At 34.8% G+C, this 144,179-nt stretch overlaps 11 protein-coding genes, 1 non-coding gene and 2 pseudogenes across 13 annotated transcripts in view; 7 read left to right on the top strand and 7 right to left on the bottom strand.

Annotated features, from left to right (window-relative positions):
* The window catches only part of LOC132044633 (negative regulator of systemic acquired resistance SNI1), a 27,532-nt gene extending 24,880 nt beyond the window's left edge, over positions 1-2,652 (top strand). For both annotated transcript variants that reach the window (XM_059435143.1, XM_059435137.1), the window contains 3 exons: positions 1,026-1,178; positions 1,358-1,491; positions 2,223-2,652. In XM_059435143.1, coding sequence (XP_059291126.1) covers positions 1,026-1,178; positions 1,358-1,491; positions 2,223-2,295 — 360 coding nt within the window. In that variant the 3' untranslated portion in view covers positions 2,296-2,652. The remainder of the gene's footprint in view (positions 1-1,025; positions 1,179-1,357; positions 1,492-2,222) is intronic.
* A 631-nt stretch (positions 2,653-3,283) lies between these two features.
* LOC132044611 (uncharacterized) lies at positions 3,284-7,544 on the bottom strand. Its single transcript, XM_059435108.1, has 7 exons — positions 7,390-7,544; positions 7,202-7,293; positions 7,042-7,108; positions 5,170-5,200; positions 4,797-4,937; positions 3,476-3,501; positions 3,284-3,380 (listed from the first exon to the last, which is right to left on the bottom strand). The coding sequence occupies exons 1-7, from the start codon at positions 7,429-7,431 to the stop codon at positions 3,312-3,314; spliced, it is 468 nt and encodes a 155-aa protein (XP_059291091.1). The 5' UTR covers positions 7,432-7,544; the 3' UTR covers positions 3,284-3,311.
* A 3,947-nt stretch (positions 7,545-11,491) lies between these two features.
* Positions 11,492-12,310, bottom strand: LOC132047750 (uncharacterized). The gene is made up of 2 exons (XM_059438750.1): positions 11,771-12,310; positions 11,492-11,605 (listed from the first exon to the last, which is right to left on the bottom strand). Exons 1-2 carry the CDS (start codon positions 12,308-12,310, stop codon positions 11,492-11,494), a joined length of 654 nt encoding a protein of 217 aa, XP_059294733.1.
* A 1,243-nt stretch (positions 12,311-13,553) lies between these two features.
* On the bottom strand, positions 13,554-17,102 carry LOC132044603 (peroxidase 19). The gene is made up of 3 exons (XM_059435098.1): positions 16,591-17,102; positions 15,911-16,111; positions 13,554-14,338 (listed from the first exon to the last, which is right to left on the bottom strand). The coding sequence occupies exons 1-3, from the start codon at positions 16,861-16,863 to the stop codon at positions 13,757-13,759; spliced, it is 1,056 nt and encodes a 351-aa protein (XP_059291081.1). The 5' UTR covers positions 16,864-17,102; the 3' UTR covers positions 13,554-13,756.
* A 6,058-nt stretch (positions 17,103-23,160) lies between these two features.
* Positions 23,161-27,772, bottom strand: LOC132044593 (glutamate receptor 2.9-like). Its single transcript, XM_059435089.1, has 5 exons — positions 27,523-27,772; positions 25,599-26,890; positions 25,149-25,461; positions 24,575-24,966; positions 23,161-24,470 (listed from the first exon to the last, which is right to left on the bottom strand). Exons 1-5 carry the CDS (start codon positions 27,761-27,763, stop codon positions 23,943-23,945), a joined length of 2,766 nt encoding a protein of 921 aa, XP_059291072.1. The 5' UTR covers positions 27,764-27,772; the 3' UTR covers positions 23,161-23,942.
* Positions 27,773-30,263: 2,491 nt separating this feature from the next.
* On the top strand, positions 30,264-48,094 carry LOC132044584 (GTPase ERA-like, chloroplastic). Its single transcript, XM_059435083.1, has 9 exons — positions 30,264-30,636; positions 31,532-31,677; positions 33,265-33,405; positions 33,481-33,594; positions 34,037-34,162; positions 35,488-35,586; positions 35,706-35,807; positions 47,065-47,145; positions 47,383-48,094. Exons 1-9 carry the CDS (start codon positions 30,300-30,302, stop codon positions 47,467-47,469), a joined length of 1,233 nt encoding a protein of 410 aa, XP_059291066.1. The 5' UTR covers positions 30,264-30,299; the 3' UTR covers positions 47,470-48,094.
* Positions 48,095-51,393: 3,299 nt separating this feature from the next.
* LOC132044568 (sodium/calcium exchanger NCL1-like) lies at positions 51,394-55,928 on the top strand (annotated as a pseudogene).
* Positions 55,929-62,102: 6,174 nt separating this feature from the next.
* Positions 62,103-65,296, bottom strand: LOC132047749 (uncharacterized). Its single transcript, XM_059438749.1, has 4 exons — positions 64,774-65,296; positions 63,981-64,461; positions 63,159-63,828; positions 62,103-62,411 (listed from the first exon to the last, which is right to left on the bottom strand). The coding sequence occupies exons 1-4, from the start codon at positions 65,294-65,296 to the stop codon at positions 62,103-62,105; spliced, it is 1,983 nt and encodes a 660-aa protein (XP_059294732.1).
* Positions 63,030-67,403, bottom strand: LOC132044557 (uncharacterized). Its single transcript, XM_059435062.1, has 2 exons — positions 66,266-67,403; positions 63,030-65,574 (listed from the first exon to the last, which is right to left on the bottom strand). Exons 1-2 carry the CDS (start codon positions 67,105-67,107, stop codon positions 65,568-65,570), a joined length of 849 nt encoding a protein of 282 aa, XP_059291045.1. The 5' UTR covers positions 67,108-67,403; the 3' UTR covers positions 63,030-65,567.
* A 13,015-nt stretch (positions 67,404-80,418) lies between these two features.
* Positions 80,419-85,001, top strand: LOC132044576 (sodium/calcium exchanger NCL1-like). The gene is made up of 9 exons (XM_059435074.1): positions 80,419-81,102; positions 81,855-82,052; positions 82,158-82,339; positions 82,598-82,743; positions 82,831-83,089; positions 83,161-83,306; positions 83,470-83,728; positions 83,825-84,130; positions 84,572-85,001. Exons 1-9 carry the CDS (start codon positions 80,727-80,729, stop codon positions 84,818-84,820), a joined length of 2,121 nt encoding a protein of 706 aa, XP_059291057.1. The 5' UTR covers positions 80,419-80,726; the 3' UTR covers positions 84,821-85,001.
* Positions 85,002-86,953: 1,952 nt separating this feature from the next.
* TRNAI-UAU (transfer RNA isoleucine (anticodon UAU)) lies at positions 86,954-87,027 on the top strand. Its single transcript has one exon. It is a non-coding gene; the product is annotated as a tRNA-Ile (tRNA).
* A 7,690-nt stretch (positions 87,028-94,717) lies between these two features.
* LOC132044550 (protein IQ-DOMAIN 9-like) lies at positions 94,718-99,340 on the top strand. Its single transcript, XM_059435055.1, has 5 exons — positions 94,718-94,821; positions 95,223-95,390; positions 96,997-97,224; positions 98,479-98,592; positions 98,678-99,340. Exons 1-5 carry the CDS (start codon positions 94,747-94,749, stop codon positions 99,017-99,019), a joined length of 927 nt encoding a protein of 308 aa, XP_059291038.1. The 5' UTR covers positions 94,718-94,746; the 3' UTR covers positions 99,020-99,340.
* A 6,852-nt stretch (positions 99,341-106,192) lies between these two features.
* Positions 106,193-107,702, top strand: LOC132044540 (transcription factor TCP4-like; annotated as a pseudogene).
* A 3,574-nt stretch (positions 107,703-111,276) lies between these two features.
* LOC132044531 (pyruvate decarboxylase 1) lies at positions 111,277-115,194 on the bottom strand. The gene is made up of 7 exons (XM_059435037.1): positions 114,534-115,194; positions 113,875-114,038; positions 113,216-113,777; positions 112,965-113,053; positions 112,683-112,800; positions 111,735-111,923; positions 111,277-111,655 (listed from the first exon to the last, which is right to left on the bottom strand). Exons 1-7 carry the CDS (start codon positions 115,002-115,004, stop codon positions 111,485-111,487), a joined length of 1,764 nt encoding a protein of 587 aa, XP_059291020.1. The 5' UTR covers positions 115,005-115,194; the 3' UTR covers positions 111,277-111,484.
* Positions 115,195-144,179: the final 28,985 nt, after the last annotated feature.

The following is a 144,179-nucleotide window of genomic DNA, read 5'->3' as shown; positions in this document are numbered from 1 at the left end:
TTAAAGGCAAGAAGTTTGCTCTCTTTTATATATAAATACAGGGATGAGTTGATAGTTAATTTGTTAAGACATTAAATTCAGGAGATGTCCAAGCTGTTAAATATAGTGTGTAATTCTAGGCAAAGACTGATAAGCTTTGCTTGAGGAATCCTTGGACTCTGTAGATATTTTACCGTGAGACTTAGTATTACACATTAGCATATAGCAGATGGCTCCTTTCTCATTCTAGCATTCCATATACTTCCTAAACACAACTGTCCGTTTGTGCTGTCTTAGTTCATATCGTGCTGGTTTCTTCATTTTGTTTTCGATGGCAGAAATGTGAAGTCGTGCATGTAAGCATAGGAAATTCTTTATCAAGATATTTACTTTTAAGTTTTAACCAGACTTATCAGAAAAAGTACTATTTACCTTTAACCAGTCCACCTGCCAATCTCTTTCAAATTTATTCATGAATTTCTGTACAGATATTTAGGCTCTGGTTGATGCATAGTTGAAGTACTAGGCATGTTTGTGGAACCATTCTGTTGCTTAATGTCTTGATATTCAGGAGCTTTTGCTTTCAATTCATCACATTCGACGAGTATGGATAGAGGTTGCGGCCTAGATGCTTTATGGAAATATTTATTGGTAGTTGGAAAATATGGGGCATAAATTTTCCGTAGCTCTTCTATGGGAAATGGTATACAAGCAAGTTCCTTGGACTGTTGCAGAAGTCCTTAGTTTTGAGTTTTGACAAGTTGAACATTTTCAACATATGACTCGTTTGCGTTTTCTATTTTAGGAATTTCAAAAGATTCATGCCCCAATTTTGTTTTTGGTTCTGTTGGTAGTTCCCTGTACCTTATATTGGTTGAGGTGTCATCTATCAGAAAGCTTGTTCTATTTGGTTTTCTCACCATCTTTGTTTGATGTTGCCTGGTTTAATGCAGAGGTTACAAGCTAGAATTTTGAGAAATTAATACCAGTTTAATGTACTCCATGTTGCAGTCCTTGTTAAAACTACTTAAATTTACTCGTTGCAGTCTTCTGTTCGTACGAGGAGATTAAACAGTCAAGTGAATGATTCCACATTTGAAGGTATTTTGAAGTGCTTCTCAAATAGCAGCAGCACGAAGAGTATCATAAAAAAAGTTGGAACAGATGTTGCCCAGCTGCTTCTAGGACATGCCTTTTTGGTGATTGTTCTTACTCGCAATCAAATTTATTCACGTCTAGGATATCCAATTTTGATTCCTTGAGTAGTTCATTCACTTGCAGAATTTCCAGAAGACGTTGCTGCAAAAAGATCTTTGAGTTCAGTTATAGATAATCATTATCTTTTCCTGACCAGGATAAGTATTTCATTCTCTTATAGGCCTACTTGTCAGTATCGGTGGAATCTTCTGCTGAACATGTTCATGATTTCGAAGAGATAGTTAAAGGAAGCTGTCTCACAGAAATCTGCAAGCTCATAATAGCCGCTTTTACAGCTATCAGAAAAGAAGACAAGTAAGGTTCACTTGGTGTGTGTTGAGTGGTTTGCTTTCACCTCTCAAGATATGCTTAATTTCTCTTTCTGTCGCTGTCATATTTATGGAACCACCCATTGCACAAGCTTCACGTTAATGAATTAGGCACCTACTGGCTTTAGATTCCCTAATATCTGGGCAAATATGAAGTCCATAAGAATCTGCAAGATGACAATAGAAGTACTATATTTGTCTTTTTCCCCTCTGAATTAGGCATAGATCACGTTCATCTTAGTACTTTAGCTTCTCGCAGAAACATGTACCTGAGGTGCGTAGTTCCATGTTGAGCTAAATGGGATTAGATACAAATCCTGAAATAAGATCAAAAGGGCACGTTTGATCCAGAAAATTATGATTAGAAGGGCTAACCTTTGATTTGGATTAGTGCTATAGTTAGAAAAACAACTGGGCGAGATATAAGTCCTAATAAATTAGAATTCCTGGTATTGTTCATAGCTAGGAAGGAAAATGATTGAACAAGCAGCAAGAGAGTACAGGATGTACCCAGCTAGAATCTTCTGCATATTCTGGTGAAGTGTTGAAAAAGCCATTTTGGCTATGATGCATTTGAGTCTCTGTTCCGCAATCCTGGATTTCCTCTCCTTACGAATTCGTAGTATTAGAATAAAACTTTTTTTGATGCCTCAGACCATATACTAACATGGTAATATACTGTTGCATCAGTTAATAAGTTGACATATCATGATGCAGGAACACAGAAATTCTACCTTTTGGTAAAGAAGCAGTGTTTACAGCAGCAACCATTCTCTCAACAAAGTCATAGGAGAAGAGGCTACTATTTGTTGCTGGCAATGTATATATGTTCAAATGGACGCAATTAGCAAGACCTCTTGAAGTTGGCCAAGTGATTTTTTTCACACAGCAATAGGGGTAAAAAGTTGGTCAAGGAAACCTCAGTGTACCTATGTGCCTTCTATGGTGATTGGTGAAATTTAATTCACCTCTAATTTTGTAACGGCACTATATGATAGCTAAATAGATTTGCATTATTAGTTTCTATATCTTCTGGCTGGTGAACTGATTAAGGCACTCTTTGATAGTAATAGGAACTGATGTAGGCACTCTTGTAGCCAAAGGAAACCCAAAAAAATGCAACACTGTCTAAGGAGATTGGCAAATGAATATCCAATTAATATTTGTTTTTTTTTTCCTTGATCAAATGAATATCCACAGCTCTAAGCTTATGCATTAGTGAAAAAATGAAGACAGTCTAATGTTGTTATGTCCTGTTTAATGAAACTAGTTTGATGAATTAATCCCCCACGTTGTGGGATTCACTGGGTATGTTGTTGTTGTAGTTTGATGAATTAATTGGAGCGTCATGGGCTTGTGAGAGGCAGTGGTGTGCTCCGAGGCAATTAGCAGGATGTTCTCGAATGATTTTGATGCAGCGTACTATCGATTTGGTTTGCAGCTATCTCAGCAAGTGATAAGAGGAGCCATAAACTGAGTTCATGGTCATTACAATCCAAGTGAAAGAGTTTGGAGTGTATTCACGTGTGAATAACAAAATTCCACCTGGGTACTTTCTTTACATTTCTTCAACTTACTTAAGGAAGAGTAATTGTTTTTCTTTGCCCCTCTTTTGACTCCTTAGAAGGTTTCAGATTACAAAAAAATTATAAATGAATAACCCAACACTTTCTTGTTGCCTACTTTCAGAATGTGCGATTTATCAATCAAACATTTTTTTTTTTTTTTTTTAAATTTTTTTTTGGTAAAGTTTGAGATTTATCAATCAAACTGCTGCAGAAGCGCTTAGGGATCACTTCAATTGCTTCAGTCTCCTTTTGACGGTTGTGCTGAGTCGAGATTCATAGTTACAGGACCATCATTGACCAAGCTGACCTGCCAAATTAAACAAATACGCAAGTCTGAGCACAACGCCCAGTTCAACTGAACTTTAGAGCTAAAAGATGTTTAATATTTTCGGGAAGCTTCACCTTCATCATTGCTCCAAAGACACCATCTGCAATAAATCAAAACGAAAAACAAAAAAGTTATATAGGTGGACACCTCGTTTACACAGTTTCTGTAATTTTAGCATTCTCAAAAGGAAAAGAAAGAAACTAGGAGTGCAGAAGTTACTCCTGTGGATTCATTATTCACCAAGTAAGCCAGTAAGGCAATTTTGACACCCCACAACATCATTAAGCATTCAGTCAAGTGGCTGAGCTTATCTAAGGTGACTAAACAAGTACAATAATAAAATAAGAGGATATTATACTTTAGGCCTCATCAGTCATAACAAGAGCATTAACGCCAGCCAATCTTTGACCACTGCAGAGAGAAATATAACTTCTTTGCACATGCAGAAGAAACCATCAAACCATCTCAAGAGAACAGTCCTACTGATGAAGAACTATTTTATTACCTACAGGCTGCAGAGACTAGAATATCTTCAAGAACTGGAGATTTTGACAGAAAGCAGATAATAGTTCAGTTTTAAGATCTATGATACAGATAGATGCATGTGATATTTTTCTACACCAAGCAGATATAATAGGCCTAACAATGAATAGTTGACAGAGAAACAACATGGATGCAAAACCAACAGCCTTATACAGTGAAGTAGTTATCAGATGTGACTACTACGGCTGCATGGATGATGTTGAACACAAAGATTTAAAAGCTTAGGCTTTTAGAAGCTCATCCAAACACTTCAAATACGTAGAAGAATATCTCACAATGGCTGGAGAAAGTTAGCCTCGTCTTCCAGATGTAATGATTTACAAGTATTCTAGTCTGAGTAAATTATTCCTTAATACTCTTTCTCACAGCAGGGGCTAGCTCCCATATCACGCCATTACAGATTAGAACATATTTCAAAATTCCACATTAAATCTCTTTAGTTTAAGGCAAATTCCTCACTAAGTTTATGACTCTTCCCTTTTATAGCCGAAATTGTCAAGGTTGAGTTGAGGAAAAAAGAAAGTAGTAGCATTCTGTACTAGAACCTTCACGGATCAAGTTGTCGACATGTATAGCCTGCACGTGGAGTAAAGATAAGCAAGTAATCTGCATCGAAGGCAATGAGATCCCGCAGGAGGCAAAATAGTAGTGCTGACAGCCTGAAACTGGTGCTAACTTGTTATGAAAGTAACATAGGAAGGAGTTTGGTCATAAACATAGAATCCAGTCAGCAAAAGAACAATAGAGCCAGAAAAGCGATGTCGATTTTTTTCTTTTCGTAGGACTATTGATAACAGAAAGGAGATCAAAACGGAGACTTCACGAAAAAAAAAAAAAAAAAAAAAATTTCACCTTTGACTGCATTCTGTTTGTAAGCTTTCTGAAATTTCTCAACCAAAGAGGCATAGAAGGGTTTCGCTTTCTCAGGAGGCATTGCAACGTGAAAATCCGGCTTGTTTCCCTTCATAATCCCATAGAGTGTAAACTGACTCACTGCACCATCCAGTAGTATTAGACATACAAGTAAATCATTATACACCCTGATCAAAGTTTTAACTTATTTTCTCATCATTAAGACAGTCAATGCAACATCTTTGAAGCCATTGTAAATTATTTTCCCATCACGGTTTTTTTGAGATGGTTTGATGTTTTTCCCATCATAGAGTTTCAAAGTATCATCTTTAAGACTTGACCATTGCGAGAACTTGTACAGCAGAACAGTTACCTAATAGAACTTCATAATTCTTCTGAACTACCTGCCAATGGAGAATAGAAGCCGATAAACTTAATACTGAAGCAGTGATGTAAAACTAAGTGACAGTTCTACGCACTAAATAGTAAAGTTCTATTTTCTAAATGTCCTAGTTATGCAATAACACTACCATCATTTACAAAGATGCATCAGAAACTATGACAAGATATGAAAAGGAACAATGATATTCTTACTCTGTAAACCAAAAACATGGTGACATATTCAAATTAGCCTTGCATAAGAGTTTAAACACCAAACTTCTTAATACGTGTATTACTAGCTTGAGGATATATGGAGTTAAAAATCTTCTTCTATATCCTACTTTCTGCCTTTTAGACATTATCTTCCATGACAATGCCATTCAAATTTTGGTTGAACTTTAATCCTTAAACTTTTATCAAATAATATATATGCATGAAATGAAAATTCTCTAAAGGACGTTCACTTATGTAATATGTGCCACAGTTTCTAGTTGGTATTTGGTAGCACTTACATGGGATCAATGCACTCCAGCCATCCCAAAAAGCTAAACCTATTTGACTTTTGTGGAGTCTAAGAATGACATACGTTATTACATCAAATCTAGTACAGAAAGGAGAAAATCTTTGTCATTTAAGAAACTAGGCCAAACTATTTTAAATGGACCAGAAAGATAGGTCTAATTAAATGAAACGGAGAGGGTATGGTCAATGGCACAAAGGGAGTACAAGAAATGGTCCATTTACATTCTTTGTGAAGTAGAAATGCAGTTCGTCTTATTGTTCTGTCTGAAGTTCGAGGCATGATTTTGTCTCAAAATTTCAGAAAACAGGAATAATATTTGCAATCTTAAAGTTTACAATCTCCCATCTTTCATAGAATCTCCAATAGAAGTTAAAAAGCCGAACGACAGCAAGTATTTTTTTAAAGCAAGAGAGTAAAAAAATTGAATACACCATTACATTGCAAAGATGAACTTCTCAGTTCTCATTTTCTTAACAAATGTAACCTCCAGTTAATAACAAAGGGAGTAACTTATCCATTTTATCCTACTTCCTTTTACAGTGTATAAGGTAGCAACAAGTACAATAAATCAACTAGACCTCAATCTCAAACGAGTTGGTAAATTAGTAGGTGTCGGTGATATGAACCCTGTACATATTCCTCTCTTTCTTATCGTCTAATTAATTGGACAAGGAATGCTCTTATTACGCAGCCAAATGTTCATCTCATGAAATGAACCATTCCGTGTCAATGCTTATCAGCAGTATACCTTCTAAGAATCAACTAGCATAGGAGGTCAAGTTTTGACAAAATAATAAAGCAATGATTCAAGCCAAAATTTCCAATGTCCAATCAGATAATCGGTTAATAATGGTACTAAACAGGCAGTAGATAGCCGTAAAAATCAACACTCAGAAACCACACATATTATATCAGGCAAAAATAAATATTCAAAATTCCATCATATAGCAACAAAAGCTCATAATAAAGGTGTTCACTCTACAGCGAGAAGCTTCATGACTACATGGAATGTATAAAAGAATTGATCAGAAAATTAAAATAAACTACTCCATCACACACTTTTCATTTTTGAAATGTTGTAAATCTTTTGACATAACTTCATTAACATATATCATTCTAAACAACTTTTACAACTTGAAGAATTCAAGTTTAGAATTTGCAGGTGAATAAATTCCTTTCAGCCAGTACTTCAGTATTATTTTTTTTCCACTACTGCTAATATAATACACAAGTCAATTAACATTTTAACTTTGTGTTCAATCAAACACCACCATACAAAATGAATCAAAGGTGTAACGTTGATCAACATAATTAACCAGCACAACAGAGAGAGAAAATTACACTGTGATCCCATGTCTTTCCAGTTTCCTTATTTGGGAACAGTCTCATATTTAACACTTTCCGGCATCTGCAATAAAATAAAATAAAATTGCCTCAGAAACTATTTCCTATTAAGCATTTAAAAGTGCTACTACTATTTTGACTGTGACAGTTAAGTTACATGTAGTCAGCATCGGAGTCAGAATCTGATTCATGAAGGCCCACGAGAACCAGCAAGCCCGGCCCGATTGCTGATATAATACGCCCTTCCACCTGCCAAATTACGTACTAGGTGAGCAATGAGAAGTAGTATTATTCCTAGCTATATAAATTAGAAAATAAAAATAAAATAGGAGGTTTGACTTTGACCTCTACACTGGCTGAAGCAACACGCTGGACTACGGAACTCATTTTTGGATCTGACAAGTGAAGTGCGCGATTATGGCGTAATATAGCACGGCCCTGGATTTCGTTATTCTCCACTTTTCTTTGACCAAGCTTTTAAAATGAGCTAGACTTTTTTAAATTCAGCATATTTTTTAATGGTGTTTATTTTAAAGTAATTTAAGTGAGAAGTAGAGGTGTTTGATAATTAAATTAAATTTGTTTTTGAATATTAATTAGTATTTGATCAAGCTTTTAAAAAATATTTATAAGTGTATATTCTCGAAAGTATTTTTTGTTAGTAAAACTATTTTTTTAGCTTATGCTACTCTCAATCATTTATTCTCTTTTAAAAGTTTGGCCAAACATTTTAAATTTTTAAATAAACGCTTTTTAGAAAAGAAATAAGTGCTTTTAAGCCTCTAAACGCTTGGCCAAACAGGCTCTATTCGGGTTATTGGGTTATTGCTGCTCGTACTGTTCCTACTCGGGTTATTGCGTTATTGCTGTTCCTATTCCGTATAATATTTAATGAACCAGTAGATTTGAGATATTTCTTGTGTATTTCATCAATGGAGAGTACCCCTATATATACAAGCTTATGTATTTAAAACAAATAAAGAAAACAATTAATCCTATACATATTTGTCTATCTTCTATTGGCTAATTCTCTAACAAACTTTTATTCTTTGTACTGGTGGGATTTTCTGATTTTGTACAGGTGTGCACATGAAGCCCAATCGGCGTCGCAATAAGCTATTAAAGAAAAATTGGGTGAAGAAGACATGAAGATGCCTTGACCCGGGTCATTTTGAAGATATCGAAGAACTTTTAAGCTGCTGAAAATTGAGTAGTTGTGGGTTTTTGCATGTATTGGCTGAGGGTTAGAATAGCAAAAGAGAGATCCGATCGAGTGTGGGTTAGATAGTTCAACTTCCCAACAAGATGTCTTTACAAAGTGGGGTCAGAAAGAAGTTGACCTAAAGAAGCTGTGATTTTTGAAGAAGGATCCAGTGGTGAAGCAACTTTTGCTAAGTGTGAAACATCAAATTCATGGAGAAGATCTAACGTATATTTCCTTTGACTGATTACCACTCCTTGTTGTTCTCTGATGATTTCCATTCCCAGAAAATAGTGTAAAGATCCAAGGTCCTTTATTTTGAATTCTGAATGAAGAAATCCTTTAAGCATGTCAATTTCTGATGAATGATTGCCTGTAATTAGAATATCATCTACATAAACAAAGAACAATAGTTGTATAACTCCCAGAATTCTTGAAAAATAAGGAATAATCATTGAGGGATGAAATGTATCCTTTAAAATTTAAAGCTCCAGCAAGCTTGGCATACCATTGCCTAGATGCTTGTTTTAAACCGTAAAGGGATTTCCTTAGTTTGCAGACAAGATCAGTAGAAGTAGACTTTAGGCCAGGAGGAAATTTCATATACACTTCTTCTTGCAAATCTCCATGCAAGAATGCATTGTTCACATCAAATTGTGATATAGGCCACCCTTTCTTAATAGCAATAGCAATTAAACATCTAATAGTAGTCATCTTAACTACAGGGGAGAAGGTTTCATGATAATCAATCCCTGCTTCTTGTATGTCACCTCTGATGACCAGTCTAGTTTTTAGCCTTTCCACAGTACCATCTGAATGATGCTTCACTTTATAAACCCACTTGCAAGGAAAAGCCTTTCTACCATTAGGAAGAGGGACAATGTCCCAAGTGTGATTGCTTTTCAAAGCTTCTAATTCAACATCCATGGCCTTCCTCCATCCAAAGATCTAGATTAGCTTGATAAAAAGTACTTGGTTCTTTGATATGAGAAACAGAATGAAGTAATTTTTGATTTGTAACTGACAAAACAGAAATTGGTAACACAATAGGATGACCAGGTTCTTTGAGACAGAAATCAGTGACATTGCTTAGGAAAATGTTGTTGCAATAATAATCCTTCAAATAAGAGGGTTGTTGTCCCTTGTTCATCCTAGCAGATTGTCTAGTGGCCATATTATGGAAAGGTGATAAGTTAGGAATGGAAGTAGGAGTAGGAGGGACTTAATCTTGAGATAAAATATTAGAAGGTATAGATGAGATAGGTGATTCTGAAGAAGTCGAAGTATTGGGAGTGATGAGAGAATCTGGAGTGGGAGAAGAGATATCAGAAGGTGAAGAAGGTGGTTCTGTTTCTGGGATTGAATGATCCACTCTAGGTTCTGGAAAATCAGGAGATGAAGAACCAATGGGATGAGGAAAAATAGACTGATCAGTTGATAAGGAATCTGGGTTGAAAGGGAAAATGGTTTCATGAAATTGGACATCTCTAGAGACAAAAATAACCTTAGTCTTCAAATCAAGCAACTTATACCACTTTTGTCCATTAGGATATCCTAAGAATGCACAAGCTTTTGCTCTAGGTTCAAATTTTCCTCTGTTATGTGCCAAAGTAGAAGCATAGGCAAGACAACCAAAACATCTTAGAAATTCATAAGATGGTGCTTTACCATACAATTTCTCATATGGTGTCTTACCTTGAGGAAATTTAGAAGGAATCCTGTTGATCTAAAATGTTGCAGTCATAATACATTCTCCCTAGTAACCAGTAGGTACTCTTGATTGAAACAGTAATGCTCTTGCAATTTCAAGCCAGTGTCTATGCTTTCTCTCAACAATACCATTTTGTTGAGGGGTGGCCACACATGATGTTTGATGAATGATCCCATTAGATTGTAGAAAAGCAGAACCAGCAGCACTTTTTCCCAACTCCATGGCATTATCTGACCTTATAATTTTCACTTTTGTTTGGAATTGCCTTTCTACCATTTGTAGGAAATTTTGTAAAACAGAAAATGCATTTCCTCTGTTGCTCATTAGAAAAGTCCATGTCCCTCTACTGTAGTCATTAACAATAGTTAGAAAATATCTAAAATTATTGTGAGTTGGTACTTTGTAGGGTCCCCAAGTATCCACATGAATCAAGTGAAAAATGGACTTAGTGGAAGTTTGACTTAAAGAAAAGGGCAGTCTTGATTGTCTGGCTAAAGGACATATATCACAAAAGCAATCAGAAATAGAAGGAGATAAAATAAAACTGATGTTTTTTATTGATGAAAAGGGCAAATTCCCTAGCCTGATATGCCATAGTCTTACATCAGAACTTATATTAGCACTAATAGAAAAGGAAACAACATCACTATGCTTTCTTAAAGAAACTGGTACTGGAAGAGAAACAGAAACATCATGACTACTATCTTCTAATGCAGAACCAGGAACATTAACACTAGATAATGAAACAAATCCTGAGACATTAGGCTTGAGTAGGTAGAGGCCCTCACTTGCTTCACCAAAAACTTGTGGCCTCTTCATTAAAAGGCCCTGCAACATACATGCAAGAGAGGTGAATAAAAGAATAGATTTAAATTGATAGCAAAACCTATGAACAGACAATAGATTGTATTTGAAACTAGGAACATGTAGAACATTCTTTAAGATGATATTAGGAAAGATAGCAACCTGTCCTATATGAGTGACACTGATTTTATGAGAATTTGGAAGATTATATCTAAAGGCTTTTCTAGGAGTGACATTGTTAGAAAAACATCTTTGTTGTAACACATATGTTCTGATGCTCCTGGATCATAGCAGGAATTATAAACAGATAAGCATTTTCCAAAATATTTATTAATAGTACCAGCCACACAAAGATTTGAGTTTATCTCTGAGTTTCCTCCTGATGTTCCTTCACCACCAAATTTGGTCTGCTTGATTTTCTGAACCACTTGTGCAAGTTGATCCTTGTTGAGATGCTTGCCTATGAAGTTCAGGTCCAGATTTTCATTTGTCATAGTTTCAAGGTCTTCACCTCCTATAACCCCATTTGCTTTGACTTGATTCTTAGTGAATTGAAAATCCTCAGGAAACCCAATGAGCCTGTAACAGTCATCAACAACATGTCCTGTCTTTTTGTAATATGTGCAAGAGACATTTAGATTGTACTTGGATTTTCTCCACTTTGGAAGAAACCTCTGATTTGCATTTCTTTGATTAACTTGTCCTGACCTTTGATTATTCATAGGGAACCTCTAATTTTGTCTTGGTCCTCTATTTGTGTTGTTGTAGTTTTGATCAGCGACCATGAAGGATGAAGAATCAGTAGAGGAATGAGGATTGACATAAACCTCTCTCTGATTCTCATCCTGAAGAAGTAGAGAGTAAGTAACATTAATATTAGGAAGAGGGTTCATCATTAATATGTTTCCTCTTGCTTGAGATTACACATCATTCAGCCTCATTAAAAATTGAATGAGTTTCTCATCTTCAAGAGACTTTCTCAGCTTGTCCTTACCTTCACAAATGCATACACAGTTGCATTTTACATCAGAGTTGAGAGATTCCAATTCATCCCATAACCTCTTCAGTGAAGTGAAATACCCTGCAATGTTCGAGTTTCCTTGCACCAAACTACTCAACTGTTTTTGCAAGTGGTATAGTTTAGCTCCATTAGATTGGCCAAACCTATGCTCAAGGCTGGTCCATAACTCCTTAGCAGATCTGGAGTAAATCACACTATCAGCCAGTTCTTTTGAAAGTGAGTTAAGGAGCCAGGATGTGACCATGTCATTGCTCCTGCTCCAGAGGTGAAAGTCTGATGAGGTTGAATCTGGTGCAGTGTGAGCGCCAGTGATGAATCCAACCTTATTTTTTGCTGAAAGTGCTATCAGCACAGTTCTTTTCCATCCCTGGTATCCTCTACCATCAAAGGGATTGTTCACCAAGGCCATTCCTGGTGAATCTGATGAGTGAAGAAAGTATGGGTGATAAAGATCAATGGTTGACTGCTTAGTTTGTTCTGTGGTGGTTTGAGTTGGTGGCAAAGTGGTGTTTCTTTCATTGTCACCCATGGTGAGAGTTAATGAGTGAAGATGATGAAAATAGGATGAGAAGAGCAGGTGATATTAACCTTGCTCTGATACCATATAATATTTAATGAACCAGTAGATTTGAGATATTTCTTGTGTATTTCATCAATGGAGAGTACCCCTATATATACAAGCCTATGTATTTAAAACAAATAAAGAAAACAATTAATCCTATACATATTTGTCTATCTTCTATTGACTAATTCTCTAACAAACTTTTATTCTTTGTACTGATGGGATTTTCTGATTTTGTATAGGTGTGCGCGGTGTCATTTTCACCAAGTTTGTATGGCGCATTTGTTTTGTCAACTTTCAATGGGTCGGATCGTCCACGACTTTGTTGGGCTCAGATTCATCTTGAATTTGTACACTGTTGTCGCTCCTTTGTCCAAATGCTTAAATTGGGCCCGAGTTGAAGAAGCCCAATGTGGATAAATGGGATTTGCATCTGATGACCTTTTTGCATTTGATAACCCTTCTTTGTAATTAGAACACTCTTTGTCTTTGCTAGTATCGAATCCCTTTTTCTCTTCTGTTGTGTTCTTCAACTCAAACTTTTGTGTCAAATTTTCAAGATTCCGGAACAACTACTCGTACATTTGAGAGTTAAAAAAAAAACAGTATGTGTATTATTTGTTCTTCTTTTTCCCTTTTGGGAAATAGAAATGAAATTCGCCTTAAAAAATAGTAAAAATTAAAAAAGTAACATCTTCAAAATTTATTATATTCTACTCCTATTTGACTTTGATGTAGAAAATGCAGTAATAATTAGGAGGAAAATCAACTATCCATTCATGTATTTTTTTATTTTATTTAAGTTATACGTGATGACACGTAATGAATTTCTTACATCATAGTGTTATTTAACATACTTATTATAACTGGTTACTTACCACAGGGGCGGAGCCACATAGGGCCTAGGGGTTCATCCTTCGGCGAAAAAAATACTATTTATATATGGTTAAAATTATTTTTTATGTATATATAGTAGATGTTGAACCCCCTTTGGCTTCTTCTTATGTTTACTTTTTTATATTTTGAATCTCCTTAGTAAAAATTGTGGCTCCACCACTGACTTACCGTATATTAAAAATTATCAATCAATACCATTGTTAAATAAAATTATCTTAATTACTTTTAGATGACCTAATTGTGTAAATACTTTCTTAAAAATCTTGTTGTTTTTGCAAAAAAAAAACAACAAGATTAATAATAAAAAGAAGAGTTATTTAAGAAAAGTTCTTTTTCTTTTAGTCACAATCTCACTCTCCATTCTCCTCTGTCTCTGAGGAGATATCATAGATGTGAACAAACAGTACAAGATTCCTTCAAGAAAAAGGAAAGAAAAGAAAAAAAACAAGGACCAAGAAGAAAAAAAAATCAAATGAAAAAAATGAATAATTAGGAGAATTATCCAACAACCAAAACTCACATATGATGCATAGTGCAATCTTTTCTAAATTCCCCATGCTTTCTTCCCCTTTTCACCCCAATACCTCCCATTTTCTCCATAGCATCAGCAAAAGCCTTAAAAAACTTATGTTTATCCTTTGCCAAATCTTGCACCAAAGACTTAGTCCTAGGGTCCAATGACAAAGCTTGATCAGAAGCCAACAATCCCAACTTAGCCTCCAAATTGCCATAATAAGCATTGTCAAATGAGAAAGGTGTTGTCACATCAAAGGGTGCTACAATATCAATATTGCCACCAAATTGTGGACATGACATTTTGAGGGCCTTGAAGAGCCTAGGATCCATGTTAGGGTCAGGTTTTTTGGTCCCTTTGTAGTTATAGAGTCTGTTAACAAATTGTTTGCAATGTGCAAAACCAATAGTGTGTGCACCAGATAGGACCACAAGGTCCTCTTGGTTAAGTCCTTTAGAGGAAAAAAGTTTCAAAAGTTGATCCACTGTTGAGTTTGATTGAGGAAGATTTGAGTGCACCCGTGATGCCTTTGATATCTTTCCATCCCATCTTCCTTTCTTCACTTGATAATATGGTCCTCCAACCTATTCAAGGCAATTATCACATATTTATACAATTAGATCACTTATGAAATAATTACCTACATGTCTTACGATAAACTTGAACTAATAAAGCGGTAGAAATGATAACTAACATGGTATAACATATTGAATTATAATAAAGAAAATTTTACATAATCAATGTACATAACTTAAATTAGTGTGAAATAAGTATAACTTACATTATCAGTGTGATTTTACCTACTAAATCACACCGTATTTACTATCTATAATAAATTGTAATTAGTTTATGAGTAACTTGATAGTATAAAAGTATGTTTCATGAAATAAAGTTCCTAAAATTCCATTCTCATTTCACGTGTACCATAAAATATTAGCTAGTACTACTACTTAGTACATTCTTTTTCTTTCTCGAGTTCGTCTATTGTTTTTTCAGCTCATCAGTAGTCAATGTGGAGCAAAAGGTGACAACAGTTGGGACAATTGGCAATTCTAAACCATCTGCCCCTTCTTCAAACATCCAGTGTGAAGAAAGACAAGTCAAAGAATTGTTAATTATCCCAAGATTTCATTTGGAGCCCACGGAATAACATTTACAAAATGTAGCTCACATGTATTTCAATAATATCTATTTAGTCAGGTCCTTGCTAGCAAATGAACCATGTTTATTGCAATTTGGTACCGTGGAGAAAAGCAAATCTTCTGAAACCACATATATATAGATGACTACTGGAGTAATTGACAAAAGATAAATATATGACCTTTGTCTTGTTTCTCAGGTCATGCCAAAACTTGGGCAGCTATTTTCAGCTTTTATGTGGAAAAAAAAAAAAAAGCACAGCACGATTTTGGACTATTTGCCTCTACATATTAAACATTCAAGAACTGTTTGATTCTCTCTTAAATAAAATCATTTGGAAAGAGGGGATAAGGCATCTTGATAGCATCTAGTATTAGATTTTATGAGGAGGAGACAATTTCGATGAAAAAAGAAAGAAGACCAAATGGCTCTTTCCTTTTTATCCCGACTTATTTTGTGGGGCCGTACGTTGTCCAAATTAAGTACAACAGGAAAGGGGCAATAGTGCCTACTCCGAGGCATTATTCAAGCAAAAATAGGAAATTAAGAACTGTACATCAGTAGGAGAATAAAGTAAAACTCATATCAATTTTGACAAACTGAGATCATTTAATTATTGAGGAATAATTGAAGACATACATGTATTTCCATCGAGATTTTTTCTAACTTTAAATAAGAGGTAAAAACTTGTTATTGCAATAAGTACTCATCTATAGCTTTTTTATGACTATCATAAAAGTGGGAATATAAGCTCACAGATTATCTTGAAAAGTAATAATGAACTTATGAGGTATCAACCTAAACATCTGAACCATGGATTTTCTTATATGAATTTAGGTTACAAACTTTCGAGTTTTTATCTGTTACTTTTCCTTTTTAATTATAACATATAAGGGCCATAATTTTCCATGAAAATGCAGCTATCTGCAAATTGAAGAAAAAAAAAAAAACTATAGTACCATTTAAATTATACTCCTAGTAGACTAACTTGTGTAGTAATTTGAATTAGTACTCACAAACTGGACAAAATCTCTGGTAGCAATGGCAAGAATGTCTGCACAGGAAACAACACCAGGACACTTGCTTTCCACCACAGCTTTGGCTTTGTATATGCCTGCAAATGCCTCCTTAGCTAAATCCTTGTTATCTTCTGCATCTTGCTCTGCCAATTCTTTGCTTCCTGCTTTACTTGATATCAATATTGAACCATCACACCCCTGCATCAAAAGGATGAAAGTTAATGAGAACAATAAATTCACAAGCCAAAATGCAGGACATATAGAAGTCAAGGAGATTCAACACTCACTATATATTAAAATATAATTTGAATATTGTATATACAATGTAATTTTCGACGAACCCTTTTCAGTACCCTAGTTTCACCAGTGGACTCGCCAGAACTCGATAGCTTTAGCTCAGACTCTGTATATATGTTAAGAAATTTATTAAATATGTACAAATTTTAAATTTCAAACCGACTAACTCAAATGGCTCGTGGTTTAATGGCATCCTGAACCCATAAAGTTTAAATTATGAATCCACCTCCGTAGGTATCAAATGATTCTGTAAATTATTAAGACTTTGCACAGATAGAAGGAATTCAATACTTACAGCATTTCTTAACCTCGCTAGCCTCGTATATAATTCAAATTATGGTGAAAAAAGCTTCTAGTAAATTGTGGGAATTGTGACTTACTTCAACAAAGCAATCATGGAAGAAGAGGCGAATGGTCGCAGGGCCAGAAGCAGGGGCTTCTTTGAACATGTTGGAGGTTACTGAGCCAACCAGAGATTCAATTTGAGGGCAAGATTTCGCATAGTAATTAACGGAGAGTTGTCGAGGCGCCCGCCTGAGGGTGGCATTGATCGGTGGGGATTTTGGCAAGGAATTGGAGAAGGGTAAATTGAGGAAGAAGAAGAAACAGTGGAACATAAAAATTGTGGCAGAAGAAGCAGAGAAAGAAGACATGGTTATCGGTTTGGTTTAGTGGCTAAGACAAAATGAGAAACAATGGAGTAGTAGTAGTATATAGGAAAAATCGAAAGGTGACTGCTATAGACAGAGAAGAAGTAGCCATGTTCCAAAGAGAATCATGGACCCGTGAGGGAATGCTCAATATAAATATTGGAATACATGAGTAATAAATATGATAGCAGACAGAAAAACATTAGGTGAATACTTCTTAGCCATTTTCTGTCTTTTTTCCCCTATTTCGTTACGGTAGTTGTGAGTCTTGTGACCAATGATCATTGTAGAATAATTTATAGCCATTATTCTAACACGTAAATATTTATTTAGAAAATTAATTTCAATCATTTTATTCAAATTGTGTAACTAGTTATTCATAAAATCAGTTTAAGCACATGTTACGTATGAATTACTTTCATCAGGTAAATAAAACAGACTCATAATTCTCTAACAAGGGTAGTTAGTTTCAAGTATTTCATCGGGACTACATGAGCAATTTCTCTGAATTTGTTGATGCTCCTTTTTTTCTTATTACATTGGGAGAGGGGAAGGAGAAAGGAATTGCTATGCTATAGACGCCATTTAAGCTCTCCCCCTCATGAACTCTGAGCTAGCCCTCAACCGCGTTTATAACTGCATTGGTAGTATATCTACAACTCTCTCATTCACTTGACTGTTTTAACTTCTTACGTATATAGTACTACTACTTCAATTTTTTTTTTTTGGGTGTGGGGTTTTTTTTTTTTTGTGGGGGGGGGGGGGGCGGGCGGGGACCACTTCAATTTTTTTTTTTTTTTGGGTGTGGGGGGTTTTTTTTTTTGGGGGGGGGGGGGGGGGGACCAAATGGATGCAACCGCCTGTTACCGTTAGATTGCTAGTGCTCTTATAGATGACCAAAGTTATGTTGACACTTAAGAGAATCTTATGTTAGAATCTGTGTATACGGTAAAAACCGGATATAGTGTAAACCGATGAAACGAGGACCGAGGGAAGGAAGAGAGGAACGTCTTTGATGACATTCGAAATTTAAACCGGAGGAGCGCCTGGACCGGAGCTGAGCAAGGACACCATTTGGTCCACCACCTTTATCGCCGAGACGGCCGGGGGCGCGTTGGTCCGTACTGGCCGTGGTCCAGCGTGGTCGTTGGTCCGTGTGGCCGGTGCACGTGAGCCACGCGTCGGTAGCCCCTGCCATGGTCAACCACCAACCATGCGTGTGTCGACGAGCGCGCGTCGTCTAATCCCACCAAATCGTTCGTAGCCGTCCCTTGTTATTATTATTTTATTAGTTCACGTTGTACGAAGCCCATGGAGGCAACACTATAAATATGGGGCATCCCCCTCCTTTGTAAGGGCTGGCTCCAAGGGACAAAGAACACTTTGTATTAGCAAATATATACAAATCTCTCCCTCAATACCGGATTTTGGTCCGGGTTCATTGTGTTCATATCCTAAATCTATCCAATCAAGCAATACTCATATGTTATTAGATACACGAATCTTCAGCGGATCTCAGATTATTATTACTTTCTTCGTATCATACCTATATATATATTTTCCATCGAATAGATTGAGGCTTAACCACGTATCCTATACCTACTCACAAATTTAATTGATTATCCGAATTCGGGGTAAACAATCTGGATAAGTAAAAAAGGTAGGAGAGTAAGTAAAAGGTGAAAGATGAGTGGAACAGTGACTAAGCTATGGGTCGTAAACACAAAATTTAACTGATCTGCTTTCCAAAGTACAGCAAAGAAACTAAGAAAGGCCAAAAGTAAAAGGTATGTGTCTGGTATTATTCAAATGAAACATGAAGAAATTCTAATGATATGTCCATGTGGAGTAGTAACTTTTCTCATTTTCTCTGTTCCATTATGCCTTCACCATTTCATTTTTATAGTAATAAATACTCAACCAAAACCATAAAGAGGAGGTAGACAAAAACAAAAACTAAAGCTAAAGCAACTTGTATTTCAAGCAAAGAAGCAGTTAAGCTCATGATTGTCCCTTTCTTTTCACGAGTCAATTCCACAAATGGTCATTGAACTTGTAAGAAAGTCCCCATAAAGTAACTTTTGAATTTTTTTGAACAATAAGGTCATCAAACTATGTCCATGATCCCAAAAAATTAAAACCATCCATTTTTTGACATAAAAATCCCTTAAATCATTTTTAAATTATAAAACCCATCTGAATATTTCTATTTTACTTTCAAAATGTGAAATATTAATTCGAATAAAAATTTCAGAATATTCCAAAATTATATCTCAGTGGACAATAAGAGGATACAGTTGAATGGTAATGGAACTGAGCACAAAGCTTAACTATAGGTTTTTTAACTGATTGTAAATTATTTTAAAATTTTCAGTAATAAAAGAAAATATTTAGTATTTTTATTTTCTTGGAGGTGAACTTGTAATATTTTGATTTTATTTAAGTTTTATACATAGGTGGATTACAATTAATTTAAACATTTTATACTTAGAAAGCATGTGTACAACTAATTGTAAAAGTGTTTTCATTGTTGCGACGTCGTTATCCAACACGATTTTTTTCTTGAGAAAATTTATCCAAATATTCTACCAATAAACCAATCTCGTTCTAATTCTATATATATATATATATATATATATATATATATATATATATATATATATATATATATATATATATATAAACCGAAAATAATAATTACATGCATCATGGATTTATATAACGTCTCATGTGTTTCAATTATGTCCAAGCACCTTTATTCAGTAAAATATTTAACTTCCGATTTTGAACAATAGAAAAATATCAAAATAGTTCAAAAGATGTTGATATAACAAAGAAAATCAACTTATAGCATACTTAAAGTTTGAACGATTATAGTGTTTGTAATGGACCTAATACCGTGTAATTATGTAAATGTTTTATTCATATAGCTTGAAATATTATTTGAATATTTCTATTTTATTATTAAAACTTGAACAAGAATTTTGGAGTTTCTAAAAATTGTGCCTAGGTAATGGATTTTATAATTTATATATGGGTTAAAGGTTTTATGTCTAAAAATGGGTTAATTTTGTTTATTGGAAACAAATGAGCTCAGTAAAAGCTGTGGATAACCTTATCTCTCATGCCAAATTTAAAAAATTCAAAAGCTTACTTTATATACCAAAAAGGGGTATATCGTAACTTTTCTATGTCAACGAAAAATTAAAAAAAAAAAAATTTAATTGTATAACGTGGGTAGCCATTAAATTGTAAAACGTGGATCAGTCCAATTATTTTGTACTCTTCTTTTCACTACATAATAGGTCAAAAAGTAATGAGCCTTGGAAACGTTATTTTTTTTTTTTTTTTTTGGTAAATTTCAGTGGGGGGTGTTTGATTTAGTGATATTGTTATGAGAGAGCCGATTTTTGTTTTATGTTGTTTTACAACAAAACATGTGTGTTTGTAATGGACCTAATACCGTGTAATTATGTAAATTGTGTATACTAATTAAGAAGCGGCAATGAGGAAATTCCATTTTCTTCGCAACAAAATGAATCACCTAAGAGTATGACCTAAACATCAATGAAATAGGTGAAAGTCATGAGAAATGAGGGTTCAAATCACAGTTGAAACGACTAGCTGATTTCTTTCAATTTCTCTTGATGAGTAGAGATATCCGGTAATACCCAGTGAAGTAGCTCTATTTTTATAAGAAAATATTCATGAGAAAATGAATTCCATTCCAAACCACACCTAAAGAAGAATTCTCGAAAGACCTTTATGTGGCTCAGATCACTTAAATGCCTTAAATGCAGAGCATGTGCAAGTGCAATAACGGCCCCAAGTCAGCAAGTCACAAAAGATGCACTTTTTACATTTGTATTTAAAATTCAGTCATCCCTTTGTTGATATCACTGGCTATCTACTACAAATGAGCTCAGTAAAAGCTGTGGACCATGCAATTCAGGCTTCACATCTCTCATGCCAAGCTTTAATGGAGAAAGAACAAACCCCATTTTGTGGCCCTGAAAAAGGAGAATTTCTAAAACGTCCATCTCGAGTATAAAGTTTTTGTTTCCAAGTGAGTAACCACTTTGTGAGAGTACATAAATTCAAACTTTCATGTTGTCATGATCATTCCACTCTGCCTATCCATTTGTCCACGAGTTGAAATCCCATGACGGTTTAAAAAATAGGGTAAAATAGAGAAAATTCTTGCTTCAAGTGGCTCAAACATTTGAGCCACTTTCGTACAAACCAAAAGGACTGGAGTTATTCAATGTTGATCAATGTTGTTATAACTTAATATTCATAAAATTTTGTATTGAACTTCAAACCCTCTGAATTGGTCACAAGATAACAACCTCTGATACCCCACACCATTGCGAAGCATGAGATATCCTAATTTTTGTAACTTGTAAGAAATATAATTCTTGGTATCTCAAATAAATAAGTTCCAGCTAAATTCACTGTATAAAATCCCCAAATAATTTTCTAGATAATATAATTCTCATGTAAATTCCCAAGAAATAATTCCTAGCTCAATAAGCAGCAACAAAATCCCTAAGTAATTCCCTAGGTAATAAAATCGTCAGGTGAATCTCCAAGAAATAATCCCCAGCTAAATTCACAACAACAAAATCTCCATAACATCCCCAGATAAATCTTCAGCTAAATTTGTAGGAACAAAATCCCTTTCCAAGGTGATAAAATCCTCAGGTAAATCTCCATGAAATAATCTCCAGCTAAATTCGCAGCTATAAAATCTCCAAATAATAAAATCCCTAGATAAATCCCAAGAAATAATCCCTAGGTAAATCCTCAAGTACCATTACCTGGTGATTTTCCTACGAGTTCACAAAGGAAATAATTTTTTTATATTTTTGGTTGTTTACCTGCGGAATTACCTATGAAAATGATACCCGGGGATTACTTTTCCAAATAAATTCCTAGATAATAATTTGGCGCTAAATGACGCCAAACTTACTTGCGAATTTACCTAGAGAAATCGTATTCACAGGTAAATATTCTATAAATGAGGAATTTTTAGATGTTCACATGAAAATCTGCAGGAATTACTTGTGGAAACAATTCCCAGGTAAAATTCCCATGTAATTCGAGTTTTTCTAGTAGCTAGACTCAAGAACATGTTTTTGGACTTCAATTCTTTCTTATCCGAATCTTCCATTCTGTATTAGCTCAATATTCCGATTTCTCTCTTTTAAATGTGCAAACCTTTTCTTGGTAAGACTTGGATATATATAGCATCGATCTATCTTCTTCTAGCTCATCCACTTATCTCTCGAGAACTTAGTATTCTTGTTCCAGGTTTCACTATCTTGGTTCAATCAACAATTATGGCAAGGAATCTTGAAAATTTTGACCTCCAAGCTTAATCACACAAATCCTACGCCAAGAGATCTTCCGAAACATGTTCTTGAACCCCGTTTTTTTCTCAATCTTCACTCGTCCGAGATGGAACATATCCATACACGTGTTTCTCACACACTTCTTCCTCTTCTAGTCATCCACTTATCTAGTCACACACCAATCAACTCCATATTCATCGACACTTAATCACACATGCTTCCCCTCTCGTTTTACCGCAGAACACATCACACACACACTCATTCATTTACACACCTCATTCAACCGTCTCATTCAACTCATTCACTGCGTATCTATATATGTCTCTGATCTATTCATTGCACTTATCTCTGTGTTGGAACACATTTGCATACCCGGGTCATGTGTTTTGTTTGTCCGCAATTAGTAGATCATGTCCCCAGAAATGGTTCACCCACCTTGTTCAATAGCTTTGTCTATCATTTTTCTGTGTCTAGTCCATTCTCATTCGATTTACTCAACAATCTCTAAAGCTGGTTTACAATCTTTGTTCATTTATTTTGTCAATCATCAAAACTTATATGCTTATGTCAACACTAATGTCATCAACATGTTTTTTTTGCGTCAAAATATCATCCATTACATTCATTCCTAATGTCTTTAAATTTGATTATGGAGTAATGCTTTATGTCACCTAACGGAACAAAAGTCAAAAGGGTTTCATTAACTGGACCAACCAATACGGACTTGATCCAAACTAGGCCATATCCTCAAGGGAGACAGAATGCCTTGGTCTTACCCAGCGGCTCAATAGCGAAGCACATAAAACAATTGCTTTTGTTTGAATCCAACCTATACTTATAGTATTGATAGACCTTCATTGGTACCACTACATTATAAGTTAATGGCAGTTGCATTAGTGTCAAATTTTGGATAATTTTGTCAACAAAGTGCAACGTCTGATACACATTACGTATCCTCCTGTTGAGTCCAATCATTTTTGTCATGCTGGATAGGCTCCAAATGCGACTAATAGCTTATACAACCATGACTATGCCTCAATCCTAAGTTATTCGGGGTTACTGGTTAGCTATATATGTCCTCACAATCCATGTTGCTTCATTTAGACCTGTCTCATTTCAATGACAAAGAGATTGAAAGAATGAAAACAACAATAATCTAACTTGCATATATTTTATTGCAAAATCAACCGATACCACTAGACATACTGTTCGTCATAGTTTTCTCGAGCCACCAATAACTTCTATGGTCTACGAAATTGTGATTTGGACAATGATCTCTCAGGATTGGGGAAGACTTCTCAGAATGAATCAAAGATTACAAAGACTTCTCTGTTTGTTTGTGCTGTCAATGGTTTCAGAGATTGGACATCAATGTGATATAAGATTAGTAAGGTAATTAAGTCCTAGGCCCCTTGCTTGTACTCTTCTCTTTGAGTTCGCATTTATTTCTTAATAAAAAACAAGCCCTAGGCACCCCCGTTGCGGATTGCTTAAAAAAGGACTCTCATTCAGTGAGTAAATGTCTGTAGTACAAGAAGTAGATAACCTTCCACCACTGCATAAAGTTGGCTTTCTGCTACACTATTCTACAATTTATCATTCTATCAAAACCTTTACATTGGATTGGTTCAGAGGAATCAATGGTTACCTACAAAAGTTAGTGTATAAAAGTTAATACCTACATAGTCTAATATGTTTTGACATTTTGTTACTCTGAAAAATCCGACTTCACTCTGACCTTGAATTCCCCATTTCAATAGCAAGTTGAGTATCCTGGGAAGAGCCATCAAAAATTTGTGCAGCATCTGAAGGACTCACCAAGTGCCACTTTCGCGAATGCCCCCTCGCGTCTACCCCGAGCCCTGCTGCCCGAGCAGATGTTACTCTCCTTAATGATACTGAAGGCTTGTCATTTTGGTTATACTGTATAATTCCAGCTGTCTTTGTCCTGAAACTTTGATCAGTTGACGGATGAACTATGTTGTCATGATATGTTCCACTCAGTTGCGGGGATTTTCTGAATAAACTATACACATAAAACAGCAAACAGACAGTAGATGTTGCACCAGAAACTAGATATAAGCCCCAGAAGCTCCCAAGGGTGAGGCTTTCTGTTTCATCAGCAGGATCAACATTGTCACAATTCCTTGATAAAGCAAACCAATGTTCTTCCAAGCGCTTAAGCGTACCATCTTGTGTTAGAGTCAGTATGGCTTCAGATACATCACGAGCTAGCGGAGAGCCTTTCTGGAATACCTATTAGCATTAGCCAAGTTATGCAAATGAGTCGAGATCCAAACTATAGATTATGTAAAAGTAGCAAATGGCGTAGTTATTTTAAAGTAGTATTGTGTACTTACAAAGGCTAGTCCACCAAATCTGTAACTAGGACCAGCTACAACATACTGGTTGCAGTGCTCTCTAAAGACCACCTTCCGATATGGAATTTCAAGAAAGGCTGCTTTGATGCTTCCACTTTCAAGTTCCTTTGGATAATCTTCCTGATTGCTAATATTCTTGATATTTTGAAGCTCCAAGACTTGCCTCAAATAATCCTTAACAAAGGAATCACCATCACATCCAACGGTTGCGTTTGTTCTCCTTATCCATCCTATATCTTTCACACTTGGTTCCAGTCTTGGAACAGTCAGCATTGAAGTCAGAGAAGCTGTATAACTCGAGGTCAACACGAAGACCAGGAAAAGCCAAACTATGACTACAATCTTTGTGTAATTGCTCTTGATAGTCTCCCCTGATTATCAGCCAAAGTAAAAAGTGTTAGTAGCTTCCTGCAAGTTTTACTTTTTAAACAAGTAATAAGCTTAATACATTATAACCTTATCGAAGAAACCAACATTTCACCGACACTTCATTTAGCCTTACAAATTACAAGTTGTTTGATTTCAAATCATTATGATGGATAGCAATACTTACGGTGAGCAAAAAACAGTGAAGAGAATGTAAACCACATTGCAGTTCCTAGTTGATCTTTCCACCGGCCTCTAAATTCAGGATTGGACTGATGCTCCATGAACCAAACTACAATCATTGTGTAAACTAAGACAGCACCTGTTGCTATCCACATGTTTGCAGTGAAAGGCTTCAAGAACATCAATGCCTTCTGGGATCTATCAAACTTCACTGGAACCACCATGCTCAACCCTGACTCTGCAAATGGCTGCGTGAATTCCACATATTTTGCTCTTTCAGCTAATACTGTCATGTCTCCAACGATAGCATCATAGCTCTGACAGAAGGATAAATATCAAAACATGAAAAAATTACACGAGTCCAAAGCAAAGCCTCAAGTACTAAATGGTAGAAAAATAGGTGACATGAAGAAAAACTGACAATGTTGAGGATATCAGAGAGAGAAACGCTTACCCCATTAATCACTTGCTGAACCAAATCAGGATATGAGCCATTATATGGTTCAAATTCATAAGGTAGTGAATAATTTTGCTCCAAAATTTTAAGTACTTCTTTGAAAAGATCAATACAGAAACCACTATACTTCTTTTCATTTGTCTCAGCCACAGTTTCAACCTTCACAAATTTCTCAAAAGATGTTCTTCCCGGAACACCAATAATCAATGGTTTTGAATCAGTAGGCATCACCCACCCTTTTGGGACACGTTTCAATTCTCCCGGCCATTTTACCATACTAGACTTCATGGTAGGGGAACCATTAACCCCTATTCTCTCCCCATTTTCAGCTTCAAGAACTTCCGAGAATCCAAACTTTGATGACCAAAAGCCAAGTCCTTTATACCTGTTCCCATCGACATTTACAATCCTAAACGTTGGAGGGTGTGACAGCGCTCCATTGACAAAACTAACATGGCCACTCAAACCTGTGAAATTGCTGGAAAGAATTCTGTTTTTCAGCAACACTGAGTCATTGAAACTCTTTGGACCCAAAGTGTTCACAGCCTTAGTAAAAGCTGCGATACTGTCATATGCTTTTAGAGCATGAATTCCAGGCTCCGAGTGATCTTCCGTAGGATAATCAGACTGGAAAATCTTTTGGAATTGACCTTTAAAATCTTGGAAAGACTTAGTTTCTTCTGCATAGTGATTTTTGATTCCTAAAGCTCCTTGGATAGATGAAATAAAGGGTGTGTCAGCAGAATCCAAGAGATCAGCAAGTATCCAAGCTGAATCTCTTCCCATAAGTCCAATCTCCTTGGCTTCTTTAAACAGATGAATGGCAGTGGATATTGATGCACGAAGAATGATAAACACCCTTGATTGTTTCCTTAGTAACTTGACAACCTCTCGTCGAACAACCTCCCTTGGATCAGATAGAGAAGATAATTGTGGAAGAATTAGTTGATGCTCTATTTCTGTACCATGATTTCTAAGTGTTTCAGTTAAAACTGCAAGCATACTCGAATCACTATACATGTCATCTTCATAAATTACTATGACTTTCCTCCATTGGTAGGAACTAACTATACTAGCTGTACAATTTATTTGGTCCAAGCTGCTTGAAGTCATTTGCACCAAGAAAGGCCATTTAAGCTGCACAAATTCTGGTGTGTAGGAAGCTGTAACAGAAGAGATAACTGGAACTTGATGCCTTTTCCCAATATCAGCAACTAAAGCTGTTTCTTCCCAAGTTTGCATGCCACTAACTATCATCTTTACATGGTTTTGTTCAACAAGCTCTTCAGCTGCACCACAGTTGTAATAACAATTATGAAATGAGTTTAAGTTCTATGCACTAACGGTTTAAAAAATATTTATAAATCAACTAAATCTCTATGGCAAACATTAATTAGTAACATGTTAAAAATCAAAGTATAAGCAAAAGCAATCGTGCTATAAAAATCTGTATTGTTCTATACAGCGAATGGTATGAAGTACAAAACCCCGCATTACCTGTTAATCTCGTGTATCTTTATACGATGTATGGTTTCCCTATTAAATCCGCATAAGTACACGGATTTTAGAACTGAAACCAAATGTTGCATAACTAATACAAATATAAATTGTAACTAATACAGGTATAAATTATACAAGAATCAATGTATTATTTTAAACAGGTGGAATAAGTAATACGTGTATTAGCAATAGGATTAGAGTATCTAACGACAAAATGCCCTTATGATAGGTAATCCCTGAAAAACAATCATTGTACACCATATAACAATAATCCATGCATTATTTATTCTCCGAACCATAATAGTGCAAGAAATCTTTAGACCGTCAGTATATAAACTTAAATTCTTATGGAAATTATGCCTTAGACCTGATAGAGATATAGCAAGTTGATAAATGTCAAAAGAAAAGGCAAGTATCAAACCTGTGAAAAAGATCTGAATTGTATCCTTGCTGGTGTTCCTAAAATGAACTGTTATAAGCTGCTTGTTATTTCTACTGTCATGATTATAGTTCTCAACTGCTATATCTATGGCAGTTTTCTGTTCCTTCCCAATACGGGAATTTATGTCAATAATTGCACCTATCTCTATTGTTTCATTTGCAGTTGCTTTGACAGTTACAAAGGAGATAAAAAGAAAGGCCTTGAGGATGAAGATTATCATAGGGAAGGGCTTAAATAACTTACTCATGCTTTTTTCTACTTAGCTAATAAAAAGATATCTTGCTGTGATAAATAACCGCTATATATAAGTATATTTTCTGTACTTGTCAAACGGTTTTTTTTAGTTTACAGTTGCCTTGACTATGTCTTTGGTCTAAATTGAAAAGTAGAAAGATGGTCATACACTCATATACTTTGGCACCACGTTAACCGAACCGTGTGGACTTGTATAAGGATGAGAAATAGACTCATATATCAGTCTTGGGAATTTTTGTCAAAACAACATAAAAGAATAATGCAGTTTGAAATGTATAAGGCCAAGAATGCTGCAGGGTCAATGGACTTGTTCAAAATATATTAAGAGGTCGTAAATTATTTTTTATAAATTAAATTTATAGAATAATGGGTAAAGTTTAGAAAATTATAACCAATGACTTTGAAAATGAGTGATCTTGAACTTTTGAATCCTTTGTGCCAAGTTTAACAAGTTTTGCCCCATGAAAAGTTTATCTCTAAATATTCTTTGAATGATCTGATAATATAAATTCTTTTACACTAATGTAACTATGTAAATAACTTAAACTCAAAAGGAAAATGCATAACACTTTATGCGCTTTATAACTCAAGAAATGCGCTTTATTTATTAATGATACTAATAAGTTTCTAATGTAAAGTATACTTTTAAGTGGTATATATAGTTGTAGAGACAATATAATTATGCTTTTACAAAACTAGTCTTTGGTAACGTGCATTGCACGTTTATCCCAAAATAATTGTGGTATAAAATTTGTATCGCAAATTGTAATTTTAATTTGTACACATATTTTCGAACTTTTTTTTTTTTTTAAATTAAATATCAAAACATAAAAAAAGTAATAACTTTTAGTTTGAAGCTAGAAAATATTGTTAACTTGATATTACCTTAGTGATATAGTACTTTAATTTAAACATAACTACATACTCGAACTTATATAAATATACATGCATATAACAAAAATATTTACCTCGTAAAAATTACTAACATTTACGCATGAAAAATAAAAACGAAATTAACACATAAATTTAATCCGATCATGATCGACCCAACGTTGTCATAAGTCTTATGAATCTTCCATTGACTACACATGAATATTAGAAAGAATAAATAATAAATATATATACTAGTGCTAATTGACAAAATAATTTCTCGGTGAAAGCATAAACTTAACTGTAGTGCAAGTCATTTAAATGAATTAGAGGTCAGAAAACAAAAGCATAATGCAAGAATTTAAATTTAATAATACAAATGATGTTACCTATTTTTCATACATGCCTAATGTTTACCAGTGATGTTTGTTATGACATTAACTCATGATAAGTTCACTTCGGCTTTCTTCGAGATCTATGGCAATCCAAAACTCGAGAGAGGTACCACATGTAGCATTTTAAATTTGTCCTGGTGAACAACATTAGACAAGTTCAAAGGCTTATGATCAAATATCAGGCATAAGCACAAATTAAAAGAATACGGAAATAATATAGCAATAGAAAACTTATTAAAAAAATAAAGAAGAACAGTCATAGTGATTTATGCTTTTCCGTTTGGTGTTGGCTTTTGTATTTTTATAAAATGGTATAGTCTGGAGGAATAGTCCTCTTAGTATGGGAAGAGAATTTGCTCCTCTTTTAAAAGTGGCAATTTGGGATGGGAAGGGGTGTGCATTAGAATGTAACGGGTGTTAATTCTGAAACTGACGTTGTAAATTGAGGTCTAGTAGAGAGTTTACTGAAGTACTTTAATGCTTTATAATAGAAATGAACTGTTGAGTTTCTATTATTATACCTGTTTGCCAAACGTTTTTTTTTTCCCGGTGGTTTTACTTTGTATATTGATTTTTATAATTGCTGCTGATTCAACATAATGATGAGCTTGTAGCATTGTAGCAATAGTCTCTTCACTTGCTCTTAATCTCACATTATTAAAATTTAGTCATATAATTATGAAAGTGCTTTTATAAGTATTTGTAATGAATTTACCCTTTTGGACAAAATTATTAAAGGAGTAGTATTTAATTGAAGGGCAAAATAGTCGTTTAACTTTTGATGAACTTTTTCGTAATTCAACTTTTGACCTAGAGTCTTTCCACTTTTAGTAAAGTATGATGATGGTGATGATTTTTGAAAGTTCAATGAAGAAAAAGATTGTATCTTGAAATCATCTGCTATCTCAAAAGCATATTTAAAAAATTGAAATAGAAAAATTAAAACTCCTTAGCCTATTCAATTTATATTTCATAGAGTATAAAAGTCAGAAAGATGTCAACTGCCACTCTTCAACCCTTAGATAGTTTGATGAAATGAAAACACGGAGTTAATAAAGAGGTGCAAATTTGAACGCAATAAGAGAAGTGTACCAACATTAAAGCATACAAATTTGACAGCATCAGAAGGCACATATAAAAAATCGGAGAGAGAAAAGAAATGAGAAAAAGGTAGAAATGCAAGGGCGGTTAAATAAATTAGTAGTAGTAGGAGTAGAGCGGTTCAGTATCCAAAAAATGAGAGCGCTATGTTGGAACGTTTCTGTATTGACAGCAAGAAATACGAGTTGTCCTCTTATCCATTCATACTGTAACTCTTCCTTTCCCGGTGGCGATAATGGGCGTTTCCGGCTACGCGTCACCACTAGAAACAGCAAGTCCGGCGAGGAAGAAGTTGAAAAAGCCTCTGGGACTATGAGAATGAGGAGGTCTAAAGGTGTTGTGGAAGAAGAAAATGAGGATTCGTCCACGTTGTTATCTCTAAGTATGAAACCAGACAGAACCATGGCTTTACTAGATGATTATGAAATGGAGGAGCTTGATTTTGTTCCCCAAAATTCTAATCATCGCAGTGGTTGGCTTGCTTTTCTCCTTTCTTCTTTTTTATCATCCAATTATACTATTCTTACTACTAGTGTATTTGCCACTTTTCGCTTCAGGATACTCACACTATGTGAGTTTGAACAGCATTTTAGAATTATCTTTTTTGTTACTCCCTCATGTCCATTTTACTTGTCGTCCTTGCCAAAAATAGTTGTCATTTTAGAAAACCAAGAAATGATTAATTACTCCCTCTGTCAAGGTATGTTACTTTCCTTTCTGCCCTGTCCAAAAAAGAGTGTCTCTGTTTGTATTTAGCAAGTTGTCAATGCAAATATGTTACATGGCAAGTTTGAAACCACAAGATTCAAAGGATATTTTAGTAAACTGCACACATAATTAATTTAGGACCGCAAGATTCAAAAGCCTCTTTTTTATTCCTTAAACTTTATGCCCGATCAAACTAAGACACTTAAATTGGGACGGAGGGAGTACTAGTTTTGCACCTTTACCTTGACTCAACAACTGTGGAGAGAGGTTAATGTTGTGAAAAAGAGATAGTAGTATTAAATTGAGATCAAATAATAAATAAGGATATATTAGTCAAATTACCTTTTTAGTTAATGTTTTCTTTAAGGGTGTGAAAAAAAAAACATGACAAGTAAAATGGACCGGAGGTAGTACTACTCTATATCCAGGAATGTTTCTCACTATTCCCTTCCCTGGATTCAAAATAAATGATTTTTGACCAATATTTTAAAGTATATCTTCGTTTTATCATCTTCGAAATTAGGAGAATTGCAATATTAAAGTGCTTTTTCATGTATTTACCATCTTAATAGGAAAAGTGTATTGAAAAGTGTATGTGTGTGTAAATGTATGTGAAAGAAATTGGAAAAATTTAAGGAGAAAGTGTGTGTAAAATGTAGGATATGTGGCTGTGCTTGGGAAGCCGAATGTTGGGAAAAGTACACTTTCCAATCAAATGGTTGGGCAGAAACTGTCGATTGTTACTGATAAACCTCAAACTACTCGTCATCGAGTTCTTGGTATATGTTCTGGTCCAGAGCATCAGGTTTGGAATGACTACCACTATGTTTCTGCTGAGCTGCAACATGTCTGAGTTTATTTTATGTCCACATTACTTCTTGGCTGACTCATTGATGTGAAAATATGGCTTACACATTGCTTTGTAGCTGAGGAGCTTCTTTTCTGAAGGAACTTCTTCTCTTATGCAGCAAGATATCTTAACTTTGTTGTAGTACTGCTAGTGTTAAGTAATGATTGCAACATAAATTTGTTTTTTGTATTGCAATGGAAATTTGTCTTTTTAGTTGTTCCTAGTTTTCTCAAAAAGATTTAAGAGTGATGGCTTGTTCACCTTATCTATCAACTGAGCTGTAAGTCTCCTTCGGATACTTTTTTCTTTTTAGATCATTAGAGTAATTTCATTAACAAACCAGCAGCCAGAAGGTGCTGTGAGCTGTCACCCTAAAGCTGGGCTGACCCCCCTTTTTTTAAATCTGGAAGGAGTCAATCAATCTAGAGTATCATCTAAGCAGGATTCATCCTACACTGAAAATGAAAATTTTGAAGATATTTGAACTCATCAAAAGATATATGATCCTATTTGCCATTATCGACAGTGTCCAAAGTGTATACAGTGGAGGTTATCCAAACTAGTCTCTGTGCCTTCTCTATAATTTCTCCCAGCCAGCTATATATTGTTTCTTTTGAGCTTCCAGGCATAATCCACACTCCATAAATGTTCAAAAACATACTCCATAGTTTCCACAGCTGGTTGCAGTGTAGGAAAAGTTGATTTGCAGTCTGTGTTCATAAAAAACAAAGGTGATTCTGCCTCAGTTGATGACTTGCGGAAACAACATCTCTTACATAACCTAAATCCTCTTCTATGCAGGTTGTCCTTTTGATAATTATTATTCAAAAATATCAGCAATGAGCCCCACAACTACATTCAGAATTATTTACCATTGAACTGAAAAAAAAAAAAAAAAGGAAAAGAACTGTGTCACACGGAATACTTTCTAACAGAGTGCTTGGATATTGATAATTTTATGCAGAATGTATTGTCTAGTGAACCCATTTTTTAGTGCCTAACAGTATTTGTTTGAGCACAAAGTTATTGGGTACTCAATCTTCCAGCTCCTTTACGTTACTTTTGCTTGTAAGTATGAGACGGGTGGCAAGCAGGTGTTTCTTTTTGGTAGAAATTATTGTTTATTTAAATTTTACTATTGTCAGAAATCGGAAGAGTTCTCATTTTTGTCCTTCTGTTTCTGCGTCACTCTGCCTGTGCATCTGTAATCCATTGTTGCGTTGATCATTGTTACTTGAGCATGCTTGGTTGTTTCATGCAGTCTGCAGCTTACCTTATGTTATTAACTATGTTGCTTGGACTCTCCAAAAATGATGCCGCAACCGTGTCGGATCCTTCAAAAATGCACTACTTTTGGAGGATCGGACATGCACCCGTGTCCATTTTTGAAGAGTCCGAGCAACATAGGTTATCAATATGCAATCCTTTTTCAGTCATTGCAATTTGCATCCTCTATCTGTTCCATAGACTTCAATTTATTCTGCACATTTGTATTCAATTGTCTCGAGACTCATCAGCCGTGACTGGGGTGTTCCTGTGCAGATGATTCTTTATGATACTCCCGGTGTCATAGAAAAGAAAATGCACAAGTTAGATTCAATGATGATGAAGAATGTCCGGAGTGCAGCTGTTAATGCGGACTGTGTGCTTGTTGTTGTAGACGCTTGTAAGGTTCCTGGAAAGGTATGGTTCTCTATTGTAAAGAGCAATCTGGAAAATATGTAATTTATCTAACTTTTTCTAGAGTTGCTGTTTCAGATAGATGAAGTGCTGGAAGAGGGCGTTGGAGACCTAAAGTACAAAGTACCGACATTGTTAGTCTTGAATAAGAAGGACCTGATCAAACCTGGTGAAATTGCAAAGAGACTTGAGGTAAGATATCTGTTGATTGTGAGATGATTTATTGCGTAGTTCTTGAAAAGACCCTCTACTTAATCTAGTCAGACAAAGTATAAGCTATTTCAGTCAACTTATGCAATTGCTCTGTAGAATCCATCAACTACTTGGCAATGGCTATTGTCATTGGAATTGGACAAAAGAAATTGTTGTTTGATTTCCTTATCCGAAAGAAAAGAAGTTTTGCATTGTGTACCCGTTTTACATTAGTAATGTATTGGTGTTGAAGTGCTAGAGGTGGATGTATTCTTAGCTATAAGGTCACATAAAACATTGATCTAAGCTAGATGACAAAATTATGAATTTGAGACACATGGGAGGAGTTGTTGAACTTATTTAAATTGGATATTTTATTTCGAATCTAGACCAATTAGTCAAGTAGTTTAGACATTCTGATGTTATGTTTTCTTCCTTTCAGTGGTACGAGAAATTTACGGACGTTGATGAGGTCATACCCGTAAGTGCAAAGTATGGTCATGGAGTAGAAGATGTCAAAGACTGGATATTATCTAAACTTCCTCTTGGGCCTGCTTATTATCCAAAGGTGTAAATGTACTCTGTTTTGATGTTCGATTACCTCTTCTTATCGACTTCTTTCTTGAACATGAAGAAAAATTTCATGACTTTGGAGTCATCTTCAACTTTGATCTGTATGATTTTGGTGGCATTTAAGCTTGTTGAGATCTGTTGGTGTCAACCACTCAATCTGGACATTAGACAAATGACATCTATTTTTCGCTAGATAACTGCTTTTCAAAATGAGGGTAGATTGCATCCCTAAGCTCTCCGTGCAACTATGTCACCAATACTTCAAGTAGCTTCTATATATAACTTTGTTTTCATCTGGTGTTTTTATCTATTTCTATTTACCTCTCTGCCTTCAACTTAAAACTATGATATGTATGCAGTCTGCAAGTGGTGGCCGATTTCTAAAATGGAGTGCATCTTGGTTTCAAAATCAACATTGATGCAACATAAATTACACCTTAAATTAATGTAATCAATGTGCATTTTCAAGTCTGTTGTCTATAACCACATCAAGGTGAATCATGTCTTTGAATAGGTTGAGGGTAGCATGAGGGAATCAGACTAGGGTAGCAGGGGGAGAAAGGATTATCTTATTCAGTTTGTAATGAAACCTGCACTAGTTGCGATAAAGTAGAAAAGAAGTTGATTGGTGTAATGTCTCCCCAAAAAAAAAAAAAAAAAAAAAAAAAAAGAAGAAGAAAAGAAGAAGAAGAAAAAGAAGAAAGAAATGATTGGTCTATACATTCTAGATGAATCTTCTCTTTGGAGTTTGGGATGTCAGAATGGTGTAGCACGAACATTGAGAAAGTTCGAGGATATAAGTATGTGAAGCCAGCAGTTTCTAGTATATACTTGATATTGATCTTCGTCCGTATTAGTGGTCATTGTCTTGGATTTGATTTTCCATAAAATATCCTTTCTCTCTGCATCTCTCCTCTTTTTCTATATTTTCCTTAGAGATATGGAAGGTGTGGAGCTTTTCTTTGTTGCCAGGGTAGGGTGGGGAGTTCAAGGTCTTTAACCTGGGAATAAGGTTACCTTTCTTCTTCATATGCATGATATTCACAAGTAACTGCATCGTTTTCGTTTTCCCATTATCTTGCACGCACAACGTTATATTAAAGATGAGATTGCACGCACAACGTTATATTAAAATGAGATTGCTTGATGCATTAAAGTCTTGTAGCAATTTTAATCTTTATCCATGTGTAGGCTATAATATAATGTATAGTAGTTGTTAAGGTTCAAGGTATTGTTTCCTTACCAAAAAAAAAAAAAAAAAAAAAAAAAGTGTATTGTAGTTGCCAAGGTCAATTAACAAGCCCATCATCTTGCTTTCAGGACATTGCTAGTGAGCATCCTGAAAGATTTTTTGTGGCTGAAATTGTCAGAGAGAAGATATTTCTGCAATACCGAAATGAAGTTCCTTATGCATGCCAGGTAAAATTGTGTTTGAAAACTTCAAGTTGATTGGTGAATGCATTTTTTCTACCTTTCCTCTCTGTAGGAATTTACTTCATCATTTTCCAGTTTCTCTAAATAGGCCATACACTCTGCAGGTTAATGTAGTTAGTTACAAGACTAGACCAAATGCAAAAGACTTCATTCAAGTCGAAGTTATAGTGGAGAAAAACACTCAAAAGATCATCCTTATTGGGAAGGTAATAATCATCAGTTAGTTTTTGTGTCATATGTGTTTGTTATTTGAGATATGCTTTATAACAAAAAAGATCGTCCTTTCTCTATAAGTTATATTAAATTCATCCTTCTTTTATAATGGCAGTTGGCATTGCAACTTTTATTACGACTGCTACCTTGGATAATACGATATAAATAAGCAGTGTCACACCCTCACCCTGCCCTCGGCCCTCCCCCCTGCCTACATCTATCAATATACACTACAATTTAATCTTGAGTTTTCACTTATATATAGTATTGAGTTATATAGTGTCCCAAAAAGGTATAAAAGGTCATCCAAAAGGTTTATAAAGGTCTTATACTACTTAACCCATTGTCTTAATGTTTTAGATTAGACACCTAGTTCTTTCACATATTTAATAGAGCTAATTAAGTTTTGGCAAGCCCTTTCCCACACTTGTAAGTCCAGATTAAAGTCCAGGTATTAACCCCAACAAAAACTTATATTGCGGGAGAGTGTTTAGACATATAATGTCTTATATCGGGTATTAAAGGGCATTTAAAGGGGTTCATACAAGTCTAGGAGAACTCTATCGGTTGTCTTACCTTAAGGTTTTGAGTTATATGCTCAAATTCTTTCACATATATATTCATATATATACAACGACAACAACAACATACCCGGTTGAATCACAGCTGTGGGAGCCGTAGGGAGGGTTAAATGTAACCTTACTCCCACCTCGTAGGAGAGTGCATTTCAAAGACTCCCTACTAAAAGAAAAACAAGAAAACAAAGGGAGAAAAGTCGTATACCGACAGGGCAATAACCGAAGTAATGCGAAACGAGAAAACAAGCAAAGAAGTCATGATAAAACAACATGGAGAGACAAGACCCAACACATAAAAGCAGAAACATAAAATAAAAAAAGTAGAGCAAAGCTACGCCTACTAGTGCGACATAAAGCGAGACTACCTACTAGCCTTTCCCTAATCCGAGCCCTCCATAACCTCGCTATCTAAGGTCATGTCCCCTGTCCGAAACAGCCGCCAAGTCCCGCCTCTAATCACCTCTCCCAATATTTCTTTTCGGCCTTCCTCTACCTCTCCTAAAACCGTCCAAAGCCAACCTCTCACACCTCCGCACCGGGCATCTATGCCTCTCCTCTTCACATGCCCAAACCATCTCAATCTCGCTTCCCGCATCTGTCCGCCACCGACGCCACCCCCACCGTCTCCGATGTCCTCATTCCCGATCCTATCTCTCTTAGCGTGCCCCACATCCACCGCAACATTCTCATTTCCGCGACTTTCATCTTCCGCGCACGAGAGTTCTCGATCGGCCAACACTCGCCCCGTACAACAAAGTCTGACCTAACCACCACTTTATAGAACTCGCTCTTGAAGTTTTGGTGGCACTTTCTCGTCACACGACTCCTAAGCCGAGCCTCCATTTCAACCATCTCCGCACCTATACGACGTGTGACATCATCGTCAATATCCCCATTTTCTGTGTAAAATGCCCAAGATACTTCGAAACTTCCTTCGTCGAATGACCCTCGGGTACCAAGTCACTTCCACATCACCTCCCCCCGAGGTACACCACCGAACCTCGCACTCCAAGTACTGCTGTCCTACTCAACTCGAACCTTTTAGACGAACGTTTGTCTCCAATCCTCTAGCTGTAGTCGACTCGCGAGCTCTCGTCTCATCAAGACTATGTCATCCGCGAACAACATACACCATGGCACCTCACCTCGAATTTGTCGCGTCAATCCATCCATTACCAAGGCAAATGTAAACGATTAAGTGGTCGATCCCCGACGCAAAACCCATCGAAAAAGGCTCCGAGTCTCCTCCTATAGTCCTCACTCGGTCTCTGCTCCATACATGTCCTCGATCGCTCTAATGTACGCCACAGCACACCTTTAGCCTCCACGCATCTCCACAGAACCTCTCGGCACTTTATCGTAAGCTTTCTCTGTGTCGACGAATACCATGCAAAGTCCCTTTTCCGCTCCTATACTCGCTCCACCAATCTCCTAACAATAAAATGGCTTCGCAGTGTAACGCCCCAGCATTTAATCCGAACCGGTTCTTTGAACAGACACGTCTCTCCGCACCCTCATCTCTACCACCCTTTCCCCCACACTTTCATAGCGTGGCTTAGCACTGACACTTATACTTGTTACAAATAACGTCGCCCTCTTGTTCCGTACAAACAGGATCATCAGACCCACCTCCATTCTTCATCTTCGCTCCTTGAAAATGACATCAACCACCTCCATTCTTCTGCATCTTTCGCCGTTCGAAATGACATCAAACCCGCCACCACTCCAAGCCTCGCCTTCCGCACTCTTCCAAAATTCCACAGAATCTCGTCGTCCGGCCGGCTCTTCTCGCACATCCTAGCCGGGATAAAGACTCTTAACCCTCGTCGACCCTTATACTCCCACAATAACCACAATCGCGACGCTCTCGCAGTACTCCAAATCTCCCAACACAAAGTCTCTCGTCTCCTTCTTCGTTCAAGAGTTTAAGTAAGACGTGATCACGATCTCCGTCTAACGAGCTTCCTCCACCAACACTTTGCCATCCTCGCCCCGACGCACTTCACTTGATCCAGTCACGTACCTTTCTCTGCCTTTGGCAAGCCCGAATAACTTTCTTATCCCCGCCTCTCGTCCTCTCTGGGCCTCTCGCATAGCCGCCGTTCAAACGCCGCCGTTTTCGCTGCCGACACTGTCAACTTCGGCTCCTTTCTCGCCATCTTATACTTTACCTTATTCGTCCGCTTCTCTTCGTCATCTCGTCTACCTTTTCGCATAGCGTCGCTTCTTTGCTTCCTCCACTTTGCTCGGACTTCCATTCCACCACCAATCCCCTGCTCACCACGGCGACCTCGAGACTCCTAGAACCTCTAGTCGCTCTAACCCAAATCGGACGTCCTATCCCACATACACGTCGCATCTCTCCCTCGCTCTCCCACGCCCCCAAAGCCATCAACTTCTCCCCCCTAATTTTCGGGGCACTAGACAAAGTCAAACTCCCCCACCTCGATCCCTTTGCCGGTCACCTGGCGACCTTCTTCTTGTTCTTCCTCTTGATCTCCAAATCCATCACCAATAGCTTATGTCAAGTCGTAAGATTCTCACTCGAACGACCTTCAGCCTCTTTTACAAAGGCCTTTATCATCCTTTCTAAGGAGCAAAAGTCTATTCCGCGTGTCACAGCCCACCGAGCTACGAAAGGTTACTGTTGCTCCTCTTTTGTGGGAAACTCGAGTTAGCAACCACCAAGCCAAAAGCCTCTAGCGAAATCCAGAGCGAGACTCCTCCTCCTAAGCCTCGTCTCCGAAGCCAAAACCCCCACGCACATCATCATAACCTCGAAACGTACCCAACGTGTCCACCGAAATCTCCTCCTACGAATAACTTCCTCGAAGCGGATACCTCCCACCACTTCATCCAAATCCTCCCAAAAACGCCTCTTAACCTCCTCGTCCAAGCCCACTTGCGGCGCGGAAGCACTAATAATGTTCAGGGTGAGCCCTCCAACGACCGACTTAATCGTCAACATCCTGTTATTAACCCTTCTAACCTCGACCACCTGATCCCTTAGCTCACTATCAACTAAGATGCCTACTCCATTCCTGTCTCCCGACTTACCCGAGAACCAAAGCTTATACCCGTCCACCTCCTTAGCTTTAGCCCCCGTCCCCGACCGAGAACATGACCCTAGTCTACCATCCCTCACTGAAGCCACTAAAGCAAACAAACACTAGTCAAAGGTTTATCCAAGACAAATAGAGGTCAATACTAAAGCACAAGTTAAGCTAAAGGCAACAAAGTGAAACAAATATACAATAAAGTAAAGCAGGCAAAATTTGAAAGGCTAAATGGATACTGCCCACTGGAGGTACCAGCTCCAGGTAAAAAGAACCTGTTCATGCCGGAAAATACTGTTCACGCCGTATTCTGCCGGATACTTGTGTACCTGCGCAGACCTGACCGGAAACCTACTGGGGGAGGATTTCCTGGTGCAGGGTAGAGGAGGAAAGAGAAAGGAAAAAAAGAGAAGAGAGGAGAGGAAGCTCTAGCCGGCCGGAAAACGTACCGCCGGTGGTCGTCGGTGTCAGCGACAGAGGAGAGGACGGATAGAGTGGGGGGGTGGGGGGAGCAGATCTTACCGTTGGAGAGGGTGAGTAGAGGAGAGAGAGAAAACAAAGAAGATAAATATTTATGGGGTCAAACCTGAAAGACTAGCTAAAGGAAACACAGAGATCTAGGAGAAGCTGCTTTTAGATAGCGAGCACCAAGATATATATTCATAGATATATACCTACAAATATACATGTGTATGACACATCTTTGTCTTGTTAAATCTGTTAAAGGCGACAGGTTACTAGGTTGATATTGTCTACAAGTTTCCATGACTCCCGGTATTAAGATACTCCCTCTATCCCAAACACTTTGTCCTCTTTGCTATCTTGTGTTATCCCAAAATTCCATCCACTTTTCAAAATAAAGACAACAATGGTGGCCTACACTTTTCTCCCATTTTAGGATATATTCGCTGCAAATGAAGAAAAGAAGTGAGAGAAAACACCTCTTTCTATAGATAAAACAAACTTGCGATGAGTCTGTTTCTCACCTATCAATGTTGGGGCTCATCTTAAGTAATCATGTCAACTCTTGTTTGAGTAGGACTGTAACATTCTGCCCGTCAACTAACTTTTACTTAAACTTGGCAATGAAAGAATGATAAAAAATGAGATGAAAAAACACATTCTTATTTGTTTCTTCTTGGCATGCTCAAATGGCCCCTATGGCCTTATCTGAACAGCAAAATGAGAAAAATGAAATGCAGCTGTTTGTTTCCTGAAGTTCTGATCTTGAATAAAAGAACGAATAAGAGCTGGGAAGTGGTGGGTTAGGGGTAGGGGAGGGAGGTACATGTGCTTCTGCCATCTTTTGTCTTGAATTAGAAGGTCAGGGGTAGCATACACTTGTTTTGTACGATTTCTAACAAAAAGAATACCATTTTAAAGGTTGGGTTCTGTCCTAAGTGGCAAGAAAGTAAAGAGTGCAATGTCTTGCTCCCAAACGCACACGCAAGTATACGCGATCGTACAAGTAATATAGGATTTTTAAGTCCAGATATCGTACCCACAGGGACTTATGATTAACTATTTAATAAATTAAATTAATTCTAATTATCTTAACAAGAAATAAAATTCAAATGATATTTGTAAACTAATTAAAAATAAAAGAAAACAAATAATGAATTTCAACCAAGAAAGAGCAAATTTTTATCTGAGAAGAGATAGATCTAGTATGACCACTAACAATCCAGTTTTCGAGTCTTCAAATCGTTCTACGTACGGGTTACTAGTCGACGGTTAATTATAACTTTATGATATTCTCTCGAACTACTCACAAGCCCGTAGATGCTACTATAACGCCTATATCTCTACGGTCGTCGAGGTAACAAATAACGCATTTATTTCTCCGTATTCAACTAAGTAGGCTAGCAAAAGGTATATCTCTATCTTCAAAGCGAAACGATTAAATCGAACAAACTCTATTTATTCTTATTACGTACGTGAATTCCTTTCTCAAGTTCAATTCCCGCACCACGTATAGTGTTCAATTAGTGATCAAGGAATCAAACAATTAAGACCAAGAATAAATAAATAACCCAAAGATAGAAAATCAATAGATAGAAACGATAATCAAACGTCAACTTTCATGCCAGGTCAAAGCCCTAGAACTAAAGAGTTTAGCTCCACATAGACACGGAGGAAAAATAACAAATCATCCGAATAAAAATATCAAAATAAGTGTTACAGAGAAGAGAAGATAAAACCCGTAACTATGGCTCTCCACGGCGGCTCCAAGCTCTCTCTAGGTCCAAAGTTATGAACTAAGGGTTTCAAGCTATCCAAAGTTCCGTAAAACCGTGTAGAATATGTATTTATAGGGTACCAAAAGGCTTTGGGGCTTTTAAAAATCAAATCCAACTCCTGACCAGAAAATCGTTGGCTCAGATCACACCCGCATCGGGGTGAAACGCGGAACCAACAGAGAATGCATTTTCTTTCGAACTTCTTTGCTGCCTTCGTCAATTTGCTGCCAGATATATCACTCTCTCTTTGCTTCTTTTCTTTCGTTTCAACTCGGGGAGACAAAGTTTAAGTGAGTGTCTCCCATTTTGTCTCCCCTTTTTTTTTTCCACTTTTTATTCAATCTTGCTCCAAATCTCTCATCGTTACATCGCTTTATGCCTACATAGTAAAAATATAATATTAAGCACAAAACAATTATAATCGATACTCAAAAGACAATTAAAAGTATTAAACGCGAGGCAACAATGGCTAAATATATGCAATTTATGGCCGAACATCACCACCCCACACTTAATCTTGTCGTCCTCGAGTAAGCACTAAAATCACTCAATAAATTAAGCCTAGATCACCACCACTTTAGTTGATACCAACAATTAGGCCATATAGCAAATTAGAACATCAAATTTACAATTCCTGATCATCATGCAAGATATACAAATCAACAAACAAACAACAAACTTCTAACCTCCCAATCTCAAAGATGGACTCTAACTCATCAAATTTAAGCTCGCTCACCTATTCTGTCAAAGAATTTCAATAACATCACATATCTATCATGAAACAAGTGCCCTCACAAGAAAAAATAGTCCGCACACTCAAATCAAGGAATGAATGTAAATTAAGGACTTAGCATCAAAGCACAACTCTCACGCTCACAAAGAAATTCACATGCACGCACAAAGAACCATAGGCTTGCCCATTATGTACATTTCTACTAATTAAGCGTGCTCGTATAATCAAATAGATTTTAACGGTTGTAATGTTGGGTTGTGGGACGGGTAGAAAACTATATAATAGTGACTTACACTTCCCTAAGCACTTTGCACTTTTAGATTTCATCACCCATTATTTTCATCTTTTCACTTTGTTTTTCAGCCCTCTCTTCACCAATTGTTTTCACTAATAATTCTCATCATATCAAGAACACTTCAATCATTTTTTTTTCATGTCACATTCTTTCTAAGAGGGCCTTTTCATCACTTCTCAGTTTATCATCGTCACCATTTTTTTTTACTCGACCATCCCTTTTCTTCACATTTATCAATTATATCACAAGCCTAATAAGCTACGTTGCTGTAAGCAAGGTGCAAAAAATTAGTGATTCAAACAAAAGTGGTCAAGGCAAAAATATGGCTAACAAACAAAAGTTACAGGCTCAAAGTGGCTAACTAGTGGTATAATATCTCGAAAAGGCTCAAGTTCGAAAACCCGCCGGGTGCAAACAATTTCGAGGGCCATCGGACCGGGGAAACCTCGAATTACCCGTGGTGCACTTCATGGGAAACTCCTCGTCGAGGTCCGTGCACCCCCGGGATTAGTCGGGGCTCAAAGAGACTCTGACAATCCGGCTTAATCAAAAATATCTCGAAAAGGCTAAAATTCACAAGACATCAAAAAAAGCCTATAATCATCTTCTAAACAAAGCAACACTTTTTATTTCGCTTCAATAATACGTGTGGCAAGTTCTAGACTAAGGTGCAAAACATGGAATATATGCACAAGTCCCTCACCTCACATGGCACAAGTCTCAATCAAGATGGATCAATTCTATTCTAAGACAGATAGATCATTTACGAACTACAAAATAAGAATAAACTATACGCAGTCACAACTACGAGTCGTGTGTCGAAAGTCCATATCTTTTTTTTTTCATTACTCAAGCACTCACAGAAAGTATTACTCAAGCTCAAAGCCTAAATACGCTAGTATCAAACAAGTCACAAGGTCTTTCTTCTCTCTCTTTACTACTAAAAAAACTAATCCTAAAAATAAAAAAAAATTACCCTAAGCTCAGTGCCCTCTCCTGAAAGAACCGAGGCCATAAGAAAACCCAAGGGCGATTTACTTAATGCCACTAACGAGGGACTTAAGAAGTTACTAAAGAAAATCAAAGAAAATAAAAATTTTTTTTTTTTTTTTTTTTTTTGACTTAAGACTCAAAACTAATAATAATAATAATAATAAAAAATCCTAAGGCATATTAAATCATCATCCTCGCCCTTACTAGGGACGTATTTCCCACCCCACACTTAAAATCAGCGCAATGCCCTCGCATATAGATGGAAAAATTAAAAACTAGTAAAGCAAGAAATACTCCCGGGGCCCTCTGGCCTAGCTAGCAACATGCTCTCTTCATTAAGAGTCGGCACGACCCCACACTTAAGCTCAAACATGCTCCCGCCTTTCAACTTCGGCACTCGCACTTCCCAATCCGCAAAACAAAACAAAATGCGACACTATAAAAATAAAAATCTATAATTATTACACATCGTTGCCTCCCAATAAAACCGCTTTAGTTAACGTTTCGTGGCACGACGTGAATCAACTTCACCACTTTTCCCTCCACTTCGAGGATATGAATCGCGCGCCTCTAATTTTGCATCAAATTTCTCGCTCCGCTCCCGCGGGTGCGAAAATAAAAGAACCAAGCATGGGTGTCGCATCTTGCACTTCTTGGCCCTTGCCGAGGAATGTCATTTTGTCTTTTGCGTGGCAAATTTCAGATGTAAGTGCCTTCGCTCCTCATCCATACACATCTTCACCGCGCGTGAGGCTCGATTTTCATGTCGCCAACCAAACATAATGTAGAAAAATGTTTAGAACGAGGACCAACACGCCCAACTCTAAAACCGCATTATTTCGACATCCTCACTTTTGTACACTTCCTCAACATAGGCATCATCAACAAGGATCCGATCGAATGGTTGGAATTTATTTGCTCCACAAGTTGGCCAAGATATCCACAACAATCCGGTGGTCACATCGACACCTCAACCTTTTTATTTATTCGAGTCATAAGTCATAGATGGACAGTTCGAGCCAAATCGGTCTATCTCTTGTCCGAGCTTTGTTCTTTCTTCCATGAAGTATGTCATGTCACTTGTACTCATCAAGATAATCCCCCCATACATCTAATCGGGTAGCTCGAACCAATAGCCAAGTATCACTCACAACATCCACTTTGTGAAAATCACTGAGAGACTAGAACAACACTTAGGACACTCTTTCCACCGACCACCACACCGGTTACAAAAGTTCCAACATAGAATTTAAGGTCACACATCACATCCCGTACGCGCCAAATTTTAGAACAATTTTCCCATAAGCGGGGTCCTCCACAAAGTGCACAAAAATCATTAAAACATGAATACCCAACATTCGATAAATTTTTCGTTCAAAGATGCCATGTCAAGAAGAATACGTAATATTAAAACAAAAAATAAAAATAAAAAATTCAATAGACAAAGAAAAGTCTAATCTAGATAAACAATTAATTTCTAAGTCCCCGGCAACGGCGCCAAAAACTTGTTGCTCCCAAACGCACACGCAAGTATACGCGGTCGTACAAGTAATATAGGATTTTTAAGTCCGTATATCGTACCCACAGGGACTTATGATTAACTATTTAATAAATTAAATTATTTCTAATTATCTAAACAAGAAATAAAATTCAAATTATATTTGTAAACTAATTAAAAATAAAAGAAAACAAATAATGAATTTCAAATTAAGAAAGAGCAAATTTTTATCGAGAAGAGATAGATCTGTGGCTATGACCACTAACAATCCAACAGTCTTCAAATCGTTCTACGTACGGGTTACTAGTCGACGGGTTAATTATAACTTTATGATATTCTCTTGAACTACTCACAAGCTTCCTAGATGCTACTATAACACCTATATCTCTATGGTCGCGAGGTAATTAACGCATTTATTTCTCCGTATTCAACTAAGTAGGGCTAAAGGGTATATCTCTATCCTCAGTAGCGAAACGATTAAATCGAACAAACTCTATTTATTCTTATTACGTACGTGAATTCCCTTTCTCAAGTTCAATTCCCGCACCACAGATAGTGTTCAATTAGTGATCAAGGAATCAAACAATTAAGACCAAGAATAAATAAATAACCCAAAGATAGAAAATCAATAGATAGAAACATAATCGAACGTCAACTTTCATGTTTGTGTCAAAGCCCTAGAACTAAAGAGTTTAGCTCCACATAGACATGGAGGAAAAACAACAAATCATCCGAATAAAAATATCAAAATAAGTGTTACAGAGAAGAGAAGATAAAACCCTGTAACTATGGCCTCCACGGCGGCTCCAAGCTCTCTCTAGGTCCAAAGTTATGAACTAAGGGTTTCAAGCTATCCAAAGTTCTGTAAAAACTGTGTAGAATATGTATTTATAGGGTACCAAAAGGCCTGGGCTTTTAAAAACCAAATCCAACTCGGACCAGGAAAAATCGCGGGCTCGCATCACACCCGCATCGCGGGTGAAACGCGGAACCAACAGAGAATGCATTTTCTTTCGAACTTCTTTGCTGCCTTCGTCAATTTGCTGCCACGTATATCACTCTCTCTTTTGCTTCTTTTCTTTCGTCTTCAACTTGGGAGACAAAGTTTAGGGAGTGTCTCCCATTTTGTCTCCCCTTCTTTTTTTTTTCCACTTTTTATTCATTCTTGCTCCAAATCTCTTCATCGTTACATCGCTTTATGCCTACATAGTAAAAATATAATATTAAGCACAAAACAATTATAATTGATACTCAAAAGACAATTAAAAGTATTAAAATGTGAGGCCACAATGGCTAAATATATGCAATTTATGGCCGAACATCACATACACTTGTTTTGTACGATTTCTAACAAAAAGAATACCATTTTAAAGGGTGGGTTCTGTCCTAAGTGGCAAGAAAGTAAAGAGTGCAATGTCTTGTTTGGGAGTGAAAAATCCTAAAATGGGCAAAAAGGAGTTATGAGGGAAAAAATTAATTCATAAACCCTCTGCATGTATCCAGATTTCCTTGTTTTCCATTTGAGAAATTTTAATAGCTGTGCCACTAATTCCTTTCATTAGGTGGTTTCACATTGTTTTATATTCATAATCTCTGATCTTGACCATTTCAGACATAGTTCACACTCTAGATGCTAAAGTAATCAGTACCCGCTGCAGGTTCCTTTCTCTTATTCACTTTTGCCAAGGAGTCCTAGCTTAAGTGGCATGGAAAAGACCTGAGCATTTAGGTCCTGGGTTAGACCACCTAATTATGATCTGACATGACCAATAACCGAGCTCTTTAGGTCCTTGATTAGTCTTTCCCTTAACAAGCAATATATATTCTTGTGTTACATGGCTCTTGATTTGTTTACAGGAAGGGAAGGCTTTAAAGCTTCTTGCCACAGCTGCAAGGCTTGACATAGAAGATTTCCTACAAAAGAGAGTTTTTCTGGAGGTAATTATATTGTCATGATAATCTGTCTTTACAATGGATTGGCAGATTGCAGAGGATATTTGGGTACTCTTACATCGTGGTACTTCGAACTAACGTGCTGCACTCTTATATTGTGATACTTCAAACTAATGTGCTGCAGCTGCTTCATCGTACTTCTTGCTGACACAATTTTGCCTAGGTACAACTTTTGAGATAGCTGGAAAAGCTGATTCTCAGGTTAATTTCTTGTTGAAACAGGTTGAGGTGAAGGTGAAAGAGAACTGGAGGCAAAATGAAGGTCTCCTGAAGGACTATGGATACGGGGGCCAAATTAAAGCTTTGTGATTTCAAAATTCTGCTTTGAACTACTATGCAAAGAATGTGAATGATGATCAGTAGATCTTGATGCTCCATGATGAACTAGCTATAATTTCTGTAAATGTTTCCCAAAGTACAACAGGCTAAGTAGGCAAACGGGATCTTGTGAAAATTCTTGATATCAGGATCAGATATCACAAATATCCTTGCGGAGAGGTCATGCTGTGAATGCATCAGATCTTATCTCAGCACTGCCAATCTGATTTCTAGTTAAATGTAGTTGTCGCTTGAGGATGCTGTTGAAGGGAGGAAGAATCTGACAGAAGATGCCCACTCAGCAAGTTAACCTTGGGCGTATGTCGTCTTCTGTCTTTACTGCTCAAATGTTTAACTAATATTGCAATGTTGGTGTTCGAGAGTAACATAATTGCTGATGTGAATGGGAAAAAGTTATAAAGTGTGTGGATTGCTTCATTTCCAGGCGGGAACTGATTGACATCACTGCAAAACATGTTTTTGTGCACAAAATGTTTTGTAAATTTTATTTTGCAGCAGAGATTTTTGTAGGAAATAGCCTTCAGCTGTCACAGGAATGATATATTGTTTTGACATTTCCAAAATTTTTATACAGATGTATTTAGTTTATGGTGTCGATGACGTATTCAAATGTTTATGCAACTGTATTTGGTTTCTCTGCGCTCGACTCTTGAGAGCCACTTTGAGTAGAGGCAAGAGTTTGGTGAAGTAGGTGTTCCGAAGTCAGGAATTTAAGGGTATTCACCATTTAATATATATTTATGAATTAAAAGTAATTTTGACCTAACTGATCACCTATCAGTCTATGTCTACAGTGGTTACTGCCTAAAGGAAGGAAACAATCATGCAAAGGGAAAGGGTAATTGAACAAGTTCTCGATGATTGTTCTTTCTGGAGTCAAAGTCCAGTCTCTTTATCATAATTAACAAATAAGAATCTCCAATCTCACATGCAAGATTGTTATGTTCCTTCTTTATCTTATGCTGTTGAAAACAAAGTGTTAAAGATTCCATAATCCACAGCTGACCAGTGCACAAAGGTATTTTAGGATTACGTTAGTGTTAAGCGGAAAAAAGAAAGCAGATCCTGTGCTAAGAAGGGGGAGTGCACGTTGGTCATCTTATCTTTTGTGATGGGATAGAATTTGGGCTATTTTCAGAAGATCAAGACGAACTTGGTGCTGTTCAAAGAAATACATTCACTAGTTTGACTTTTTTCTGCAGGAGTGCATGCAGCAAGCTCCAATTCTGATTTCTGATGGTAACATCACTAACCAGCATTTAGTGTTAAGAGTAAAGTCCGACTTTTACTTCTTCCCAATTAAGTATGTTTTTTACAAAAAAAATCTAAAGAAAGACAGGTTTATAGCTTAATGGTATCAGTGAACACATATACCATAAGATATTTTAAGTTTTAGGCAGAAAAAGTAAAAAGCTTTTCTTCTGTAGCTATATGCATAAGCTATGGCATCTCCAGCTAGTAATCCCAAGCAAATTATCTGGATTTCAACAGGAGGAGTATTTATTCCTAGATATTTCTAACTTACTATAGTAGTACTGATGATGACGTGAAAACCCAGCATTTACATTTATCTTTTTCTCCTTTTTTTGACATTTTTCTTATTTTTTTATTACATTTTTTTGCTCATTTATGCTACTAACCTATGGATTAATTAAAGGCTCATACAATAAATAGCACTCAAAGCTCAGATGAACTTTGCTTAGTCAGAGTCGGCCCACGATCGTTGTGCTTCCCTTTATGATACGTTTGAAACGTACAGATTCAAAACGCTACTAATAGAGTACTCCTACTAATAACCATAAATGAGTGTTTAAAGTTTCAATTTTTTTTATTTTTTTTAGCTATGATTACAAATCATTATTACATCTCTTTAAAAGAGCCTTATCAATGACAAACAACACAAATTTAATCACGACTTCTCTGTCAACTGATTGGGTCATTCTTTTAAGCCCAGGTGACTTCCTTTGAACTCTTTGTTTCTGTTTTTTTCCAGCACATTCTATTGTTACTTTTTATACATGGCTGTGATTTTTTTGTAGATTGGAAATAGGAAAGTAATGGGTTTAAATGTTGATGCAATATTCCCCTATTTTATTTTTGGTGATTTTATGATACTATTGTTTTTTGTGGATTATTATAATTTCTATTTTTGTTATTCTCTTCTTTTTTCTATTTTGATCTCTAATGGGTATGAATTTTCTTGAATCGAAAACAGGTTTTTCCAAGTACTAAAGTTTTTTCTAACAATTGTTTTCTATTTCTTTTTAAAAAAATTAGTACTTCTCATTCCTCCATTCTGTATTTTCATATGTAGTGTAAGCATGTATTTGATGCTTAGCTATTAACTGTTAACATTGAAAAATATATGAATACTAGTAGTGAAGATGTTATTTTACAATTAACTTTATAAATAATTTAACATCTTTTTAATGTAAAGAAATTAATAAATGATAGATTTCTAAATGAAATTGAAGCTTAAAAGTTCCATTCTATTTGAATTCTCTCCTTTTTCGACGATATCGTGTGTTGAATCCATAAGAATTTTTTTTTTTTAAAATGAGAATTTTTTTAGATTATATGAAATTTTAGTATAGTTTTGATGATTTTAAGGATGGAAAAGAGTGATTTTAGAGTGAGTTGTTGGTTATAAAGAATGTGATGTGCCAGTGAAAGAAGAAGAAGAAGAAGAAAAGGTAAATACTCTTTCTTAAAAGAATGGGCGAGGAAGCAAAAAAGAATGAAGAAGAGAGAAGAAAAGGAGAGAGAAAGGTAAAAGGAAGGAAAAAAATTAGGCAAAAATTAATCAGAAGATTTCTTTAGTGTGCTTTTCTCCCCTTTCCTTATTATTTTATAGTAGTAGACATTGTTGTTGATGTATTTTCCTTTTTCAAGATTTTTAAAAAGCAAAAGAATTAAAATGTAACGCTTGAAAGCTAGAGAAAGGAAGTTCAATAGATTCTTAATATAATTAGATGAACAAAGAAAAATTATGTTTAAAATTTATACTCACATCAAAAAATTGAGATTAAACCCATAAAACAAAATGAACAAAGGAAAACTATGTTTAAACGATGTTCCACCATTATAAAGTGTAATATTATAAAAAATCTCAGTATTTCTGTAAGACTAAAATGCGTAATTGTTAAAAAAAAAAAAAGTAAAATTAAGTGACAGTGATAAAATGCTTTAGAACATAGAATCTAATCCATTTGCATTTGAGGACTACAGGAGATTTAAAATTTGTATTATTTGGATATTAAAAAAATATGTCATAATTATAGTTATAGGTGAAATAAGAGGATTTATCTCCATTTTCAGCTGGATCACCAAACTTGAAGCTTTGAGCTCTCCTAAAATTTTCTTTATTAAGTGGTGCTAATTATAAAATCTTTTAGAGTAATTTGTTTCCTAGTTATTCTTTGTCAAACTAAACAACTGAAAACTAATGGGTACATAATATAATTAGTTGGATGAACTTTACACCCCACAACAATCAATAGTCGTATCGAGTTGTGTAGATTAAACTTGCACAACTGTGAAGATTAGAATTCCTCGACATGCAGGAGAAAAGGTTAATCGAACAAATTTTACAAGTTTTTTTTTAAAGTTTAATTCTGGTGTCTAGTATCTAATTGAAAATTGTCTTAAGTCTCTTCAAACTTCATTTTATGGTGTTTAAATTTCAAGCGTTGAAGAATAGGATTCCATAAGCCAATGCCATTGTATATTGACACATGCTTTATCAAATATCAGAATAAGATACTCAATCATATAGATGCCTGTTTCAAAATGACAATCTTGTTAAATAAGGATTAAAGAACCTATTTCTTGATCAACTAAAAACAAGGGAGAATTCTTTCTTTATTGATATTTCGCTATTACAAAACTCTCACTAAACGAAAAATCTTTTGTGCAGAATTTTCACTATTAAAAGCACCCTTGTGCGCGCAAGACTGTCCATATAAAAAATACCCAAATCTTTTGTGCAGAACTTGCACTATTAAAAGTACCGTTTGTCTTTTTGGAAAAACTTCATCCTTATTGCAAAGTTTCACCTATAAAAGTACCCTTGTCTTAGTGTGGAATTGATTTATTATATCCCCAAAACTCGTATAGTAGATTTATAACTTGTATTTGGTACTGATGTCAAGCCTCTCGCAATGCTTTATCACATTTATTTTTCTACTTGGACAGGCGCAGGGCAGGCTTCTAAGGCTAAATTCTTCCAATAAGAACCAATTATTGAATATCTCAGATGGAGTTGATCCACTTATTGGCAATCAAGAATATGCACATTCTTCTGGCAAAATATGTGAGCAGGTTTATGGTGTTTTTCCATGTGCAAACAGCATTAGTGGTTACATTTTCTTGATAGGAGTGTACCAGTACTTGCTGATTACAGGGGAAAGACTTGTCTCAAGAGGAAGCAAGGCTCTCTTCAATATTCTTGGCCCTGGCACTTTTGGCGCCACTATTTTTCCAATCTTGAAGACTTTGCCCAGGATTGTCATGGTCATTGGTTAGTCATAATAACTTAACTGCTTAAGATATTAATAAGCCTGTAATATAACTTGTTAAGATCAAGGGCTTACTATCATGCCAAAAGCTATAAGTAATAGCAATGGCGCAACTTTATTTGTTAACCAAGTCCATCAAGAAAGAGTCATAGACAGGATGTTGGGGTTATCTTATATAACTTTTGACCTAGTGGTCTAGCATCAAGCTTAGCATAGAGTTTAGCTTTCTTTCTCATGAACAAACTTTGACTTCGTACTTCTCTCGCCTCCTATTTGCATGAAAATACAACAGATGAATAGTCATTCATTATAAAATTATTTATTTGAATATCTTATTTCCTATCAGAATAAGTATAGATCAAATCAGCTATTTATTAAGACACAGAGGTATTCCACATAGAGTTCGTTAGTTCCCTCCCCTTCAAAGACAGGAAAAGCTGCTAAAGTCGTTGACCATTAATTCAGTTTAAGGACAAATGGCCAGTGAATACAACAAAATTGAGTTGTTAATTTGCAAGATAAAGAATATTCTACAGTCAGGGCATCTTTAGTTCCCCTTATGTGAATCTTAACCAGTACAAGTCTAACTAAGAGTCATCTGTTATGCCTATGCTATTAGGCCAGCTTCCTCTGAGTAAGCCAATGCTATAAAAGAGGGTTAAAAAAAGCAACCCTTCACATACGAAACCGAAAATCATTTGGAGAATCGTTTTTACATGGTAGACACGGTGAAGGTAAGATGTAAATAGAATGTAACATGAACAAAATGGACTGATTTTAATGTTACTTTCTTTGTAGCATCTGGAGTTTCTGCTAGAAAAGAGAAAGCTCAGAATCAAATCTCTTCCGGAATTAGCACTACTGTTGGAGCCACAGTCTTCAATCTTACTTTAATGTGGGGAATATGTTGGATATATGGCACTAAAGATATGACAAAAGAACCAGGTCTCCAACCTGCGGAATCTTCACCTTTCAAAAGATTGAAGGGCTTGAGTGGTATTTCATCCTTGCACATTCTTGAATTTAAGTTGCTGATATTTGTATTCATATAGTACTGTATATTTTATTGAATACTATGCTGAAATATCTGTATCCATGACAGATACATGCGTTATAATTGACAAGAAAACCCGTTACACTGCTGGAATCATGCTCATTTCCTTGATCCCATTTGTACTAGTTCAGCCAGTCACTGCTTTCAACTCGTTCTTTGGAAAGCGTATTCTGATTTTCATCACACTTATAGTATCACTCACGCTTTTGCTCTCATACTTCCTTTATCAGGTAACCAAAATTTCCAATCTACAACACGAAGAATGTTTTGTATGCAGGTTTAGACTGGATGTTAGGTATTATGTATATCTAGTTTTATTTCTTTTACCACACACACATATATATGGTTTGAGTTTGAGGGAAGGTCACACCTATTGCATAATGTTGGATCCACCAATGTCGTATTGAACAAATTTTGTACTCATGATTGTACCTAGTTGAATGCCTTGGATTTGTGTACCGCTTCGTAATTTCTGAATTTATTCGTCAGATTTTGAAACCTTGGATGCAAAAGCGAAGTTTAGAATACTCCAGATATGAGAAATTGCTAGCAGGATTTCTGCATCATGTACAGAGGCATGCAAGAGGGAAGCTCATTAATGAAGAAGGGCAACCTGATATTGATGCCATTAAAAGGTAATGATACATCTTAGTCTTAGAATGAAAGATAGTCTCTTAGGAATGAAGCGAATAAGACTAATTAGTAAACCTTTTTGGTTTTCAGATTTTTCCATGAGACTGATAGAGATGCTAACAAATGCCTAACACTTGCTGAATTGGAGAATCTTTTACTTGAAATGGAATCAGGGAAGGTTCAGGTGGACAAAGATTTTGCTATTTCTAAGATATTGAATTCTTTTGACCAAAACAACGACAAAATAATCGAGGAGGAAGAGTTTGTTGAAGGATGCAAAAGATGGATCGAAGAAGCAAAGCAGATAGCTCAAAGTGATGAGTCAAATTCTAAAATACGCAAGGCAAGTGAACTCTTACTTAAAGTTAGTTCCAATTCATATTGAGTAATTCAAATACTTGTTGACTTCAACAGGTTGTTGAAAAATATACTAAGAAGCAAAAGGATGAAATTGCTGAAATTGAGCATATAATGGCAAGAATTTTGAAGCATGTTCAAACTCAAGCATTAGAAGCTGAACACCTTGTCAAAGAAGATGGAAGCCCGAATGTTGAACGTATTAAAGAGTAAGTACGTTACTCCTATTAATTTAACAGTATATCATGTTAAATTATACTGATAGTGTAAGAATTCTTTATAGTATCAACATATATAAGTCAATCCAAGAATAAAAGGTTTTAAACCTTTCTATTTCTGATCATCTTTGGTTACATCATGGCAGGATTTTCCATCAGTATGACTTTGACGGGAACAACGTCATGACAAAACCTGAATTAGAAGAACTAATAGGTTCAGTAAAATTTGGAGAAGTTGAAATCAATCGCGGTGACTCCATTAAGAAAGTGTTGAGGGACTTTGATAGAGATGGTAATGACAGGATCGACGAACATGAATTTGTCCATGGGATGACAAAATGGCTCAATGAGGCCATTAGTGCCACCAAATGCCCTGACAAGAGAAGGGCCATTGATGAATATGACAAGGTAAATTAGCTAGCATTGCTCTCTCTAAAAATTTAAAGGCAAATGCTTATCACATTTGACATAACTCAGCACTGTATGTGTGGCTTTGTTTTGTAGATTAAGTGGAGTGAAGTTGACAAAATAGTTTATGAGGTGGAAAAAGATGGAGAAATCAACTATAAGTTGTTGACATGGGCGTTTAACAAATCTATGCTTCAAGTTTTGTTGGGGATTGCAATACTGACATTGTGTGCAAAACCCTTAGTGATTAGTATTAACGATTTATCAGATAATATGGGAATGCCTTCTTTCCTTATCCCTTTTGTAATGGTACCTCTTGCTCTAAATGCAAGAATGGCAATTGCAGCAATATTTCCAGCAAGTCAGAAGAGTTCAAAAACTGCTTCTTTGACATTTTCTGAGGTTTAACTCTCTCTCTCTCTCTCTCTCTCTCTCTCTCTCTCTCTCTCTCTCTCTCTCTCTCTCTCTCTCTCTCTCAAGCACACACACAAAATGATCAGTTCAAACATTTACTTCTTCTGTCCCAATTTTTGTGGCACGCTTTCCTTTTTAGTTAGTGTAAAGAAGAATATCTTTTTATATTTAGTGTCAATTTTAATTTCAAACTTCTTATTTTATCCTTATTGAAATGATTTATAACCGCTGAAATTTCTATGACTTATTTTAGATCCTATTTCAAAAATCTTTCTTTTTCTTTTAAATTCTATGCCAATCAAACACCTTTACATAAATCGAGACGGAGGGAGTACCAGTTAAAAGAATAAACGTGGTGACCTTTCTAGGAATTTAACAAACCTCCAAAAATAAAAATTGAAGTTTGATTTTTCTATTGTTACTGACAGATATATGGAGGAGTGATCATGAACAACATTATGGGCATGGCAACACTTTTGGCAGTGGTGTGTATGAAGGACCTAAGGTGGGATTATTCAGCTGAAGTGCTAATAATTTTGGTGGTTTGCTCTATAATTGGCCTTCTTGCATTTTTCAGAACCACATATCCACTTTGGACTTGTCTCTTAGCATTTTCTCTATACCCTTTTTCTGTGGTGCTCTTTTACCTTCTTGAATGTGTATTTGATTGGGCCTAATGATAATCATAATATCACCACACACAACCCTAACCCAAACCCATTCTCTCTGCTCAAAAAGAAAAAGGAAAATAAATCTTTTTTCTTTTCATGAAGACTTGTAAAAGCTTTTGAATTAAAAAGAAGAAATAATCATATATCACTTCCATGATTTTTTCTCTCATTTGGTGCATTTGATTAGATTTATGAGTTGTCATGATTGAAGCTAGATAAGACTTGGGGCTAGAGAGAATAAGAGGTGTTTGGCTAAAACAATCCAAAAGATACTCAATATGGTGTTGTATTTTTCGTTTTGGGTTAAACCGGTAATAATTTTCCTTAAAAGACCTCACACCACTTCCTTACATCTTATATGTAACTTTTTTTTTTTTTTTCAATTAGCAATGCAAAACTTTATTTGCACACCATAGGAGGCATCAAAAGTAACCCCGCCTATGACAATAATATCCAAATGAATAAGTACAAGGGCTTTTTTACAAGACACCATATGTAATAGCACCACAAGATGAGGATTTTGTTGGAAAATATTATACCCAAAACACAGAAATTATATGAAGAAGAACAAAAAGGTGAAGTTTGACAATATGAATAATAACACGGGATTGGAGGTTTGAAACACGTGCGAAACGCTTTCCTAAAAACGATATTTACTCCCTCTCCTCTGTGAGATTGCTATGGGATTGTACGCAAATAGTTTTAGTGGATATGACAAGCCTTCTGAAAATTTGCACTGAGCAAACAGTGAAAAAATCCGTCTTAGGAAAGCAAGAACTTTTCTGGTTTACAAGTGCAGGATTTTTGTAGAAGAAAAATGAAGAAAGAAAAAGTTACATTTGATTAAAAGTAGTTGGCTTTAAATAGAATTGGTGGTAACCAAAGAATGAAAGGACACACCCTTTCAATTAAAAGACACCTTTTCTTTCAAAACACTTTGGTATAAATTTATATTTAAATAAAATCCCAACAATCCCCCACTTATTTAAATATAAATCAAGACTTAAAAGTCAAATAATATTTATGCGTAGAGTAATGTATCTTTTGATTTGAACATTACCTTAGTATAACATCACAAGATGAAATCGAAATCCCATGTAGCATATAGCTTTGAATATGTTATTCCTTGTTATAAAATAGGTGACACTATGCACATAAATATTTCATTCTTGCTTTCCACTCAACATACTTAGCACTTCATGAACATTTATGAGAGTAACTCCGTCTCTCTCGAAGCGGCACTATGTTCGTATAGGAGCTTTCGATCCAAAATCTCATTAAGAGTTAAGAACTCAACATCTAATAACAAGTACTAGTATATCTCTTACTTATCTCCATCAATAACTTGTTGTTATCCTTTGAAACCATAACTATTCATTTCATAGTGCTAGGTCGGGTTGCCATTATTGGTGGACCTAATTAACTCGAGGTTGTTTTTCACCAACTTCCTTATAAAAGTTTTAGCAATTAGATTACCGAAATTAACTTCTTCTTTTTTTAACTCCGTATGTAATTCTTTGTCACATTCATTGAGTACTCGAGTGCATTCGTGTTTTGATAATTGTCAAGCGATTAACCGGATAGAGACGTGGTACCGAATCTCATCTTGCAAGAGTTGTATAACTACATGAACTCAACCTATGCTTTAAGTCAAATATTGAATGAGTGATCTCTATCCATCCCGCATGCTTCCCACATATATACAAATACTAGTATGCATATCTCCACCCAAAAAGGTTACTTAAGTATTAAAAGCCAAACACATGTATCAATAACTTTTGTTATCCTTTTGTTTAAACCATAACTATTCATTTCATAAAGAAGGCTTGCTAGGTGGGTTTTCAAATTCTTAGTAGTTGTTAGAAATTTACCTAATTAACTCGAGGTCTGTTTTGTAACCAACTTCGTACCTTTATAAAGTTTTAGAACTTAGAAAATCGAGATAAAGATTATGTGGGAATTAGATTTTTCCATTCGGTCTGATATGGCGGTTTACACCCATGAACGGTGGTCGTATTCCAATTTACGCCCATTTTTTTAACTCCACATTTGAGGTCATATGATTAAATACGACCGTATTTCACTTTACCCCGTATTTCAAAACGTGTTGGGAATTAGCTTGCTCATGATTGTAATCATTGAAATACCTTTCCAACGGTATCTTACGGGGGTCAAACGGACATCTGTGCAAAAAGTTATGGCCATTTCTTGATTGTCAAAATCAAAATACGGACCGTAAATCAATTTACGGCCCGTAAACCGAATTTACGACCAGCATAATTTGCAATTTCACAGGACAGTATATATTCATCCATATCAGTTCAACTCATTATTTTCACTCCCTCGAAGCCCTGCACCCTCTTTCCATCAAGAACACCAAGGTAAGCCTATTCAATTATTCCAACTCAGTTCTAAACCTATCCTCGTAATCTAAACAAGAAATTATCATTCTAAAACTAGGGTTTTCACCCATCTCAAGGTTCAGAATTCAAGGTTTTGGAAATCTCCTTCAAAGCTCTATTTAATTCAAGTTTTGGAGCAACTAAGTCAGAGTTACTATCTACGTGTGAACATCATTGTTCTTCCCCATCAAAATTCATAAAATTATGATTTCTCTACTAAACTAGGGTTTCAATACAAAACTAGGGTTTCTATACCATGCTGTGACTATATCCATACCATGATTATATTACGTATGAATTGTTGTAATTCCATCATTGAGTTCTTAATATTTCTTTATGATTATTGAGAATCGTCCGTAATCCATGAAACCCATATCTTGTATTCCATGGTTTCTTGCATGCATGTTTTAGCTAAAATGATTATTTCATGAATATCCTACATGTCTACAAGTTTTCATGCAACCGTATTATATAATTACTTTCATGCTATGCTACAAGATACACAAACAAATACAAGTTATTTCATGAAACCACGTTTACAAGTTATTTCATGATATCCATGTACAAGCAAGTTATATTCATGAAAACCATGGGCAGCAAGTGCCGATTTTACGAGTTGCATTAATTACGAAAGGCTTGCTTTAGTCTCCTAGTTTGTTCCACCCATTTAGGACGATCTCTCATAATGATCGGATCCTTTCATAATATTATTAAATCTCATGTCCACCCGGCTTTTACTAGGATGCAAGTACCGTAAACCTACTCACGATACTTTACACATGTTATATATGTATATGTACTCATGCTCGGGATCATGTTTCACTCGGTTATTATCATGTCCCATGTTATTTCTTTCGGTTGCTTTACATACCAAGGCATTCAATTTATCGCCGGGGGCACGCATTCAATCTATTTACGGACGACGCCTCGCCTCAGTAGGATGCGCACGTACCCTTATTGGTGAGCCCCATTTCGTTCGGGTTTAGACATTGTCATTCTTTAATTAGTTTTGCAACTAAAGGTATGGGGGCCTTGTCCCGGTTTTCTCGACGATTAGAGGTTTCATAGACTAGTCGGTTTAGTTATGTTAGACATGCAAGGTGTTTAGCCATCTTTGGCTCAACTTATGTTATTTCCGTTGATTTAAACAAGTATTTCATTAAATTATTATGACATCTCATGTTTTATAAAAGCTCATCACGTTCATGCTATATTTCCGCTCATGTATGCCTCGCTGATGATTCGAGAAGCCATGTGGTTCGCTCGGTCACACGCGTATGGCACCGAGTGCCGTGTTTTCCCCGGCCACGGTTCGGAGCGTGACGCATTAGTTGGGCTTGGCTAGAGGTAGTCAACCTTAGGTTCCTTGGCTAGAGTTAGTCAAGTGGAAGTGTTTGCAATCGGTGTATTGCAAAGGTTGAGGGACTATGGGAGTTAGTTCCTAGGTTGCTACTATTGTAAGGGTTGAGGGATTATGGGAGTTAGTTCCTAGCTTACAATAGGTTTTAATCTGAAGTTGCTCGTGTAGTGGAGTTGAAATCCTACTGGCTAGGTCGTGATTTTTTAGTCCCTTGAGCAAGGAGTTTTTCTCAGTAAAAACAGTGTCTTCTTTACTTATTGCATTGCATAAGAGAACTGGTACTCAACTAGGTCCCTCCATACATTATTTGGTGGACGCATAGCCTACATCATTCATGTTGAAGATTTATCTGATTTATTTCACATAATATATTTATATGCTCGATTTAAAGTGGCTTGACTATCACAAAGTTGAGCTCACACTTTGCAAAATCAATGGATTTTAAAAAAAAATCCCTCAACCACTCAACTCCTTTCTTTGCTCTACTATTGCAAGTCTATTTCTTGATTTTAAAAGTTTTCACCTCCTCCCAAGGTAAAAGCCCATCATGTGATAAATTTATTCTCACATACTCGATATTCAATTTACACTGATATATCCTTATAAAATAGTATGAAACTTAGAATTTCTCAAATCTTTAGTTTTCTAAACAAACCAAGAACTAGACTATTAGCCCTTCCAACACGCTTGCTTACACAAGTTAAGCTACGATTCTTCCATCATTGTTAGTTAACTTGATCTAGGATCAAATAGAGTATTGACCTCTTTTATATTTAAGTGACCAAATTTATTTAGCACTTTAATTTCTCAATGTAATGAGATTAACTCAATCCATTAACCCCACTATTTTGTATTAACTCAATCCATTACCCCCACTATTTTGTTTAATCTTGATACCCAACATAGTATCAATTTGTCTAAGATGCTTTATTTAGAATGTGAAAATAGAAAACCTTGTCGTTTCTATTCTGCCATATAAACCTCTTTATTTTTATTATATCGTAGAAATCTCTCTGTTTCTATTATGTCTTCGTATCATTGCTTGCTAAACATATCCACAAATTAACTAGCATAAAATAATACTTTTCATAAAAAGTCACAACTTGAAAGAACACAATTTTTAAATAACAACTTTTCATGAAAAAGCACAACATTTGCCCTTTGAAAGTACAAAAATAATTGTCTAATGTAGATTTTTAATCATAAGCAAACACCCCCACATTTTGACTATTTCATGCACATATGAAACTTAAAGCTGTCAAGAGACATTAAATTCATGAAAGGTCATTAACCGTTAAACAATACTCCATCCATTCTATAATAAGTGGTGTTTTAGGCTTTTCATTTTATTTCAAAATAAGTGGTGTTTTAAGATTTCAAGAAGAAATTGATCTTATTCTTCCAAACTTACCCTTATTTATAATCAAGAATCATTAAGTAGCTTTTCTTTTTCTAGGCATTAATTAGGGGTAAGTTAGTAAAAACACTCATAATTTTCTAGGAGTGAGCAATTTCTTAAGGGTACGTATAAGCTAAAAGCACCAACAAAGGGAGTATTAAAATGTAAATACCATATATTCTCATGATCTCATAAAGATATAAATCAAATTTCAAGTACTGATATGATAATTATATTGTCAAGATAATCTGTCTTTACAGTGGATTGGCAGATTGCAGAGGATATTTGGGTACTCTTACATCGTGGTACTTCGAACTAACGTGCTGCACTCTTATATTGTGATACTTCAAACTAATGTGCCACTGCTTCATCGTACTTCTTGTTGACACAATTTTGCCTAGGTACAACTTTTGAGATACTTAGCTGGAAAAGCTGATTCTCATGTTAATTTCTTGTTGAAACAAAGTTGAGGTGAAGGTGAAAGAAAGACCGACGGCAAAATGAAGGTCTCCCGAAGGACCGTGTATACGGGCCAAATTAAAGCTTTGTGATTTCAAAATTTCGCTTTGAACTACTATGCATGGAATGTGAATGATGATCGAGATCTTGATGCTCCATGATGAACTAGATATAATTTCGTAAATGTTCCCAAAGTACAACAAAGCAAGTAGGCAAATGGGATCTTGTGAAAATTCTTGATATCAGGATCAGATATCACAAATATCCTTGCGGATAGGTCATGATGTGAATGCATCAGATCTCATCTCAAAGACTTCCAATCTTTTTTTTTTTTAATAAGTTCATCCATCATATATTTATTCATAAAACATACACAGAGGGGGACTTAATGCCAATACCTCCTATAAATTATGTGCTTTACATGATAGAAGCATAGAGGGGGTTTTCCTCCTCTAATCCGCTCACAAAAAAGGTCATCTGTCCAACAAAGGATTCTTCAAGTAGAATCCTTAGTATCTCAAAAACCTTAGCCAATTCCTTTTTTATTAGTCCTGATCCTGAAGTTAACCAGTCCAGCTTTCTCCATAGTGTAGTTTCCCCTAGCAGAGGTAGGGAGTTGAGAAGAATGTACAAAAATTAGTGAAGAGTCTTTGATGGCCCCAAACTTAGCCAAGGAATATGCCGTGGTGTTAGCCTCTCTATAGCAGTGGATCACCTTAGCTTTGAGAGTACTTTATCCTGAATCTCGGCAATCCAGTGTTGAAGCTTCCAGGTTGGTTTGCTTGTACCATTAATCATATCCACCACTATTTTGGAGTCCATCTCAAGAATAAGCGGGTGAATATTGTTCTGTTGACACCATTTCAAGCCACAATTAGCTGCTTGAGTTTCAGCCATGTTGTTAGAGCAGAAATTCATAGAGGCAGTGAAGGCCATAATTAGATTCCCATGATGATCTCTGAGGATGCCCCCTCCACCTGCTTTGTTGGCTCTGCTCATTGAGCTACCGTCGGTATTAAGCTTGAAAAACATCAGTGGCGGTTTCATCCAAAGAAACAGGGGTAGATTGCAATTTGGGTTTATATCCATCCACTAGAATGCATAGTTCCCTCCACCGCCTCCCGTAGGACAAAGCTAAATTCTTTTCTTAGAGCAATCTTAAGATTAAAGCTAATCTCATAGATCACTCTAGTGAAAGAAGTTTTGACCTTTTCAAACCCAATTTTGCATCTTTCCCTCCACATCTCCCAGCAGGTAAGAGGAGGGTTAAGCTTGTAAATAAGTTTGAGTGCCTGATTATCGGTTTGGATACTCCACCAGCTCCACATCAGTTCCTTCAAGTGCCTATAATCATGATGAGGGATTCCAAAAGAGTTTTCCAGGAAATTCCAAATCTGTTTGGCACTAACACTTTCCACAAAAAGGTGGTTGGCATTTTCTTGGCAAGGGATGGGGCAGTAAGTGCTGTTAGGTTTCTGCTGATTTTGTTGTGATCGAGTGTTGGTGTTGCCTTTCTTGTATTTCACAGTGTTATTATCGAGAGGAAGTCTCTTAGAGAAAATTCTCCAGTTGAAAAAAGAAACCTTAAAAGGCAGGTGTTTATGCCAAACCGCATCAAGGTGTCATTCTTTTCTTGCATCTAGTTGTTTTCCTGGCTGTAGCACAACTAAAAGAACCATCATGAGTTAAAATCCAAAAACATTGATCAGGCTTACCTTTATCAAATATCTGGATCTGATTAATATATTAATGCAGATTTGGAGGCACCATCGTCTGCAATCTCTCGTTGTTCCATCTGTTTTCTATGATAAGCTCCTTAACTTGAGTATTTCCAACGGCAATGTCTCTGTTAACGAACATGGATAATGGGCCAAGACCAATCCAATTATCCCACCAAAACAAAACGTTCCCTTTATTAATTTGCCATAGCATGTGAGGTTCTGAGTCTTGCTTGATCAGCATGAGTTCCTTCCAGCTTTGTGATTGTCCTGATGTCCACTTTCTTGCTACCAAGTTAACTCTTTTACAATATTTAGCATTCATGAACTTAGTCCACAAGTTATCTTCTATTCTAAGTCTCCACCACCTTTTCATAGCGAAAGATGTCTGAATATCAACTAGGCTCTTGAAACCAGCACCACTTTCATCCTTTGGATAGCAAAGATATTTCCAGGCTGCCCAGTAATGTTTCTTCTTACCCTCTTTTTCGCCCCAGAAGAAATCTTGTAAATATTTCTCTATTTGAGTCAAAACATATTTAGGAGGAGATATAGCAGCAAGTAGGTGCATAGTCTGTGACTGCAGGACTTGTTGGATAATGACAGTTTCCCTCCAAATGACAATAGATTTCCTTGCCAAGCCCCAGCTTTCTTTAAAATCTTGGTGGTCATCTATGTGAAATAACATATCTTTTTCCTTCCTGTAAAAATAGGGCAGCCTAAGTAAGTAAAAGGAAAAGTTTTATGATAGAAACCAGTAACTTTTTTAATCTTTTTCCTAATCTCCCTGTCAGTATGAGTAGCTGTGATGAAGCAGCTTTTTTTTGCATTGATCTTCTGTCCTGAGATCTGTTTATATCTTCTCAGCTACCTCATAACCCTTCTCAGAGACTTTTCCTTCCATGAGGTAAAAATAACCACATCATCTGTGTATGCAAGATGGTTTATTTGTGGTCCCTTTGCTTCCATGGTGAAACCAGTGTATTTCCTGTTGTCAAAAAGATTATTAAGCATTCTAGATAGAATTTCAGCAGAGATTACAAAGAGAGAAGGTGATAGGGGGTCTCCCTGTTTGAGTCCCCTAGACGAGTGAAAAAATCCCTTTCTATCTCCATTTATCATAACAGAATACCATGCATTTTCAACAAGTCTTCTGATAATGTCAATGAAGGTATCATTAAAACCCATTTTCTCAAGAACCACATATAGAAAAGCCCAGGACACTCTGTCATAGGCTTTCTCCATGTCAAGCTTTATGATCATGTTCTCCTTTTTTTTGTTCTTGCTCATATTATGAACAATTTTCTGAGTAAGGATAACATTCTCTGTGATTAATCTATCACTAATGAAACCTGTTGATTTTCACAGATAAGGCTAGGGAGATAAATATTCAGCCTTGAAGCAACTATTTTTGAAAGGATCTTATTAGAGAAATTACTGAGGCTAATTGGTCTCATTTGGGAGAAACTATCAGGAGCCTCTACTTTAGGGATTAAAATGAGACAGGAATGAGTGTAAAACCTAGTCAGCTTCTTCCCCGCAAAGAAAGAGTGAACAAAGTTAGTAACATCCTGTTTAATAATATGCCAACATTTATGGTAGAAAAAACCATTATAACCATCAGGTCTTGGGGCACTTTTAGGGCTAAGATCTCTAATTGTTACCAAAGATCTCCTCTTCTTCAGGCATTCTGGTGAGCATTTCGTTGTCCTCACGACTGATGATACTATGGAGTTGATTGAGAGCTCCAAAATCATCTCCATTCTGTTGACTGTCATTGCTAAAGAGATTACTGTAAAACCGGACAACAGTATTTCCTATGTCATTGGGATCTTCTATCCAATATCCATTTTCATCCTGGATTCTATGGATATAATTTCTTCTTCTCTTTTGTTTGATGACACTAAAAAAATATTTAGAGCAAGAGTCCCCTTCTTCTTTCCATTGAAGATTTGCCTTTTGTTGTAAAATGCTACTTTGAAGCCCTAAATATCTGGTGTATTCAGCAGCCATCTTATTCAAATCTTGCCTGATCTTCTCACTCGGGTCAGCATCCATGATGTTTTCTTTGTCTTTCACAATCTTTTCATAGAATTTGACCTTTTCATAAATATCCCCTATAGAAGTTTTGGACCAGTGGCTAAGTTCCCTGGAAAGATCTTTTAGTTTCTCTTGGAGTACTCTCATAGCATTTCCCTGATGACACCTATTCCAAACTTGTTCAATGAGTTCCTCAAATCCTGGTTGTTCAACCCAAAAATTCAAGAATTTGAAGTAGGAGATATACGGTTGATCTGAGTAGCTAGTCTTAATGAGGAGAGCCTTATGGTCAGATCTTTTCCTAGCCCGATGAGTGGCTAAAGTTTGCCACCAATTCTCATTGATAATAAGTCTATCTAGCCTCTTATAAACCCTCTTATTTGCCTCCCTTCCATTAGTCCATGTGTAGATGTTTCCACTAAAACCTGTATCAAAAATATTACAGTCATCCATACATTCTATAAAATCAATGTTGTGCTTAACTCTGTGAGGTGTGCCCCCCTTCTTTTCCCCCAGAGCAGTGATGCAATTAAAGTCTTCGGTGACAGCCCATGGGCCTTTCACCAGGGAGCTAATATCCTTGAGATTTTTCCATAATCTTTTCCTCCATCTAGCCTTAGTCTTTGCATAGACTGCTGTAAAACAAAAACTAGTGTTAGTAGGAAGAAATTTCATATTAAGTGAGATTTGTTGCTTATGGTTAGACAAAATAGTAGCGTCTATAGAGTCATTCCAAAAGCACCATGTTTTCCCATTTTTATTAGCAACGGCATTGGTGAAGCCTAGTTTTCTTTTGTAGAAATTCAACTTGTCAGCTTGAACCAAAGGCTCCTGGATAGTAACCAGATGAACTTTGTTCAAGTTGACAAGTTTAGTAAGTCTTTCAAAAGATTTTTTTGGATTTGACACCCCTAATATTCCAGTTTATGACGTTAAACATAATAAAATTATTGGGGGTAGGATACTGTTCTTCCATCCTTCACTCTGCTGGCAGAGTGAGCTCGGGTAGTTTGTAGCTTCTTTTTCTTTATTTTATTTCTGCCCCTTGGTGATAGTCCCTCTTTTTCAGTGATTTCATCCATCTCCTTTTCACATTGCCTCTTCGATCTGTCATACTGGTGAGATGTAAAAGTCTCAATGAGTTTTAAGGCTGTTTCGTCCTCTTGTCTTTCCAATTCCGAGCTAGAGTCCCCTTGTTTTTGCCCCCCGTTGTCTCCTCCTTCATTATGTTTATCCTTATCAATGTTTAGCATTATGGTTATTTTCCCTCCAGTAGGTTTTTGCTGTCCCGGTTTGAACTTATCCTTTCTTCCTATGTCTCGTTCCCTCTGTGAACTTTCTTCCTCTTTGCTTGGTTCTTTGTTCTGCTGCCGGTCCTCATAGCTATAGCCTATGCTATCTTGCTTAGTCAGGCTGTTGCCAGAGTTCAATCTCTTGTTTATTTCATATTTCTTTGCTTCTTCTGCTTTGCTCTCCTCATCTGGCTGGCCGTGCCCTTGTATTTCCTCATTATCCTGTTCTTGGAAGCTTCTTTCAGTTTGTTCTGTTCTGGCCAGGCTGTTGTCATTTCTCTTTTCTCTTTTCTCGTTCTGCTTTTCCATAGGTTCTTTGAAGCTAGTAATATTTTTTATCTTCAAGTTTCTAGCTTCTTTCCTCTTCTTGTTCTTTTTCTTTTTCTTCTCATGATCCTTTCTCTTTGCCTCAGTAGCAACTTTCTTCTTGCTTTTTGTTTCTCTATTTTCCTCTGTAGCCTTAGCTTTCCTAGTTTGTCCCTTGATGTTGCTATTTTCAGCAATCACAGGAACACTACTGGAAGCCTCTTCATGTACCACAGATGTGTCCCCCTCATGATTTTCTTGGTGAATATTATCAGTAGCTGATTTCTCATGGTTGGAGATGTCCTCGTCAAGGTTCCGATCTTCCTCTTGTTGATTAGCTTTGGCTGCCCTTTCCTTCATTTTTAGCCTTTCCCATACTCGGCATTGCACTATGTTGTGTCCTAAAATCTTACAGTGTTTGCAAAATTTAGGGACTCCTTCATATTCGATTTTCTGGTAAAATCCCTTGAGGGAAGTGTTGGGGCTTTCTAGTCCAATCCAAATCTGATTTAGTTGAGGTTTGGTTAAATCGACCTCGACTCTAACCTTTGCCTAGCTTGGCCTTGCCCTATGCTCAATGGCATTATCGAGTGAAAGAGGAACCCCTACAGGTCTAAGAATCTGTTTGACATAATGGGCGAGTACAATGGAATGGAAGATTGAAGAAGAAGGAAGGCTTGCACCATAGAGAATCTTCGTGAGGAGAAAAATCCGGTGTCCATTTCTGGAACCACAGATCGTTTGAACCATACACTTTGGAGGTCTTCCTCATTAAACACATCTATGAATACAGTACAATAATCATAAGCCCCAATTCTCACTTCTCTATTGACCTTAATTTTTTCATCGAAAATGAATCTTACTCTTTTAATTTGAGGTCGAGTTTGAAGGAACTTACCTATAATAGTGCATTTACACTCTTCAGCCATAAACCCATAGAAATCAGCAGCTTGGAAGACCACCGCCGGACCACCATTGTGCGAGAAGACTTTGGTTTTCACGGTCGGGTCACCCATTTTTTTTCCAGTGGGTTTTGGTTTTGGAGGGGCAATTAGTGCAGAAGCATAGCCTTTTGGGGTAATTGCTTCCCCTTGTATATTCGCTGGTGGTGTTGGAGCATTATTCTCCCCTAGACTGATATTTAGTTAAATGTAGTTGTCGCTTAAGGATGTTGTTAAAGGGAGGAAGAATCTGACAGAAGATGCCCACTCAGCAAGTTAACCTTGGGCGTATGTCGTCATATGTCTTTATTGCTCAAATGTTTAACTAATATAGCAATGTGGGTGTTCTAGAGTAACATAATTGCTGATGTGAATGGAAAAAGGTATAGAGAGTGTGGATTGCTTCATTTCCGGGCGGGAGGCGATTGACATCCTTTTGCAAAACATGTTTTTGTGCACAAAATGTTTTGTAAATTTTTTATTTTGCGGCAGAGATTTTTGTAGGAACTAGCCTTAGCCGTCACAGAATGATATATTGTTTTGACATTTCCAAAATTTATACGAGATGTATTTGGTTTATGGTGTCGATGACGTATTCAAATGTTTATGCAACTGTATTTGGTTATTCTCTATGGCTCGACTCTTGGGAGCCACTTTGAGTAGAGGCAGAGTTTGGTGAAGTAGGTGTTGTCATACCCTATTTTAACCAGGGTCAAAATAATTTATGACATCCCGATAATTCTGGGGTTAATTAAATTTAAGAGTCGCCACCTAATTATTTACGGTGAATTAGGGCACCTGAGGTTATTAAAGTTATTATCTAAAGTTAATTTATTTTTAAAGTCTACGAAACCAAGTGATTCTAGGTGCGGGTTCAACTAACCTAGAGGGAAGGTATTAGGCATCCTCTAAGTTCCATTAAAAATGGTTAATCCGTCCGGACTCAATTTTAATTAGGCTAAGTGTGAATATTTTTTAAATGATTGGAAAATAGTTTGTAAATGTTGCTAAGGTCTTAAATAGTAATGTTTTCAAAAATAAGATTTGTAAAAAATAAGATAATTTATCCATGAATAATAGCCCCTTTAAAGATGATTTTTGACAAATATGATCTTTAAACTAAAAATGATATTATACGAATATGATGATGTAGAAATACCCAGACTTATATTCTTAAGTACGATGAAAGGTCATAAGTTCCTTTCTATTTTTTATCACTCTTTATTTATCCAATTTCGGTTAAAAATATGTATAGTTGGATAAATCTTAAAATAATGCTTATAAAGTATACTTGGATTAATACTCATATATATTAATGACGTCTTGAAAATCTTTAAGACAGTATCACAAGCATGGTTCTTTGACTCAAAATACGTAATCATACTACTTTGAAAATCCATTGTTCTAAAATAGATAAATATTGTGAGTATTGTAAATAACTTAATATATAATAAAAAAGATGAAATTTATGGAATTAACTCTTGGTTACTTTTAAACTAACTATCCATTATACTAATACTAAGCCACTAATTCTATTAAGGTTCATTCTAGCTAAGGAACCCAAAACAAAGTAAAATGTTAGTTGATTATACAAGTTAAACATACTAAGTAAATAAAGAGGGAGGAAAACATAGTTAAATGGGCTCAACCCATTTACAAAAACTGCTGCTACAGTGATTCGATTATTTAGTTGGCTTCGGCCCAATTTTTAATATATTCTTTGATCACATCGCTCGTTCATTGGGCTTAGCCCAGATTTTTATTTTCTGTTTTGGCTGCGGGCAGAGTTGTCACGGAAGAGGTCATATTGGGCTTTTGGCCCAACGCCGAATGCAGGAGGAAACGAGTCCCCGCGGACTCATATGCGATGTTCATGCATAAAAAAAAAAGGAAAAAGGATTAATAAATAATCAAGGAATAAAGGTCAAATGACAAAGGGTAAGCTCCAAGTAAATCAATAGATTGTGTATATACCATGTATATTTTATGTATACCAAAGATAGAAACAAACCAAATAAACAAAAAATGCGATTTACAATGAACATGCCCCTATCGTCTATATCTCAAGAAAGGAAATCACAAAGACAATTTGTTCGGACAGCAAACTATATTCTAGAATAATGCTTTATTTGTTCCAAACTCAAACAACTTTGAAAGGTTCGCCTCATGTGTTGTTGGGTTTGTATTTTATTCCTTTTAAAGTTCAGCAGTAACAACCAACTATAACAAAGAAACTCATTAAGTGCAACAACCAAGATAGCAATCAATTATTTATGAGGAACTTTGTATTATCTAATGAACTAGAATGTTTAGCAAGCTAATATTTCGCACATCGTATCCAAATAAGGAGAAACTAAGCATTTGAACCTTCGAAACTTTTCATACTATATTAATAATCAATCTCTAATAAACGGATGTGGTCAGTTCAAGAAAAGCAGAATCTGGGCAAAAACAGATCTCAAACCAAAATTGACATTTATCCTTAAAAAGATCTTCATTTAAACTCAAAACAAAAATCATTTCATGCCCATGTTATCAAAGGAAACCTATTTTCGATAGAGAAACAGTAACTTTAAAACAAATAAATAACTTCGAAATCATTAGCAAATATTCAGTCCCTTCAGGATTCCAAAGGTTCAAGTTGTTTGAAACAAAGAAACTAGGGCTGGAAAACAGTTTAGTCGAAAACTGGAAGGCATGGATATTCTATTAACGAGCGATAAGACGTCGTGATTACAGAAGGAGTCAAACAATGCATAAACGATAGTTTTGTTTTTTTTCTTTTTTCTGATAAGCTATTTTAATACTCTGATTTGTTCTAATTCAGGCAGCCCAGCAGATAAGCATTGAAATTCACTAATCACATAAATTAGCATGGAGACCAACGCAGAATCCAAACAGAGCAGAGCTAATTACACTTCTTAAAGCTAAGCTGTGAATCTGAGAGAAAAGCGAAAAAATACAGTGGAAATCAAGCAAAGGAATGAAAGCAACAGCCTACTCAACTGAAACAAGATATAACAGATTTCGAGTAAGTACAAATCATCAATATGTCTATGTCCTACTTCAACAAACTAAAGATCCGAGAAACAAAATCGATATAGAAAACATGAAAGGCAAACTATTCATCCTATATTTGTGCATACTAATATAAGATAAACCAACCAACAAACCAATCTAAACCAAAGAATTACTCATGCTCATCACTATCGTTTCGGGTAGGATTCAAGAGATAAAGCTAAACTTTAGATTCAAGCTTCGGCCAAACACTTTAAATTCGAAAAATGAAATAAACTCCAACAAATGTGCCTTGTACTTAATATATATGTTCATGTTCACAAAATCACATTAATCGATACAAAGGGACAAGGACTGCACACAATACGTTTCGTACTATATGTGAATTTGTCTTAGCAAAGAACGAACAACAAAATAGAAATAGAGATAAGGATTTTACCTCTTGTGGGTGCAATGAAACTGGGACGGGGTCACGAATCTACTCTCGTAACGGCAGATTCAAATCCCAGATCGAAACGGACCCGAAAGTTATGTGGCAGACAACGTTCAAGACACAAGTAAAGTAATTTTTCTCAAATAGTGTAAGACCTTAGGGGTAAACTAGGATCCAGAAAATCTCCCCCCTTCGGCTGTGGATTTAGAGACGTATTTATAGGGGTAGAAAAAAAATGGCTAGGGTTTTTGTTAGGCGGGAATTTGAAAATGGATTCAAAGTTGAATCAAAGTGGACCGTTCAAAGCAGATGGTCACGGGTTTGAACGAACTGGTAAAGCTTTTGATTTTCTCTGCATAAAAGTCAGATTTTTTAAAAACTATTTTGGCCTCTTTTGTTGACCCCATCGCTGATGATGAAAGAGAGGATATTATTGTACCAAAATGGTGTAACAAATTCTGTTCGTGGCTAAAGATGGGGAAAGGTTTATCCGAAAATGGAGAGGAGGAGAAAGAGAGCTTGGTTTTCACTCAAAATAGAAGAAGAGAGCAGTGGCGTTGCACAAAAATGGAACGTTTTCAAATCTGCCATTGATGGAGAAAAATGGAGCTTTGTGGAAAGAGGAAAGGAGAGAGAGAGGAGACGGCGTTTGAGAAAGAGAAATAGATTAGGGCTGAAGGTTTTTGTTTTGTCACATTTCATTTGGGCTGGATCGGGTAAAACGTGGGCTGGATCGGGTCGGATGAATTGATGGATAATGGGCTTGATCATTTGGGCTATTAAATTTAATATATGGGCTGGTTGTTTGGGATCAGATGTTGGTTGAAAATGTGGGTCTTTCCTCCTCCATTTAATCACTTTTGGGCTTTTAATTTAACAACTAGTGCAATATATGTGAAGATAAATAATAATTAGTATGTATAAAGTAAAAATTTAATAAAGTAGAATTAATTTAACGAGCACAAAATCCTAAAATGAAGCGATGACGAAATATTTGCGATAAAGTAATACTAGTAAAAATAGTGAAAATGGAGGCGGTGGTATTAATAGTAGTAGACATAAAAATAACAGCGAAAATATTTAGCTCGTTAGTAAATTTAAAAGCCCAGGGAAATAAATTGGAATAAAGGAGGGGCAAAATTGGGTGTCAACAGGTGTTCCGAAGTCAGGAATTTAAGGGTATTCACCATTTAATATATATTTATGAACTAAAGTAATTTTGACCTAACTGATCACCTATCAGTCTATATCTACACTGGTTACTGCCTAAAGGAAGAAAACAATCAGTCAAAATGTATCTCGACAATCTTGACAAGCAAAGGGAAAGGTAATTGAACAGGTTCTCGATGGTTGTTCTTTCTGGAGTCAAAGTCGAGTCTCTTTATCATAATTGACAAATAAGAATCTCCAATTTCACATGCAAGATTGTTATGTTCCTTCTTTATCTTATGCTGTTGAAATCAAAGTGTTAAAGATTCCATAATCCACAGCTGACCGGTGCACGAGGGTCTTTTAGGATTACGTTAGTGTTGAGAGGAGAAAACAAAGTAGATCCTGCGCTAAGAAAGGGGAGTGCACGTTGGTCATCTTATCTCTGGTGATGGGATAGAATTTGGACTATTTTCAGAAGATCAAGATGAACTTGGTGTTGTTCAAAGAAATCAATAACTATATATCTAAGTCGGGATAGGCGCCCATTTGATGCGCTGCAACTGTAAAGTGAATTATATTTTTCCTTTTTCTCAGAATTTGCCCTTTTTCCATTATTAAAATGTTAAAAAAAAAGCTTTATTTTGGCCCCGAAACGTCGCTTTGCTTTAATCATCTTATTAGGTTTCCTCTGTTCCTCTTTCCCCATAACAGGAAGAAAATCGTCTCCTATTTTACTGTAGTGAATACTATTCAACTCGGATGAATTCCACAACCCAAATCATAACGCTGGTGGGAGAATCTGTTCGCAGGTTTTCAACTCCAACAATTCTCATCAGCCGCACAGAAAATCAGGCCAATTACTCTGTCTTCTCCTGCCATCGTCTCCTTCTTTAGGGTCTGCTAATCTCATGTCTGCCATCGCTTACTTTGCAAAATTGCATAAACTTCAACACCCTCCAATTCCAGCAACGAAAACACAATATTTATTCAATTCAGCAGGTATAACAATTCTTCCACTTATATACCGGGTTTAATTTGGATTTGAGGCTCTAGCCTTTTGATAAAGGCTACACTACTTTCATCCCAATTTAATATTCACTTACTTTAAATTTGTGTGCGTGTTCAAGGACGGTCTGTCTATCACCCACAAAGACAATAAAGAATAAGAAAACCACACGCGATATTCAGGCAAGTATTTTACCAAACTCCTAATCTTAAATAAACTTTAATCTTCGCTGGAATTGGTTTTTTTTGTTTGTGTGTTACAAAATATGTTTTTAAATGTAACTATTATAGGGAAGAAAGATCAGCAAGCCGGGCAGGTAAATAATTATGAAAACATAGTGCAGCAAGCTGTGAAATACCTTATCTGCAAGACGGCCTTTAATACTATTCGAGAACATATTGATAATGTTTACGCCATCATCTAGACTCCAATGATCACAACCAATTGTAAGTAATCTTTAATCGTCGCTCGACAAGGCCTAATTGACTTTAAATGAGATTTTATATAAAATCGGTAGTAGACTTTACTGTTACAGTAAAATTCATTAACCATACGTGAAATTGACTGTAGCAACAGCGTACAAAACTCCTTCACCTAACCAAAATTTTTGGCTGTTGCGTCCAAGAAAAGTTATGAATTCATAATTTGCTTTAATTTATCTTTACTCTATATTTTGATGATGTTTTATCTTTATTTGTACTAAGGTTTAGACTTTAAGTTAATTATAGTAATATTCTTAGCGTCCTTCTTCACAGCTATCAGAATGTCGTTGAAGGCATTTAGTAAAAAAGAGGGTATAAAGGGCCTGATCCTCAGTTGGCATTTACTCTTGAAAAGGAAATCTTGGATACTAATCCAGGGGAGGGATGGATGGTGTTGCAGGACTAAATGAAGCAAAGACGCTTTCACAAGTAGCAGTTACTCCAATTTTGGCTGCCTAAATATTTCCAGATACTGTATAGGTGTTCGACGGCAGGTGTTCACATACTTAAAGTGGAAAAAAGCCATATCTTTTCTGCTGATCTTTAGAAGAAGTATAAGCCTAAAATTGCCACTTAAACTTTTTTTCCTTAATGCTTTTGTTTTGTACTTTTATTTTATCTTTTATTATAATGCTTTGCATTTATTCCCTAAACTCTGAATCTGGATTTCCCGCGTTGCATCTTTTTGCTGCTACAGTTGATTTTCTTTCACTTCACATTATTATAGCTAAGAAATCGTAAAGAAGAGCAATTCAAAACCTCCGGTGTAAAGTAAGCTCGAGGACGGTATAATACTTCACATTTGATTGGTGTAGGGTGTTGAAATGTTTTTGCTTGATTTTAGGTTGGTCATAGCAATAAGATTTCTATATATTGGTTAGTTTGTCCTCCACTTATTTTTTGTTAAGATGGATTAATATTTGTAAGATTCATGTGCCACTTCAATAAGAAGTTATAAACTTATTACTTGAGTTTTAAGTTGTCACAACATATAACGACAGGATTATTTGATCAATCTTCTTGACTTTTATTTAATTTTATTGGTTGTCGCGTCAAAAGTATGCACACTTAGTGCATTTAATTTCTCTAAATAATGATCATTTAGTACTCTATGAGTTTTCGTCTATGAACAAAGGACTTCTCTTTATTTTTATTAGATTTCAGCTTATCATAATGAAGTTCATTTTCCGGATATCATAGAAAGGTAAAAGGTTTTCCTGATATCATTGTTATTCGAAATTGGTGTTGCTAGAGAAGTATAAACCACTGTCTGTATACCAGGCATTAATACTTTTAGATACTATTGGACAACATCAACATCATCTGCATATCTAAATAATTTTAGTCTCAATGTGCTAACCTACGTTGTTAATCCAAGTGTAATTTTAATGATTCAATCTTTTAGTTATACATATTTTGATACCTTAAAACTTAATTAATATTTTTATTTATGATTTCTATCCCAAATGAGAAGCATGTTTGATAGTCTACATTATAGCTGTTTCTATCCCAAATGAGATTTGATTTCCTGCTTGTTGTAGGTAATAACAACATATCAATATGTGAGGGCCGATGGTTACTAAGGACATGTAAATTTTGCAGGTGACACTGAAGCTTATGCTCATGTTTATTCAAATGTAAGGATCGTAATTGAAGATGCTCATTGAGTTATCACAAATTTGTTTATGGTACAGATTTTAGTTGACAAAGAAATTGCTGTTGAAGTGTACATTTGAGGCTCTATTCAATGAGATGTCGTTGAAATACTGGAGCGAATATATATTTGTAGCTTCATTGTATAGGGTAAGAGATTTTCTCCCGAGCATGTTGATGTCACTGTGAGAAAAAGAGAGATATGCTCTTAAGTAACAAATGGCTCATGTTGTGCATGTAAGAATTTTTCAAATCCATTTTTTGGTCTTTATCATAGAATAGAATCTCTCTTTCAGCCTTACCTATCCTTTGTAAATTTGTACAATCTTAATTTTTTTTTATTTTTTTTTTTTTAAATCTATTACTGTAGTGTATTCATGGGTTAAATAGTATACACGTGTATAAATATCTTTGAATTTAATCATTTCTTCTCCTTATTATAAAGTGGTGGAGTCCTCTCATTTAGATTAAGCTAGAGAAGATATGGGTCCCTTTCACTTTTACTTTCAGGTGCTTAAATTGGAATATTGGAATATAATGTATAGCGACTAACTGGTTTTGTTTTATCAAAATTTAAAACATCAATTATTTAGTCACATTTTGGTTTCTTCTATAATCGCGCGAAGCGCAAGTAATTTCTCTAGTATATCTATAAAGCGGGGAAAAATAATGCTAACTTGGCACCCCTCTAAAGCCAGGATTCATAATTATCTTTTTTCTCATTTTTTTAATATTCTTTCCTAATTTTCTGTTTTAAAAAATCTATAGAAAAAGGCAGGCAATACATATTCATTTCTTTCGTTATTACCTTAATTATCTTCCGTCATTATTACTACTAATTAATTTCTTCCCTTTAAACCTTGCTAATTTTTTCAAAACCCATCTACATGTTGGTAACCGGTTACTCATCAATATAAAGCAGGGATAAATAATGCTGACCTGGCACCCCTCTAAAGCCAGGATTCATAATTATTATTTTTCTCATTTTTTTGACATTCTTTCCTAATTTTCTGTGTTAAAATATCTGTAGAAAAAGGCAGGCAATACGTATTCGTTTCTCTCATTATTACCTTAATTATCTTCTGTAATTATTACTACTAATTAATTCCTTCCCTTTAAACCTTGCTAATTTTCAAAACCATCTACATGTTTGTAACCGGTTATTCATTTGTTACGACAATTGAATTGAAATTAAAAGGGGTATTGTTGAAATCTCTTTCGATCTAAATTTTCAATTACACTTTGAAAGCTCTTTCGATCTAAATTTTCAGTTACACTTCCATTCTAATTCCCTTTTTCGATTCAAGAATGTGACATAAATTTTCAGTTACAAAATAGCTCCTCATCTTACCATATGAATGGTTTTCCACTGCTAAGCATTAGATCAGTGCAGATTCATACATATCATACATATAAGAAATATTGATGTGGAGCCAGAAAGTGGTACAAATAAAATGACGAAGCAAGAGAACCAAAGGGCGTCAGTAGAGTGAGTTGCAATACTACATAGAAGTTGCAAAATTGTACGTCCTTATCTTATTGAAAATGTTTGTTTCTTCTCTCACTTTGTGTTACCCATCTTGATCCATATAATTTCATTTTCTTATGCCAGATTGGTCAGAAATTAGTTGATTATTATTGTCAGTATTTCATAGTATTAGAAGGTTTGGTCTTAGTTTTGGAGAAATTGTGTCAATACTGTTAATTATATATGGCCTAGAAAGATTTAGTTGATTGAGGAAAAAAAAAAAAATCAAACCATTAAATTGTCTTATTCTTTGGTATGAGATGAGATTTATTTCCAGTAGATATGAGAGAGGAAGCGTTAGATAATTCAAATTTTTACTTACTTAAGTGTGTTCTAATTCTCTTTTCTTATTGTATCCAGTAGAATTTTAATTTGTTTGCAAATCTCTGTTTGGACATGATTTCTTTTAATGTATTTAGTGAACTAAATTTGTGATCAATAATTACAGGTATTTGAATTATGACAAGAATAAAAACATTTCAAGATATCTTGATTTGCGGACCTCTTTGATAGTTCGACCCTTATCCCCGCATTGAGGATCTAGAAAAGCTTCCTGCTGGTGTGACTATTGCTGGTATTAAGGATGTGCACTCCTCCCTTAACAACGGTTTTGAGTCCTGAGTATAGCAAAATCCTTAGTAGGGAGCACTTCCCCATAATCTGTTTTTAAAATATATATATGTATATACAATGTTATTTATATATTTCTTGTATATTGAACCCACTTGGTAAAAATCCTAAGTCCACCACTGCGTGGTACGAATCCAAACATAATCGGGGTCTAATGCGGATACCGGACACCGGATATGAAAACAAAAGAAAAAACTATTGCTGGTGTGCTTTAAAATTTCAACTCCAATTTTATTGTGTATAGAAATCTTTCGTCGGTAAAGAAAATTTTTAAGTTCATTTATATAAAATTTTATGTTCTCAATTTTACAATTAATAATAATTTTAATATTTTAATTTGTATAGTAATTAGTAGTTGTGCGGTGATATTTACAACTCTTAACTTTAATTTTACCTTTTCGTCTCTCTATACTCCTCAAAGTATTCTTAATTAGATAAAAAAATTACATAAAATTTAGATATTATATTTCATTCTCTTTTCTTTGGTAGGAACAAATTAAATGCTTCAAGCTGCATGCATGTACATCTATATCTTCATTTTACTCATCTATTATAACAAAGTGTTTTTTTTTTTTTTTTTTTTTTTTTTTTTTTTTTTTTTTTGGTATACTGTATTTATAATTTTTATATTTGTAAGATAAAACAACATTTCGCACAGTGAAATTTACTAGTACATTAATAAAAAGACAAATACACTCACTAGTTTGACTTTTTTCTGTAGGAGTGCTGCAAACTCCAATTCTGATGGTAACGTCACTAACCAGCATTTAGTGTTAAGAGTAAAGTCCGACTTTTGCTCCTTCCCTATTAAGTATGTTTCTCAAAAAGAATCTAAAGAAAGACAGGTTTATAGCTTAGTGGTTTCAGTGAGCACATATACTATAAGATATTTTAAATTTAACAGCAGAAAAAGTAAAAAGCTTTTCTTCCGTATATGCATAACGTATGGCATCTCCAGCTAGCAATTCCAAAAAATTATCTGGATTTCAACAAAATAGTATTTATTCTTAGATATTTCTAAGTTACTATAGTAGTACTGATGATGACGTGAAAAACTAAATACTGATGATAGGTGAAATAAGAGGATTTATCTCCATTTTCTATTGGCTTACCAAACTTGAAGCTTTGAGCTCTCCTAAAATTTTCTTTATTAAGTGGTGCTAATTATAAAATCTTTTAGAGTAACTTGTTTCCTAGCTATTCTTTGCCAAACTAAATAACTGAAAAATAATGTGTACGTAATATAATTAGTTGGATGAACTTTACACCCTGCAACAATCAACAGTCACATTGAGTTGTGTAGATTAAACTTGCACAATTGTGAAGATTAGGATTCCTCGATATGCAGAAGAAAAGGTTAACGGAACAAATTCTACATTTAAAAAAAAAAAAAAAGAGTTAAATTCTGGTTTCTCAAAAAGAATCTAAAGAAAGACAGGTTTATAGCTTAGTGGTTTCAGTGAGCACATATACTATAAGATATTTTAAATTTAACAGCAGAAAAAGTAAAAAGCTTTTCTTCCGTAGCTATATGCATAACGTATGGCATCTCCAGCTAGCAATCCCAAAAAATTATCTGGATTTCAACAGAATAGTATTTATTCTTAGATATTTCTAAGTTACTATAGTAGTACTGATGATGACGTGAAAAACTAAATACTGATGATAGGTGAAATAAGAGGATTTATCTCCATTTCTATTGGCTACCAAACTTGAAGCTTTGAGCTCTCCTAAAATTTTCTTTATTAAGTGGTGCTAATTATAAAATCTTTTAGAGTAACTTGTTTCCTAGCTATTCTTTGCCAAACTAAATAACTGAAAAATAATGTGTACGTAATATAATTAGTTGGATGAACTTTACACCCTGCAACAATCAACAGTCACATTGAGTTGTGTAGATTAAACTTGCACAACTGTGAAGATTAGGATTCCTCGATATGCAGAAGAAAAGGTTAACGGAACAAATTCTACATTTAAAAAAAAAAAAAAAAAGAGTTAAATTCTGGTTTCTCAAAAAGAATCTAAAGAAAGACAGGTTTATAGCTTAGTGGTTTCAGTGAGCACATATACTATAAGATATTTTAAATTTAACGAAAAAAAGTAAAAAGCTTTTCTTCCGTAGCTATATGCATAACGTATGGCATTTCCAAATAGCAATCCCAAAAAATTATCCGGATTTCAACGAATAGTATTTATTCTTAGATATTTCTAAGTTACTATAGTAGTACTCTGATGATGACGTGAAAAACTAAATACTGATGATAGGTGAAATAAGAGGATTTATCTCCATTTTCTATTGGCTTACCAAACTTGAAGCTTTGAGCTCTCCTAAAATTTTCTTTATTAAGTGGTGCTAATTATAAAATCTTTTAGAGTAACTTGTTTCCTAGCTATTCTTTGCCAAACTAAATAACTGAAAAATAATGTGTACGTAATATAATTAGTTGGATGAACTTTACACCGCGCAACAATCAACAGTCACATTGAGTTGTGTAGATTAAACTTGCACAACTGTGAAGATTAGGATTCCTCGATATGCAGAAGAAAAGGTTAACGGAACAAATTCTACATTTTTTTTTTTAAAAAAAAAAAAAGTTAAATTCTGGTTTCTAATATCTAATTGAAAATTTTCTTAAGTCTCTTCAAACTTCATTTTATGGTGTTTAAATTCCAAGCGTTGAAGAATAGGATTCCATAAGCCAATGCCATTGGATATTGACACATGCTTTATCAAATATCATCATAAGACACTCAATCATATAGATGCCTGATTCAAAATGACAAGCTTGTTAAATAAGGATTAAAGAACCTATTTCCTGATCAACTAAAAACAAGGGAGAATTAGAATTCTTTCTTTATTGATATCTAGCTATTACAAAACTCTCACTAAAAGAAAATCTTTTGTGCAGAATTTTCACTATTAAAAGCACCATTGTGCGCGCAAGACCGTCCATATAAAAAATACCCTAATCTTTTGTGCAGCACTTTCACTATTAAAAGTACCCTCTGTCATTTTCGAAAAACTTCGTCATTATTGCAAAATTTCACCTATAAAAGTACCCATGTCTTAATGTGGAATTGATTTATTATATCCCCAAAACTCGTATAGTAGATTTATAACTTGTATTTGGTACTGATGTCAAGCCTTTCACAATGCTTTATCACATTTATTTTTCTACTTGGACAGGCGCAGGGCAGGCTTCTAACCCTAAATTCTTCCAATAATAACCAATTATTGAATATCTCAGATAGAATTCATCCACTTATTAGCAATCAAGAATATGCACATTCTTCTGGCAAAATATGTGAGCAGGTGTATGGTTTTTTTCCATGTGCAAACAGCATCAGTGGCTACATTTTCTTGATAGGAGCGTACCAGTACTTGATGATTACAGGGGAAGGACTTGTCTCAAGAGGAAGCAAGACTCTCTTCAATATTCTTGGCCCTGGCACTTTTGGCGCCACTATTTTTCCAATCTTGAAGACTTTGCCCAGGATTGTCATGGTCATTGGTTAGTCATAATAACTTAACTGCTGAAGATATTAATAAACCTGGACTATTAACTTGTTAAGATTAAGGGCTTACTATCGTGCCAAAAGCTATAACTAATAGCAAGGGCACAACTTTATTTGTTAACCAAGTCCATCAAGAAAGAGTCGCAGGCACTAGGCAGGATGTTGGGGTTACCCAATATTACGTTTGACTTAGTGGTCTAGTTTCACAGGCCCTATAGTATCAAGCTTAGCATAGAGTTTAGCTTGCTTTCTCATGAATAAACTTTGACATAGTACTTCTGTCGCCGCCTATTTGCATGAAAATACAATAGATGAATAGTCATTCATTATAAAATTATTTATTTATCTTATTTCCTATCAGAATAAGTATTCAAATCAGCTATTAATTAAGACACAGAGGTATTCCACACAAAGTTCGTTTGTTCCCTCCCCTTCAAAGACAGGAAAAGCTTTTACGTCGTTGACCATTAATTCAGTCTAAGGACAAATGACCAGTGAATCAACAAAATTGAGTTGTTAATTTGCAAGATAACTAAGAGTCATCTGTTAGGCCATGTCATTAGGGCGGCTTCCTCTGAGTAATCCAATGCTAAAAAAGAGGGTTAAGAAAAAGCAACCCCTTCACATCCGAAATTGAAAAATCATCAGTTGGAGAATCGTTTTTACATGGTAGACACAGTGAACGTAAGATGGAAATAGAATGCAACATGAACAAAATAGACTGATTTTAATGTTACTTTCTTTGTAGCATCTGGAGTTTCAGTTAGTAAAGAGAAAGCTCAGAATCAAATCTCTTCTGGAATTAGCACGACAGTTGGAGCCACAGTCTTCAATCTTACTTTAATGTGGGGAATATGTTTGATATATGGCACTAAAGATATGACCAAAAAACCAGCTCTCCAACCTGCCGAATCTTCACCTTTCAAAAGATTGAAGGGCTTGAGTGGTATTCATCCTTTCACATTCTTGAATTTAAGTTGCTGATATTTTTATTCATATATTACTGTATATTTTATTGAATACAATGCTGAAATATCTGTAAACGTTACAGATAGAAGCGTTACAATTGACAAGGAAACCCGTTACACTGCTGGAATCATGCTCCTTTCGTTGATCCCATTTGTACTAGTTCAGCCAGTCACTGCTTTCAACTCATTCTTTGGAAGGCGTATTCTGATTTTCATCACACTTGTAGTATCACTCATGCTTTTGCTCTCATACTTCCTTTATCAGGTAACTAAAATTTCCAATTTACAACACAAAGAATGTTTTGTACGCAGGTTTAGATTTGGTGTTAGTTACTATGTATATCTAGTTTTATTTCTTTTACCACACACTATATATATGGTTTGAGTTGGAGGGAAGGTCACACCTCTTGCATAATGTTGGATCCACCTATGTCGTATTGAACAAATTTTGTACTCATGATTGTTCCTAATTGAATGCCTTGGATTTGTGTACCGCTTCTTAGTTTCTGAATTTATTCATCAGAGATTGTACCCTTGGATGCAAAAGAGAAGTTTAGAATACTCCAAATATGAGAATTTGCTAGCAGGATTTCTGCATCATGTACAGAGACATGCAAAAGGGAAACTCATTAATGAAGAAGGGGATCCTGATATTGATGTCCTTAAAAGGTAATGTTACAGCTTAGTCTGAGAATAAAAGATAGTCTCTTAGGAATGAAGCGAATAAGACTAAATAGTAACCTTTTTGGTTTTCAGACTATTCCATGAGACTGATAGAGATGCTAACAAATGCCTAACACTTGCTGAATTGGAGAATCTTATACTTGAAATGGAATCAGGGAAGGTTCAGATGGACAAAGATTATGCTATTTCTAAGATATTGAATTCTTTTGACCAAAACAACGATAAAAAAATCCAGGAGGAAGAGTTTGTTGAAGGATGCAAAAGATGGATCGAAGAAGCAAAGCGGATAGCTCAAAGTGATGAGTCAAATTCTAGGAAAATTTTACGCAAGGCAAGTGAACTCTTACTTAAATTTGGTCCCAATTCATATTGAGCAATTCAAATACTTGTTGACTTCAACAGGTTGTTAAGAAATATACCAAGAAGCAAAAGGATGAAATTGCTGAAATTGAGCGTATAATGGCAAGAATTTTGAAGCATGTTCAAACTCAAGCATTAGAACCTGACCTTGTCAAAGATGGAAGCCCCAATGTTGAACGTATTAAAGAGTAAGTATGTTACTCTTATTAATTTAGTAATATATCATGTTAAATTATACTGATAGAGTGATAGTGTAAGAATTCTTTATACTATCAACATATATAAGTCAATCCAAAGAATAAAAGGTTTAAACCTTTCTATTTCTGATCGTCTTTGGTTACATTGTCGCAGGATCTTCCATCAGTATGCTTTTGACGGGAATAACGTCATAACAATACCTGAATTAGAAAAGCTAATAGGTTCAGTAAACTTTGGAGAAGAAATCAATCGTGATGACTCTGTTAAGAAAGTGTTGAGGGACTTTGATAGAGATGGTAATGACATGATCGACGAACATGAATTTATCCATGGGATGACAAAATGGCTCAATAAAGCCATTAATGCCACTGAATGCCCCGACAAAAAAAGGGCCATTGATGAATATGACGAGGTAAAATAGCAAATACTAATCTCTTCAAATATTTAAACACAAATGCTTATTACAGTTGACAAATCTCAGCACTATATGTGTGGCTTTGTTTTGTAGATTAAGTGGAAGGAAGTTGAAAAAATAGTTTATGAGGAGGAAAAAGATGGAGGAATCAACAATAAGTTGTTCACATGGGCATTTAACAAATCTGTGCTTCAAGTTTTGCTGGGAATTGCAATACTGACATTGTCTGCAAAACCTCTAATGATTAGTACTAATGATTTATCAGATGTTATGGGGATGCCTTCTTTCCTGATCCCTTTTGTAATGGTACCTCTTGCTCTAAATGCAAGAATGGCAATTGCAGCAATATTTCCAGCAAGTCAGAAGAGTTCAAAAACTGCTTCTTTGACATTCTCAGAGGTTTAACTCTCTCTCTCTCTCTCTCTCTCTCTCTCTCTCACTCTCACTCTCACACTCACACTCACACACACTCAATGATCAGTTCAAACATCTGCTTCCTGTCCCAATTTATGTGACACACTTTCTTTTTTAGTTAGTATAAAAAAGAATGACATCTTTTTTATATTTAGTAACAATTTAACTTCAAACTTCTCATTTATCCTTAATGAAATGATTTATAGTCACTGAAATTTCTATGACTTATTTTAGATCATAAATTTCAATTTTTTTCCTTTTTCTCTTAAATTCCGTAACCAATCAAATACCTTTACATAAATTGGGACGGAGTGAGTACCCGTTAAAAGAATAAATGTGTTGAACTTTAAAGTAATTTTACAACCCTCCTAAAATAAAATAAAAATTGAAGTTTGATTGTTCTAAATGTCTGGTTGTTACTGACAGATATATGGAGGAGTGATCATGGACAACATTATGGGCATGGCAGCACTTTTGGCAGTAGTGTGTATAAAGGACCTAAGATGGAATTATTCAGCTGAAGTGCTAATAGTTTTGGTGGTTTGCTCTGTAATTGGCCTTCTTGCATTTTTCCGCACCACATATCCACTTTGGACTTGTCTCGTAGCATTTTCTCTATATCCTTTCTCAGTGGTGCTGTTTTACCTTCTTGAACGCGTATTTGGTTGGGCCTAATGATAATCATAATGGCCCAATCATAATACTCTAACCCAAACCCAAACCCATTCTCTCAGCTCACAAAGAAAAAGGAAAATGGATCTTTTTTCTTTTTCTTTTTTCATTTAGACTTGTAAAAGCTTTTGAATAAAAAAGAGGAAGTTGACATGTTACGTCATTTCCATGAATTTACCCCTCATTTGGTTTTGGTGTATGATTTTGCTTGAAAATAGTAAGACCTAGGGCTAGAGAGTTGATAGAGAGAAGGGACCAACAAGAGGAACCGTCCCAATGAGAAAGCAATAATATCCAAATGAACAAGTGAGAGGGCCTTCTTACAAGACACCATAGGTCTTAACAACACAAAATAAGGGGTTTGCTTCTTGTTAGACTTAATCAAACATCTCATAGACACTTGATACAACTATGCAGCACCTATAGAATTTCCAACTAATAATCCTGAATACAAGACATTTGAACAACAAATAATGAACGGAAAAAATCGCAATATTTGTATTCATATAAGAAATCCTGTAATTTACAACTCTTCTTTACTATATCATCTTGATCTATCACTCTGTTAGCTGGGCAAGAAGACATTGCAACTTGTAATTTGAGGCCTATCACTAGAGAATATGAAGAAAGTATTATAGTAGTCTATTTGCACGTGCCATTTAAGGCGCAACGAACTTTTAAAAACTGCGCGTCCATAGCCAAATAAGAGATACATGCTAAGTTTCACCAATCAAATACCAACGAGATTACGAAAACAACCATCACATTAACAAAGCAAGAAACGCTAGATGTAGTTATTCCAGAAGCCTTCATATTTCTTTCTAATTTATTTATGATACATAACAATGCGGTGTTGGTTATCTTTATCATCCTTTTTCCCTTTATATTATACGGAAAAGGGCCAAATATACCCCTGTACTATGAGAAAAGGTTTAAATATACCCTTCATTATACTTTCGGTCCAAATATACCCTTACCGTTATACTATTAATTCAAATATACCCTTGTACTATGAGAAAAGGTTCAAATATACCCTTCCTCCATTAAGATTGTTCAAGGTGACATCCAATCCTACGTGGCACTGACATTTGATGAGGTGGATGCCACGTGGCATGCCACGTCAGCGCCGCTAACCCATTTTACCCATCTCCTCTATTTCCTTTCCCTCCACCACTAAAATTCTCTTTCTCCTCCACCACCCTTAATTGTGGCTTGTGGCATGCCACCTCAGCGCCGCTAACCCATTTTACCCATCTCCTCTATTTCCTTTCCCTCCACCACTCTTAATTGTGGCTTTACTTTCTTAAGTGTTAGTGCTTAGCTGAACTCGACACATAAAATGAAACTACTGACAGAGCAATTATTAATCAAGAAAAAAGATTTCTTATGAGAAGATCCAAATTTTCTCCAGTAAGTAACATCTGAAAGTCACATATGTGTACTCCAAGTGGCTTTTCAAAAGAGTGTTAAATTAATTTAGTACCTAACTAATCCAGAGCATGACATTTTAGAAAGATGGTTGTTTAATTGATTAAGGCCGAATCTATAGTGTCTGTAAGTGTAGAGATTTGTCCTTCTTGTCCAATTCCACCATTAAATTAAGGACAAAAGTTCTGTTTTAATGCATTGACGATAGTTAATTTAGTGGTGGAGGGGAAAGAAATAGGGGAGATGGGTAAAATGGGTTAGCAGCGCTAAGGTGGCATGCCACGTGGTATCAATCTCATCAAATGTCAGTGACACGTAGGATTGAATGTCCACTTTGGACAATCTTAACTGATTGGGTGTCCACGTTGGACAATCTTAACTGAGGAAGGGTATATTTGAACCTTTTCTCATAGTACAGGGTATATTTAAACCAATAGTATAACGGCAAGGATATATTTGGATCGAAAGTATAACGAGGGGCATATTTAAACCTTTTCTAATGGTACAGGGTTATATTTGGCCCTTTTCCATATATTATAGCCTATATGTTCCATCTGTCCGCTTGGTTTTAATAATAATTGTGACCTATTAGTCTATGACAAGTGAAAAACTAAGCAAAAGTACAATCAATATTGTCCAAGCAGAGGTTTCATAATCGCCCAAGAACGGCTTACATTGTAAGCTGAAAAAGTATACTACAAGGAACATGGTCCCGTAGCTCAGTTGGTTAGAGCGTTGGTCTTATGAGCCGAAGGTCGCGGGTTCGAGCCCCGCCGGGACCATTTTTTTTTTTCTGTTCACATTTTTTAGGTCCCGTCTTTGATGTCTAGGTTTAGGCCCATCTTTGCATAGCTTATGGCCCGTGTTTGGTTAAAGGTTTTGCAAATAATATTGGGAAAACTACATAAATGACAAAGTTCTGGGCTTAACTCAAGCCACATAACAAATGTTTCAATATTTACATTTAGTAGCAACTACCCAGTTGCCAAACGGTTGTATACATTTTATTCACTGTATTCGTTTTTTATTTTCGCTGTATTCATGAATACAACAAAAAAAAAATTCCTGTTTTTTCACTGTATTCTTGAAAATGACTCTCTGTATTCATAACTTGGCTTGCTGTATTCATAAATACAGCGAGTAAAAAATGAATACATAAAAACATATATATACCAAAAAATTAACAAACACCGTATTTTTCGGTATGTATACAACAAACACAGGCGTATACAACATAGATATACCAAAAAAATTAACAAAAACAGGCGAAAAACACTGTATACAATATATGTACACCAAAAAAATAACGAATACACTCAAATATTGAAGACAAAAAATAAAATTGATTGTATTCATTTGTATACAAGCGTAAATTGACTCTATTCATTTGTATACAAAAAGATTTCTTCGAAAAATGCAAAAAATATTGTATACAGTGTATGTATACACAGATCTGAAAAAAGAACTTCCGAAAAATATGTATACAGCGTATGTATGTATACACAGATCTGGAAAAAAACTTCCGATCAGATCTATGTACACCTTCTTCTCCTTCAACTTCTTTTCTCCGTCATCATCACCGTCACCTTCAGATCTAAAAAATTCACATCAGATCTGAAAATTTCGACGAGTTTCTAGGCACCGCCACACCACACCGCCTGTCACCAACAACGCCGCCGGTCACCAACAACACCGCCACACCACACAGTAACACACCTAACCACCTTCACCAAAACAGCAACACACCACATCCGTCACCAAACCACTGCCGTCACCAACAACAACAACAACACCGCCCGTCACTTGCCGGAGAAAAATGGAGAGGAAGACGAACAAGACGTTAGAGAGAGAGAGAGAGAGAGAGAGAGTGACGATGGTGCAGAGGCACGGCATTTCGCCGGAGCTCCGGCGATCGGTGGTGGCCGGCGGTGGAGCAGTAGGGAGAAGAGGGGGAAGAGAGATAGGAGGGTTGGGTTGGAAGTATAGTGTGATAGGTATTCTATTTTGTGTGTGTGTGTATATATAGTTACTAAATGTCATTAATACACAAATGTTTGCTATGAGAAGTAATTAAGTTAAACTATAGCTACTAAATGTCAATACCCACTATATATTTGTTATGTCACGTAGTTATCCCAATAATATTTTAAAAAGGGGAAAGGTGCAAATATATCCCTCAATTTTTGCAATTTAGAGCAGATATATTCCAGTTAAAAAAGTAGTATATATATATATCCTTGCCATTACAAAATGATGAAAATATACCCCTGCCCTCATACAAATAGTGCAAATATACCCTTTCGCTAATGGAATTTTTATTTTTTTAAAATCATTTAGTTTATTTTTTAATTAAAAAGAAATACCACATGGCTTTAAAAAAAAAAAAAAAAAGAACCATCACAGTGATGGAAATTTATTAAAGATAAAAAGGAGTCTGTATAGAAGAGCTACTCCAAAATAGGAGAGCAGGAAAATAAAGCAAACAAAAGCAAAATAAAGTTCAGAAAACTAAGCTAACATCAGGAAAATCAAATGCAAATTGATCTACAAGTCCTGGTGCCTTGATTTTCTTCCATCTATCACACCTCCAAGCTCTCATAAGGTAGTATGGAACAAAGTACAATTGAATTTCATTCAGGCCTCCAGAACAGTTGTCAATTCACACTTCTAAAGCCACATGATAATTTTTTCTGGTGGGTCGGGTCTGGTTTGTTTTAAAAAATGGGTAGGCTTATTTTTTTTTTTTAAAGCCACAGAGATATTTTTTTAAACGAATCAGACCTGATCCGCCATTTTTTTTTTAACCTTTGCTCTAAATCGCAACAGGGTTCTTGAAGTTGTATTTGGAATTTTCATGGCCAAACAATGTTTTTCAAATAAAGTGGAAAAAAAATTCGGAAAAAAGTGAAATTCTCACAGCCAAACGGGTAATACGTATTAGGCCCCTTACACTTCTACTATTTCTTTCTGGGCAATTTGCATGATTGCCCTTCATACGGATTGGTCTTTAATTTTTGCCCCTCAATTCGCTGGTCTTTAATTTTTGTCATTCGCTTAAAAAGGTGACCGAAAATACCTCGAGGTTTGAAACCCAGTAGAGTCAAAAATAATAATAATTTCGCAAGGCATGAAGTTACATAGAACCTATGCCGGAGACAGCAGACTTTGCCTTATAAGGCGAACTTTTAATTATGTCTTGAGGCAAAGTCTGTCGCATAAGGCAGACTTTTTGCAAAAGCCTTGTCTTGCTAAATCTTTTTTTTTTTTTTATTGAGCGAGAATTCGAATCCAGAATTTTGAGGTATTTTCGGCCACCCTTTTAAGCGAAAAACAAAAATTAAAGACCAGTTATTTGAGGAAAAAAATTAATGACCAGCCCAAATGAAGGCCAATCCGCGCAAAAAAATTCTTCTTTTCTTACAGTATCAGCTAGGCAAGCAATGGTCCACATACTGATTTCTATTAGGGCCTAGGGCACCTAACACCAATATTTTCCTTTTCCTCCATAACTTTTTGTACCTTACAATTACATTATTGCAAAACTCAATCATAATGATCACCTTAAAATATTCAGCAACTAACCCATGACAGCAAGATTATGAAGTACAGATACTTATGTGCTTGGTTGATGATTAATTGATTGTGGTCATGCTATGGATTAGGTTATACACTTTAATGAAAATTGGGACCACCATATTACATGCAAAGGAACATAACACACATCTGCGTTTTCCACAGATATTGTCCTATGTATTTGAGGGCCAAATATATCCCTGTACTATTGGAAAAGGACCAAATATATCTCTCGTTATATTTTGGGTTCAAATATACCCTTCTTAGTTATACTATTGGTTCAAATAAATCCCTCCTCTGTTAAAGTTGTCCACCTTGGACATTCTATCCTACGTGACAATAATAGTGATGAGGTGGATGTCACGTGCCATTGCCACCTCATCACTCCTAACTCATTTTAGAGCCCTTTTGGATTGGCTTATAAGTTGTTTATAAGTTGTTTTTAGAACTTTTTTTGTTTGTTTGTTTAGTAGAACAAAGTCATTTTGTCTTAAAATAAGCTCAAAAAAATAATTGGGTCCATTTGACTTAACTTATCTAAAAGCCATAAGTTCGAAAAGCGAACTACAAGCCAAAAAAAAAAAATAAGTTGGGCTACTCAACTTTTTTTTTTTTTTAGCTCATAAGCTGCTTAAAATAAGCCCATCCAAACAGGCTCTTACTCCTCCCCTCTTCCACTACTAAAATTTTCACCCCTCCACCACCATTGCCACTATTACCAATTAATTTTGGAACTGAACTGGTGGAATTGGTAAACCTTTTTTGCATTACAGCTAATTGTTTTAAGTTGGGTTGTCTTATTGAGTTTTTGGCATATGTAAGTTTCAACAATTATTTTAGGTGAAAAAAATTAGCGGTTGATATTGTTCGTGATTATACTGGTTCTGAGGATGGCTTGAAATCTCTTGGCAAGTACTCTAAAGTTGTGCTTCGCTCTCGGTCTAGCCTTCTTGGTGAAAAAATGATAGCAGTCTGTTCTAAATTTTGTGTGGTTACTTCAAGTAAAGTTTCACATTATACAGGTGCTACAGACAAGAAAAGCTAAACAAATTACTCACTTTTGTTCAGAATTATACGTGACACTTTAACTTGTTGGGATCAGAGGTACAATTGAAGGATAATATGGCGGTAATGGTGGCAACGGTGGTGGAGGGGATGGAAATTCTAGTGGTGGAAGAGGGGAAGAGTAACTGGGTTAGGGGGTGATGAGGGACAATGACTTGTGGCATCCCCCTCATCAATATCATTGCCACGTAGGATAGAATGCCCAAGGTGGACAACTTTAACGGAGGAAGGGTACATTTGAACCAATAGTATATCGGCAAGGGTATATTTGGACCCAAAGTATAACGAGGGGTATATTTGGTCCTGCTCCAATAGTTCAAGGGTATATTTGGCCCTTTTCCTTTTTCTTTAATAAAGAATTTCCATCTTCACTTTAAAAAATGTAGTAAAGGAGGGATAAGAAAATACTAGTTGATCACATTAGACCAGATTCAATAAAGGATTCTTAATTCTTAAGTTGGCATAATATTTCTTTGCATATTCTCAAATCTCAATCATTGTGCCATGAAAAAGTGGGTAGACAAACAAGAAAAACAATAACCTAAGCTTTTTGGTTCTTTTTAAATTCAGGTGGCATTTGAATTGTAAGATAATTTGCAAACTCAGTTATTGAGTTTTTACAAAAAGTTAGTTGTTTGAGCTAAATCTTTTGAAAAAAAGTTAATTATGTGCTTTTATTAATTAAGATTTGGCTCAAAAAATTACTTCTTATAAAAAGACAATTTTAAAAATAACGAACAATTGCCATAATAAGAGTTGTTTATAACGACAAAAGAACTATTGTATGGCAAAAGAACCAGGATTGAAGATTGAAGAATACTATAATGTTTTATATGTTTATAAATATTTAGTGAATTTTTTTAATATATATGCAATGTTTGGATAAAAACTATTGGATTCACGTGAACCCGTAACCAATCATGATTGTGGTGGGTAAATATCTCTTCATCTTTAATTAGAGTTTTCAGGTCCTTTAGTATAGAGAGCTTTACCCACGGTTCACATTAAAATGTTTATAAATATTCAAAAGATATAAAAAAGCATAATAAGGAAAAAGGTCCTAGTTTATTATTATTATTATTATTATTATTATTATTATTATTAATAATAATAATTTTTTTGGCGAATGTATACGAGTACATTTTTCCATTGTTTTTTATAGATGGTTCTACAAAAACAGTTGGAGTATTTTTCTCTTTAAAGAAGGCCAGATAAACTATGCCATAAACATTGCCTATATTTTAGTGCTAAGGATGAGGAGTTGAGGACCATCATAATCAAATCCCAAAAATGCCATGGTTAACTGGTTGTTGTACTGTGTCCCTACAACATCATTTTATTGACTAAAGAACAATAAAATCTTGATTGGGATTTGTTAAGCCCTCCTTTGATTGAGGACAAACAGACCCATTTTTCTACTCCAATTTTAACACATCAATACTTTTGCTCTTATTTTATCCATCTGATTCCTTTTTGGTTCAACTTCTTTAAAGAAAGGCCAAACCCATCGAGAGCTCAGGATCTTTTCAGATTAGATGCTTTTGACACAAGACCTCTGAATTTGAATTAAAATGTGTTATGAAAAACATTTTTTGGAAACAAGTGTGTGTGTGTGTGTGTTTTTTTTTTTTCTCCTTCATACCACTTTCTTCACCATATCCACCATATCTCTCAAAACCAAATGGGCCACAAAACCATAATAATTTCAACTCAAAAAAGGTCCTCTCTAGTTTATTATTATTATTATTATTAAGAAATAATAATAATAATATTATCTCTGTTTCCATGGCCACCACTATATTCAAGAAATGTTAAAGAGAAAACATAATTTCACCTTTCCATAATTCAAAATCACATTTTTCCATTGTTTTTTATAGATGGTTCTACAAAAACAGTTGGAGTATTTTTCTCTTTAAAGAAGGCCAGATAAACTATGCCATAAACATTGCCTATATTTTAGTCAAAATCTAAGGATGAAAATGGAGTTTAGAAGATGGTGCTCAGCAGTAGAGAGACCATCATAATCAAATCCCAAAATTTATGCCATGGTTAACTGGTTGATTTTTAAATTATTATTTTACACCCAATTGCCACATGTACTGTGTCCCTACAACATCATTTTATTGACTAAAGAACAATAAAATCTTGATTGGGATTTGTTAAGCCCTCCTTTGATTGAGGACAAACAGACCCATTTTTCTACTCCAATTTTAACACATCAATACTTTTGCTCTTATTTTATCCATCTGCTTCCTTTTTGGTTCAACTTCTTTAGAGAAACATGCTCAACTACTTTGTGTCATGGGGCCATTGCAAATATTCATATTCCACACAACCAACAATCAAAGTGTACCAACCTTTTGTTTTTTCTTTCTTTTTTATTCTTTTAATGTCATCTTTCTCAAGTATTTCTTCTCTTCTACTCATCCTGTTTTTTTTTTTTCCCACTGCCATCACTACTCTGGCACTTGATTTTTCCTCTTTTTATTCTGTTTTTTCTTTGCATTTTAGAAATACCCCATTTGCTAGAAAGGGCTATAGCTAAACCTCCGAGTGAAGGGTTTTTCTCTGGTATGGTTTCTTGTATAAAGTTTGCATTTTTATTTGTTTTTCTTAGTCTATGGTGGAATTATGTGTGTGGGTGCTATTCATTTTCTTGAAATATCTGAGAGAAATTAGAATCTTTCTATTAATGGGAAAAAAACCATCAAAAGATTGGCCCTTTATATTGTTTCTGTTAGTAAATGTGTTTAAAGGTTTTAGGATTTGGTAGTAGAAGTCAAATTAGGAGATGATTTTTTGCATTGAATGGACTTGTAGATTGAGAGTGCATATTCAAAATTAAAATGATTTTGGTAATTTGTTGAGCTTTTTTTTGGTACATTACCATAAACTAGATGGATGCTTTTAGATCAGTGGTATATTCCTAGGTCATGAATAGGTAATAAGCTATGTGTATTTGAATTGTTGCAACTTCTCTTTGTGTATGTGTATTTGAATTGTTGCAACTTCTCTTTGTGACTTCCTGTTGCTTTTCATTCATAATTGATTATATAGAATGACTAATTTGAATGCGTATGTGAGTTTATGGGAATAATTTTTTTGGCTCACGACACCATTCTGTCACTCTCATTTACTGACTATCTATATTTAGTTATTCTACTTGTCCTTTAATAGTGCCTTGAGTATTAAGAAGCACTTATATCTTGTTATGGTAATATAACCTAAGATCGGCAGAGTTTAGTCCAGATAATTACCTTAGACAGTTGTAGTTCACCTAAAGATTTAAAGTAATGTATTCACAAATATAATGGCCTGATTTTAGGAAGAAGTGATCACACATTTTCCTTCTAGAGTTGTAGTCAACCATAATTTCTCACCTCCCTGCAGACCCCCAATGAGAAATGCGAAGTAAACACCAAAGTCTACACGGGCAAATGATTAAGAATTTGTTGCTGCTTTAAACTTTAAAGTCAGTCAGATATATTTAAAAGACTATCATCAAGCCTTTAAAGGCAACAGAAATCCAATATAAACCTATTATGTTTTATTTCTGATCGAAATTAAGTCAAATCATCTATTAGGCAATCCAAATTTTCCGACGATTAGCGTTGTCCATAGGCTTTTGTATGGTAAAAGGGCTTCTTGTTGTCAATTTGATCAGTTGAATGAACATTTTCATGGATAATGCAACCATTTGAAATATCTACTTTCTAATTCACCTTCTGATGAAAGAGAATATTAGAGCGTGGCTTATGTAAAATAATAAACCCTCAATCTGGATATTTTCAAAACTAATACTATTTCATGTTCCATTTGTTATGATCTGCAGCTGAGTAAAACATCTATAACAGGCATCTCCAATGGGTTCTGCAGACTGGCTTAAGAATGTAATTGGTATGAGAAAAGCAAAGGATGGGAGATCGAAAAAATTAAAGGTAAGCATTCATAGTTGTCTCTTCTCGCTAATGAACTTGCCTTAGATGTCCATACTCATTAATAGAATTACATAATTTGATAGTAATGGTGGACAAGAAAGGGAAGGTGCTTGATTAACAGTGTATTTAGGCTCTTAGAAAAAGCAGGCTGCTGTCTCTGATTACCGACGTTAAGACTTTGTTGTTTTCTCTCCTTTTTCTCTCTTTTTCCTTTTACCTTTGTTTTGGGCTGAATGGATCAAGGACTTCTGTATGGTGCTTCAGACAAAAATTTTACTCTTAGCTCTTAAGACCACAAATTAAGATGTCTGTATGGTGCTTCAAACAAAAATTGTATTCTTTATTTAGAGTCACCAGTACTGTGTAAGATCAACTGGATTCATATTTTTACTTTGAGACAGGGAACAAAAGCGATCAAAAATTCTAATGGATGCAAAGGAGATGATCCCCTTCGGAAAGAGCCTTCTAAAATAATCAATGGTGACTTGATCAAGAATCAGAGAGAACTGGGAATGCCTATTGAGGACAGAGCAGCTATTAAGATTCAGACAGCATTCCGTGCTTATCTGGTAAAAACATACTATTTAATTATTATTTATAATCGGATATTAGATATAGATGCTCTTTTTTAATTATCCATCTTGAGACTAAATATTTCTGCAGTGACTTCTTCTTCTGATAACTTCACTTGAGACGCAATGTTGCAGTTACAGAGTGATATAAACCTTCCTTTCTGTCCACTGTCCTGATCGTCAGACATACACTTCCAAATTTAGGACACTAACCAATTAAGGAAGCATCCCATGATCCCAATTGTTCAATGCTCACATACAATTCATCTTTATGGTTTCTTTTGCATCTTTGATGGGTGGGGGCACTACAACAGCATACCCAGTGCGTCCCACAAGTGGGGTCTGGGGAGGGTGGGGGGTATGCAGACCTTACCCCTACCTTTGTGGGGTAGAGAAGCTGTTTCTTATAGACCCTCGGCTATTCCAACATTGAATCATGGAAAAGATTCTATTTTTTTGAGTAAAATTATGAATTTACTTTGGAACATGCTGGTAAATTTACTGGTATCTTATTTCATGGCATGGACTAAAGCTATCATTTAGTTATTGTTGTGACAGAAGATGATAAGTAACACATATCCCATCAAATCATTTGTATCATGCTACAAAGTGGGATTGCAGTCTCCAAAAAGAAAAAAGAAAAAGAAAGAAGAGATGTACCTTTCCAGCATAATGGTTTGGGTATCTTTTCTGTAATGCCACTGCACTTGTTTGATCACTCTTTTATCTAGTGAAATCCTTTAATATTACTTGAATTAAAAAAAATCGTATATCGTGCCACTTATTGTTTTATTTAGCACAAAGGGAACCATCGATGTCAGATGAGCGTTTCTATAACCTCAAAATATGCAGTGAGAGACCTCTTAGGTTGGGATTGCTATGTGAAGAACTGCTCTATATGTACTGTATTCTTTTCTCTAAATAAAGGGCTATAAAATTGTGCCCTTCACGGTGTCTCAGCTAGATGTTGGACTTTTAGACCAAAGATCCCTTTAGTCAGCTGATAAATTACACTCCCTCAGTTTCACTTTGTTTGGCCTAGTTTGACTTGGCACAAAGTTTAATAGATGAAGGAAGACTTTTAAAACTTGTGGTCTTAAATATGCCATAACATTTGTTGTGCCAATCTTTTCGGAATGAACTAATAAGGAAATAGTGTCAAACAAAGTGGAGCCCAGGGAGTAACAAATAAGCGTGGGAGTGTATCTTTCAAACTTTTGTAACAACAACTATTACTGCGCCTCAATCCCAAACTAGTTGGGTCGGTTATGTAAATCCTCATTGAGGGTGTTACTCCATTTAAACTCATCTCAAGCCAATATTATTTTTCAAACCTTTGTAACCAAAAGAAACCAACTCTGATTAATCAGGGAAAACCTCTATTTTACTGCTGTGATGCGTAAAACTCCTGGACGACCACGGTAAGGCAGTTGTTTAAATAATGCTGTGCATAATTGATGCTTAGGTGCTCTTGTTCCAGGTTCTTATTGCTGTCATTTTATCTTATCTTGCATGACGATATTGTTTTACTTTTGTCTGAACCAACCAAAAAAAGTGCTTCAACTCTTCTCTTTAGGTTGAATAGAGTTTTCTCCGTTTGCAGGCTAGGAAAACTTTACGTCGACTGAAAGGAAATACAAGGTTACAGTCCCTGACACAACGTCCTTCAGTGAAAAAACAAGCTTCATCAGCTTTGAACTATATCCGTTCATGGAACACGATGCAAACTGAGATTAGAGCTCGCCGTGCCCATATGGTAATGGAAGGGCATCTTAAGCAGAAGAAGCAGGAGAATCAATTGAAGTTAGAGGCGAAGCTTCAAAATGTAGAGGTTAGTTAGTGACGTTTTTATGCCTGGTAATTGTTTATCCTACTAGTTTTTCTCCCCCATCTTTGAAGCCTTCAAATCAGTATTTGCTTTCTCCTTCTGCTATCAAGAGATTTTCTTGCCTTGATCTTTCAACTGTTATCGTTTCTGTTAACCCTAAGTAAATGATTTATTAGAGAAGATTATTCTTTGGTGGCAAGATAAATAAAAATAAACTTCTACTATTAGGAGGACTGCTTTTTGTCATGTTTTTTCTTGAGCCGCAGGTCTTTCGGAAACAGCCTCTCTACCTCTCAAGGTAGAGGTAAGGTCTGCGTACACTCTACCCTCCCCAGACCCACTTGTGGGATTACACTGGGTATGTTGTTGTAGAAGGACTGCGTGGAATTCCGTTAATAGAAGTCAGATATCCAAACTCACTGTGTCGAAATGAAAGCTCCAGTTTACAGCATTTTCATTCATATATGAGTATAATTCACGGTACTAAACTCTGATAATCTTATGCCTTTTCTTTAATAAAACCAAGCTAAAAGCTTCTCGTGCAAGAACACTTTGACAAACTCCATGCTTAAACTGCATTCTGTTTTTCTTTTTTGTATTCTCGTCATGGGAGCTCATGACAGTTTCTATGTCTTATGATGCCTTCTCAATTATTCTGTGTTCTATGTACATACTGCAGTTCTTACACACACAAAAGCAAATGTTTTCAATGTCGTACTCATTTGGTGTACTTTACAATTTTGTAATCACTCTAATACTTAAGACAAGATGGAAAATCCTTTAGCCGATGCCTGGGGCCCAATTACAATCCTATATCATTTGAATCAGTTTATCAGAGATCTAAAGGTGCTAGAGTAAACAAAGTTGAAACATTTATGGATTTTCTCATTGTCCTTTGGATTTGGTTAGCACATAGTGAAGTTTCTAAGATATATGACAAACTACGATCTCATTTAAAGAGTAGTGATCATCTTATTCTTAGGTTGTGATAACAAATTTCTTGATGCCCTTTAGTAGCTCCAAGCCTCCAGTCAGACACCAAACCAGGATAGCTGATAGTTGTAACTTGACAAAGATTATGAATGATGCTCTAATTTCTATTCTAATTTTTTCGACATTAATCTCAAGCAAAAAGTAGAAGCCAAGCTAAAAACTTGCAGAAATCCATATTTTGATCGTTTTCCACTTGTCATTTGCCTAGTCTTGGCCATGGTGCAATTTAGTGTCCTACCGAGCTATATTGTTTTTCTCAAACAGATAGAATGGAGTGGTGGCCCCCAAACAATGGAAGTTATTGTAGCAAGGATTCACCAGAGAGAAGAAGCAGCTATGAAACGAGAGCGAGCTATGGCCTATGCATTTTCTCATCAGGTATATTAAATGGATGACAATCTTCAGCTTGTTTACAGTACTGCGATTTCAGAACAGGAATTCCTACTGAAATATTATGTCACAGTGGAGGGCCAATTCCAACCCAGTATTTGGATCTGGAAATAATGAAATGGGCAAAGCTAATTGGGGCTGGAGCTGGACAGATCGCTGGGTTGCTGCTCGACCATGGGAAAGCCGAGTTCCTGTCCACGCAAGTCCAAAGAAAGTCAACGATAAAGCAAGCAAGACCACTAAAAGTACTACTAGCCCGACAAAGAAAACACCAGTTTCTGTTAAATTAATTTCTCCCAATGCGAAAGGGACTGTAAAAGCTAAAAAGTCTAATGAAGTAGCTGCACAAAAAGTGAGAAGCAAAGTTAAGGAGGCTGGCAGTGAAAAGCAAGAGGTGGAAGTAGAAGCTAACTGAAAAGTATTAGACGTTGAAGCCAAGACACTTCAGTTTTTGTGTATTGCTGATGATGGGGGTGAAAGAAAAACTTGTAAATTTAATCACCGGGCCTGCGTTGATGTATGTAGAGTGCTTTGTCTGAGAGTTTGCCATCATTTTCTTTATTTTTCCAAATTCCTCTTACCATATGTTTATATGAGATGTTAAGTTATTCATAGGTTAAAATATGTTTAGATGCCATATCTCATTCAAGAGCATTTATGTTATAGCTTTGAGTGCCCAGAATGTTCTGTTCCTGTGTCTATTTATCAATTGGCATGAATTCCTTTGCCCAGAAAATATGTGTTGTACATAATATAAATTTTCGACCTTACTGCGGAGTGCAATTTTTAATTGTATAGATTGATTTTCTTCCCTGCCATTTAGATGGCAAGTCAACAGCTTTACTAGAATTACGTATTTGCGGTAGTAGCAGTTTGAATTCTTTCAACGCTATATGTTTCTCCATTTCTAAGAGCCTGTTTGGATTGACTTATAAGTTGCTTGAAAAGCTTTTTTTGAGTGTTTGGTAGACTCAATTTTAAAGTCATTTGTCTTAAAATAAGCAAAAAAATAATTAGCTCGTTTGGGCTTGTGAAACATTCTATCTAAAGCGACTTTTAAATTTGAAAATAGGCTTTTTATAAGTTTGCTTTTTTTAAGCCCATCCGAACAGGCTCTAAGTGATCTAGTGACTTCGACAAAATGCATACCTAAAAAGATAAAATGAAGCAACTTAAGTATACGAATTATTTCCCTTGTTTCCTTTTATTTTCTTTATTATCTTTTTGTAAGCCACCTAGTTATTGAGAAAGCAAAAATCTTGCCCTAATAGCGAAGACAAGAAGCCAATTTTTTTATGACACTACTATGATGAGGAATGGATTTTTGAGACTATGTATTTGGGAAATTTCCTATGTTTCATCCTATTTCTAATTCAAGTAAAGATATCGTAATCCAAAACTTATTTCCACTATATGAATATAGTTTGACTTAAATATTTACCTGATTATTACACTGAATGAAACAATTTAATTTTAACTGTTAAAAATTAAAGTGAAGAACATATACTTTTCTTTTTCATAACCGAGGTTAAGTGTAAGTATAAATAAATACATGAAAGGCAAATATCTTATATTTATTGATTTGATATAAATACTCAGATAAGTTATTACTTATCATTTTGAGCCATATAGATGATAGTGATCACGTGGTGCAGGGGAAAAAGTAGATAAAAGATAAGTAAATGTTTAAAAAGAATAGGAGTAATACACGTAACAGCTTTTCTTTGATACCCTTTTCAGCTTTTAGGCTGACTAGAGTTATTGGCCGTAACAAAGGAAGTTTTTGGACTAATGGATTAGATTAGAAAAACCAAATCTGTAGAAGCATAATTTGTGACTAATTAAGCTAGTACTTATCAGCATATTCATGAAGTTTTAATCTGGAGAATCATTTTCCATATGATGATTACTGATTAAATGAATGTTAAAAGGCTACGCTTTGGCTTCGTACGTACTAATTGTTTAGATATTTTTTCTTCTTTCTTCTCATAGGGATATTTTCAGATATGACGTTACAACTTATTAGTTACTTTGTTCACCTAGCTATTAATAACTTCCTTCAACCAAAATGAGAAACCAAAAATCATTTCTCGATATTTTAGTATTCTCTTTCACGTTTGCAAGTGATATTGCAAACCTCCAAATGAGTACTTTTTTTATGCTCTTATGGAACATCAATGTAAGTACTGTAGTATACCTACTGAAAATTTTGAGAAATGTCCAAAACCTCCTGCTCAATACAAGCATCTCCGTGATAATTGGAAGAAATTAAATTTAAACATATTACAAATAAATTTCTTCCCTCACCGGGAAGGCGGTGGCCTTTTTCAAAAATATTTTTTTATATAATGAACACATAATCATATCAAGTTACGTATCAAGGGGTTTGTGGTACCCTGTCAATTTAAAATGTATTTTACGAAAATACATTGATTATCGTTATACATACAACACTATAGGATTAAAGAGCTGTTTGGACATGATTTGAAATCATGATATGAAATCAACGATTTGAAATCATGATGATTTGAAGTTGAAGTTTTGTTTGGACATGCAATTTGGATTTCTTAAGTTGTATTTTTTTCTCATAGACATAAAAACCCACAAGTTGTGAAAACCATTAAAACTTTCCCAATTCTTATACAATCTTACCAAATGAGCTAATCATAATTCATAACAAAATTAATGCGCTACTAGAAGACCTTTCTAAAAAATATAACATCAATTGATCGAACTTTAGTTCAATAAAAAGAAAAATTGAACATGTGTTGTAGTTGTCACACCCCCAACGAGGAGTATGACAGGCTCCGACCCGTAGGCCGAAAGTCACCTGACTTGACAGTTACTTGGACATCACATACCATAACTCAAAGAACACCTGCACGCAGAAAAGGCCCAACATAGAAATATTCGATAATTCAACACGTATGTACATATGTGGACCGACAAGGTCTCCACAACATAAAGTATATCATAAAGCCGGCAAGGCTATCAGAAAATATCAAGAACCCAAAATAAGGCCGACAAGGCCATACATAATATTTACATATCCCACTATGTCCATGAGCCTCTAAGAGTATACATATGAACATATATTATACTAACATAAAAGTACCAAAGATAGCAAGCTCGGAATAGTGGCACTTGCTAACACCGTTGAAGCTAGAAAATCCTACCGTGGTTGCTCGATAACTCTCATCGAGCACACGACAAAGACGAAATGCAGCGTCCCGTGCAATGGGACGTCAGTACGGATAAAAGTACTGAGTATGTAAGGCAGGAGAGTAGCAACATAATTAAGATATAATGTAACATTAATAAGGGCAAAAGAAAACTGAACATATGGAAGTAGCACAAGATACATTGCATGATAAAATCATTTGTGTGCATATATATATACACGTAACAGATAGTATCCATGCCCGGCCGTAAGGCTCGGTGTTATATGTGTAAAATCATGCCCGGCCATTAAGGCTCGGTGTTATCATCATTAGCCCGCGTCCGGGGCAATATCATGACATGCCCACTACAGTGGTGTGCGCATCTACGCGCCATGCCCGACCGACTCTAGCGCGGCACGGTGTAGTAAAATAGTGCAATACATTTATATATATATATATATATATATATATATATATATATATATATATATATATATATATAATGCATGAGAAGTCAATAATCTGACCTTGGCCTTTTGGAGTGACATAAAGTCGGTAGCCTCCGAATAACTTATGGAATTCGTATCGAGTCAAAGAAGTAATCGATGATGATAAGTAAAATAATATTTTAAGAATCAATCAAATAACAAGGCATTAAGATTTGAAATACAAAGCATGGGAATAGAGTGGATTTGTTATGGAACGCTTGTGTTTAAATTCTAGTTGGATTCGTGCCAAAGAAAGAGGGAAACGAACACCTTACACACCTTATCCGTCAAGCCACCACTTAAACAATTCCTTACACCGATGCTTGCCCTTCACCCGAACCTATATATCAAGAAATACATCTTTAATCATACTTTCATCATATTTCCATCAACTTATAAGCACTAATTTATTGAAGACTAATTTGGGTTACGAAAATTTAGGCAAAGATCTCCCCTATATCATCTACTTCCTCCAAATACCAAAACAACTCCCAAACAATACCAACAACATCAACAACAACATCCTCAATATTCTACAAGATAAATATGTATATTTTCATCCAAAACTCTCTTCAAATCTCAATCCATAAACCAACAACATCAACACAACAAACTATAACTTTTATTCTTGTAAATATTCCTAAATCAACGTTGATAAAGAGAGAGATTCAATGATTCATACCTTATCTTTACTAAAGTAGTAAGATCTTCAATATTTACTTTGTTTCCAAGCCAACTCCAACACAGAATGAAATTATAATCGAGACTACACGTTGTCCGGGCCTTGATTAATACGTCGTAACTTGAAATTTACCCAAAATCCTCACCTTTTATGTGATATAAGAGTCTCTTACTTGCTGAATTTTCTGGAAATTTTTAGAAGTTTATGATGGAGAAAAATGGGGTTTTTAACCCTTTTATAGTGGCTAAAAGTCGGCGATCTTTATGCTTGACCTTTATGCTTGACTCGTTTTCGCTTTGTCGAAATTTAAATTTGTAACGTCCATAATTCTCTACTCCGATGTCCTATCGACGAGCGGTTTGTTGCATTGGAAACTAAACTCGACGAACTTCATTTTAGGCTTTTGCTTTACCTCAAAACTCCTTATATACTAAAAGATATTCTTTCTCCAATTTGGGCCAAAATTGCCCCTCATATTTTCTTCAAAATTCCAACAAATTTAATTTCCTTGATTCACTTGCCCTTCAATCCTTCCATAGCTTATCATATGAACTTAAACCCTCAAAAACATAAGATAAGCACATCTATTCTCGTGTATCCTTGGAGGTAACTCCAATGTCCATACTTAAAACCGCCAACACCTACGAATTTTCGCGTACCAAACTACGGGGTGTAACAGTAGTGTAACTATTCCTTAATATAATCCTCCCACATGGTATGGACAATCTCTTAATATAATAGTAACTTGCAGATCTTTTAATATTTGACATAAATGATTGGTAAATATATCTACCAACTTATGGATCTATTTTTTACAAAATATAAATTTATGGGTCAAGTTTTACATCTAAATTTTTTGAAATCATGATTTGGAATCCCAAATCACACCTTTTTGGGATTTGAAATCATGTATATATGAAGTTGAAGTTTTGTGCCAATTGGCAAACTCCAAACTTCCAGCCACTAGTGCAAGTGTTTGGAAGTGCTGTAAAACCTTGAAAAGCGTCTTAGGGCTAACGATTTATACCATAGTCGGTCCGAAATATAAAATCATGATTTCATATAGCATGGTCAAACACCTACCAAGTGTCAACTTAAAATGGGAAAAACCAAAAAAAAAAGAAAAAAAAAAAGAAGGTATTCACATGCTTAAAAGACCATGAAAAGGGAGTAATGGATTCACGTGATATACAGACATATAGTAGGTTATAAAACACCATGCACATGCACGCATGCAATTGTTCTTGTTCCTTGAGCCCAGGAGGGCCCTCTCCTCTCAACCAAATGGGTCGACAACGCATGAAAAATTGATGGGTCTATACTGCTTGTGTATAAACTAAGCTACTGGTACGAAAGCAAGTTCAGGATTGAATTTCTTCTTCTTTTTTTTTTTTTCTTTTTTTTAAATTACATTGTGTATATAGATTAAAAAAAAATTACTCCCTCCGTCCAAATTTAAGTGTCTTAGTTTGACTGGGTACAAAATTTAAGAAATAAAAGGAGACTTTTAAATCTTGTGGTTCTAAATTAAAGATGCATGCAACGTACTAAAATAACCTTTGAATCTTGTGGTTTTAAACTTGTCATGTAGGATGTTTGAATTGTCAACTTTCTAAATATAGAAAGAGACCATTTTGAGAAAGACCAAAAAGGAAAGTAAGACACTTAAATTGGGACAGAGGGAGTATGTATCTGCCTACATAAGATGCTGAATCCTCTTGCAGAAACTTTAAAGTATAGCAGTAATGGACACACAAAAATTGCTTTAGATTGTATAGGTTTTATTCCTAGCTGTGACAGTCTTTGACATTTTTTCTTGTATTAGTACTTAGTTAAAATTTCTGACTTTGTCACTGCACATAAAGTTTCAAGAAATGAGGTGGCCGTAGAGGGTCACTTTCATTTTCAGTAACCTACTCATGAATTTACTACTGTAAACAAGGGATGCTTTAATCTTTGGTGATTGATTTCAGGCAAGTGTTTCTGGCGAGCAGGTTAAAGTAACTGAAACACAATAGTACTAATAACTATTTGTACTGAGGGGCTGTATGGTGAACACTCAATGGATGTAATAAAAAGTGAAATTTGAATCCCAAAGAGTAAAACGAGTTGGCTCTTTTCCTTGTTGGGACACTGGACAATCAATGATTTAGGTGGTGAGAGGGTTGGGGGTGGCAGAAGACAAGAAATTAAAGAACAGGTATAGTTGTGTTTTATTATTTGGATAATGTAGAAAGAGATTCAAGGTTAACTTTAAAGTGATAAGAGGAGATATGCTAAGATTTAGAAGGATTCCTTCAATTCTTTTTATCCCAACATAAAGAAAAAGCTTCAAGATATTAGAGAATGTCACATTCAAAATTTAGATAATGTGAGTTCTGAGTTTAAGAGTATGATTTTTGTAATACATGCATGTTTAACTCTGATCTGTTTATACTTGTGTTTCACATACACAAGTAAGATATGAAAATAAAGTTGTGAGCTCTGTTGAACTTGCACGTTAGACCAGTAATCATATCGAAAATGATGGTATTTCACACAAAAATAAAAAGGGGATGTTGTGAATGGTGAAGGGTGACAATAGAGAATGTTTTTACCAAAAAGTGCAACCTTATATACAAAAAGTAATGCAACTGGGCTTCAGAACTTATTCAGAACCAGTCTTCTCTTATGCAATGCACATTATACTATAATTCGTTTACACTTAGAAAATTATGTACCCTCTGTTATAATGCTTTGACTACTAACATAAATTTACAAAGATACGAATTACCCAAGGTCCCAAACAAGAAGATAAACATTACTTATTGGTGTGCCCAATTCCAAACTCTTTTACTAATCTTTAATCTCCTGTTTCTGTGTGAGGGATGTACCTAATATACTACCGTTATCTTTGTCCCTCTTGGGCCTACATGCATACGTGTAAAATGGTGTCTCTTCATTTTCACATGCTCAATATTTGTTTTTATGTATGCTTTATCTGCATATATGATAAGGACATATTTAAGCAAACTAGTATACACACCTGAAAGTCCTATGCTCTTCTATACTTGTATATTTGTACTTGCTTTTGCTCATTCTTTTACAATTTTCTTGTTTTCCACCCCTTATCCGATACCCGTTTGGGACTTCGACTAATTCGGATTAGCGGTGAAAGGATTTACTTTGGAGGTCAAGTAAAAACGGTCACTATCAAAGGCGACTCAATTATTTACAATTGTTTTACTGCTCCTTATTCTTTTAACCTTTAAAATATACAAACTGATCCCACACAAATTTCCATGATACTTTACATCCATCTTTTCATCTTTTACTACTTATTACAGCCTTCCAATTAGCTTATGCAAAGCCAATCTTTTAAAGGCCCACCCAAAGTCACAGTGGATTTATTATTAAAGCAGTTTCCAAGTGCCAACACTGAAAAAAGTTTTAAAAGAAGTCCGAAGGTGGAGATAGATCACTTCGAATCTGGATCCTCCAATGAATCATCAGCTTCAAGTATCAGATAAAGAAGATGGATCATCAGAAGAAGAGGAGGATGAAAATGAAGTTCTTCAAGAAAATGGCCTTGAAAACCTTCAAAGTCATTACCAAAACCAGCACTTACAGCAGCTGCCACAGCCACTCTGCCAAAAACCAGCAAAATGGACTAATTTCACTGCACACAAAGATGAACTCAGTAAAGTAACAAAAAGAATGATGCCAAAGAAAGCCAAAACAGATGTGATGGAACTCCATGGAGGCCGAATTATTTGATCCGTAGGAAGAAAAGACAGGCACAGCAAGGTTTCAACTGCAAAGGGTCCGAAGGACCGACGTGTTAGGCTTTCACCAAACACTGCAATTCAGTTCTATGATGTGCAAGATAGGCTTGGCTATGACCGTCCAAGTAAGGCCATTGATTGGCTGATTAAAGAAGCTAAAGCTGCAATTGATGCTCTTGGTGAGTTTCCTAATTGCCATTGTGCTGAACTCAATGCTAAAATGCGGTATTCAGTTAGTCAAGAAAACAGTGGATTTTCCAGTTCTGAATATGGAATTCCAGAGGTGAATTATGACATCCCAATTCAGAATGTAAACTTGTTTTCATCACCTGATGGTGCCAAGATTCCATTTTTCAATGAGTTGCAGAGTTACCCACATGACCATTTTCTCAATTTCCAGTCTTTACAAGATGACACAATCATTTCCTCTAGTGATCATCATCAAGGCAGCTTCTTAACGACCACTTCAATTAATCCTTTGAATTCAAATTCCAACTTGGAAATGACTAGATTTATAAGAAGTGTGAATGGGAATATTGCCAGTTCAAATTCAGGAAATGGAGAGGCCCATAATTTCCCATCAGTTTTAAGTCAAAACCAAGTCTTTTGTCATAGGGAACCCCTTCAGTCCAGCTTTTTTCCTCTAACAAGTGATCCATTGAGCACACAACTTCAGACCCTTTCTTATGGATTTGCCAATGATGGTTTGTCAGGAGTAATTTCAAGTGCACCAAGAATTCAAGGGGAAGAGGAGTAGGGTACATTATTTTCTGCTTCCTGGCCCAATGCATCTGCTCTTATGCATTATTAAGACTAGCACTTCTTCACCAGAATATAGATAGTCTTACTATTTTCTATTACTATTTCCTTTTCAGAATCTTTGACTTTTTTTTCAGGAGCTGAAAACTTTGTTGACTGGATGTAATGCAGAATTTCTTAGTATTATTTTTGGTATGAGATGTTTATGCAAATTATATCACCTTCTGTAAAATTATTACTCTTACTATGCTTGTAATTTTGCCTACATTGGATTATCAGCATCTCGTCAAAAGATTCATAATCTCAAGTTGCAGGGGGCCGTGTGAAGAAGAGAAAAAAGTAAAATGGCAAGACATAGATTAAAATCATGAATAGTTTAGACAGACCTAAGCAGGGGCGGAGCCAGTAAGGGCCAAGGGGGCGAAAAAATTATACTATATATACAAGGTGAAAATTATTTTTTATGTATATATAGTAGATGTTGAACCCCCTTGGCTTTTTCGTTTGTCTACTTCTTTGTATTTTTGAATTCCCTTATTTAAAATTCTGGCTTCGCCACTTCACCTAAGGTAAGAGAAATTAAGAAGATTCCTTGAATTAATGAAAGAAAGACCAAGATGCGAAAAGGGTGTCTTCTTGTATTTGTTCTTGTAGCTATCAAACAATCAAATCAAAAGGGATAAAAGTAAGTTGGGATTTTCAAGATTGGCCATTTTCATTTAGTATACACAAGAATGGGTATCACCATTCTATCAGTAGTGATTGTAACTTTGGTACATCATATTCATACAAAGCCTAGCTTGTTAATGCAACACTGATAATTGTCAGTTGTATTGGCAAGGCATTCAATTTAAAAGCAGCACACTGGCATCTCCTACTTGATTAATTTCAATGGCGTTTTACCATTGCATGCATTCAAGTCCCAACTGCCAGCCTCATTTAGATACATATGAATTCTTATGCAATTCCATTTCACCTGGAGTTGTTACTTCTTAAGTAGTAGCAGTAAAACAAAAGCTTTTACTCATTAGTTAGTACATTCAGTTGTTCCAATTTTGCTGCTCTTTGTTCTTTCTCTCTCTCTCTCTTTGTTTTTTGTTTTTTTTTTGTTTTTTTTTTGTGTGTGAGTGTGTGTGTGTGTTGTGAGCAGCTTTGCACACAAGTGGGTCTTTACCTATAAAAGGCCACGTGAGAAATGGAAAGTGATCCACATTCCACTATAAAGAGGAGGAAAAACAGGTGCAATTACTGAACCCATTTACGCCAATGTCACGCTTGAAACAGAAAAATGAGGAATTAAGGTTTAAAACCATGTTCATTGTAACTATTAGAGAATTAAGACTCGAGAGAAACTAAAGAATAATGCTCAATTCAGTAACAAAAACAGGGGAGTAAATGTATACATTTATACACAACAAAAATAAGAAATAAAAAAAAAAAGTTCACAATTAAGCTAATTCTTAGTTATATTTACAACCAAAATCCCAATAATGCAAACTAAACATAATCTCACGAAATCGTACTGAATATATCTTATCATCCACCTTTAAACTCAATATGATTTAGAAGAATTCAGATTGAGCGTCTCTGAGAGCTTGGAATCATCTAGGAAGATGAACCAAAAATATGATAACAACGAAGATATTTTTGTTGCCACTACCTAGCGAAGCTAAGCATAGACAAGATGATGTGACACCTCTCTATGACCTCCATTCCTATTTAGCTTTTTCTCCTTTTTAAACATTTTTTCCATCATTCTTTTCATTAATTATATTTAAAAGCTCATGTGGAGGCAATAAGTACTTGTAGTAATTAAATTAAAGTAAAATAATGAAGAGTCATTTCATGAGCAGCGTTACCTATGAAATGAAAAGTTTATGCAGGAAATAAAGAATTGTAATAAATGATAATGAAGAGTTACAACATGGAGTAAACACTAATACTAGTATTTCTTTTAATGGAATAACCCCATCTTTCCTTCTATCTTCTGTTATTTTCCAAATTCCAGCTTTCTTAGTCAGCTCTTTCTTTTCTTCTGTCTTATTTTTTTGATTTTAGGTAAATTTTGTGTTTTACATATGTATCTCAGACCTTTTCCAACTAGAAATGCTTAAAAGTACGATATAGATTGTTACTACTCTTCTCTGTGTTTTTCCTATTTCATTAATTGTAGTTGGATATTTTCCAATTGAATTACTGAAAATTGAAATAGTAAAGTGCTTAGAGTGTTGTTTTGTGGTATTTCTTTCTTCCCCTTTTGGTTTATAATTTTTCATATTTATTGACTTTAGGTTTGTTGTTTTTTGTAGGTTGATCGGTTCGTGAATTTGTTCGATTTGATCAGTTATTTTATTTTTGAAGATATTGTCATGTTTCATAAGTGAATTTTTCAAGTCTGGAGGAGCGGTAATTGTTACATCGCTCATTACCTTCTATTACAATTCCGGTTTGGATATATAGTTGTAAGCCATAGTTAAATTTCCAATTTCGAATTGAATGAAGGATGTATATATATGTCATTGAGTTACCCATGGTGCTATTTTTGTTTATCTTAATAGACTTATTTTTTTTAAATCTTGATGCATTCTAACTGAGAGTATCTGTACAATTTATTAAATTTTCGTTGTGCTTGGCAACTTTTTATCTTTTTATTATCCTTTTCTGTATAATGTTGCTATTAATTTTTATATTTTCGTGTAGTTATATAATTAAAAAATGGGTCTGATGATGTGCCTCCATATTTAATAAATATAGAAAAAGTGAAGTTTAATTTTGAGAATTCAATTATATAATGGAAGAATTGTTAGTGTTACAGTTTAGGAATATTTAAAAAAAGATAAAATGATTAAATAATAAATAATTATTTGGTTATAATTAATTTTCTTTAATGATAGCGCGAGGCGCGAGCAAAGTCACTAGTTAATAAATAAATTGAGATTTTCCCCATACTATGTGATACTATCCACAAATTGCCTCCTCTACGTTACTTCGTCCAACAAAAGTAAGCAGAAATCCTAATAAGAGTCGGAGATCTAACTTTTAACATGAATTCTAACACCGGTTCTTATACTGTTTCAAACGAAATGTATCTATTCAAGATACAGTACCCATATCTCACATTTGTTTAAAGATGTATATTCCAAAGATGTTTGAAATATACTAGGCAAAGAGAAAACATTTGACTTTCCATTTACTGTCATTCTTTTCAGAGAGTAGTACGTAGTTTCCTAGAGCAGCAGCCATATCTCTGGTGGGTCAGGCTGAATACAAATTTCTCCTGCATTATTATTGGCTGACTAATAAGTGTCCGATGTAAGGAAATCATTCTTTTTCCGGAAAAGGCTCAAATATGCCATTGAACTATCGAAAATGACTCATTTATGCCACTCGTCAATAGTTTGGCTCATTTATGTCATCGCCGTTACCAAAATGGCTCATCTATGCCACCACTGTTACCAAAATGGCTCATTCATGCCATTTTTCATTAACATCGATTTTACAATACCAGATATGACAAGTGACCTCCAATTAGAGGTTTATGTTGTTTACTTAAACCAACCCAATTTTAAATCCCAAATTAATAAAAAATCCGACCCAAATTAATGAAAAGTGGCATGAATCAGCCATTTTGGTAACGGTGATGGCACGGATGAGCCAAACTATTGACGAGTGGCATAAATGAGCCATTTCTGATAGTTCGATGGCATATTTAAGCCTTTTCCATTCTTTTTCCTTCTAAATTATAATGTTATGATAAAATTTTACCCCAAGATTGCCTATACCAGAATATGAAGGGCAATCCCTAGAAATTCATAGGGTTGAGAAGTTAAAAGGCTGGTTTTGCTTATTTTGTACAACCAGGAAACGACATGTGGTACATTTTATGGACGATGACAATCCTAAGTCAGAAAATACAAAAACAGGACATAACTAAGGGAAAACATTCAATAAGCCTTTTCCTGGACTACCTGCTGACTGGAATCCATGTTATTCATCTGGTATTTTATTTTGGACAGCAGTAAGTTGCTACTGAGGATTAGGAGGACGGCTATTAGCTGCAGCAACACGCGATCCCCATTCGAGAAGCTCTTTGCTAGTATCATCCTTGTGCACAAAGACTTCTATGAAACACAAGGAGTCCTTGTGTGTGGTTGTTGCTGTTGATATTGCCTCAATAAGGTCCTCTTCCGTCTTTACCTGCAATCCCTTATCCCATCAATTTCTGTATTTGAATTGCAATAGTGGAAGATGTTATAATGTGTTCATAAAAACTGACCTTTGCAGTCCAGCATTTGCCTTCACCATTGTGGATAGCACTCACGATACCAGTGTAGTCCCAATTCTTGATCACATTGTATGGCCCATCATGAATCTCGACTTCAATGGTATAACCACCGTTGTTGATGAGAAATATAATGTTCTTTTGTGCACATCTTATCATGGTCGAAATATCTTGAGCAGTAACCTGTGAGGCAATAAAGAGTTTTTGCTTTCTCAATTATGTTTCTCATAATTCACTTTTAAAAAAATAGTCAATGGTTATTATACATAAAAACATTAACTACATTCTTCCCTATGAAGTTATTTTGGAGAAAATGAATAAAACTTATGTCCTTCATCATTTGAAAAGTCAAGGAAAAAAATGTGTGATAGAATCCTAATGCGTCTTCAGCAGCACAAAAATGAGGACAGTTGAGAGCAGAGGCGGATTTACCTTGCCTTGAGGGGTGTCACGTGACACCCCTTCGTCAATTTTTTTTACTAGGTATACGTATATAAAAAGTAAATAAAAGGAAAATTGAACGTAGATATACATAAAGGGACAGCCCTCAGAAACGAAGGTTGCCACTGGCCTGGTGGTTGAGCGCTCCACCTTTCGTGTTGGATGTCGTGCGTTCGAACTCTCGCAGTCTTATTTTTTCCATCAATATAATTATTTTATTAAGTGCTTCAAGTTTTATTTTTTTTTGTTCATCACTTTAAATTTATTTCATTCTACTCTTTGTTATATTTATATTTATAATTCAGCCTAAATTTCAATGGAGCGATATTATCATAAGGGTTTTATTAATATGATTTGAGTTGTCTTTTTATAATATGATATCATTATATTGATTTATTCATTTGCTCACTCCTTTTAATTGTGACACCCCTAATGAAAAATCATGCGTACGCCACTGGTTGAGAGTTTGATCGTAAGTTCAAAACCAATGTGAATACTGACCTGGAAGCTACCATCACCGATGCAGGCAATGATGCGTTTATCTTTAGCAGCCTGAGCATAACCGAGAGTGGCACCTACTGACCAGCCAATGGATCCATACTGCATTTGGAATTCAAACCTGCAAGAATTTAAATACAACTTATCTTAATATAGCTACAATCAGACTTCACAAAGGGTTATTGAGATTGATATGATGTCAATTTATTCTAGTTTTTCCATTAATACTTTTCAATTCTGCTCCTCCTAAGAAGGATTAAGAATAAAGTTAAGAGTCAAGTTTACCCGCAATTTTCAGGAAGATGAAGCTTCAGACAATTAAACCACGAGTCCCCTGTCTCTGCAATCACTGCAGTGTTGCCACTCAGCATTTCCTGTGAATGGAAAAACAGAAGGTCAGTGAAACAATCAGAACTTCTGGGGAACATGAGGATTCTATTGTATTTAGTGTCGTGTAATCTCTTATACTGTAGATTATAATGTAACTTTCAGTTAAGCTCTAAAAGTGCTCTTTGTTTATCACAATTCATATTTACCTGAATGTACTTGAAGAGTATATTGACTCGAAGAGGCTCATCATGCTCTCGTTTTAAGGCAACACCTGGAGGGATATAAATCCGATGATGATTCTCCAAAGCAGTGGTATTCCTCTTAAGCTTTTTCGCCAAAGCACTCAAGAAATCAGTCATGAAAACCCAACCGAAGGAGGGGCCATTTCCAATAGTCACGCGATTAGGTTCAACAACAATCAACTTCTCCTTTTTAATGAGCAAAGAGTATCCAACAGAGCTGTAGTCATTGAAGATGGGGCCAACAAAGACATAAGCATCCGCAGATTCAACAATCTCCCCACAGAAACTAGAGCTCACTGCTCCCCAGTAAGTACCAATGAAATTAGGGTGGTGCTCTGGGACCAGTCCCTTGCCAGATGGCATTACTGCGAACGGATAGCCACAAGCATCAGCAAGTTCCACAAAGGCCTTCTCTGCTTTTGCCACTCTTACTTTGGGACCTCCCACAATAACTGGTTTTACAGACTTGTTCAAGAACTCTGCTGCTGCTTCAACTGCTGCTTCTAATCCTAGTTGATTGCTGACCCTGCAAATGCGTTTTCCTCTTAATACAACAGCCTAATAGATCGTTGAATAGGGGAAATGGAAAGTATATGTAGATTAAGGAACAGGAAAGAAAATACTTTGGAGCAAGAAAGAATGGAACAGGATCTCTAGCAAATGTGGGGTGAGGAATTCCAGGCAAATTGCAGCCTATGCTAATGTAAGCTGGCTTGCTCTCCTTCAAAGCAGTTGAAATCGCAGTATCAATCAATTCATGTGCATCATCCAAGTTATTCACCACTGCCTGTTTCATTACACCAACTTGATCACTTTCAACACATCAAATTGCAAGAATTAAAACTTTGTTCCAAAAAGCAAATCCGTTCAAGACAAGTTTTATATATTCAGATGTTGAGAAAACAAACGGTCTTAATTATATAGCATTCAAATCTTAAAACAATAACTTAATATTCAGATGTGTATTCAGATTCAGATATGTAAATCTTAATGCATATCTGGATATTCACATCTTATCTTAATGAAAAGAAATGAGGCCTTAGTGATGCAAGTACAACTATTATAGGCAAGTACAATTACCTAAACCAATGTAGAAGAACTAAACTAGTAGTAATTCTTAGCTGGAACCGTGAAACGGATGTCTCTACTCAAGAATTAAGCACAATAATATATGTGATCAATCAAATCAGGCAAATATCATCAATTTGTAAGAGAAAAGCACAAGATTTGCAACACAAGGTACAAGAGTAAAATAATCATATAGAGGGAAATATGAAGTTACCTGAGTACAAGTGACAGTTTGGAAACACCTAAGTTCCTGGCTAAAATCAGGCAAGCCAATAGTATGATGCAAAATTCTGTTAGTCCCATAATCATTGGAATTAGGCCCACCAACAATACAAATAACAGGCAAATTCTCACTGTATGCACCAGCAATAGCATTAAGCACACTTAATCCTCCCACAGTAAACGTCACCACACACGCTCCCACCCCTTTCACACGTGCGTACCCATCAGCTGCGTAGCCAGCATTCAGCTCGTTACAACAGCCGATCAAATTCAGCTCCGGCTCGGCTATTAAATGATCCAATAAAGTCAAGTTGAAGTCACCAGGAACTGAAAACACGTCGTTTACGCCGATTTGTACTAGACGCCGAGCTAAGTGTCGACCCAGTGTTCCAACTCCACAAGGTGAGCTTGCTGGAACTGAAGCTGAATGATCTCTCGAGCCAATTACGTTGCTACCCTCCATTTCTGAATCTTTTTCAATTTCTTTTGTGGTGATTTGTAGTAAAAAATGATTTGGGTTATGGGTTTTGAAGATGGCAGTTTATATAGAGTTGCTTGTTATCATCAGGGTGATGGTTTTGAAGACAATGGGCAAGAAAAAACTGCTAATGTACACTTGTATACCATAGAGTGCGCACTGCAATGAAAATAATACTAATATAATAAGGTGTTTTGGAGAATGATTGACGGATTATTCAAATGATTCTTTTTTTTTTTCTTTTTCGAAAAGAGAATCGGTTTACGTGTTTTGGTTGAATTTAATAGTCTATTTGTGTACCTGGGCTGGTTTGATAAACGAGAATAGAATAAGACCGCATTAAGAAAAGAAAAACAGGCGGTGGGTCTAGGTTTTACTAATGGTTTTCATAATAAAACAAGTGTTTAAGTTTCAACTTGGACGACTTGTTGAAATGTTAGGTACTTGGTTTTGACCAATGCTTTTAATTACAACAGGTAATAGGTATTGACTAGCCATATATATATATATATGTATGCCCGTTTATTCACTTTAATTAGCCTATCTTTAAGGTTTGTATTTTATAAATAATTTTTAAAAATTAGTCATAGTTAAGGCAATGAAAGTTATTCATCAATGTGAAAAAAAAAATTAGTAAGAAGGTGAAGGAAAATTAATATTTTAATTTTAAATTTTTTCTTTTAAATTGTTTAATATCTTATATGTATCTTAAACAAGTTGATATCCATCTCAATCAATTAAGCCGTTCAGATCCAAACATAAGAACCATTGTTATATATATTGAATTTTTTAAAAGCATAACTAATAAAATATTTTTATTAAATTAATTAAAAAATATGAGGAAATAAATGTGTCGGATAATTAAAATTGAAGTGCATACGTCTATGGAATAAATATTATATGACATATTAGAAATGTAGTATGTTATATCGTAAATCACCAAATTTAAAGTAATACACTTTATAAATGTAAAGAAACAATAATCAAAGAATGCAAAGGAGAGTAAGATAAATAAAGTATTGACAAAGAAGGAAAACAGGTTTTCCTTCAATCTTAATACTTTAAACGTGAAAAGAGGACGAACAATAGCAATGCAAATTTGTACCAAAAGTTATATAAAGTGTACACTTTAACCAACTACTTTTTTATCCCACTTAGACATTTGTCATAGTCTCTCTTGAATAGACTATTTTCAAGAATTTACTATATAGAAACATCAGTTTCTATGTAGATCGTCGTCCGTTCCAATTTAAAAAAAAATATACTATATAGAAACATCAGTTTCTATGTAGATCGTCGTCCGTTCCAATTAAAAAAAAAAAAAAAATTATGGGCCCCATATATATTAAACAACAACTAATATTAAAAAAAATGTGGGCCCCATATTAAACACCAATCAGTATTTATTGTCGTCGTCCGTTCCAATTTAAAAAAAAAATTGTGGGCCCCATATATATTAAACAACAACTAATATTAAAAAAAATGTGGGCCCCATATTAAACACCAATCAGTATTTAAAAAAAAAAAAGAGAAGAAAAAAAAGTGAAACCCACCACCTCCAAACTCACGGGAAAAAAAAGTGGGCCCCATATTAACAAAATCAAGCAATATTAAAAAATAATAAGTATTTTACACCTTTAAATTAATCGAATTAAAATTGAAAGTATCAACTGATGCTTAAATATTGCTATTATTTTATCTCAAAGGGAGGAAAATAGTTTTCTTTTAAACAAGTCTTCTCTTTTAAAAAGTATTAATAAATTTTCGTAGCAAACACGAATATATTAAAGTTTTAGATACGGAGCATAAACTACAATGTTATATTAATCATATATATATATATATATATATATGATAGTAGTAATATATATATGTATATATATTATCACTATCTAAACACAACTACATATACATAGATACATTATAATCTGAAGTGTTTATATTACTATATAGAAACATCAGTTTCTATGTAGATCGTCGTCCGTTCCAATTTAAAAATATATATAATATAAAAAAAATTATGGGCCCCATATATATTAAACAACAACTAATATTAAAAAAAATGTGGGCCCCATATATATATAAACAACAAATAATATTTAAAAAAAATGTGGGCCCCCGTATATATTAAACAACAACTAATATTAAAAAAAAATTTAAAAAAAAAAAAAAAAAGAAGAAAAAAAAGTGAAACCCACCACCTCCAAACTCACGGAAAAAAAAAGTGGGCCCCATATTAACAAAATTGTCACGACCCAACCCCGCAGGCCGTGACTGGCGCTCGAGTTGGGCATCCGAGCATACCTATCCAATCGAATCACATACAAATAGCATATACGGCCATAAATACTATATGCCGTCTCAATCTATATCAAATCATGTAAACACATTTCGAAGATAACCATAGGCGTATACATATATCAAAAGCGACAAGGCTATCAAATAACACGGACGGCTACCCAAAACATATACAAAGTGCATGCCGACAAGGTACTGCCATAGCTAATAAGATCATACAAACACACACCGAACGGAAGTAGGCACACACACCCACAAATACGTCTACGGACCTCACAACGGACCAATAAAAACATAGGCGGGACGAGGCCCCGCCGTACCCCGAGCAAATATATATATACATATCGAACAAAATATATATATGCAAAAGTGTATGCTCCGAAATGAGAAGAGAGAGGCACTCCAACGGCGAGAAGAAGGGTGTCCTAGGCGGTGGATCACCAAACTGCGTCGTACTGCGGGCATGAAACGCAGCCCCCGAAGAAAGGGGGTCAGTACGAAATATGTACTGAGTATGCAAAGCAGAAGGTACAGAAACAAATCTGAGACATAAACAAAATAGTGGTACAGAAAGTAAGTACAAATCCACTATATCAGAATGTTTAATTTTCAAAAATATAAGTCATGCATAGGGTACAGAAGAATATGGTCGCTTTGCGTCAATGGCGCCATAACACAAAGATAACACCGTAAAGTTTCAAATCTCCATATTCCTGCCTCTCGTACCATAACACAAGATAACGCCATACACACCATAACATCATATATAAGTGGAACCCGACCCTCTTTGGCGAGTAGCTCGCTGAACCATAAACACAGCATAACTCCGGAGTATATCAAAGTGCGCACGACAACAGAATCGGCCCGGGACTCGGCGAAAGAGATAACAGAATGCACGAGTAGAGTCGTGAGTAGTCATATGCATAAAATCATTACCATGAACTCAAACATAAGTAAAATGGTCATACTTGAAAATCGAAATAATAGTCATAACAAGTTCTCTCAAAAGTTTTCCGAATTACATAAAAGAAAGTCGTGGGACCCACGAACGGGTATTGACCCGAGTCGGGCCCGCCTATGGAAAGCATACTAATTATACATCATGCAAACTCCTATAAAAATATTGGAGCAATCCGAGCCTTTATGCAAAAGATATGGCATTCAAAAATTATGGAATTCTCTAAACGAACTTTTTGTGCAACATTTGGAAAACGATTATTTCGAAGACATAATGGTTCATATTCTTATCAAATCATGCATAGGAGTGCCAAGAATTATATAAGGATCATATCATGCTCGGATTTCGAGTTTGGAATTCCAAGGCTCTAATCTAGCCTATGTAAAACTAAGACATGCCAAAAGAAGGAAGGTTGCTTTACATACCTCGTACGCACCCCAAGATAGCCAATCTAAAGTCAATCCCAATCTATGCCTCGGGCTCCCCAAGGTCTACAAATACGCCAACGAATACCAAACATTAGCTAAGGGCACTTAAGCCATTCATTCCAACTATTTATTAAATTCTACAGAAAATTCGGCGACATTTCCCAAATAAATAGGCCATCCCGAGAATTTAACTCGCTCAAAATCAACAACAACAACCACAATAACCAACCTAGCAACATCGATAATCAATTCGAAAGGCAAAGTAATAATAGTAACTCTCTTTTACATCATTTAAAAACTTTGCAAATATTCGTTTCGACGGCTTACATTCAAGCCACAATATAGCTCATACATTCAATTACCAACCCAACTCTTTACCAAAAATATTCAAAGACATTCTAAACAATTCACATAACATTCCCAACGATCCAATAATTTTTCCCACTTTGGCCGAAAACATCCCCCAAAACCGTGAGCACCCATGCCACACTTCTCAATTTCAATTCATGATTTGTACCAACAATCCACAATATAACGATACAATTCTCATAAATATACCCATTTCCTCAAAGACACAATAAGCCTCAAATCAGCCACACAATCTCAACATCAATCTTAAGTCATTAAATGCTCATTTCCAACTAGAATTCATAACGACGACAATTAAAAATGCTAAGCGATATTAGTGCAATCTTCGGCATACATTGGGAGCTATATACAACCACATACCCACATATATACATATATTGATGATTCTTAGCCCTCCTACATCCCACAACAATTTAACATGATACAAGAATTAATTCATCAATTCCATTTTCAACACCCATTTACACGCTAGCTCCTCACACACAACCCACTTCCAACATACAATATTTCATGATTTTTATCCGTATTAACATACTACAATATGCATACAACATTTATAACTCATAAAACAAGAGAAATTCTCACCTTTCCTCTTCAACTCCACAATGGATTAGGGTTTGGAATCCACAAAATTGATGGCTTGATCGCTCCAACAACGCTTCCACGTTACTTAGGGACCTCTAATTAGTGGGTTTGTACCAAAGAATTAATTTTGGGGTGGCTTGAAATGGACTTGGCTTTTCTTCCTTTGGTAAGTGAGCTTCTTGATGAAGCTCTTCAATTTGGGGCTTTATTTTGCTATGTGAAAATGAAGATGACTTGAAGTCATCTTTTAAGTCCCACTTAATATCTCTCTTTGCTTATGGCCCACACAATGGCATTTTTGCACAACATTTCTAATTCCAATTTTATGAATTGTGGTCCCAATTTTCCTAAGTGCTCAATACCAACAATTTCATATATATAACTTATGTCTTAAAAAAATAAAATCAAGGGTCAAAAGTCCCGACTTCAAATCCCGAAATGGTCTTGGCCCAAAATTATTATAGTTAATCCGGGTTGCCCCAACGTATAAAAATACGGGATCTAACAAAAATCAAGCAATATTAAAAAATAATAAGTATTTTACACCTTTAAATTAATCGAATTAAAATTGAAAGTATCAACTGATGCTTAAATATTGCTATTATTTTATCTCAAAGGGAGGAAAATAGTTTTCTTTTAAACAAGTCTTCTCTTTTAAAAAGTATTAATAAATTTTCGTAGCAAACACGAATATATTAAAGTTTGAGATACGGAGCATAAACTACAATGTTATATTAATCATATATATATATATATATATATATATATATATATATATATATATATATATATATGTATATATATTATCTAAAACACAACTACATATACATAGATACATTATAATCGAAGTGTTGGGCCGTGCGTAAAGGCATAAAGCCATCTAGTATTTATTAGAAAGGGTTAATTTTATTTTGGTTTTATAAATAAACAAGTAATTTGGACACACACATATTATATTTTTCAAAAACGCGAAAAGTCAAGAGTGAACAAGTAAAAGTGCACGGAGGAAATAAATGTGTCGGAGAATTAAAATTGAAGTGCATACGTGTATACAGGATAAAGAAGTAATTGATTAAAGTGTACAATTTATGTAACTTCTGGTACAAGTATTCATTGTTGTGTTAAAGTGTACAATTTGTAATGCTTATGGTACAATGTTTGTATACATGAGAAGAGAATACATATTCAGTACTATGACATATGTCCACGTCCGATAAAGAAGTAAAATTGAAGTGCATACGTCTATGGAATAAATATTAAGTACTATGACATATTAGAAATGTCCACGTGAGATAGGAAAATAGTTGGGTAAAGTGTATAAGTTATATAGCTTATGGTATAAGCATTCAATGTGGGTACAATCTGTGAAGCTTTTGGTACAGCTGTTTAAAGCTGTGTTCGTCCCTTTAAAATTGAAGTGCATATATGTATACATGAGAAGAAAATAAATATTCAGCAAGAACATGAAAAGTCAAAAGTGAACAAGTAAAAGTGCACGGAGGAAATAAATATGTGTCGGAGAATTAAAATTGAAGTGCATGCGTGTATACATGAGAAGAAAATAAATATTCAAAAGACTATGGCATACATCCACGTGGGATTTACTAATTCTTAAAGAACGTAAAAAGTCAAAAGTGAACGGAGGAAATAAATTTGTGTAAGAGAATTAAAATTGAACTGCATATGCCTATACATGAGAAGAGAATAAATACTCGGCAAGAACGTGAAAAGTCAAAAGTGAACAAGTAAAAGTACACGGAGGAAATAAATGTGTCGGAGAATTCAAATTGAAGTGCATACTTCTATACTTGAGAAATGAATAAATATTAAGTACTATGACATATTAGAAATGTCCACGTGAGATAGGAAAATAGTTGGGTAAAGTGTACAAGTTATATAGCTTATGGTATAAGCATTCATTGCGGGTACAATCTGTGAAGCTTTTGGTACAGCTGTTTAAAGCTGTGTTTGTCCCTTTAAGGGACTTATATATAATAGAAAAATGTAAAAAGCCAAAAGTGAACAAGTAAAAGTGCATGGAGGAAATAAATTTGTGTAGGTGAATTAAAATTGAACTGCATATGTCTATATATGAGAAGAGAATAAATATTCGGCTAGAACATGAAAAGTTAAAAGTGAACAAGTAAAAGTGCACGGAGGAAATAAATATGTTGAAGAATTAAATTTGAAGTGCATACATCTATACATGAGAAGGGAATAAATATTAAGTATTATGACATATGTCTATGTGGGATATAAAAATAATTGAATAAAGTGTACAAGTTATACAGCTTTTGATACTTTTTCTATAAGAATGTTAAAAGTCACGAGTGAACAAGTAAAAGTGCATGGAGGAAATAAATTTGTGTAGGAGAATTAAAATTGAACTGTAGATGTCTATACATGAGAAGAGAATAAATATTCAGCTAGAACACGAAAAGTCAAAAGTGAACAAGTTAAAGTGCACGGATGAAATAAATATGATGGAGAATTAAATTTGAAGTGCATATGTCTATACATGAGAAGAAAATAAATATTAAGTATTATGACATATGTCTACGTGGGATATAAAAATAGTTGAATAAAGTGTATAAGTTATATAGCTTTTAGTATAAATATTCACTGCTGGTACAATTTGAAAAGCGGTGGGTATAAGGAGGGACTGCTGTGTTCGTCCCTCCTTGGCACTTATTATAGATAGAAATATGTCACAAAATACAACTGTTGTTTTGCATAAAATATTTACTCGAACCTAATATGCATCAAAACAGTAAATTCTACTACTACAATTTATTATCTCAATTTATCACTTCTATCACTTAACTATAAAACTAATTTGCTGAATGAATCGGATCAATATTACTGTAATTCTTTCGGTTGTTTTGCCATGCCTTGAGCTTCGTTTGCTGCAGCGTGCCACATGTGTTAGGATTTTACCTGATTTTCTTATTATACTTGAGTTTTACTTTTCTTTTGAAAGAAAGTCAAAGCATAATTATAATTGTTTTATTTTTTCTGGAGGAAAAATATAATTCTCTTTCATATTTGGCTAGTCCTTTTCTTGGAGGAAAAGGTTTTGAACATCTATAAATTAAATAATCCCTCTCATACAACAAAACACTATAGCATCCACAATGTAGTCATTAAAGAGTCTTGTTTAGGGGGAGATTATTCTCTCCATAGTTTTTAATGCTTTCTTTTTAAATTAGGTTTTTGAATATGTAGGTCACTTGACCAAACCATATTAAATATTATATTTCTTTTAGTATGTTTTTCATTGTCATCTGATTTATTACCATTTAAGATTTGCAATTATGCTTCCGCGTGACTCCTGATTATTTCGATTCCAACAACATGTGCCCAGCTTCTCTTTAGAGTAGTGACGCATGTGATTAGGACATCAATTCTGTTCCAGTATTTTGTCATATTCTCTTTTTAAATTAAATTTGGATGTGTTTTGTATTGGAAAAAAAAAAAACTTTATATATATGTATCGTATGCACAGCTCCATATTATGCACTCAAATTAATGGATTTATGTTTGTTTAACGATAATAGTAATTATTGGATCATGAATTTAATCTTTTGTCATCTCAAATTCTACCACGTTCATCTCTACACAAGTAATTATAAAATGAAGAAAAATTATTGATCTACCGAAGAAACAACAAAAGAAAACTTCATCGCCTTCTCCAGCGGTTTATTTTTAATTCCTTCTTAGCTTTGCAACATATATCATTGTGTAACATTTAAAAGTATGACAAAATCAACATCATAGGCATAAGAAACATCATAAAATTAAGTGTATATGATGGAGCAAAATTCAAATTATACATGACCTAGCTAGGCCAATGCTAAGTCACTTAGCTATGGTAGGTCCCAAATATCCCTTGCTTCTTAATCTTGAGAAAGCTTCTTTCTTACTCTTTTTGAGAAGTCTTTGAAGTTGTAAAATATATTCTGGACCCCCAGATAGGTATGATGGCAGAATAGTCAAATATCCTGAACAAATCTTGAACTGGTATAGGGCGTCATCAATCCGATTGATGACTTCTTTAAATTTACCTTCATGATACTTTTTAATTGCCAATTCAATATTTTGAGCCACTTCATACAATAAGTGTGTGCCGCATTCTACATAATCCTCAGGAAATAAAGGCTTATGAGCTATATTATCGGCTAATCGAAGAGCTTTTTCAAGATCATCATCAGCCAAAGATATTTGAGGAATTAATGTAAATATTATTAGGAAAATGCATATGAGCAGAGATTTAGTGGTATGTGCCATTATTTTAGCTTCTCTTTTTTGGTTTCTCTTCTTAGATTTCCTATATCAAGAGCTTTTTCCGTTCTTTTATATCAGTTCAAGAGCTTTTTGCTTTCTTTTATATCAGTTCTGTAGTCATAATTAATTGCATGCATTGATTAATTAGGGTGTTATATTTAATTCTCATCTTTATTTATTGACGATCTTGAATAAATGCGACATTTAATAATACAACTTCATCTAACCGTTGTTTATAGAAGCTCCATAATATATAAATGTAGGAACAAATATAATTTTGTTGGTATATTATACAGAAAAAATTGCTTAATAACCACCGGAACAATGGGGTTCACACTGTTGCTCGGTGGGCTTGTGGTGGATCAGCCCATACAGAGAACCTTAAGGCCCTAACACAAGTCCAATATCTTGCTGAGTAGACTCAAACTTTGGAGCAAACAACCTCAGTCATAAGCGTTTAATATTTTATTTTATTACTATTTGTTTAATAAACTTTTGATAGAATAAAATAGAGATCCGAAATATGATATTTGTTCAATCAAATTGGTTAGCAAAGTTTTCCGTGAAATATATTGGCAACTTTATAAATGGCTTGAGAATCCAACACTTTACAAATGAATAATTATTTAGTTTCTAATCGAATATGAGAGTTGTTAGCGAAGTTTTATAATGAAACAGAAGTCTGTTGACATATTTACCGATTTATGTCTGGGAAATCTTACTCGGTTGGTTGGCTAATTTTACCTAAATTTTCATCTGACTACCTAAACTTCATTCATTGTTATTGACTACTCGATTCCTCACCTTTAGTCCTTTCCCCATTTTCCCGTTCCCCCCTACCCCCATTTTTTTTAATAATAGATAGATTGTAGATTTGTTCATTATAACCATTGCACTTTTAAATAAATAATAGATGATAATTTCATTTAAAATGTTAGGTTGGGATCATGGCTGGTCCTAATTCCTGACTTGTTAATCTTTATAAAGCTTGTTTCTTTATTTTTTCTAGAATTAACACAAGTTCAGAGTTTCTTTGATCATACTCAACATTGATGAAGATTGCCTTAGACAATACTTGATCTGTTATAGGCCTTCATCAATTTGTCTTGCGAGTTCTCAAACTGACCTTCATGGTATTTTGCAATTGTAATGAAAACATCCTTAATCAAATCAAGCATCAAGAAAGATTCATAATGTGTCTTCCGGAAATAAAGGCATCTGAACTATATATAATCCACAGAGCCAAGAGACTCTTTAAGTCAAAATCATCATGATAAGCCAAACATATTTGAGTAAATATTGTGAATATTATTATGAAAATGCATATGAAATTGATATATACCTAGCTAAGGGACTCACCGTTTTTCTAGCTTCATTATTTTTTCTACTTTTGGTGTTGCTCTTTCTTATATTTGATTAGGAGGTTTTCTTTTATATCATTTCCGTAGTCATAGTTAATTACATCAATTAGAAAGTTGTATTTAATTTCATCTTTGTTTATTGACAAGATTTGAATAAATGTGGCATTGGATAATACAAATACATCAAACACGAGCTTATAAATAACTTTTCTTTGAAATATGAGGGAAAACTTTTATTTTGGTTACAAATAAATCAAGGGGTGAAAACTAAATCAATAATGAGCTATTTGGGGGTCAAAGCTGGTCCCAATATCTTACTACTTGAGAAAGCTAATTGTTTCTTAATTTTCTTGATAAGTAATACAAGATTGACAATATCTTGTGATTTATTGGGCGCCATATACGTTGCATCATTTGATTCTTGACAACTCTTGATTTTCTTTAGAGCTTCATCAATTTGTTTGATAACATCTTTGAGTTGACCTTCATGGTATTTCTTTATTGCCAAATCAAGAACCCCTCCGGCATGTTCCATGCTAAATTCTCAAGACATTATCTCCTCAATACCCAAATATTGTGCTATGACGGAGGCACCACCTCTCCCTTTTCGAAGAGAGGTATCAATATCATCGCCAGCCAAAGATAATTGAGGTATGAATGTAAATATTATTAGGGATATGCATGTGAACGTAGGATTTATGCTAAAGAGAGATACTGCCATTTTTAGCTTCTCTTTAATTTGGTTTTTTGTCTTTCTATGATAAAAAAGTTTACGTTTATATGCTTTTGGTGTTACCGTTTAATTTGAATTTAAGATGTTATGTTTATGTCTCACCTTTATTAGTTGAGCGTTTCAATAAGTGTGTCATTTAGTGATACAAATACATCTTAATAATCCGAACTTACAAATCACATTTTACTGGTACAAATTAATGTTGAATATACTGGTTGCATTCAACATATTCAATAATGGGGTTCAAAGTTCAAACTGTTGCTCAGTGGGCTTGTCGTGGGCCAGCCCGTATAGAGTTCAGGTCCTAACACAAGTCCAATATCTTGCTGATTAGACTCGGGCAAATTGCACGATTTGGACTTATTCGGTGGTGGTCTTTAAATTTTGTCCCTCAAAATGGTGGTCCCCTTTTTTTTTTTTTTTGGGCCTTCGCTAAAATTAAATACCGGATTAGGGTTCGAACAAATTCAAAATCCCTTGATTCCAGGCTCGAACCCCTTCTCAGTCAAAATTTTTTTTAAAAAAAATATCGCAAGGTAGAGTTTCATAGCAAAGCTAGGCCTATTCGGGCCATTGTTAGGCCTTCGAGCAGTTTCACTATCCAGAGTAGAGTTTGCTAAAACACTACCTCGATTAGCAGTAGTTTGACCTAACGAAACTTCACCTTAAGTAGAATTTGCAATCAAATACAACTATCGAGCGGCATTTTTCCTCAAAATTGAGTCAACTAACCGCCGATCGGTAATCGACCGCAAGCTCTACCTTAACGTACAGGTTTGCATTAAGGCAATTTTTTTTTTTTTACTCATTTAGAATTTTGCAAACTTTGCCTTAAGGCCTAACTTTGGCCTAACTTTGCTATGAAACTCTGCCTTGCAATTTTTTTTTACTGAGCCGGGGTTCGAACTCCAAACCTCATGATATTAGGCGAAGGGCAAAAATTAAAGACCACCAATTTGAGGGGCAAAAATTAAACACCAGTGCATTTGAAGGGCAATCCGCACAAAAAAATGATTAGACTCAACCTCTTGAGCAAACAACCTCAACCCATAAGCGTTTAATATTAGGAAAAGCACACAAAATACTCCTAAAATATAAAATATTTATTACCCTCCCGTGCCGCTTCCTAAATTAATTTCGCCCAAAACCTAGCCGACCGAAAATATTTACCTGAGTACCCCTTTACCCTAAACCCTTCCTCCATCATGTCATCGTAGTAAATTTATATACCATGATGGTATTATAGAGGACAAAGAAAGTGTCTCATTGAAGGACTAGAGCAGTCTTCTATGATAGCATCTCAGTATATGGTATATATTATGACGGTATCATGGAAGACTGAGGAGTGTCTCGTCAAAAGATTTGAAACAGTCATCTATTATACCATCTTATTATATGTATATAGGATTACACCACCATAGAGACTTTTATAAGGATCGCGTGTTTTTTGAATAACTGAACATAATCCTCAATGATACTATGTCAGTTAGGGGTGTTCATGGTTCGGTTTGGGTCGGTTATTGATTAAAACCATAACCAAACCAATTTAGTCGGTTTTTAAATGTCCAAAACCATAACCAAACCAAATAAAATAATAACCACCGATTTGGTTATTGTCGGTTTGGTTCGGTTTTTTGGTTTATGACTAGCAACCATGAGACTTATCAGTAAAATATTAAAAAGTTGAAAAAGCCAAGTTTTTTTTTGGTTCAAATGATGAATTTTATTTATAGTTTAAGGTGGAACATACTGTTGACACCCAATTTTGTCCCTCCGTTATTCCAATTTATTTTTCTTTTTTAACGAGCTAAATACTTTATTTTCACTACTATTTTTATTACCCCTCGTTACTTTCATTACTTTATCACAAATTTTAAATAGTTCGTCGTCGTTTCATTTTGGGATTTGTACTCGTTAAATTAATTTTACTTTATTAAACCCTTTACTTTCCACATATTAATCACTAATTATCATAGTATATATATTGTACTAGTTACTAAATTAAAGCCCAAGAATAATTAAATACATGAGAAAAGATCAACGTTTTGATAATTAATGGCCCAAACGGACCAACCCATTACCACTATTTTTAACTAATCCAACCAGCCCAAATAATCCCTCTATCCGGTCCAGCCCGCACCACATCACCCGACCCGGCCCATTTTTTTTTTTTATTTCCCTAAACCTAATATCTTCAGCCGCCTCCCTCATTCTCTCTTCCCTCACGCCGCCTACTCCCTCCACTCTCTCTCTCTCACCCCCATTTCCTTGTCGCCTTCTCCTCTTCCATTTCGAGCAAAGAATCAAAATACCTTTTACCATAAACAGACCTTGCATGGCTAAATCGGGAGGGATCATTAATAGTTTATCACGGGTTCAATTTTGAAGAAAAGCGTGTGATCCTCTTCCTTGTCTTCTTGTGCTTTCATCCCGATTCGAAGCTTTAATGGTTTTTGTCTGTTGTAAGTCCGAATCTCGCCTTATCAGCTTTTTGACCCTTCGGGTACAAGTTTTAATGGAGCTTTGTCTCCTTCTTCACGTTGATTCGATCGGGTAAGAACAAGCCCCAACGTTCGGATTTTGAAACAAAATTTGATTTCAATTCCCGCGCAAATCGAAACCCTAACCTTTTCCTATAAATACTCTCTTATACTCTCAGCCGAGGGGGGATTTTTTTTGGTTTTTTCTGAGAACAGTTTTGAGGTTCTTTTTAATCCGGTTTTGAACTTTAAAAATCAAAAAAAAAAAAACACTTTTGTTGAAGGTGATTATAAAGACTCGGTTCGAGGATTCGCAACCCTCGCCGTCGTTCGCAAAAGTATCTCAACTACGACAAACACACTTTAACTTTGACTCAAGTTTCGGACAAATATACGAGAGAGTAGATTCGAGATCTCGTCGCTTCGACACTGTCACAAAAAAAGGTAAACCTCGATACCTTTATTGCTTAGTCTTTAGTTTCTGCCTTAGTTAAAACTTTAGCTTGTGCGATGTGTTTCTTTAGGGGTTATGTGATTCTTTATCGTCATGTTATCTACTTGATGTTTGGGAGTCATAGAATAGGATGATAACTGTTAAAATGAACTTGACGGACGTATGCTGTAGCTAGATTGTTTGGACTGATTTTCCAGAATTTAGAACTCACTTTAAAGCTGAATATACATAAGATATACAGCGGGTTATCAATGTATGAAGAGGGTATATATTCAATATATATTTGATATATACATCGCGGCGTGTATATCCTAGGTATATTGAGTATGTGATTAACTTGATTGGTTTAAATCCGATTAGTCGTACGATATGCTATCTTGTAAAAATTGTGTCTATGGCAGTAACTTCAGTTCGTTTAGCATGCTTGTGTTAGTTTTTTTTTCCTTATATGTCTCGTTAAGTATTTGGTTAAACCTACTTCTGCCTCACTTGATTCGTCTTAATTTGCCAACACATTAGTTTAGTATGGGTAAACATGCTTATGTTAGTTTAGGCATGATATGCTTTTCAAGTCATCCATATTTCTATGCTAAATTTAGCTCAGCTGGTATAGCGTATTTATGTTAGCTTAATCGGCATATTTTTAAAATGAAAACTTATCCTGTTGACTGAGCATGTTTCGATCTAGTCTGATTCCTTAGCAAACCATCTAAATGTTGGTCTTTGTAAACGCGTTCAGAGATTAAACTAGCCAATCACGGTAATTAGCTCGTTTAGGTGTACTTTAACCATTTTGTTGTTGCATTTTGAAGTCGAAACTGCTGCTGCATTTTAACCATTCTGCTGCCCTATGTCAGTCCATGAGTGTTGCATTTTGACCCCTTTCTTCCTGCTTTATTTGTGGATACGAATACGTAGTTTGGCCCATGTTAAAAGAGTACCTTTTAGGTTTTGTAACATTGTTTCACTTAATTTCCGAAGATATTCTAAAATAAAATGAGGATTCTCTGTTCTTTGTTTATTGCTATCCTCGTATGTGTCTCAATAAGAGTACTAGAATTGGTTGGATTCGGCATCGGATTTACCGTGAGTACGAATGCGCGCGTTTTCTTTAAGTTGAGCTAGTTTCCAGAACTATAAATCTGTGCGTGTATTTTATGCGTGACATGTGTTCATTTTCATTCCTATCTGCCATTTAAGAAGGGGAATCTTTATGGTCTCATAATGGTTTGTTAAAACTTTATGTCGGAATGCGTTGAATGAGAATAAGCTTGCAGTGTTGTTCGGTCTCTACGTTCATTCTTTGAATCATCCCCCCCCCTTTCTATTTCATTTTTATATACAGGGCATATACGCAACTTATTGGCCTACTTTGAGTTTACATTTATACGTTTAATTTTATTTCTTGATTACATACTAATTCGTTTCCTTATATTTTATGCATGACCACCGCATACGAGTCCGAGGGACTCGTTCCTCAAAAATGTTGGGCCAAAGCCCAACGGGATATTCTTATCGAGTCAATCCCCATCGGATCCATAAAATGATTTTGGGCCGAGGCGACAGCGGCTGCGCCCACAGGCCTAAAAAATATAGTTGGGCCAAAGTCCAAAAGAATGGATTTGCGAAGCTCAAAGAAGGGGAGAACCCATTCAATTTTATTATTCCTCCATTTTATTTCTTTTATGCATTTAATTTGTATTGCATGACTAGAAACTTTTGTCTTATTTTCTTAATTTAGATGAACCTTAGCGAATTAGTGGGTTTTAGTTTAATAACGGGTAGTTAAGTTCAAGGGAAATTAATAATTAATACCACCACCTTCCTTTTCTATTTATGATTAAAACTATTTATAGTATTTACAATATTTGTTTTCATTAGAATAGTTAATTTTTTCAAAATAGCATTATTACATATGTTGAGCTAAGGAATCATGATTTGTTATTACTATCTTAAAAATTAAAATGTCATCCATATGCAAAGATGAATTCAAATATATTTTAAACATTTTAGATTAATCCGTTTATACATTTCTTTTAGCCAAATACAGTTAAATAGAGTTAAAGAAAAGAAAGAAGACCCATGCCTTTTTCATCATATTAAAATAAGTCTAGGATTTTCTATTCATATAATATAATTTTTAGTTCGCATTTGCTAAAACCTTCTCTTTGAAAATTATTATTGTATTTTCTACAAGTATTATTTATATAGCATCATTATATTTTCCTTCAAAATCTTAATAACCTTTATAAATTTTATTTTAAAATAGTATTTAAAGACATCTTTCATGCAAATTTTTTATTATTTTTGTAAATCCTATTTTTTAACAACATTATTACATTTTTCTTCAAACTTTAGCAATATTTGTAGGTCATTTTTAGCTTTAATTAATTAACCTAAGTTTGGCCGGATAACCGTAAGTTAACGGATCCTAAAGGATGCCTAACCCCTTCCCTTTAGGATAATATAGAACCCTTACCTGGAATCACACTGGTTAGGCAGACTATTAACGGAGGTTAGTTTTACCTTAAGTTAATAATTAGGTGCCCTAATTCACCTTAAAATCAATTAGGTGGCGACTCCTTAAAATCAATCAATAGGAATCACCAATATGTTATACTCCTAATTCTGACTCCGGTTAAAATGGGGTGTAACACATACATCATAGAAATATTTTCACTATTAGTGATAGTGTAGCACTCAAGTTACCCAAAGTTGCTAAACCATTACATATAGAGCTAAAAACTAACTTAGTAGTGGCTGTACCATTTTTGTCATCTTAATACACATATCTAGAAATAAAGTAGAGCATAGGAGCTTTTAGTTGTTGTTACAAACATACATATTAATTAAACATAAAGACTACCTAAAATTAAAATGAAAACATATGAAATAAAAAAACTTTGTGTAATGATCCCAAACTTCAAATGTTTTTCTATCATTATCCCAAGGCTAGGGTCTCTGCTTTTTAGGAGGATTACCCACGGAAGAAGTATTAGGGCATTACCACGTGCTTGAGTTGCAAAAAAAATGCCGATGTTCAAGTATCTTCTATAGAACCTCAAATCTACAACCTCCGTCCTTTTCATATGAAAAATATTAGAAGTTAAGGACCCATTCGCACAAGAAAAAGGAAGGTATAAATTTGAAAAAAAGAAGAAGAAACAACCTAAAATAAAATGGCCGACAAAGAAAGGCTAAAAGTTTAAGTTAAAGACATTAGACTCTAACGTGAGCACATTGGTAGGTTTACACTTAACACTTAAAAGAGTTAAAAGACTTAAAGACATGAGATTGGGCATATTCTTAAAAACATGGGCCTTAAACAATCATGTAAAATAAGTAGACCAAAAATCAAATTAATGATTAGAAGGTATAAAATATTTATAATTATTTATGAAAAACTAATATTATACATATAAATAATTATAAAATTTATGTATATAATTTATCGGTTTGGTTCGGTTATTTATTCGATTATTTTTTAATAGAACCATAACCAAATCAAATATTATCGGTTTTTAAAATTTAAAACCAAATCAAACCAAACCAACCAAATGTCGGTTTTTTTATTCGATTTGGTTAAATTTTCGGTTTGGTTTTGGTTTTAACCAAAACCGTGAACAACCCTAATGTCAGTATATTATATATACCATACAGGTTTCATAGAGGATTGATGAGTGTCTTTGAAGAATGAAAAAAGTCCTTTGTGATACCATTATGCTATATAAGAGACAGGGTGATATTATGTTGGTATCAAAATTTTGGGGGCATTTTGGATAAATAGTTTGAGGACATGAAAGTAAGGGGATAAGGACAGGTAATTACTTTGTTTTTTAGGGGCAGCGACGTTCTTTCCCCTTTAATATTTTACTACTATTTGCTTGATAAACATTTGATAGAGTAAAATAGAGATCCGAAATATGACATTTTTTAAATCAATTTGTTAGCAAATTTATCGAAAAATATGTTGGCAACTTTATAAATGACTTGAGAATTCAACACTTTACAAATGAATAATTATTTAGTTTCAAGATGAATATGAGATTTGTTAGCGATTTATAATGGAACAGGAATCTGGTTGGTATATTTACCGATAGATTTCAGATTGTTGATTAAAGACATTCACTTATAAATAGCTAATAGATAATAATTTCATTTAAAATCTTAGGCTGAGCTCAAGGCTGGTCCTAATTCCTGACTTGTTAATCTTAATAAAGCTTGGTTTCTTATTTTCTCTAGAATTAAAATATGCTCGGGAATTTCTTTGGTCATACTCAACATTGGTGAGGTTGCCTTAGTTTATACTTGATCTGATATAGGGTGTCATCAATTTATGTGACGAAATCCTCAAATTGACTTTCATGTACTTCGCAGTTGTAGTGCAAACATCCTTAGCCAAATCAAGCATCAAGAAAGATTCACAATCTGAGTAATCTTCCGAAAATAACGGCATATGAGCTACAAGATCCATTGACTCGAGAGACTCTTCAAGATCATCATGATGAGACAAACATATTTGAGGAATCATTGTGAATATTATAATGAAAATGCATATGAAAGCGATATATACCTAAGGACTCACCATTTGTTAGCTTCTTTATTTTTTCTCTTTTTGGTTGCTCTTTCTTAGATTTGATCTAGGAGTTTTCTTTTACATGATTTCCATAGTCATAATTAATAGCATAAATTAGAAAGTTGTATTAGAAAGTCATAATTTTCATCTTTATTTATTGATGAGATCTTGAATAAATGTGGCATTTCATAATACAAATACATCGAACCCGAGCTCATAAATAACTTTTCTTGTTACGAAATGTGTCTCCTAATTAAAACATGAGGGAAAGCATTTATTTTGGTTACAAATAAATCAAGGGGTGAAAATTTAATCAATAATGAGCTATATGGGGGTCAAAGCTGGTCCCAATACCTTACTACTTGAGAAAACTAATTTTTTCTTAATTTTCTCGATAAATAATACAAGATTGATAATATCTTGTAATTTATCGAGGCCTATATACGCTTAAGATCATTTGATTAACTGACAACACCGATATTCTTTAGGGCTTCATCAATTTGTTTGATAACATCTTTGAATCGACCTTCGCTGTATTTCTTTATTGCCAAATCAAGATCCCTTCCGGCATGGTCCATGCTAAATTCACAAGACATTATCTCCTCAATAGCCAAATATTGTGCTATGACGGAGGCACCACCTCTCGCTTTTCGAAGAGAAGTATCAATATCATCGCCAGCCAAAGATAATTGAGGAATGAATGTAAATATTAACAGGGATATGCATGTGAACATAGAAATTATGCTCAAGAGAGATACTGCCATTTTTAGCTCCTCTTTAATTTGGTTTTTTGTCTTTTTGTGATAAAAAAAGTTTACGTTTATATGCTTTTGGTTTTACCGTTTAATTTGAATTTAAAATGTTATGTTTATGTCTCACCTTTATTAGTTGAGCGTTTCAATAAGTGCGTCATTTAGTGATACAAATACATCTTAATAATCCAAGCTTAGAAATAACTTTTTACTGTTACAAATTAATGTTAAATATATTGGTTGCATTCAATTTAAATGCAATATTGTCTTTGGCCAATGAACGATACATTCATTTATGACCTACTTTTTGTTGCTGCAATAAGCTAGCGTCTTAATAGTGTCTAAATCCAAGCTGTTCATATTTGTTGTGGTAATAAATGAAATAAATGGATTGCGTCATAAAGCACGTATGGTGAGAACACCAAAAAATACTCCATCCGTCCCATATTAATTTTTCCATTTTCTCCTTTACAATTCCCTTAAAAAATCATAAATAAAAGTGTCTTTATACTACATTACACTTATCTTTCTCCAATAAATTGCACTCTAATAAAATTTAAACCATTTTAAAAGGTTCGTTGGTAATATTTACAAATGAATTTGAACTCTTTTGTAAAATTATCAATGATAAATCGCTTGGAAAATAGGAAAAAAGGGAATTGGCGATATGTATAATTACCTGTGAATTTTTTTTCTCGTAGAATGATGCTCAGTTACTATTTCGTTGGTGATTTTTCTAACAAATATAAAAATTGTTGGTAAATTGGTTGTTTGTGTTTTACAAATTGGTCAGTAATATCTATAAATAATAATGGAATACAATTAGTTAGTAAATTTGGTCGTCTTTTCAAAATTATCTGTTAGTAATCGATTTGAAAATTTAGGAACAAATATAATTTTGTTGGTATATATTATACAAGAAAAAACTGCTTAATAACCACCGGGATAGTTCAAAGTTTAAATTGTTGCTCAGTGGGCTTGTCGTGGGTCAGCCCGTATAGAGACCCTTCAGGCTCTAACACAAGTCCAATATCTTGCTGATTAGACTCAAACTTTTGAGCTAACAACCTCAGCCCATAAGCGTTTAATATTGGGAAAAGCACACAAAATACCCCTTATATGTAAAATACTTACCCGCCTGTGCCGCTTTTTAAATTAATTTCGCCCAAAACCTAGCTGGCAGAAAATATTTACCCGAGTACCCCTTCACCCAAAACCCTTACTCCATGATGTTATAGCAGTAAATTAATATACCATGATGGTATTATAGAGGACAAAGAGAGTGTCTCATTGAAGGAGTGAAGCAGTCTTTCATCATACCATCTCAAAGATATGATATATATTATGATGGTATCATGGAAGAATGGGAGTGTCTCGTTGAAAGATTTGAAGCAGTCATCTATGATAGCATCTAATCATATGTATATAAGATGACACCACTATAGAGATTTTTTTCCAGGATTGAGTGTTTTTTAAATAACTGAACATGATCCTCAATGATACCATGTCAGTATATTATATACGGAAAAGGGCCAAATATACCCCCTTGTACTATTGAAAAAGGGACAAATATACCCCTCGTTATACTTTGGGTCCAAATATACTCCTGTCGTATACTATTGACCCAAATATATCCTTATTCCGTTAAAGTTGTCCACTTTGGACATCCTATCCTACATAGCAGTGACATATGATAAGGTGGATGCCACGTGGCATTGCCACCTCATCAACCCCTAACCCATTTTACTCCTCCTCTCTTCCACCTCTAAAATTTCCACCCCTCCACCACCATTGCCACCATTATTGTTACAGCTCAAGATGAAAATTGCCCTTCCAATTCTCTCTGTTTGGGTATTGAAGAAGACAATCACACCATATAGATATAAATATAAATAAGATCAAATTATTTTATGACTTTGATGAATTTTAGCTTCTTCCGCAAATAAAATCAATTCAGAATGTTATACCATCCTCAACCCTAACAGAATTTTATTCTGTAATTGGCAATTAAAGGACATTATGAGCCAAGACCATGCTTAAACCTTTTAATACAATATTGCCTAGTGGAGTGTTTCACTATTTCATTGTGCAAAAGGTTTCATCTTTTTTGGTAATAAAGGACACTTCGAGTGGGTAAATTTATCAGAAATTAATTAGTTGACTATAATTGGGGCCAAGTTAGAGTCAATAACAGTGAGGTAGATAGGCCATGAATGATGAAACCAAAGAAATTCACTAACTGGCACAAGTTTTTGCATTCTTGAAGACTTTGAATAATCTATGGAAAAGGTGGTAGGACAAAAGGCAGATGTTTATAAAAGAATTGGAAGGGCAATTTTCATCTTGAGCTGTAACAATAATGGTGGCAATGATGGTGGAGGAGTGGAAAATTTTAGAGGTAGAAGAGGGGAGGAGTAAAATGGGTTAGGGGTTATGAGGTGGCAATGCCACGTGGCATCCATCTCATCATATGTCACTGCCATATAGGATAGGATGTCCAAAGTGAATAACTTTAACGGAAGAATGGTATATTTGAGCCAATAGTATAACGGTAGGGGTATATTTGGACCCAAAGTATAATGAGGGGTATATTTGACCCTTTTCCAATAGTACAGGGGTATATTTAGCCCTTTTTCGTATTATATATACCATATGGGTTTCATCGAGGGTTGATGAGTGTTTTTGAAGAAATGAAAAATGTATTTTGTGATACCATTATGGTATGTAAGAAACAGGGTGATACGATGTTGGTATCATAATTTTGGGTGCATTGCAAATAAATAGTTTGAGGAAAGGGAGAAAGAGCGGATAATTATTTTGTTTTTTAGGGGCAGCGACGTTCTTTCCACTTTAATATTTTACTACTATTTGCTTAATAAACATTTGATAGAGTAGAATAGAGATCCGAAATATGACATTTTTTTAATCAATTTGTTAGCAAGTTTATCACAAAATATGTTGGTAACTTTATAAACGGCCTGAGAATTCAACACTTTACAAATGAATAATTATTTAGTTTCTAGATGAATAGGAGATTTGTTAGCGATTTATAATGGAACAAAAATCTGGTTGGTATACTCACCGATAGATTTCAGATTGTTGATTATACACATTCACTTATAAATAAATAATAGATAATAGTTTCATTTAAAATGTTAGGCTGAGCTCAAGGCTGTTCCGGAATTTCTTTGGTCATACTTAACATTGCGGAGGTTGCCTCATATTATACTTGATCTGGTATAGGGTGTCATCAATTTGTGTGACGAGATCCTCAAATGACTTTCATGGTATTTCGCAGTTGTAGTGCAAACATCCTTAGCCAAATCAAGCATCAAGAAAGATTCACAATCTGAGTAATCTTCCGAAAATAATGACATATGAGCTACAAGATCCATTGACTCGAGAGACTCTTCAAGATCATCATGATGAGACAAACATATTTGAGGAATCATTGTGAATATTATAATGAAAATGCATATGAAAGCGGTATATACCTAAGGGACTCACCATTTGTTAGCTTCTTTATTTTTTCTCTTTTTGGTTGTTCTTTCTTAGATTTGATCTAGGAGTTTTCTTTTATATCATTTCCGTAGTCATAATTAATAGCATAAATTAGAAAGTTGTATTAGAAAGTCATAATTTTCATCTTTATTTATTGATGAGATCTTGAATAAATATGGCATTTGATAATACAAATACATCGATCGAACCGAGCTCACAAATAACTTTTCTTGTTACGAAATGTGTCTCCTAATTGAAGCATGAGGGAAAACATTTATTTTGGTTACAAATAAATCAAGGGGTGAGAATTAAATCAATAATGAGCTATTTGGGGGTCAAAGCCGGTCCCAATACCTTACTACTTGAGAAAGCTAATTGTTTCTTAATTTTCTCGATAAGTAATACAAGATTGACAATATCTTGTAATTTATCGGGCGCCATATACGTTGCATCATTTGATTCTTGACAACTCTTGATATTCTTCAGGGCTTCATCAATTTGTTTGATAACATCTTTGAATTGAGCTTCATTGTATTTCTTTATTGCCAAATCAAGATCCCTTCCGGCATGTTCCATGCTAAATTCACAAGACATTATCTCCTCAATACCCAAATATTGTGCTATGACGGAGGCACCACCTTTTGCTTTTCGAAGAGAGGATTCAATATCATCACCAGCCAAAGATAATTGAGGAATGAATGTAAATATTAATAGGGATATGCATGTGAGCATAGAAATTATGCTAAAGAGAGATCCTGCCATTTTTAGCTTCTCTTTAATTTGGTTTTTTGTCTTTCTGTGATAAAAAAGTTTACGTTTATATGCTTTTGATTTTTACAGTTTAATTTGAATTTAAGATGTTACGTTTATGTCTCACCTTTATTAGTTGAGCGTTTCAATAAGTATGCCATTTAATGATACAAATACATCTTATTTATCCGAGCTTACAAATCACTTTTTTACTGTATAAATTAATTTTTAATATAATACAAATACATCTTATTTATCCGAGCTTACAAATCACTTTTTTACTGTATAAATTAATTTTTAATATATTGGTTGCATTCAATTTAAATGCAATATTGTCTTTGGCTAATGAACGATACATGCATTTATGACCTATTTTTTGTTGCTGCAATAAGCTAGCGTCTTAATCGTGTCTTAATCCAATGTGTTCATATTGTGGTAATAAAAGAAATAAATGAATTACGTCATAAAACACGTATGGTGAGATCACAAAAAAATACAAAATATAATAAAAATGAAACAAACGGACTACCAATCTCAAACAAATCTATTAAGAGAATGACATCGTTATTGCTGACAATTGAGGGTATATTCACCTTTCGAAAATGATGTAGACCTAGTGGTACTTCTTGGTACTTCTCTAGAACATGTCAATTAAGGGTTGGAAATTCACCGTAAAATAATTGTTTCGCGGCACAAATAATGCAAAATGTCTATTTAATATAGAGTTTAATGAACTTATGTATGCTGACAGTGTGACTATCTATATTACTCTTAATCAAGTAAAATATATAAATATAACAAATATTTATTACAATATGTTAAAATATACTTATAGAATGTAAAAATACTCATTACATTATTTGTTTTGTGTAAGTTAAAACCTTTATACATAGGAAAAAATGTGCTCATACCTTCATATTCCTCCACCAAGTACATAGCCCATCAGGTACGTAAGCTTGCGTTTGGCCATAGATTCCCAAATACATTTTGAAAAACTTGATTTGGGTGAAATTTTTCAAGTTTTGGAAATGTGTTTGGCCATAGTTTTTCAAAACTTATTTCACTTTTTGTTTTGAAAAATATGAAACAATACTTATACCCGTAAGTTCTAAAAACTATCAAGAATACCCAAACATACAAAAAATACATACTTGCTAATCCCAAATTATACAGAACATGATATTTTAATAACAATTGTTAATAACACACTTACTAGCTACTATAATTCAAATTACAATACAAAGATCCATCCGTGCAAAAAAAAAAAAAAAACAACGGTAGTAACTAGCTATTCTTTAATATAATCTTCCCATATTGTACGAACAATCTTCAATTTATAGAAGAGATCGCTTTAATCGTGGAAACATGGTATATACAACTTTAATGGAGGAACATGGTAGATAGAATTAGTTGGGTCATATATAAATGGTTTTTTTTTTTTTTTTTTTTTTTTTTTTTTGTAAAATACAAAAGTTTGGGGTAGTTTTTAAAAGTTTTGAAAAGGCCAAAATATAAATCTTGACCCAAAAAAGGTTTGAGCCAGAATTTGGGATTTGAAGATTTGTTTTCAAAATCTGTCAAAATTTTATGGCCAAACGAAGATTTGAAAATAGATCTTCAAAATATACTCCCAAAATCTATGGCCAAACGGGAGCTAACAAAACGAATGATAAAATTGGCAAAAACAAAAAAGAAAAGTTTTATATCAAAAAATCTGTCATCAGCTAGTGATCATATTTTATATTCAAAATTTATATTTATTAAAAGTACTCTTATCAAATTAATTTAGAACTTAAAGTGAACTGAGACATAAATTGATTCGTATTTGAACCAATTCTTAGAATAATTAACTTCTTTTTAATATATTAAAACTTTTCAAGGCCTGTCATTTTAATATAATATAAAGAAAGTAATATATTTTTTTCGGTTTCACAATTTTATCCAAACACATAAATTAATTATTCATGATGAAGCACTTTAAAGAAATGTTTTAAGAACTTTGGGCTAGAAAGCTACTTTAATTCCGGCTAAGATCACAAATGGCCTCCACTAGGGGGTGGTTTTGGTCAAGTTTTTGACCTCGCTTACCAATTATTTTGAAGAAAAAAAAAATAGACTTCGCTCAAAAAAATTCGCTAGACAAAGATTTTGTTGCCTATCGGGCATATTTATATTGGCCCAGCCTTATAGGCAAAAGCAAGAATTTATATTTGATGGGTAAGGGATCTGCATAAGTTGAGTCAATTTCACAAATGATCATTCAATCTAAGCAAATTACCTACTAAAGTCTCTCTTTTTTTTTTTTTTTTTTTTTTTTTGTTCGTCATTCAAGTTTATACATTTGCCTTACAAAATAATAATGAGTAGAAGTCACTTTAAAAATAAAAGAAAAAGGGTCAAAGTAGTCCCTTAAGTTTGAATTTTTCATTAAATTAGTCCTTATTCTTTGACATAAAACACTAACAACCTTTTAATTATACAATATATTACAATTTTAATTCAACTCTAACTTTGGTACTAAAAGTAAGGGACACAAAGAATTGTGATTGATAACTTGAAATTAGAAAAGAAAAAAAAAATCATTTTATCAATGATTAAAAAAAAGAACATAAAATAGCCTTTATGTACCTTGATCATTTGCTTGGAAACAAGGAGTTCAATAATAAAATAATGTGCTCTATTTATTCATTTTATAAGTAATTTTTATTTTGATAAAATAGTTTACATTAGTTGTTATTTTCTTTTATGCTAGAAATTATTGCCAGGAAATTCATAATTAATAAGAAAGACGATAATTTCTTCAAACAAAAAAAAAACTAGTTCCTAATAGGAAAAAAAAAGTCATATATAAAAATTTCAAAGGGTTTCAGTAAAGAAAAAAATAGATGCATATGAAGGACATCATCATAATAATTTAAATCCGTTGACATCTCATAAAATGAGGAGATTCTATATCATCATTGTGGACTACAATTTTTTTAAAGTTCTCAAATATTATTTTTGTCAATCTTGTAATGTTATTCGAGTGAAAATTATTTCCCCCCTCCAACTCTGCTTAAAAAATTAAATATCTCTCCCAAATTCGAACAACAACTATTCCTCCCCGTTTTCTCATTTAAAATTTTTAGTACCTATTTTACCCTCTACGTTAACACTATTTCTTTTTTACTTTAAATATTATTGTTTGTTTGTTCTTTTTTTTTTTTTTTTTTCTTTTCAATCTACAGTATGGGCTTACCCATAGGACCAAAACAATCTAATTTACGATGTAAGAAAGTGAAAAATAGTTGGAGGACTATTATTGTTCTGTGTTAAAAATAAGGGATGTTTTGACTCAAAGTCCAACCTTCAGGGACTATTTTGGCTCCTTTTTTTTTTTTTTTTTTTTTAATCTTATTTTATTTTATTTTAAAAAGTGACTTTAGCCATTGTTACTTTGTAAGGCAAGTGTATAAACTTGAACGACCATATGAGGAACAAAAAAAAAGATAAATGGCTTTAGTAAGTAATTTGCTTAAGTTAAGTGACTATATAACTTATAAGGAATTGATTCGCCATAAGTTCTAGGTTTTACCTATAAGACAAGAAGTTCAGGATATTTCAAGATAGTGATTTAGAACTTATACGTGATGGACAACACAAATTCTTTCTAGTAAATTTTTCAAGTTAGGGAAAAACTTTTTAAGAAATTGATTAAACGAAAACAAAAAAAGAAAAAAAATTCAAGATCAAACGTTTTTAGAGACACCACACATCATTTCCCGCTAATTCAACTCAAGCAAACTAAGCTGGGTCTGAGAGATTACACGGGGAAGCTAATAGTAGAAACCTCAAACGTTTGATTTTTAAATCAATAGCCTTTGTTGACATCATCTAGGGAAGGCTCAGCTATTCTTAGAGGATTCGGGAAATTGTGATTAGCAAACAATAATTAACCCAGCTACGTGCTTACGAAATACACACACACATATTCAGTTAAAAAAGAAAAAGAAAAAGAAAAAGAAATCAATTCATAGACATGGGTGGCAAAATTAGCACAGTAAAACATGACCTGTCAATTTGTCTAGTTCTTTTGAGTGGTCATTCACCTGCCTATTTATTTATTTAGGCCATTTTAATATGTCCAATTCAACTTATTCAAAAATTGAGCAGGTATGTAATTCAAATTGTCCCATAATTTTATTTTAGTTTTTTAATTTTTTTGAAGAAATTGCATAATTTTATTTTAGTTTTTTAATTTTTTTGAAGAAATTGCACGGTTGGGCCTTTCAGATGGGGTGGTCTTTAATTTTCTCCCTTAACGAACGAACTTATACCTAACGGTAGGAGCATAACTTGAAAGATATTATGATGTGACAATATAAACTTATCTCCACGAAAAATTATTTGTCATCAGGGACAAAAATTAAAGATCAGCATAAATGGGAGAAAATATTAAAATGTCCCTTGTTTTTTTGTTTGATATTACATATGCCGGAATAAAATGAAGAAGTTATAGTAACTACTTAAACAAATTAAAACTTCGTACGAATTGAGTGGTTTGGCTATGCCCAGTTTGTTAGACCATTTCAGCCCAAATTAAAGTAGATTACTTAACTAATTTTGACCGATTCAAATTCAGCTCAATCCGCCCTTTGATACGCCAATACATAAGTAAGTTAAGCGACTCCCCTTGTATCATAAGGCATGGAATTAGAAGGCTAATTACACATAAAGTCATCAAATTTATTGTTTAATAATTCCAGTGAATCATCAAATTAATTTTCGAACCAAAAAATGATTCAACTTCCACTGGATGTCCTTGAATGTTAATTTGATTAAAAATCAATGAAGGTTGTCTGGAACTCAGCTAAACACATTATAAGATCATTTCTACCACTGAAAAAATGATTTTAAACTAAAAGAATGCTCTCTTATCCAAACCATTCAATAATGCACCCGTAATGATGCACATTAGAATGTTTAATATAAATATCTTTTATTTAAAAAAGATAGAAAGATAAGGAATACAATTGGCCTAATTAACACACACATAACATATAATAAGCAAAGGCCTAGTTAGTCCAAAAAATTATCGGATCATTCTTTTTCAAGTTTTTGCTATAATTAAACTGGTCAAGACTGAATCAACGAGTTATTTCTAGGGTCAAAGCTGGTCCTAATTATACCTCACACTTGTTAATCTTGCAAACCTCCTCCTTAATTTTCTTGACAAATAATTGAAGATGAGCAAGTTCTAGAACAAGATCTTGATCTAAAATCTCTCCTTCAGGTGATTCTTGACAACTCTTGATTCTGTCTTGGGCTTCCTTAATCTGTTCGATGAGATCCTTGAAGTGACCATCTTTGTATTTCTCAATTGCTAACTCAAGAGCAGTCGCGGCATATTCCAAGAATATGCTACAGTCAAACATGTCATCACTAGAAAGATAATTTGATGTGCTCGAAGCGTTATATGCCGCTGTTCGAAGGGAGGATTCAATATCATCATCAGCCAAAGGTAATTGAGGAATGAATGTGAAAATTAATAGTGAAATGCATGTCACCATGGAAGTTATGCCAAACAGAGACACTGCCATTTTTTAGCTTCTCCTTTCGGTTTTTTCTCTTTTGTTAGATTTGATCACGAGT

The sequence above is a fragment of the Lycium ferocissimum genome, chromosome 2 (genome assembly GCF_029784015.1).
Source record: "Lycium ferocissimum isolate CSIRO_LF1 chromosome 2, AGI_CSIRO_Lferr_CH_V1, whole genome shotgun sequence".
Lineage (NCBI taxonomy): Eukaryota > Viridiplantae > Streptophyta > Magnoliopsida > Solanales > Solanaceae > Lycium > Lycium ferocissimum.
The sequence above is the reverse complement of the archived record's forward strand: the minus strand, read 5'-3'. Positions and strand labels throughout refer to the sequence as shown.

Coding starts and splice junctions, on each gene's coding strand:
- LOC132044611 (XM_059435108.1), bottom strand. CDS start 7,431: ATGAGTTCCGTAGTCCAGCGTGTTGCTTCAGCCAGTGTAGAG. Junction 7,109..7,201: donor GACTCCGATGCTGACTACAT/GTAACTTAACTG, acceptor ATTTTATTGCAG/ATGCCGGAAAGTGTTAAATA. Junction 3,381..3,475: donor TCTTTGGAGCAATGATGAAG/GTGAAGCTTCCC, acceptor TTAATTTGGCAG/GTCAGCTTGGTCAATGATGG.
- LOC132047750 (XM_059438750.1), bottom strand. CDS start 12,310: ATGGGTGACAATGAAAGAAACACCACTTTGCCACCAACTCAAACCACC. Junction 11,606..11,770: donor CTGATGTAAAATGCAACTGT/GTATGCATTTGT, acceptor CTACTTCTTCAG/GATGAGAATCAGAGAGAGGT.
- LOC132044603 (XM_059435098.1), bottom strand. CDS start 16,863: ATGTCTTCTTTCTCTGCTTCTTCTGCCACAATTTTTATGTTCCACTGT. Junction 16,112..16,590: donor TCCATGATTGCTTTGTTGAA/GTAAGTCACAAT, acceptor CTTTTGATGCAG/GGGTGTGATGGTTCAATATT. Junction 14,339..15,910: donor CCAGAGATTTTGTCCAGTTT/GTGAGTACTAAT, acceptor TGCCTTGAATAG/GTTGGAGGACCATATTATCA.
- LOC132044593 (XM_059435089.1), bottom strand. CDS start 27,763: ATGATAATCTTCATCCTCAAGGCCTTTCTTTTTATCTCCTTTGTAACT. Junction 24,967..25,148: donor TTCACTGTTTTTTGCTCACC/GTAAGTATTGCT, acceptor GCTGATAATCAG/GGGAGACTATCAAGAGCAAT. Junction 24,471..24,574: donor GATTTGGTGGACTAGCCTTT/GTAAGTACACAA, acceptor TAATGCTAATAG/GTATTCCAGAAAGGCTCTCC.
- LOC132044584 (XM_059435083.1), top strand. CDS start 30,300: ATGAGAGCGCTATGTTGGAACGTTTCTGTATTGACAGCAAGAAATACG. Junction 35,587..35,705: donor AAGTTCCTTATGCATGCCAG/GTAAAATTGTGT, acceptor TACACTCTGCAG/GTTAATGTAGTTAGTTACAA. Junction 35,808..47,064: donor AGATCATCCTTATTGGGAAG/GTAATAATCATC, acceptor ATTTGTTTACAG/GAAGGGAAGGCTTTAAAGCT.
- LOC132047749 (XM_059438749.1), bottom strand. CDS start 65,296: ATGAGAGTACTCCAAGAGAAACTAAAAGATCTTTCCAGGGAACTTAGC. Junction 64,462..64,773: donor TGAAGAAGAGGAGATCTTTG/GTAACAATTAGA, acceptor GAAAATCAACAG/GTTTCATTAGTGATAGATTA. Junction 62,412..63,158: donor ACGAGAGATTGCAGACGATG/GTGCCTCCAAAT, acceptor ATGTTTTTCAAG/CTTAATACCGACGGTAGCTC.
- LOC132044557 (XM_059435062.1), bottom strand. CDS start 67,107: ATGAAGGAAAGGGCAGCCAAAGCTAATCAACAAGAGGAAGATCGGAAC.
- LOC132044576 (XM_059435074.1), top strand. CDS start 80,727: ATGTCAAGCCTTTCACAATGCTTTATCACATTTATTTTTCTACTTGGA. Junction 82,744..82,830: donor GATATTGATGTCCTTAAAAG/GTAATGTTACAG, acceptor TTTGGTTTTCAG/ACTATTCCATGAGACTGATA. Junction 83,090..83,160: donor CTAGGAAAATTTTACGCAAG/GCAAGTGAACTC, acceptor TGACTTCAACAG/GTTGTTAAGAAATATACCAA.
- LOC132044550 (XM_059435055.1), top strand. CDS start 94,747: ATGGGTTCTGCAGACTGGCTTAAGAATGTAATTGGTATGAGAAAAGCA. Junction 94,822..95,222: donor GGAGATCGAAAAAATTAAAG/GTAAGCATTCAT, acceptor ACTTTGAGACAG/GGAACAAAAGCGATCAAAAA. Junction 97,225..98,478: donor CGAAGCTTCAAAATGTAGAG/GTTAGTTAGTGA, acceptor TTTCTCAAACAG/ATAGAATGGAGTGGTGGCCC.
- LOC132044531 (XM_059435037.1), bottom strand. CDS start 115,004: ATGGAGGGTAGCAACGTAATTGGCTCGAGAGATCATTCAGCTTCAGTT. Junction 114,039..114,533: donor AAACTGTCACTTGTACTCAG/GTAACTTCATAT, acceptor GTAATGAAACAG/GCAGTGGTGAATAACTTGGA. Junction 113,778..113,874: donor CCATTCTTTCTTGCTCCAAA/GTATTTTCTTTC, acceptor ACGCATTTGCAG/GGTCAGCAATCAACTAGGAT.